At 43.2% G+C, this 126,681-nt stretch overlaps 2 protein-coding genes across 2 annotated transcripts; both read left to right on the top strand.

Annotated features, from left to right (window-relative positions):
* Positions 1-5,220: 5,220 nt before the first annotated feature.
* CUL3 (cullin 3) lies at positions 5,221-63,000 on the top strand. The gene is made up of 16 exons (XM_049802828.1): positions 5,221-5,782; positions 25,295-25,492; positions 32,867-32,980; positions 38,475-38,635; positions 39,928-40,042; positions 41,389-41,617; positions 43,084-43,229; positions 46,165-46,341; positions 47,447-47,617; positions 49,014-49,121; positions 52,654-52,778; positions 53,117-53,213; positions 54,278-54,412; positions 59,404-59,590; positions 61,337-61,482; positions 62,185-63,000. The coding sequence occupies exons 1-16, from the start codon at positions 5,717-5,719 to the stop codon at positions 62,314-62,316; spliced, it is 2,307 nt and encodes a 768-aa protein (XP_049658785.1). The 5' UTR covers positions 5,221-5,716; the 3' UTR covers positions 62,317-63,000.
* A 14,676-nt stretch (positions 63,001-77,676) lies between these two features.
* On the top strand, positions 77,677-87,362 carry FAM124B (family with sequence similarity 124 member B). The gene is made up of 3 exons (XM_049802837.1): positions 77,677-79,483; positions 79,567-80,306; positions 85,064-87,362. The coding sequence occupies exons 2-3, from the start codon at positions 79,578-79,580 to the stop codon at positions 85,694-85,696; spliced, it is 1,362 nt and encodes a 453-aa protein (XP_049658794.1). The 5' UTR covers positions 77,677-79,483; positions 79,567-79,577; the 3' UTR covers positions 85,697-87,362.
* The last annotated feature ends 39,319 nt before the right edge of the window (positions 87,363-126,681 follow it).

The raw sequence follows: 126,681 nt of genomic DNA, 5'->3' as shown, positions 1-126,681 counted from the left end.
AAATAACTTTATGCTGCCTGTTTTTCTTCTTGCCTTGCCACTCCGCAGCCTTTCACTGCACCCCCAGGCCTCTCAGCCACCCCCACTACCTCCACCATGTCAAAAAAAACCCCAAACCAACCAAACAATAAAACCCAACTGTGCTCCTTTTTCAAGAAAATAAAATAGTATTTACATTATTTCTGTAGAAGGAAGAAAGGAGAGAAAAAATAACCCTCCAAAATTACAGCTCTACTTGATACGCTGGTAGCTTTATTGTGTTGAATTATACCTCTCCCTGAAGTCCTCTGAAGCAGTGATGGAGGAAGATAAAAACAAGCTTTTTCTTTATGCAGGACATGCAGGAAAGAAAAGAAAAATTCCCAAAGTGGATAGGAATGATGTGAAACAGCATGCTTTGAAATTGTTCTGTTTCTTTGAAGAGAAATCTAGTTGTGCTCTGGTAAATCATGTTTCTGAATATTTATCATGTTTTTACAGGACTCTATTGTCCTTGTACCTATTGTAATCTATGAACCTTGTACACGAATCAGTCAGTTATTGTTTTGTTTTGCAGGGGAGGGATTAAGGCACTAAAGTATACATTTATCTGGTTGTCCTGAGCTTTGTTGTTCTTTCAGTGATTTGGAGTAAGATTCTGCTTTTGACAGAACTACTTTTGGCAGAATCCTCAATAAGATCTATTTAAAACCACCCTGTGGTTCATTCACTGGATATTTGTTTTGCTGGTGCATATCTCTGTGTTACCAAAAAAATGCATTTTTTCTTCAGGTTGTAGAAATTGTGATGAAAAGAATGATTTGTTTACTGACTCTCCCAAAATAGTAACATGGGAAAGTGAGAGAACTGTCTTTTATATATATATAGGTACTGTGTCACATATCATTTATGCAAATCTGAAAGCAACCATCACATGCAAAGTGATGCAGGCGCTCCCCGGGGAGAAAAAGAAAAAAGCCCCCCCCCAAAAGCCCCCCCCCCCCCCCCCCCGATTCTGGGCTTTAAAGGGAGAGAACTCACTGTTTTTCCCACCATAATATGCAAATGCCATTTTGTTTCCTTTTTTTCTGCAGTAGGAACTTACAGTGAGGTCAAGCCCTGAAATGCTTACCCCTGTGTTTGCAGTCAGGCATTTAGGTGCTCTGTGGACCAGGACACGGTCATTCTGTTTCCTGCTGTGATGGAAATAATACTTTTTTCTTTATGCTTGTGTATTTCAATGGTCAAACATCAGTGATGGTTGCGGGGGTGAGGAAGGGTGGTGCGGGGGTGTGTAAGGAAGACCTGAAAATATGTATGTATGATTCCTTGGAAGTAATATTTGCTTTAAAAAAAAAAAAAAAAGTTCCTGGCTTTGGTGGAGCACAATCAAGCCTTACCAAGAAAAAAGTCACCATTTGAAATACAGAAATCATATTCTCATAGGCATATAGAGAATATTTTTCTGTAAGTTAAACAAGAGCCATGTTCTGCTTTTAAAGGCCTGATTATAAAAATGCAAATTTAGATTTATTCTAAAGTACTCTTCACATTCTTCTAAAATTTCTGCCACCCTTCACACGATTAAGGTGCTACATCAGATTATAAAAACAGTGTTTCAATAATTAAAGATTTGTTGCTACCTTCAAGATACACATGCCAATGAAAAGGGCCATCCTTCTTGTGCTGACAGAAAGACGGTGACGTAATTCAGGTGGAAATATTCTGTATGGATTAGCAGGCACCTAAGCAACTTCCACTGTTATTTAGTGATATCATCAATATCTAAAATCAGAGGACTGATAGGACCTCAGAAAAAAACCCAGTAAATGACTGCTTTGGATAATGCTGAGTGCTTCTCTGCACAGCATAAGTTATATTGCGGGCCTTCATACCTCTGCATGGTTTTGTGATTGGTGTAAGATGTGTTTAAGGCTGCTACAATGCACAGACGTGAACTTTCCAACAAGGGCGACCACTCTTCTGTACAAGAACCGTTACTTCGCTACCAGACTAACAGAAGATACATAAGATATGTATGTGAGATAGATAGCTGAGATGACCCAGTTAAGCAATTGGGTGGCTAACTCTTCCTATGCTAATCTATCCTTCTCCACCCGCCCGTCTTCCTTCTAGCTTTGACCCACCTAGAATTAACATTATAAGCACTTAACAAACCTCTAAATTAGTTTTTTATGTAAGCTCAAAGGCTAATTTTTAGTGAAACTTCATTTTGTACTCTATGTATGGAAACAGAAAATTTGCACTAAAAACATAGTAATTGTCTCCACCTTGGGCAGTCACAGAAGACCTCAGACATGAAGGGAGGAGCTATGGGTGAATTTCTATATAGCAGATATCCCCACTGGGTCATAAATCTGCACAAAAAGAAGGTTCAGACTTCAAATTCAGCTTTCAGTAATAAAGTTAGAACTAGCAATAATACCTATGCTAGTGTGTTGTAGCTATAAGCTTGTCATGGTTTAACCCCAGCCAGCAACTAAGCACCACACAGCCGCTCACTCCCGCTCCCCCCTCCCGCCCCCGAGTGGTATGGGGGGAGAGAATTGTCCAAAAAAAAGTAAAACTCATGGGCTGAGATAAGAACGGTTTGATAGAACAGAAAAGAAGAAACTAATAATGAGAACAATAACAATAATAAAATGACAATAATAATAATAATAAAAGGATTGGAATATACAAAACAAGTGATGCACAATGCAATTGCTCACCACCTGCTGACGGACACTCAGTTAGTCCCCGAGCAGTGATTACCTCCAGCCCCACTCCCCCCAGTTTTATACTAGGCATGACATCACATGCTATGGAATACCCCTTTGGCCAGTTTGCGTCAGCTGTCCTGGCTGTGTCCCCTCCCAACTTCTTGTGCCCCTCCAGCCTTCTTGCTGGCTGGGCATGAGAAGCTGCAAAATCCTTGACCTAGTCTAAACATTACTTAGCAACAACTGAAAACATCAGTGTGTTATCAACATTCTTCTCATATTGAACCCAAAACATAGCACTATACCAGCTACTAGGAAGAGAATTAATTCTATCCCAGCCGAAACCAGGACAAAGCTCACAGTGGAAAATCAAGCTACTTGACATGAGAATTGAGATCACTTGGTAGGAGGGTAATTTTATCTTTTGTTGAGAGTACTGTGCCGGACTGAACAGTGTCTATGGCTGAATCAGGACTTTTCTGACTTTTAGAGAAAAATGTGCATTAGTAGCAACTTAGATGAAGAGAAGGCAAGAGGCTGGTGGTCCAGGGCTGCCATAAGCATAAGGCCAGTATCAGAGGAAGCACAAAAGCAGTAATCAGATAAATTAATCTAGAGCAATCTGCAGTAATGGGTATAGTAAAAGTTGTTCTTTTTCTTCTTTCTTGAAAGAAGAAATGTCAGTTCCTCAAAAACAGTTTGTGGGGAAAGTTTTGGGTTTTGAAAACAGCACTAAATTTGTTGAAAAGTAGTCTTGTAATATTTTCAAAATGAAAACTCTGTGTTTCAGTACACATTTACTTTTTACTTCAGTTTTTCAAACTGTTTTTACAAGAGTCAAAACTAAAACTTTTCAAATTACTTGATCTTAACTGTCACGGAACGGAAAAAACTCCATGTTAACATAAGAGGTTGTGCTTCTTTGCAAAGGAAGTACTTAGGAGATTGAAATTATATTGAAACAATGTGGAAACCATATTCTTCATATTAACAAATGGCAATCTCTCCCTTCTCATCTTTGTTTCATCTGCATTTTGACTATACTGTAATTTTGAAAAGGACTGGTTTGTATTGCATAGTCATGTTGCAATCATTGTTTATTATGTTGCTGTTATATAACACCTTCTCTAGGCGTATATACTTACTTCTGATCAGGAGATTAAAAAACATGTCGTAGATGAACATGCATAGTCCCAATGGGAAGTGGTTGTAACAAACTCAAAGAAGCAAAAATGGTGAAATTACTCTTACACAAGGTAAAGTAGCTCAGAGAAGGTATGTTGCTTCTGTGCCCTGAGGGCACATGCTGCATAGAGGCACCTGTAGGAAAACAGTAGTGATAGAGGTAAGTGGAGTCGGATGCAAAACGTACATCTTAAGATGCCTTGGAATTCAGAGTCTAGTTTAAGAGTCACCTGAAAGAAATTCTCTTCTGGCTATGCCACGTACTGCCTCTGAGGGATCTTAAGCAAGGCATGTTTTGACCCAGATTTCAATTTCAGCCACGAACTTTTCAGTTAGTCCCCTGGCGACAGGGACCTAGATTTTTCCTGGCTGACCAGCCTAACTTTCAGAGGTACGACGCCACTACGAACTTACAGAATGTGACATTTTCAAAACATTCTTTCCTTTTACAGCAACTGCCCTTCCCTGAATGACCTATATGTAATCCTGGGCTCATATAAGCTTTGCCTCAGGTGACACCCTCATTTCTCAGGCACGCATTGCGACGAAAACACAAAACATAAATAAAAATGCCTTGCATCATGCCACCCTGTGAGCCCCCGCGGAGGGATACGCCTACCGGTAACATGATTCAGAGGCAGAATTGACCTCCGGGAGACTTCAAAGGGTAAGGCATAGGAAAAGGAACAAGCTGCCTTTCCTTTTTTAGCTGGGCATAGCAAGGCTCATACCAGGTAGCCAAAACACAGAGTAGGTGCTGTCCAGCTGGGGACAGGGCTAGCGTGATGCCCCCTTTTCCCCGAGCCGGAGGGACTGCAGCAGCGCTCAAGCCGTGCTTAATGCTCTGAGGCCCACTCACGCTTCCCTGCATGGGTGCGAAAACCTGCACTTTGACCCTAATGAAAGATCTGCCACAAGCCCAAGAAGCGCGATATCGACGGGGCGCGGGGGGGAACTCTGGCCAAAAACCCCCAAAGCCCAAAAAAACCCCAAAGTCAAACAATAAAGCCAGGCATGCCCCCTGCAACGCGTCCTGCGGGCAGACCCCCGGCCGACCCCGGCCCCGCCATCCCTGACTGGACCTGCCGCCCGCCCGGCTTCGCCCCGCCCCGCCTCCCCGCGGCGTCGCACTCCGCCAATCAGCGGCGCTCTCTCCTCCCGCGCGCCTTCCCCCTCCCCTCGCCGCCCGCCGCGACGCTGACAGCTCGGCGCCGCGCGGCTCCGCCCGCCGGAGAGGGACCGGCCGGCCGTCTCGCGAGAACGGCGGAAGCCTCGCGAGAGCAGGGAGGCACACCCCCTCGCCGCCCCCCCCACCCCCCTCCCGCAGGCGGCGCTCCGCCCCGCGGCCCTCCCGCCGCCGCCGCCGCCGCCTCCGCCTCCGCCCGCCGCCGGATCTGTCTCTCGCTGGCTGCTGGCTGGGCGGTGGGAAGGGAAGGGAAGAGAAGAGAGGAAAGGAGAGGAGAGGAAAGGAAAGGAAAGGAAGGGGGGGGCGGGCGCGCTCGGCCCTGCGCACTGAGCGATGTTTGTCCGCCATCGCGGCGGAGGAGGAGGGTGAAGGAAGCGCCGCCGCCGGAGCGAGGGGCCTGCGCCGCCGCCTCGCCCCTCGCCGCCGCCTCCGCCGCCGCTCCCCCCCCTCGGCCCGCTCCGGCCCCGGCCCCGGCCCCGACCCTCCCGTCCTCCGCGCAGCCCCGGGGGCCGCAGCCCGGAGTGAAGGTCGCCAGCGGCCTCCTCTGCCCGGCCCCCGGCCCCCGCTCCCGGGGTCTGCCGCCCCGCCGCGCGTCCCCCGGCGCCCCTCCGGACGGGAGGCGCCGCCGCCGCCGGGCCCGAAGATGTCGAACCTGAGCAAGGGGACGGGCAGCCGGAAGGACACCAAGATGCGGATCCGAGCCTTCCCTGTGAGTACCGGGCCTAGGCCGGGCCGAGCGGCCGCGCAAGGCCCCGGCCTCCGCCTGCCCGCAGGCCCCGCGGCCTCGCCGCCCCGTCAGCCGCGCCGTGTGCCCGGGGCCGCGGGGCGGCGAGCCGGGCCGGCCCCGGGCAGAGGCGGCCTGGGGCCTGGGAGGGGGCCGCGGGTGCGGGTGGTGCGGGGAGACCTGTCAGCCGGCCGGCGGCCTCGGGCACCCCCCCGTGCGAGTTGCGGGGCGGAACGGGCGGGAGCCGCATCTCGGGGGAGCGGTGCTACCTGCCGCCCGGCGAGTGGGAGGTGGAGGAACTGGTCCCCGCGATTATCGTCCCCGTCATCAGTCAAGCAAATCAATTATGGAAATCCACGTACGGCATTGGGGGGGGGGGGGGGGGGCTGGTTTCTTTGTTTTCAAGGAAAAGGCCTCGAAGAAGGAGTCGAAGGTGATACGCCTACATCAACAAAATTAGTTAACCCCGGAAGGGGGGGGTGTTTATTTATGTCTTCTGGAGCGTTTCCTTTTGGTGGATTTATTTCACTCTCCACTCCGTAAAAGAGGCGATAAGTCGTACGATTATAAGATTTAGGTGGCACAATGCCAGCTGTTTGGAAGATGTTACTATAAACATCTAGGCATAGGTAACTTTTCATGCGTGTTCGGTGGAGCCATGAGCGTGCCATCCTTTTGAGTTACAGAGGGGAATGAGCCAGATTATTAATTTATACTGCCATAAAGCTTGCTGTGTTTTGACAGTTGGTTCAATTAAAGCTTACAACAGAATAACAAATACAGTACTATTAATGGTGCTGAGGAACGAGGGAAATAGAGAAGCTTCAGTCTGCCAGAGGATGGCTAGGAAGTGTGCATGTGTTCATCGGTGTATACGTTAAAAAGAAGATACTCGGTTGAGTCACTGGCTTTTAAAGGTTTAGCGTTAACTTTTTGATGCTATGTCTGATCCCAGTAGGCAGTAGTGTAGAACTAATGTGCCTTGCCTTTATAGAGAAACTGGATATACCTGTTTATCTTATTTCACTGGCAAGGAATATATCAATATATTTGCTTCATCAAAACTCTCGCTGATGAAATTAGAGAATTCTTTATTTTCTCAGCAGCTGGCTTAATCTTAGCAATCTGATTTATACTGTTTTCCTCTTACTCTTTCCTCTACTTTTAATGACTGACAGTTACATTTAGTGGTAAAAGTCAAAAGAAGAAAATGGGCTATGAAATTAGGAATTTTAGCTGATGAAAGGTTCTTGATCTCCAAATTGCCTTCATTTTTTTAAACAGCCTTTTTCAAAAATGTCAATTCTGTTAGGATGTGTTGGATTATAGGAATAAAGAAAAAGACTTACTGCAATGTGGCCAGGGCTGTACTGACTTCTTCCTATGGGTAGTAGGAAAACCTGTACAAAAATAAACCATGACAAAAACAATGTGTATGTTATATAACGAACTACACCAAAAAATGGACTTTTAATTTGATAAACAGATTCTATATTCCAACTGTGAATACGTAGCTATGGGTCAGCCAACCAAGGTAGATTTAACAGTGGGATAAACTTTAGTTTGTGTTTTACTTTTTTCATCACTTCTGCAAATGAGCATATGAAATTAGTTTGGGGGGTGAAAAATGCTCATACAGAGTCCTGCTCTTACGTGAAGTTAAACATTGTCATCAGGGTTTTTTTTCTTCTGAAACTGTTTCTGCTAGCATTGTCTTTTCAGTTGCTTAAAGAATGTCTAGGTTAAAAGTTTTTTAAAAAATTACCTTCTTCCTAGAATAATTTGATAAGTAAATAGGCATCAAGGCCTACAGGGCTTAAATGTATGGTGACATCTGTTGACAGCAATTTTTCAGGTGTTCACTTCAATAGATTTTTCTTTTCCAAGACGTTTTGTTGACAATGCTGTTGATAAAGTGTTTGTAGAAAAGAAGCATGTACTTGGTTGAAAGATTTGGAGGAGTTTCTCTTTCATAATTGCAGAAGGCAATAGCCATAGTCCATGTAAAAATCTTAATGTGAATTTTGTGGAGGCCTAAGTGGTTGTATAGCTTTGGTACTGTGAATAGTGCCAGCGACTGCAGTGGGATTATTCATGTCAATGAGGTTGCATTTGTGTGGGGGGTAGAGTCTATATTTAGAAAGTGTACTATTCGTACTTCAGCTACTGATCTTCGTTCTTTTCTCTCAAATTTAGTGGTTCTGCTTTTGAGTTCTGAACTGACTGCTTGCAGAGGTGACTTTTGTAGGCTGCTTTAATTTGTCTTCTTATTGATCATCTTTCCTCAGCAGGTCTACCCGTTTTAGATTAGTTTGCTTCTTGCATGGAGGTAGCTATTTACTATTATATTAAACTAGAAGTAGCCAAATTTGAGAGGTAAAGTTCCTGGAACATAGCAATGTTATGGTAGCTCCTTCCATGTAGGTTCTGTCTCTAATATTTTCTATTTTTCATAATGTTTTTGATATTTCTGTTATTGTTACATTTTACTGTAGCTAAAGGAAAGGAGAAATAGTAATTTGCAAAATATTACTACTCCAAAGTTTTCCTTTTGTACCTTACTAGAAATAAGTAGAAATTGACCAAAACATTTGAAAACCATCAGTGTTGTACCTAGAGGTCGTAATGTTTTGGAATTAGTTTTATTCCAGATTCCTTGTTTATTATTTCTTGTAATTGGTGGCAGATTATCTGTCATCTCAAGTGTCCGTTAATATTTGCTAGCTCCTGGTATGTGCTCTGATGTGCTTTTTCTTACCTCAAGGGCAATGACTTGAGTACATGGTGTACTGTTTTGATGAAGTGGGTTGTAGAGTAATCAAAAGTAGTTGAGGAACATAGTTTTGTATACATTTAACCAATTTTTCTCTTCACAATAGAAAAAAAATGCATTTCTTTTCCTAATTTAAAAACTTACTTACTAAAAAGTTTTTTGTGTTCTTGTGTTGGGCTTGACTTAAACACAGTGATAATCTTCGCATCAGAAGTAGTCCAGCTGAGGATGCATTTTTTTGAGACTTCAGACTTGAGCATTTTTTTAAAATCCAGAAAGAATAATAGAAATAATTTTTTATCAAAGTTTACTGTATATTCAGTAGAGCAAACTGATGCAGTTAAACTTGTGCAGTTAATTAACCTTATGTACCACTGTAGAAGACTTCCATTGTGCTACTTTCAATCACCACTTATGGTACTTTTAACACCTTCATAATATATAGCTGTTCTATATTTGTATAAGGTCTATCCAGATAGCGTTCAGAGTAGCATTAGAGTTAATGTGAGAGATGGAATAGTGTAAGAGGGCTTTTGAGTGAGTGCAGGTTCTTTTTTCTTAAGCAATCTTTAAACTTTCTTGTTTCAAATTCATACATACTGCAACAAATAGGAACATGTTGTGGTTGGACACTAAAAATAAAAAATTTCTGAAATGTCAAGTAATTGTCAGTGATATAAGTTGGATATAGTTTGTAAATATTTTTTTTAATTATTTGGAGGAGTGCAGTAGTATTTTTGCTGAATACAAAGTATGTGCATTATGTGAAAATGTAGCTATGATACTCCTACAGAACATTAATTAATTGTACCTGTTTTGGAGAAGTGTTGGGATTTGTTTTCTTCTGTTCCCTGGTTTAATTTAAAGTAGTTGGCTCTCATTGCTTAACTCTTGGTGAGCCCATTACTGCTCGCTAAAGGAATACTTTAAAAGCTCTCAAACAAGCTGGCAGCAAATCTGATTTTAAGATGATGTAGTTGATCTGAGAAAAGTGGTGCCAAAGAATGCTAGGTTTGCACTTAAAACTTTTGGAGAGATGTGATGTCTATAACGGAGATCTAGCATGTATTAATTATGTTTCCTGCAAGTGTATTTGAGGTGGTTTACTGTGACTGTTTAGCTAGTGGAAAATAGTAGCCTTAAATGTGTTTTGATGGAAAAGTTGTACAAAGTAAAAAATGCACATTTCTTACAGAAATAAACAGTATGTGAGAATTTGGAAAGCGTTTTGGGAATTCATTTTCAAAATTTATGTAAGTAACATTAAGCTGTGTTGAATGAACTTTTTTGCAAGAACTCATCCTTCTCTCAATGCAGTATGTCAGCTGTCACCATAAAATTGGTTGGACAGATCGTTCTGAAAACCAGCATGACCTGACGTAGGTTATTGGGCTTGATCTTTATAGTTGGGGTATCTTTTTTTTTTTCTTTGAGTGCTTTTAATCATTTTCATTTCCTGCAGAGCTATCTTTCCTCTCTAGAGCAATGCTACAAAATAGTGTTTTGCCAATTCTCAGAACTATTCCAGTGGATCAGTATTATATGGTTATATTATGAATTCTGGAAAGCATTTAGAGGGATCCTACACGTGCACTTGCAATTGAATGAGTCTTTCAAGTATGTATGTGTGCGTATATATACATACATACATATATATATATATAAAATAAGCTTCACTGATTCATTTTATTTGAAATAGTTGTGTCCAAGAAAATTCTCATTTCATGCGATCTTGTGCAGAAAGGCAGACAGCCTTTTGTTTCTTTCAACCCCATTTATCAATTGATGTTACTCCATCCTCAGAGAAAGTTCTGTAAACTTAGAAGTAAATGGCTTCAACTATTCCATGAGAAAGTATTAAGACTCATATTTTCATTGCCACGGCTCCTTTCTCCTCAGATCTAATGGCCACTTGTTTTGGCCTTTGTGTAGGCAGAAGGCTTTTTTTTTTTTTTTTCTTGGGGAATGCTAACTGCTTCTGTGGTTTGTTTTGAATCTTGGGGAATTGATGATGCAAGTTGAGATGAGGTTTGTTAAATTTATGCTTCAACATATAACGTGTAATCTATCAATTCAAGCATTTTAGGTAAAATTTGTGTCTGTCTTGAGCATCTTACAGCAGATAGACCATAGAAAACATGTTGAATTGTGGTCAAATGATTAACTGTTCATATTATGTAAGCAATATGTGTATTTCTGCTTTGGTTTAGAGTGTGCGTGCTGTATTGGTGAGTGAATGGAGAGGCCTGGAGGATGGGATGGGGATAGAATTGGAGGATGGTTTACTGCAGGCTTTTTTAGCTCTGATTAAAATAATGCAATCCCACTGAGGGCTGCAAGACCACCTAGTGAACTTAATGCTTTACATGGTTGCTTTGTGAATCTTGATTGCTTTATATTCTCAAACATATTTATAAGAGCATCTTAGCTATTAACCCATATAGTGTATACAGTAGTAATAAGTTAATGTTAGCAACTAAAATTTTAGTAGGTTTAAAATCTCAAAATAAAACAGACCAAAAACCTAAAACACTGTTTATCTTACTCAGAGGAAAAAGGTGGTGTTTTCATGTAAATTACAGAAAAATACAGAGATACTTGCTGTTTACTGGACAGTTAATCTTAATGAAGGCCTTCCAATTTTCACAGATAATTTTTTTTTTTTTGTAATGAAATGCTGTGAGCAGACTGACTGCCCTGATACTACATTTAGAATTTTTAAGAGATGGTAACACTAATTCCAGGGTAGATTTTGATTTTAAGTAGTTGTAGGTGGTTTTTTGCTTGGTTGGGTTTTTTAATACACTGTACTTACTATCTTTTAGTTGTGGTCTAACCTAATCTCATTAGAATTCCTGAGTTCTATAGATGTTTGGGTTTCAGTTGCACATTTTCTTGGTTTTCCTTGTTAGTTGGGTCTTAAGTGCTGAGCAATCATCATTCTAGTTGGTCTGAGTTTTGAGTAAGTGCCTCTGCATGGCATTGGAAAGGGTACTGCTGTTTATGGATCTTGCCGGTATTTGAAATTTGCTTGATTTTCGTGCAGAAGTATAAAGTAACACCACTAGCATTCTGTTAAGATTTTTATACTGGATAATTCAATCTGAGTTTTTTTCAAGTAGCTTGATAGGTTTCTCCACCTCTTCATTCTTGTGTTGTATGGTAGTGCATTATTAAACAGGAATTACTGTTTTTCCCTGGTAGTGGTAGGTAAAAGGGCTTTGTGAGACTTGCTATAAAACTGATCAAGAGCTTTTGGTATTCTACATGAAGAGTTACAATAATAGAAAGTAACATAAAAATAGAAGTTTTTTCAAGAAAAAATTACAATTTTTCAAAATGTTTCTTATTTTAATCTCTTTTGGACAGATGTACATGACATAAGTGGCAACATTTCTCAGAATGTCAAATATGTATTCTGAAGTCTTTGGCTTTGATCTGTAGGACAGGTAGTCTTAGTGCAGGTGCTTTTAAATTTTCACCACCATGGCTGATCTGCAGTGTTTGATAATCTCTCTGTACGGGTTGAAAACACTTTGTGATGGACTGGGACAGATTTTCTTAAGATAGTTTGATTGAGTCCATTCATAAAATGCACAGTGATTCTGTTACAGTCCAAAATAGGTTTTTGACCTTGTGTGTATGTTATCTTTGGTTTCTAGTAGCTATACATGTGGAAAACTAACTCTTGAGAAGTGAGCTCGTATTTCTCATTCTGAGTCAGTTTTTGTGGAAACAAGGATAGTAAAGTACTGTAATAGAAAACTGTAGCATGGCCAAGCATACTTTTTATCATATGATTATTTTTCTGAAGTTCAGTTAAAGCCAGTAGAAATTTTAAATAACTAATAGTTTTTTTGTGAAGGTGCAAGTATTGGAATATCAGCAGAAGTAAATACTGTTAGACGACTTAACAAAAGAATTTCCATAATGACATTTTTAACACATGCATTTTAGGACAGGAAAAAAGTGCATTTAATACCCGAATACAGCAAGGAGTACAAAACTGTAATAAACACATTTGGATGGTGCTTGCTGTGGAGTTGCCTAGATTCTTTAATTAGTTGTGCATAAAATTGGTGTTTGAGGGCTGAAACTGTCTTGCTTGTAGTTTAAATGAAGTGTAGTAGTATGCAAAATGTACACAGATAACTTGCTTTATTTGTTTATGGTTATGGATGAGGTGCATTTGTGGAAATGCCAATTTTTGGTTTAATACTTATAAGAATAAATATAAATGAGACCAATAATAATTTAAATTATACATGTGAATGATATAAAATTGGACTAGCTTATATAATAAAAAATTTGTGACATTAATTTCTTGTACTACATGTAGTCTGAGTACAGGCTGTGCGTGTCTGTTTCTTACATTTTTTTATGTGTAGAATCTTTCCCTTTTACTTTCACACTACTTCTGTTTTTAAAGTGTTGGTAGCATCTGAGTGGACCTATTTTTTTATATATATGTGGATATAACTTCCATGTGTAGCTCGGGATGTTTTTCTTTTGTTGCACTTGTTTCAGTGTTAGTCTTGCTCTTCCAGGCACTGTTGATTTGTGCATATGATCATGGTGTATGCACTATATGGTGCAAAAACCCCCAGAGAAAGTTACTGTCAGCATGCAGTAGTATTGATTATCTGTAAATGTGTAAGTGATTTATTAAGTGTATCATCCTTCCACTCCTTGAAGTAAGCTGAGGAAAAAAAAAATTATCCTCTCTTGGCCTCCATCTACCATAAAATTTTATCTTTTATTTACTATACAAGTTCTTGAATTGTTATACTTTTATCATTACAGAGGAGGAGTTGTCAGCAAGCCCCCAAAGCCTCTGAAGGCCTTTCTGCCCCACACCCACCCTTTCTTCCTTCATTCCCCCCCAAATCATTCATTGTGTTCCGTGTTTTGAAATGGCCTCAGGAAACGTGTCTGCAATCTGTATAAGTTCGTGTATATTTCACAGATTTCCTCTCTAAGTAGTGTTGATTTTTGAACAATTGTAAAATATTGAACTACTTGTAGGTTAATTGAAAAAAAACAGAAATAATTCTTGTGGGATTTGCATTGAAGTTGAGTGAGCGAGGAATGGGCCATTTGTGGTTCAGGGAAGCCTTCTGAATCCAGGTCATTGAGGCTGGGAAGTTAATAAACTAATGGATTTTTTCACTTGGAGAGATGATACCCCTGAGGAGACTTGGTGCCTTCCACAGAAGGTATGTATGTGCAGAACAGCATTGCTCTTTCCCCTGGCAGTTCTTAACTGGGACTGAGGCACACAGGATCTCCGTTAAAGTCATTACAATGTTAATATTATACAAGTCATCAATATAAAACATTTGCCAAAAAAACCCATGAATTTGCCTCTTGTTAAATTAATGCTATTTATTTCTACTTTGTAGTGTTGGGATGATGATCTTAAAACCAAATGATCTTAAAACTAATAACATATTGAATCAAAGTTTTAAAACTGTTTTGACTTAGGTTAAAACCCAAATATTTCTGTTGGTTTAGAGTTAGGAGTGATGTGAGTAGCAGGCTGGGTGTAATAGTCCTGCTTCTGTGGACAGTGGCCTGTGGTCCGTTATGGCAGTTTCAAGACAACCTACTGCTTGTTATCTAGAATGTTGCAGTCCCACGCTTGGGTTTTAAAAGGAGATGAAGAGAGTCAAGGACCTAAATCCCATTGAAATTTGAGAGTTCCAGCAATTTTTAATCTTTGCTAGTAAATCTTGTTAGGTTATAGGTAAGCAAACAACTTTCCTTTCTGCTCATAAGTCTTCAGTAAATTGGGAGTAATTCCAGTGGAAGCAGAATGAGCCACCTTCCTTCTACTGCAGTGTAAGAGCCTGCACATGGCCAATTATCCCAAGTAAGCTGCTTTGAGGAAATTTGCAGTCAAACTTACTTTGTGGTACTGTGCTCATTAGTCCTCAGATTTGAAAAGCACATCCTTGGCTGTTCTAAGATTTTATTGCAGTGGAAAGCTAAATGACTTGAATGAATTTTTGGGGACTGGCCCTTGTTTGAAAATGGGGAAAGGCATGCCTAGTAGTTTATAAAATTTTGTGCCACTGTTTCCACTGTCTGTACTGTCACCTTTGACATGAGCCTATTTGACAGCTGCAGACACACAGCTGAGCTCTTGAAGTGTAGAACTACCTGTCCCTGTGCCTTCAAGACCTCCAGGATCCTGCTGACACGAGAGGGATGATTCACTCCCAGAAACTCAGCTCTTCTTCATTCCATTTCTACTGTTCTAATTCAGTTCAAATATTTTCTTTTAACACCAACTTCATTTAGGATGGAAATCTTAAAGCTACTCTGTTTCTTTCAGGAACATATTTCCTGCTGTTACACAAGCCTTTCAGAATTTTTTTTCCCGTAACTTTGAGAAAAGTTGTCTTAGGATTGCTACTTCTGAAGTGAATTGAGAGGACTCTGAACTTCTCATTAGTCTTCAAAATATTGATACTCATTCTTTTGGGCAGGAGAGAAGTAGGCAGATTTTTGGTGTTAAATCTCTGTATTTATTCCACTGTTTCATTCAGAATGGAGTTTTTTGAGTTAAGCAATCCTGACCTGATATACTCTCCCCCCTCCCCCCCCCCGTGTTAATTGCACCTTAAGTAATCAATACAACTACTGAAATAAGCCAAAAACTTTTTTCATGTCTGAAAATGCTTCTGTTACCTTGCAAAGTTAAACATAAAAGATCAGAGTTTCTGAAGTGTCAACTTACATCCAGACTTCAGCTGTAACAGTTTCCAAATTAGTAAGAGAAGTTTCAGAAGCATAGACAGTTCTTTACTATGGTTAGGTTGAATCGTTCTTAGGAAATAAGTAGTTTCATTATAGGTGTTTTATAATCCTCCTCCATTTTCAGGCACTATAGTAATGAGCGCTGTAGAAATGTCATTGAATGTTTTTAAAAGAACATTGCTTAATAATACAGGCAATGTCACTATTTTGGCTGTATAATCACTTCCATTCTATAGCAGTGACAACTATCTTTTGAACTAGAACTTCCTATATTTAGCCTCTTACCAATTCAGTTCTTCTAGAAGCTTGAACAAAACCAGTCAATTGTTATCTTTTAAATACAGCTTTTTTAAAAACGACTTTAATAATGTGATGACAGGTGGGCAGAAGCTTGCACCATGGCAGGGGGAGGGTTACCATTTATAGATAATGCCTTTTGGTATTTGAAAAGGCATATATATTTGTCTGCAGATGCTGGGGAAAAAATAAGGTAACTTAAAAACTTGGATTTCTGTATTTTTAATTAAATACTATTCTGCTATCCTCTTTGGGCAAAGCATGCAATTCTAGAATAAAGTCCCTAGTGTAATTAGTAGCATCTTTGAAAGTTTATGTTGAAAAGAAGTTAATTTAGGTCGGTTTTCTTTGTTTCTCCCCAGTATCCAACCCTGCTGGAGGACACCATCCCTTAGTCCTTGCTGACTAAAGCATGTGTGTATTTCAAGCAGTTTCAGTCCTGCGGAAAATAAATAGTAAGACAGATGAGTGTATACGAGACAGAGTTCAGCTTTGTATAGGTGATCTTAGATACAGTATTTACTGAATCTGATTATCCTGTGTTGTTACTTAACTTACTGATAGAGTTTTTCTACAGAACCTTAAAGACTGGCCTGTGTGAATCCATATATACCAATAAGTGAATGAAAAATGAGGCTGGTGAGCTATCAGTCATTTTTCATTGACCCACTTAGACAAGTAATATTCTGGTTTTATCTGTATTAATGAGAGTGTTCGAAGGTGCGTTTTGTAAGTTGAACATCATAAATTGCAAATTGAACCTGTAAGTTGATTTTTAAACAGCATAATGTAGTTTGTGGGCTACCCTTAATGGATCTGCAGCAGATGAAAAACATAGGTAAGTCTTGTCCATGGACTTAAATGTGTCATGCAAGAGTCTGCATCTCTAATAAAAAAGTTGAAAGAACTGCCAAATCAGAGAGTCTCAAGGGTATTAGAGAGTAGTGAATACACATGGACCTTGTTTTGAATTAAATAGGTGCTGTTACATACTACGTACTACTCTTCTGCTATTTACTGCTGACTAAATATATTGTCTTTTACAGTTGGGTTATGCTTTGCAACCATTTTATGAAAGACTGTTGACCTTAGTCTTTGTGTATATGATGCATTCTTATAGTTGTTCATTAGTAGTTGCAAACACTTAGTATGAGTTAGCGTTGGGAAAGTGTGCAAAGTTCTGTAATGGAAAAGAAGTCCCCATTCACAGAATCAGCACTGTGTAATTTTGTGTTTCAGTTTATATTTAGTTGTCTTCCTCTCCAGGTTTTCTCCATTGTTTTTGCATTTTTTAAAGAAATTAAACAAAAAGTTTTAGATTATCTTTTGTCTTCTGTTTATTCAGTAACTGATGGCTGCTCAAACTTACATAGTTCATAGTCACAGTTCAGATGAAACAGGTGTTTGGGAGGAGTTGTTTTTCTAATTTTTTCCCCTTTCCTCTGGGGTAGTATGTTCCACAGATTTGCAAGACTGAAGTTGAGGAGGGGCATTTGGGAAAAATGAAGACATTTTATTATATAATATTTGAAATCTAGAATAAGTCAGGTAGGTTGGCAGTGCAGGATTAGTCTCATTCTTCTGAATCGGTTCTTAAAATATGAAAGAGAAATGAGTCTCTAATCTTTCTTTAACTTTGTTCAGTCTCCTAAACATGTCAAACTGCTGCTGCAGTATGACATTTTTATTAAAAACTTGTTTTAAACTTTTCATATAGGCTGTTAAATTGCTGTTGTGTGGTGGAGCTCCTGTCAGGTCTACCTATAACACAGACATGTTACCTTTTGAGAGGAGGAACAAATCTTTTTTCCTGGGCTTTAGGTTTACTAGAAAAGGAAGTTCTTGGAGGATATTAGTTTGCTGTAAAGCTTATCAAAACCAACCAACCAAACCCCTTCCTTTTCAAGCCCCCACCCCCAAGCAGCACTTGTTTTGTGATGAGGCCAGCAGTACTCTTAGGACAGTGCCTTGGAGGTAGACCAAATCTGTCAGTCACTATGCAGGAGGTATGGCTCTGTCTTTTAAGGAACAATCACTTTTAATCTACTTACTACTTCAGCTCTGTGCTGGCAGAATAGCTTTTCATTGCTGCAGAATCCATTTAAGCAAAGTGGAGAAGGAGGGAGTTTTGCCTAAAATCCTGCAGCCCTTGAGTGTTTCAGTTGACAAAGAGTATTCCCTTTTTTACTTAATTGCGCATTCTGCTTGCTTCTGCTGAGTAAAGCCTGACAGCTGGGAAGGAGAGGTGGATATTAAAATTTCTGCATTTCTACTACTGACTGAGTATTGTCATGGAGCCCTGCCTGTTCTACAGAGGCTGGAGCCTTTTTTGGAGTCAGACTAGACTTGATCTTTCTCTTGGCCTTTATGGGATTACTCTCAGCACTGGTTACTCAGCTCATCTTCTGAGCCTGGAATGGAACATGGTGCAGGCCATGAATATTTCTTGCAGGAGGAATCTGGAGAAGTTTAGTGTAGAGATTGCCCACCCAAACAAGGGTGAGGCTGAATGTCAAGGGATGAGTGAAGAACAAACCACAGATATTAAAAATGGTGTCAGTATTTAATGTTGTAAATGATAACTGGCAGATGCCATAAACGAACTGCAGGCATACATTCCCCACCATCACACACACCCTCTGAGGGAGTATAATAGTGTAGTAGGCATTTCCTGACACTCCTAGGAGATGTGGATAATACTGGATAGTCATCTCCAGTTGTTGTTATAGGTCACCTAGGAGCAAAAGCCTAGGTACTAGGACCAGGTTTGGTAGCACATTGCTGTGACTTCGTTGTGACTCTTTCAGCAGATGGCCGAAGTGGAGTAGTAGCGCAGATGCAGAACAGCAGTAGGTCAGGGTGCCCCTTACTTTCTTCATGCTCCTTGTCTTAGCTTCCAGTCATGTTCTTCGGTGTGTAACAGTCAACCTAATCGGATAACACTATTGAGGAATTTTGTGCCTGGTGGTTTTGCTTTTTCAGAAATTAGTTGTTTTTATTTGTGAGTGTGTATTATGGAGTTATTTGCTTCTTGACATACTGATGTTTCTTAGGCAACGAGTTGTAGCTAATGTATCCTCTTCCAGGTAACGCTCCTGGCTGCAGAGTGATGAAAACTTCAAAATTCAGAGAAGTATGAATATTGAGCTCTCCATTTGTCATTAGTAGGAGTACATTTTATCTGCTCTGTAGTTGAAGAATATGTAGTTCCATATCCTAATATGCCATTTTTCAGAGATATTATTTGAGCAAACACTAGACAATATATCTCTGTCATTGTAAATTCTTGTCTTCTAAATTAAGAATATTGGAAGGGTTTATAAAAATTCAAGTAGTGATTGGGTTCTGAGGCAGGAAGTGTGCTGCTCTTGCCCTTTTCTGGACAACCTCAGCCAAGCTTCATCCAGAATGAAGGATCCAAGCTAAGGATGCTGAGTTATTGTGTAACAGGCTATTTAATACAGTCTTGGTGAATGCCCTGTCTTAAAATGGAAGTGAAGACTATTAGTTTTGATAGCCTCCCTTGCCTCTTGGACTGTGGGTCAGGACCCCTGTGGTAGCAGTTTTAGATGGCTGTGGTCTTCCCCTGCTTATTTTGTCCTGCTGAGGGATGGGAAATGGGGGAGTGAGAACAGGATGCAATTACTAGGTGCAAATGTTTACTCCCAGAGCTGCTAACTAACTTTGTTGGTATCCACTCACTTCCTTCAAGGTAGACAGCGTAAACGCTTGCATTCTGTAATTTCAGTCGGTTCTCACTCCAGTGCTCTGGGGTATTAGACCTAAAGGATGTCATGGAAAGGAATGAGGCAGGTGATGGTTGTGTTTTTTTGAAAATTGTGATAAACACTCTGCAGCTAGTCTGTAGAAAAATTGCGTAGTAATGTTTGTGACTTTTTTTAAAGCAAAAATGTCCTGCAAGTGTGTTTACAGTCTGTTAAAACTTCTAAGAATTAACAATGACCTGTTTCATCTGAGATCTTTGTGAGAACTTTGTAGAACTTGTCTAGAAACTTCTGCAAGAAGGATGAGAAGCTGTGTCTAGTCACTAGTCTTGTGAGTACTAGTTCATATGCCTCCTGTTTCTGCTGGTTGGTAAACCTCTGTGGATGCTCCTACCAAGATTCCGTCTGACATCTATTACCTCTTCCTCACTTCTTTCTTAACCACCTCTTGTTTAAGAAGACTAAGTAGTTACTTCCAGTAACAGTAAGCTTGTGTAAACAGTCAAGGGTTCAACAGGTTCTTAACAGTTTACTCCTGTAACTGCCTTTCCTTACAATTCACAGCAGTTCAAGCATGGTTATATAAGTAAGAGGAGCAAGTTCTGTAGTGTTAAGGGCAAAATGACCAACTGACAAGAACATGAAATGAAGCTGCGTTCAAAGGAAACTGTTGTAAAAGCTAAATTGTATAGAATGGAAATTATATCAAAAAAACCCAAGCATTTATTTCTGTGCAGAGTAGTCTGGATTTCCAGCAGCAGATCTGTTTGATGTTCTGCATAAATCTGGGAGGTTGAATGTTCTTTGACTATAGTTAAGATGAGCTAGGGACCAAATGCCTGGTTCCACTGGTGACCGCAAGCATTTTATTGCTCACCTTTGTTATCCTGTGATGCATTTCAGTTGGAAGACTGGTGCTGGCAGTTTTAATACGTCATGCTTACTCAGGGAGCCCTGGTTTTCTGAATTCCTTGGTGTACAGCTGTAATGCATATCACCAAATCAGAGAATAGTTGAGGTTGGAAAGTATGTCCAGAGGTCATCTCGTCCAACCCCTCTGCTCAAGCAGGGTCACCTGCAGCCGGTTGCTCAGGATGGTATCTCCAAGGATGGAGACTCCACAACCTCTCTGGGCAACCTGTGCCACTGCTCGGTCACCCACACAGTAAAAAAAAGTTTTCTTGGTGTTCAGAGGGAATCTCCTGTGTTTCAGTTTGCGCCCACTGCCACTGATTCTGTCACTGGGCTCCACTGAAAAGAGCCTGGCTCCCTCTTCTTGTACACCCTCCCTTTAGGTATTTATATACATTGATTTGATCCCTGTGAGGCTTCTCTAAGCTAAACAAATCTGACTCTCAGCCTTTTCCCATGTGAGAGGTATTGCAGTCAGTTATCTTAGTGGCCCTTCACTGGACTCTTTCACGTATGTCCATGTCTCTCTTGTACTGGGGAGTCCAGAGCTGGACAAAGTACTCCACGTGTCTCACCAGTGCTAAGTAGAGCCCTCAACCTGTTGGCAATGCTCCTCCAAATGCAGCCCAGGATACCATTAACCTTTGTTGCCTCAAGGGCCCATTAGCTTGTCGCCAACTTGATGTCCACCAAGAGCCCTGGCTTCTTTTCTGCCAAGCTGCTTTCCAGGCAGTTGACACTAGCATGGAATATTAATGCATGGGGTTGTTCCTCCCAGGGGACAGGATATTGCACTTCCCTTTGACTACGTGACTAGAAAGGAGATGATAATATTTAGTTTGAAGTTACACATTAATACCAAAACTACTGGAGTTTAGCTGTTTGCCCCTTTTGATTTAAGGAATGTTGATGAAGTTATTCAAAAGAGGTAGTGGCTGTAGTGTTAGCTTCTAGGAGGGAAACAGAAGTATATTCAGGACTGATACTAGCTTTACTTGCTGGTGTTGTACTCTTCAGATGGTAATGGCAATAGATTGCTGACAGCGATTATTTATTCTGTCTTGGAGATTTTAATAGGATAGACGAACATTGTTAAAGAAAGGGCTTGCATGTATCTGATCCTGCACTGTGGCAATACTGTGGAATAAAGGAACTTTTGAGTCCTTTACAGACTTTTTTTTTTTTTTTTTTTTTTGGTGAAATGGTTGTACTTTCATGTCCACTGATATTTTAGTCTAATTTCCTCAAGATGTACTTCTGCTACACTTTGAGTTCAGATGTTTGTGTTCAAGTTGCATCTTTGAATCATTAGCGTTTGGGCAGTGGTTTGTGGAAGTTTTCCAACTAGCGGCTTCTTATAAACAGCTATCTCTTCTGCCAATAATAGACTTGATCTCTCTCCTGTTCCCCAAGAAAGGTAATATTCAGATAAACTGGAGTACGTTAACACATTTCCTCTCTTTGGACACTGGCTTCTTACTATCTTCGTGAATCTTGGTGTAAACGCTACTGAAATTTCTGGGATTTTGCTTCTGAAAGCTTTTCTGAACCTGGGTGATTTTGGTTTTGTTTTTTGTTTGGTTGTTTTTTTGGTGTTTGGTTTTTTTTTCCAAAGCACCAGCAGAAGCAGTAATTTAGCTTCTGCTTAAATCTGCAAGAATAGTAGGCACAAGCAAGGCAACTGTATTACAACTGTGGAGTTGACTTAAAATACAACTGTTAGAAGAAATCTGGGAATGAGCATGGAAAAACATTTGGGCTCAGATCCTGTATTCACATTTGTGGAAGTAGATCACTTATAGGCTTTGTTGTTGACGGAGATCTAGAGAGTTGCATAAATCTTCACTGTTGGGTCAGACTGATGGATTAGGATCACAGTTGTCTAATAGCGTTTTTAGTGATGCTTCTGTACAGAATTCTGAAAGAAGTCAAAATGTTCTAGTAACATCACAAACTTATTGCTTAGTTGTTTTTGTTGTTTTTTTTGTTTTTTTTTTAAATTGTGTACAAGCCTGACTTAAGGAAGGGGGATGAAAAGAGGCGAACCTGTGAGTTAAATAATCCAAGGGTAGATTTAGTCATTACAATTCTTCCATAACTTTGAGGATAGTGATAGAGGAAGACCTCTTCTGTTGAAAAGCTAAACAGCTTTTCAGTAGTGGAGAGGAAATAATTAATTTCTGCTAAAGCTTTACTGCAGTGACTTACTGCCCAAGAGAGTCGATTTATTTAAAGTATTGGGAGCCTTTGCTTTGTTAGCTAGCTTGTTTACGGCAGTGTTTTCTATGGTAGAGCTTTTTTGGAAGACAGTGCTCTTCTAACTTGGTACCCTAGAATTTTAGCAAACCTGTACCCACAAAACCTCACAGATAGTAATTTAAAGTAAGTCAGTAGCAGAATAGGAAGCTGCACTGAGAAGCAGAGTCCTTCATGCTTAATCTTAAAAGGTAATAAGTTTATAATACTATTTCAAATATTTCAGTATATTTATGCCATGGAGATGTGGACTTCTTAAAATTCCCTTTTATGGATCTTTCTTGGGCTTCTAGAGCAGCTCATGGTGTGTCAATTCTTAAGTGGCAGAAAGCTATGTGTTTGTGTTTGTATTCAGTGAGTTCGGAGCAAATAATGTTACAATCATTCCTTCATTTTTTTTGTAGCATTTGGATTAAAGGTAGAAGAATTAAACAGCTCATTTTTAGCTTGTTCTTGAACAGATCCGAATTATTAGATGTACTGCTTATCTGTAACGTACAGGAATGTTTACCGGCTGGCCTACCCAGAAACAGCAGTGCTGTAGTATCTCTTCAAACTAGAGGCTGGTGATTTCCCTGTTTTATACAGATCATACTTTTTTTTAAATACAGGGAGCAGTTAAGTTGCAGTTGAGATTAAAAAGTTATCCTGTTGGCTAGGAGATTTTTTATTAGCAAGGGGAGAAAATGGCATTGGGAAGTGTTGATTTGAGTCTATGCTTTGTTTGAAAGCAAAACCTCTTTTTTTTTTTTTTTTTTTTAAAGGAAGACTGAAAAGCTTTACTTGGATTGCTCTCTGCAATTCTAAATGGTCACCTTCGTTATTAGTACTTGTAAAATTGCTTGTTCAGGAAAACTTTAGAAAATAATTTGCCTGAAGAGGCACCAATGTAGCAAATGCAAATTATAAAGAAAATAACTGATCTTTCAGTATTATGCATAGCAGAATAAGCAAAAAGCAGGGTGGGGGGGGATGACATTCCACGATTTCTCTGTTACTTTGAGGTTTTGGGTTTGGGAGATAGGAAACTAAGAATTTTTGAATGTGTCTGTGAATTTTTTGGTTTTAGATATACAATGACATATCTCTTAAGTTTTGGGTACATACAGGTTAGTAGGCTAGTGGATCTGGTATCACGAGAGTGGGAAAAGTAGCAATAGAATTATTTTTATTGTGAAAATTTTTTTATTTAAACTCAAAAAGATGAGGAAGATGGAAGAGTGTGTCTTGTCTTGATTTTGTTCGGCAACCCATTCCCTCTGAAAGCAGTGAATGGCTTATCCTTATTATGAGCTGTACTTCTATTTATAATGCCTAGAAAACTTGATATTTTGAAATTGCATGTAAAAATGTACTTTTAATGAAAAAAGCTCTGCTAATCATTGTGTTTGATTACAAATGCAGGCAAGTCTAGTGTTCCATGTTTTTCCTCTATTCACTTAGTGGCTTTTGGGTGGAAGGGGAGGGAGAAGAGAGGCAGACCAGGGCTAGTCATTATTTTCCTCTAGAATGTCATACCATTATTCTTTACACTCTTACTACTTTCACCTCTTATTTTCATGGCTGCTTTGACAGTATTGGTAGACTCAGGCATATTTTTGTTCTCCACAGTAATTTTGGGAGTAGTGGCCTTTTTCCTCTCTCCAGCCTTTTTCTTTAGATGTAAAATGCTAGATCAGTTCCTTTTTGTATAAATTAAACCAAATTTAACTTTAAACATGCATTTTAAATTTGGTTCATTTAAAAAGTTTGGGTTTTTTTCAGTTGGGTGATGAAACTTGGCTAAATCACAAACTTTAAGCAACACTGACATCTAGTATTTGTTGCTATACTTATTTGCTATCCCAGATACTGCTTTATATAAAGCATCGTATTTTGAAGCACCTTTGCATTGGTAAAGCACAATCATAAACTGATTCACACTACAGTAGACAAGTTGGTTTGATATGAGACTATTTCTTAGAAGAGTTTCTCTCTTTTTCTCTGAATTTTTCTTTTTGCTCTAGTTTTTATTTGGTGTATTTACTGAAGTATTCAGTGTCTGAATAACATCAAGTGGATGCATATTCTGCTTAGTGCTTGATGCATATCCTGTAGCAACTTACTTAACCATATTTGTGCAGTGGAAATATGTTCAATACAGATGTTAATTTTGGACTTTCGTAGGGTTTTTCAACAACACTTCCAAGTATTTAAATTGTAGGCACAATATTGTAGGCACGTAATTCTTTGGGCATTAGTATGTTGCTGTAAATAAAGAATACCTAGTTAGCTGAAACAAATGACTAAGTAAGTTTGCTAACTCTGTGTCAGACATTATTGTCTTATTGTACAAGTTGATTTGGGGTCTGATTAAGCAGATCAGTGTTGCAGTGCAATTTACGAGGTGCCAAGTAGCATGTCAGTATGGGAGGGAAGTTAAGTGACTATCGTTATTAACACTGTGGAGGAAGAGTAGGGAAGAGACTCATGTCCACAATTACCTGCCTTCCCACGTGCCCAGGCTCTGGAATTGGGTTCTGTGGATTTGCAGGTTTGAAGGAGAAAAGCGTTAAACTTTTAAAAACTACAGTTTTCATAACGATTTCTTGAAATCCCATTAGTTTCATAAATACTGTTTTCCTTTTGATAAAGTTTGAGAAACCTTGTGATAATGAATGAACAAAATGTGGCAGAAGCAGTTACTGCTCCTGGAGTTAAAACTTCCAAAAATAACTTTCTGTAGTGATCTTTCTTGATTCTAAACAATAATGTATTGTTTTATTTTTACAGATGACTATGGATGAGAAATATGTGAATAGCATTTGGGATCTTCTAAAAAATGCAATCCAAGAGATCCAGCGTAAGAACAATAGTGGTCTCAGTTTTGAGGAGCTGTATAGGAATGCATATACAATGGTATTGCATAAACATGGTGAAAAACTCTACACTGGACTAAGAGAAGTGGTCACTGAGCATCTAATAAACAAGGTATGTCATTTTATTAATTAAAATTGAAATGTCTTATATGAAAGAACTCTGAATAGTTATTTAAATGACAAAAAAAAAATTTAACTTTATTATGTTGCAACCCTCAAAAGTGCTATCTTATTGCTAAGCTAAGATCAAGCTTAAATGACTTCTTATTCCAGATACTGTTTAAGTTATTCATGGAGGATGGACCATAGGAAGTATTTGAAAGTGTATAACAGGTAACAACTTTAGGTGAAGCATAACTGTTGAGAACTGGGAATTTTTCTTTAAAGGTTTGTGGCCTTTTGGTGGCAATTTGTGACTTTCTCAGAACAATTTTTGGTTTGTTTTCAAGTCATTTTTTTCATCTGTGGAACAAAAATACCGATTTAAGAACCTGTTTGCTATGGGGTAATGAACTAATTCACAAGTTAATGAGAGAGTTGTGCTAGGATCACTCTATTTAAAGAGGCGGTAGGCAATGTACAAAAACATCAGCTCAGCAACAACAAAAGTCTAGAGTAGTCTGCATTCTATCATTTCAGCCTTTTCAAAACCATGTAATTCAGTCAAAAAGACATGCAGAAACTTATTGTTCTGAAGATGTATCATCTGAGAAAAGGGCTCTTTCACATCTTATGGTAAACCATGGAACCACCTCTTCAGTCTTTGTGAGCAAAGTTTAGGGTTGATTAATAAGTATGCCACTGAAAAAAAGTTAAAACTCACTTTTTATAAGTCCAGATAATATTTACTGGTAATAGGATCATAAGTCTAGGGAAGATGCCTTACTCCTTGCGGTAACATCCATAGCTGCCTGTTTTTGAAAAGAGACGCATTTGATTTCATATACTGGCTGTGGGTCTAGATGGAGTGTCAGATTTTTGTTCTGTTATTACAACATTTGAAAAGGAAAGTCATAAACCATCATGTGTCTTGGATGATTACTTATGGCTGAATTACAGAGAGTGGATGGGAGGTTTATGTCTAAATAATGCCTAATACTTGGGGAGCTTCTTGTGCATTCTGACTAGAGTTACTGCTGTGGCAGAGAAGTGTGTTCCTTTCTTTTCTAAAATCTTAGTTTTCAAAGGTGTGTTCCAGACAAGTATAGTCTAAAACTGCTTTGAATGTGGAGCTTTTTTACTGTTTGCATGAGAGGAAACATCCTGTATGAAGTGGCTAAATAATTTATGGCTCTGTTCTATAATTGTAGCACATCTGTGACTCTCAAACACTTCTGTTTTCATAATCTGTGCATTCATAATCTGTACTATTCATATAAAATGTGGCAAATGGCTGAGGCTTTTTGTGCCTTGTTTTTATATGTGCCTATGTTTACAGTTTATACTTAATAATAATCACGACACTAAACTTTTATTCTTTTAGGCTTTAGTTTACCCTGGCTTAATTTGAGGAAAGCTTCTTGTCTTTGTTCCTAGCTATTCTGCATATTAAAAATTCTTCTTATCTTTGTTCCTAGCTATTCTGCATTCTAAAAATTATCCATGTACACAACTAATTATTCTGAAGTGCTGATTGTGGCAAACTGACAAAAGAGCAGAAGATCCTGTGAGTTTGTACTGTCACTGCACTGGCTGAGAGGATTGTACAGATATCAGTGTAGAGAATTGCCTTTCTGACACTTAATGCAATTGTATCTAATACTTAAAAAGCAAAAAATAATCTCCAATTATCTAGTATTCTGATCTTTAATGTGATTAATCAAATTATATCTATGTGTATGGGTAACATAAAAATGGATGATCAAAAGCTGTTTAAATAAAAAGGCTAACTACTGAGTCTTAGTAGTTAAATGTTGTAAAAAGGCTAAATTATTCAGATGTCTGATGATGCTGTCCTATAAATTAAATAATCCTAGGAAAAGATTTTAAAAAAAGAAAATGTGACTTCTGTTAAAAAGTTCTGAACAATAAAGAAAACTTCTGTGGGCTCAAAGCTACTTCTTGTTCTTTTTGGTGGTTTGCTTAAGGATGTTATGTTGAAGCACTTATAGATGGAAGTATGGAAAAATAGTGCATTGTTTATTAAGAATAGGATCAGTTCTATAATGGCATCTTATGATTGTGCCATTAGTACTTGTTGTAAGATAGATAAAAAGAAATTTTTGTTTAACCTCACGCTTCATGTAACAGAAATTTTAGAGGAGTCATGTATGTTCAGCGTCTGTTTCCAAGAGCAGTTTGCTGTTAAATGTTAAGTAGCTAATTAACAATAAATGCTCTCATCACAAGTCTTTGTAAACTTCTATTCAGAGAATCAATGGTGGATGCTAGAGTTTAGAAGAAGGGCTTTTGCCAACTGAAATGTTGTTCATGAAATCTGTTAACTTTTATCAAAACGAAAATGTGCAGAAATGAATAGATTTTAGTAAAGGACTATGCTCAGGTTAGGGAGTGCTTCTGAGGAGCCAAAACCAAATTTTTAATTGCTAGAATCCTTGAAACAGAATTGCCATTTGCTGTCCACATCTGCTGGTTATCTTTCTACAAATAAAGTTACATCCCTGTAGTATTCCAGTCATGCTGGTTAATTAAGAATAGATGAAGAGACTAGGTAGAGGCAATGTATTTGTTCAGATGTTTTTACAAATAGTTTTCAAGCTTGGAATGCAAAAGTTTTTATTTTTGGTGTGGCACGGTTAAGAGCTATATTTATGCTTTATGCTTATTTAATTGCTAGATGAAAGTTGTGCTTACTCAGCATTGTTATTAGAAAGAAACCAAACACTTTAAAGATGAAAATTATCTAACTTGTCAACAAGAAAACACAATACTGCGTACTGTCTTTACAGCCTGTTTAATTGTAAATAAAATGACAGGTGCAAACATGATCAATACAAGATATAGGCACGCAAGCAAGTTACTATAAACTATGCTTGATTTTGAACTTGCAGACCCTAATGCCTTTTAGTTACAGTCATCAGGTTCCGACTGCTTGATGAAGGCACTAGTAAGCCAGGTAGCTTACTCTATATCATTGACAAGAGTCAGCTGTCTTGAACTACCTTGTTTTTACTGCAGGGTGAGGACATTCTAAAACTTGTCTTTGTGTATTGACATCATTATTAATGTATAGTACATATAGAATTTTATTTAAAAATACCATTGAATAAAAAGTACTGAAACCTTTCATCTTAATTCAAGCATTTAATTCTTGTGCATCTCATACTTCATTGATTTCTTGCTTTCTTGTCCTTCAGCAATCTTGTAGCTTGATGTGGATGCTCTTCCTTCACAATTCTCAAGTCTAGTCTATTATATCTTCACACAAGTGTTGTAAATGTGTTTTTTAAAAATAAACACACAAAGCTTAGTTTACAGCTCTCTAAACCATTTGATCATAAGCACCATCACTTGTGTTACAATAAAAAAAATCTTGAAGTTAAAAAGTTTGCAGGATAGTATTTTTAAAGTTCCCTTCATTGTAATGTACACTTCATAGTCTAGTGAAATCTAAACCCACGACATGCAGTGTCATAGACATTACGTAAATCGTGTATGTGTGTGACAAAGAGACTGACCGATTTGTTGGCCAAGCTCAGTACAGTTTTGTTGTTTTTTCTGTGCAGTGTACATCAGAGATTCAGAGATGCAAAGGACTGTCCTAAACTTAAATGGGCTGAAATGTGCTGGTTTGGGGAGATACTGGAGCATTACTGAAAAGGAAGAGATGCTTGGGATGTTCTCATGTCCTATAAGATTTCTTGATCTTACCAAACATTTTTGTTACTGTCTGTTGCTGGCATGCCAGAATGCCTTATGACCTGGTGGTCATTGCTGATACAACTGGTGGAGGTCGGTAACAACCGTGCATGCTATTTCAGAATAATAATAAAGGCAGGCATGCAAGAAAACTTTTGGTAAGGGGGGCACAGAGCCAGTCATTGTGGCAGTGTTGTTGAGTGCAGAAGAAATTGTATGGGGTACTGGTGCAGAAGGTATGGGGTAAAGAAAGCATGGCTATTCTGGGGCTTATAAAGATATGTCTAGGATCCTTGGCAAGTTTTAAAATTTGCTATCGTGGTGTTGCAGAGAGAAGGGGAGAGAGAAGATAGGAATCTTTTACAGGCAGTTTGAAATTATTTCCATGACATGTATGAAATAGGGAGGAATGACATGAGGAGTCGTGTAGGGGAGAAATTAAATAGTGAGCATTACGGTGTACTGTAAGCCTGACTGACAATGTATGAAGTGTTATCTGCCTTTATCTTTCCTTAATGATGTTTAAGATGATCTTGTGCAAGTCTGCAATTATATGGAGGGCAAAAGGATGTGAGGGAATTGCAAGAAAGTAAATGCAATTCAGAATCATCAATATTCTTCAGTAGTTTTTTTCTTTCAGCAAAAGGATAGCAGCTGCAGGGGTGAACACATTTCTGGTAAAGTCAGAGTTAATCTGTTAACTTAGTTGGAACTGTAAGATTTTAGAATACTATCTTTTGGACTACTTGGACTTTTGTAGAAGATGAAGAAACTCCATAATAAAAGTGCTGAGTCCTGGAGGAGTTAGTTCAGAAAGAGATGTTTTATCCTGCTGCTCCCCACAGAAGATTCTAGTTGTCCTTACAGTAGTGGAAATTACATAATTGAACTATTTGTGCTGCTGCGTCAGGCTGGGCACTGTAAGAGAGAAAGTACTAGGCCATAAGTCTGCTTTGTGTATACTTAATAGAGAGTTATTCAAAGGTATTGAAAGCTTATGCCAACAAACTAATCATAAGAGATTGGTGGGGGAGGGTGCTATATTTCCTTAAGAGCTATATCTAGTAGAAAATACTGTTGAAGTTATATACGAGATTTCATCCTTGCAAATACAAGAAGACCTTGTGTAGATCATGAAGCTGCTTATTTATTTTTGAGACTGTATATGGACAGTCCTATTTAAGCTGGATATGCTTGCCAGTTTACTGCATAACTGCAGAGATTGTCATAGAAATCACTATAGGCTCAGCTAATTGAAAGCAACATTCTGCTGATAAAAATCTTTGAGACTGAAGTTTTCTTGAAGCTTTGGAAGAGCAGCAGCTGTGTCTGTGAAGGGCTTCCTTCTCTGTAGAAGTGTGTGGATATCCAGGTTTTTTCACTACAAGTTATTTATTCCACCAAAGTGGTTTGACTCTGCACCTTTGCATGGCTAAGCCGTTTTGTCCATTATAGTAGTTTTTCTGTAATATTGTTGTATTCATGGCCCGTACAAGGAATGTGTTCAATGCTTATTAACTAAACAGCTGTTGTAAGCAACAATTTTGGTTGGCTTTTGTAGCAACTAAAAGAACAGCTTTCCAAACCTGTCTGCAGCTTAAAATAAACCTAGGAGAAAGTCACTGAGAAGCTTCACAGAGAGACTCTTTAGTTTTGTTGTACAACACCATTCCTGCATTTAAAACACATTTGCAGAAAGCCACATGGCATTCTGTATGGAGCAGAGGTGGCACAGATCTGAGTGCTCCTGTGTCTGCTTGGAAGCAAGTTGCCATTGCTACCTGGTGGCAAGAACCCCCTTTTGCTACCAGTGATTTGGCACTGGCTGGACTAGTAGGATTATTGTGATGGGTGTGTGTAATTATAAAGGCACACAGCCTCTGAGTTGTTAAAGAAGAAAAAAAAAAATCTTTGATCCCTGAAGAGTTCTGTGATGGCCTCATACACTTGGATAAAATTGACCAATCCCTACCCTGGTTATCTGTGCTTGTAAACTAATTATACTCTTAGTTTTGCTTTGGTAAATTTTACTAGTGTGGGTGATCTCCCAATTAATGTTTTCAATGTTTTTCATATTGACTAAAGAAGTGAAAGCAACCATGTCATGTTTGTTTCTCTTGTTCTGGGAGATTCTGTGTAGTCTTTACAAGTATGACTGGTGAAGTTTTTAATGCATATTTACATTTTAGCTGAAAACTACATAGATCGGATGACAACAGGGCACACATTTGAAAGACCAAAGGGTAAATGATGATCACTATCAGAAAGAATGAGGCAGCTAAGCAGTGCTGCTTGTGACTTATAACTGCATATTGTGTTTTCCAAAAGCAAGGAGGAGAGGCCTTGCTCAGGTCTGGGGAGTAGGTGTTTGAAGATTTCAGAAAAATTTGAACAACCTGCAGACATGCCTATATTACCTAGATTTAATAACAAGGTAAATATTATGGGGATAAGTTTCCACAGCTTCTCAAAGAGACCATTGTGCTCATATGATATGCCATTCTATGTTTCTGGTTTGCTCATCTGAGTTTATGGAGTATATCTAGTAGCGTGGCAGACTGAAATTTTTGTTATGCTGGTTTTGCCTAATAACTTTATAAAACTTAAATGTCAGAATGAAGTCTGTCAGGTGGTTGCATCTGATGTTGGTGCAGCTTGTGGCTGCTTGTCGTGCGTGTTTTGTTTTCCTATTTGAATTCTCTTTACTTGTGCAATAGTGTAAATTTTGGTATAAATGCAAATCTATAAATGTAAAAATACATTCTGTTTGGTCACAACAGAGGGCAGAATGTCAAAAGTCCATTCACATTTTGTTAATTCTGGAATAATATTTTGTACGTTCCCTCAGGTTTCTCCTTTACATGAGTTTAAAGCTTGAGCACTGTAGTATATGCGTACTGCATGAAAATCAAAATATGAAACTGGATGTTCTTTTTTGTTAGTAGGGAGTAGTAGCGTCAAAAAGAAATAAAGCCTGAAGTTGATGGGACAAATGAATCGACTAGGAAATAAGTTTGTAAAAACAATGATGACTTTCTCTTGTTCTCCAGAGTCTTGTTGGTGATTATGGACTATTAGTATGAGAGTCTGGTCTTTACCAAGTGATTGATTGTTTTCTTTCAGAACTGTTGTTTGCTGTAACTTTATGCTATCTCAGCATGTCTTCCTAAATGCCATTATGGCCAGTTTTCCACCTGTGCTTGTTCCCGTTTGTAACATTTACCAGTACTACCCGATATTCTGAAATTTCTTCTGATAGTAAAGTTACTGTTAATTGAAACACTATAGCATAGGAAATTAAACCTTTGAGGAGTTGTAAAAAAATTTTTTTAACATTTGAGATTTCATGTATTCCTTTGAAATGTAATATCCATTTTTATTTTGTAGCTCTTGGTTTTAGCCAGGTTTTATTTTTTCCACAGAAATGAAATAAAAGGTAGGGATGGTGAGCACCCAGGAAAAGCAAGAACTTGTTCGTAATATTCAAGTTCGTAGAGGAAAAAAAAACCAACTGTTTTTTGTTTTGTTTTGGGGTTTTGGGGGGTTTGGTGGTTTGTTGTTTGTTTTTTTGGTTTTTTGTTTTTTTGAAGAAAAGCTTGTTAAGATTTAAATGATGCAGGAGAAGCTGCCTTGGGTTTATAACAATTTACTTTTTTTCTCTCTTCAGGTGCGAGAAGATGTGTTAAACTCCTTGAATAACAACTTTCTACAAACACTAAACCAAGCATGGAATGATCATCAAACAGCGATGGTGATGATTAGAGACATTCTGATGTATATGGTGGGTATTCTGCTTTTTCACACATTTAACTTGGTGCAGTAAATTGTCTTTTGACAGAAGTAAACAAATGAGCTGGAGGGGTAAAAAGCAAGGCATTCTTACCGGTCTTCCTAAGACTACTGTCTGTCCCTTGTTTTGAATTTCCTGTGTGCATGCGAGACTGTTATGGGTGTGTGACCAATTATAATTGGATTCTTCTTTCAGGTTATCTCATTATCACTTGAAAAATGCATCTGAAAAATGGTTGAATTTTGCAGTTCTTAAAAAATAAGCTAGTCAGACCCATTCTGGCAGGTTATAGATGCTACTTGCATGTTTTAGTTCACATAGTGGCAGTTTCTTAGTGTGGAAAGCATAATAGTGTAAAGTCTCCTCAAAATTCCGATGTAGTTGTTCTTTAACGGCTTGAAGAGGATAACTTTGCTTAGGTACAGTCTGTGTCCTTGAATGTTAAATTCTAATTGAATCCTTTGCTGTTCATATAGAGCTTGGGTACAAGATCAAGCAGAGTACTTAGATGATGATGGGATCTTGGTTGTATTAGCTGTGAAGAAATCCTACTTGGTTAATAAGCTACTAAATGTTAAAGAATTTGGAGTAATTATTGTAGCCACATAGCTTAATTTTTTATTATTTTTTTTTAAGTTGTGAAAAGACCACATACCTAAAGATAGAGGGCTGGATAAAATGCCTTCAGTGACACTTAATGATACATGTATTTTATCTTGCCAAAAGGAAGAATGGGAGATTATTTTGAAGATATACTATCTTCACTATAAGAAGTCCTGGAATCTCTTATGTTTGTGAAGGACAAATACAAATCAATTGCTGCTAGCTGCATATGGGTAAATTCAAGAATAGTTAACGATTAGAATAAGCTACCAAAGCTAGTGGTGAATTTTCAGAAACGTTAGAGGACAGAATCCAGAGCTTTCTAGGGGAATAGCTGTTGTGTCTTGGCCAAATACTATGTATTATTTCAGTACAGGAGGTGCTGGATGTTCCAATACAATGTTATCTGCTGCTCTTAAATTCAATAGATCTTTGATCCCTCAAACAGTGTCAGAGAAAGCTGGCCTCATCAGCTGTTCTTGTTTTAGTGTATTGACCAGCATATTGAGGACCAGAAGTACCCTTTCTGAGGAAGGGTCACATGCTTCAGTTAGCGCTTCTGGGAGGAGATGAGAGCTGTTTCCTAAGTATTTTTTTGTGCTTAGGAGAGCAGTGCCTTGACTTTTGTTCAAAGCTTGCAAGTGCTATTAGAACAGCCAGCCAGCCTTCTCTTTGCCACCAAAACTCCAGAAGGTGGAGACCTGCAGCATTCCTACAAGTGCAAACTGAACTTCATTGGGTTGATTGTATTTTAGATTCAGAACAGAATAGTAAACAAATAAACTTGAATACCTCTGGAATATATAGTCTTTCACGTGCTGTTTGACAGTTCCTAATTATTTCAAGTGGGTGTTCAGTTGAGGCCTCCACTTGACTAATTATTTGCCTTTCATAGGCTTTTTCCCTTGTACCAAAATGAGACCCAAGAAAACAGAAAAGATGCATCTACAATAAAACATATTTATCGTATAATAGTAAAAATATAATAAATTTTTCTTTCAAAATGCTTATGTAAACTTGTCAAACTTCAGGAGCACTGATGTCTTTGTTAAACATCTATAATGTAACATGGGGTTTATGATTGTAAATTTAATCTTTATTAGATATAACTGTCTAATGCAAGGAGCCAATACAATGGGTAGACTCCCTCCTTTTCTTTGACTTGTAGGGGCATAAGATGAAGTGTCATGAGAAAATACATGCTTTGATTACAAATTAAAAGTATAAGCTATGGTCTAAAATGGGACTAGTCTCAAAGATTTGCAGTTTCACCTTTGTCACTGGGATGTCCTGTTAGCCAAACATAATTCTGTTTATTGAAAAAGGTTAAGAGCAGGAAACTTCTAGTCTTGAGTATGTATTCATTCAAAAAGCTTGAAAAAGCTGCTAGTACCAAAAAATTACAAAGCAGAGGAATATCTGTCAAAGAGTAGGACCTGACTGCTCTTCAAAGAAACAATTTTCAAGAACTTTATAAAATAAGGAATGGTTTGTTCTTTTATGATATTGAGTCTGAATGAAATGTAGTTTTATGATATGCTTATGTCAGAAGTTGTTTATACCTTTTTATTCAAGCACAGCTATATAATTTACGTAAAAAATACTTCACTTAAAAAAAAAAACCAAAAACAAACACAACAACCCCACTGTATAAACTCAGTCACCAGGCATTGTTAATTGATATGCTTGTGTTCCACCAGGAGAAGTATATGCAATTTTAATATGTCTATAAATAAAGGATAACCCAACCCTCCTCCTCTTGTTTTGTAGGCTGTCCCAATTACTTACCCATCAGTTTCAGGAAATGTATCTATTGGTAACCAACAAGCCACAGTTTGACATCAGTGAAAGTAAAACAGTTAATATCCTCTTGAATTCTGATCTTAACTTTCTTAAATTCTTGCTTCAGCCTAGTGATTGTACCTTTTAAACTAAGCTGTATCTGTTTTAATGCTATATTTGTTTTCCAGCTTATTTTCACCCATTGTCTCCCATATGGTCTAAGTCAAAACAAACCTCTCTAACCCACCTTAATGTCTTTCCTCTGTTTAATTTTGCCACTTCTAAAATAAAAAATAATTCAAATAGATCTTTTTTAGAAAGGTATATATTTTGTACAACGGGGTTTGTGCATTGTTATGATACTTGGTGACTAGAATACTTGCCGTTTGAGGTTTATGGCAGGATTTCATTTTACATGCAGAACCTCTTCCACAAGACACTTGTAAAGCTTGCCTTCTAGTTGCATTTTAAAAAAAAGTCTCATGTCTCTTGTGTTGTGGTTGCTGCCTGGTAGAAGTCTGCTTGGTTTCAGGTCTGTTGTATAATGTAGTTCTAGTGTGAGGTTTTGCAACCTGGAATTGCACAATAAAGGCAAATCTAAATTTCTTGAGATATTCCAGTTTCATGGTTGAATTTCAAGTTTACGTAGTTCCACTGTATTTTATAATATATGTGTACTAGCTCTCCTCCTTTTGTTTTACATGTTTAGGCAACAGTAATCAGTGGCAGAATAGACGTAATAATCTCTGTAAATTCATGGTACTGTCTGCAGCAAGTGGTGAGGTACCAAAGCAGTGAAGTCCTGTCCTAAGTAGTATCTTCACTAAGTCAAGTAATGTACTAAGACATGTTGAAGTAATGTACTTCAGTTGGGCATATCTGAAATTTAGTCTCACTTACGGCTGCAGTGTAGGTAAGCATACCTACGATAGGTTTTATTTAACTACTGTATGTAACAGTAGTAGCGGAGGTGGAGTTCTTTGGTTCTTCTCTTCAAGCTACATGACCGTGCGTATTCTTGGAATGTCTTATGGAAACTGGGCTAAACTTGATTCTGTGGTGTCCTTTCTTTACTACTTGTATTTGCTAAATTTAAAGCAATTTCAGGTATGCAAACACAGCAGTCACACCCCTGGCTGCATTATGGGCATATGGGTACTGCTAGTTAAGCACTGTCAGAAGTGAACAACTACTCTTGCGAATACAGCTGTGTATTTCACAGAGGGCACAGCGTTGCCTTCTCATCTGTGTGGTGCACAAAGTCAGTGTCTTGATTTAGGCCAGCACTGACAGATCAGCTATGTGAGTTTGGACCTCGAGGCATATGACTGTTGTTGTTCATGGTTTGCGCACAAGGTAGTAGGGAGAAGTGTTGTTTTTATTTTCAGAACTAGGATCAAAGACACTTGCTATATATATATATATACGTATGTATGGACAACAGTGTCTGAAGACTACATCATCCAGGTAGTACATCCATGGGCAAAATGTGGCTGGGGATATCTTACAGTAGGTAACTTGCTTTAGTTGAGATCAGAATTATTCTGCAGTGTAAGCAGCATTGTAATTTATGAATAATTGCTGTCTGAAACTCCACCCTTGTTTCCTGAGAGTTACTCTTACCTTTAAGCACCTGCTGCTTCTCCCCGTGGGAGGTGATTGCTGTTCAGTAGCATATAGCCTTGTCAGTCAAACCTGTTCCCAAATGGGGCTTCCTGTCTCTAAGATTACTTTTTTTTAGGTTTGGGAGAGCTTCCAGTAAACAGTAAAAGTGATCTGTTACCAAGGGTAAGCAAATCAGCAGTATCAGAAACATTAATGCTGCTACTGTAATTTTTGGCATTGTGGAGTGGTCTGGCTTACTAAAGAGGCATTGCTATTGCATTAAGAAGAGTTTCTAGTGCAGTTACTATTTCATTTCATTTCATAATGGCAGTGTTTAGCACTGCCACAACATAACATATGCAGATGAGTCATGGCCATGGCTTTAATCCATTTTGATACCCTGCTGCCTGTGCTTCAGAGGCCTGAATATTCTTTGGAAATAATATATATGTTCTTTTCTCCTCAAGTTATATAGTATATTAGGCACTTTTTTTTAATTTCGTCTTTCATCTCTGAAAATGTATTTTAAGTTTGCCTTACTTTAGAATCACATTTATTTCTGTTCTTGATGCAAGTGTCTAAATAAGGGAGTGAAATAAATAACCCTGTCTTTAAATAACGGGGAAAAAAAATAGAGTAACACATTCCAAAGACCTAGACCAACATGTGTTGCTAAACTGACTTCATGAGCCCAATTAGTAAACTTTTTTCTTTGAGACAGAACTGAACTCACTTCATGGGCCACAGAGTAGGCATATCTGACCTGTTCCCGTCTTGTTTTTTCGTTTAAATTAAGTGCTGCCTGTCTGAAGGGAGTGAGTGGGAAATCACTTGTGAATTGTGGAATCTGGTGTTTTGCTTTCCTCTGGTCATCAAGTGTCACTCTGGCATATAATTAGCATACAAGTAATTTTGCCAGAAGTCCTTACGTACAATTTTGCAGTACCAATCCATAAATGTTTTGATTGTAACTATTCTCATTTTGGCTTTACTTTTTCTTCTGTTCATGTAATGATGCTATTTTAAGGAAATTTCACTGAATATTGAGGGGGAACTGTCTGCCTAAAAGGAGTGGTAGGAAGATGCATGGGAGATGGGGAAAAATTAATTAATTTTTCTTAATGAACAAAGAGAGGTGGATGGAAGGGGTTTGAGTAGGTAAGTAAAACATCTTTCAGATCATGCCATGAATTTTGTCACTATTTGGAGATTCTCCTGCCCCCAAACTAAGTGGCAAGGCTGTAGATTTGTTCTGGCATGCTTTATTCATAAATGCTATGCTTCCACTCTGAAGCAAAGTAGAGTTGCTGTGTAAATAAAGTTTTGGAAAATGGGACTGATTTTGAATTTTGAGGGTACTTAAGATCATGAAGAAAGGAGAGAAGATTAATTTGATTATTTCTGCATAGTGGAAATATGACCAATCTCTTGCAATTTTGAATAGCATATGTGTACTGAATTTAAAATTTTATTGCTGTGTATGCCTTCATTGCAGGACCGTGTGTATGTGCAACAAAATAATGTGGAGAATGTCTACAATTTGGGCTTGATTATTTTTCGAGATCAAGTTGTACGCTATGGCTGTATTAGGGATCACCTGCGGCAAACTCTGCTGGATATGATTGCAAGAGAAAGGAAAGGAGAAGTTGTAGACAGGTAAGATGTTTGTAAGTGACTGCATTTTGTTGTAAATAACGCATGTCAATTTTTAAGAGTGAAGCAAGAACATACGCAAATAAATCATTACTTAAGTCTGTGTTTGTGATCACAGGATAAATTTCTTCATAATCCAGGATAACATATTTCTTTGTATATTAAGGTTTAGCATAATGGTAAATGGGGAAGCTTGTTAATATATATTTTAATATTTATCTTGTGGTTTTCATTAAAACATCTGTTAAATCTCTCCACTACCTCCTTATGCCAGAGCATTTGGTTATAAAACAGAGTTTTGACAATTCTCTGCCTCCTGCTACCCTGTATTTCCTTTGTACTGAGAGATTGTTTCATTTTCTTGTACTTGTTGATTTTTTTTATTATTGTTGAAGCTTACTTTTTTAATTTGATTTCCCTTCTTCATGCTTTATTCATCTGTTTCTTTGTAGTTTAGTTGCATCTCTGAGCTTTTGAATCTGTTTCTCCTGTTCTTTGACCAGTTCAGTAGATGTGGAGTTTTGTGCCACGCTTTGCAGATACTGCAGCTGAAGTAACTTCAAATTTGCAAGTTTTCTTGGGCTTCTCCAGTTTCAGAGCAGCTGTTGGGTGTGGAGATATGTAAGCTCCATGCTGCTTTGGCTGCAGCTCTGTGACTGAGATTGCCCAACATGCAATTTATGAAGAGAAAAATACTCACTGGCAACAGCTGTGCGTATTGTCCCCTACTGCCAGAAAGTGGAATTTTTTCCTGGATGCAGTTCTTTTGTTTTCACATTTTATTGATGTGTTTATATGCCTAACCAAATGCTGAACTTGCTGATAGATTTTCATTTTGTGGCTTTTTTTCTTTTGTTTTTGTTTTTTTTAAAAAAAAACCAACCAACCAAAAACCCCAAACTTTGCACAGCAACTTCAATCTGTGCAATTGTTTTGAATTGCTCAATTCCAACCTACCTGTGCAGTTTCCTTTGAAGTGGTATTTTTGGTTATTTTCTTGTATGTTGAAATACATTTTTAATAGTTTTCTGAGTTAGTAGAACTTGAGACCTGCTTCCCTATCACTGTATTTAAAATATTTAATAAACATTGTCAGATCCTTAGTTTAGAACAAAACAAACAATCTTGCTCCTGTAGTCTTGAAAACCTGTCATGTACTAAACAGATTTAGGATGGACTTTCTATTACTATATTTTATTTAAGTTGATACCATGTTCTGAGTTGTTATTCTGCTGTGTACTCTGTCTTACAAGCATGTAGATTTCTCAAGTTGTTAACAACTTACTTTTTGGCAGAGGCGCAATAAGAAATGCTTGCCAGATGTTAATGATTCTAGGTCTTGAAGGAAGGTCAGTCTATGAAGAAGACTTTGAGGCTCCGTTTTTGGAGATGTCTGCAGAATTTTTTCAGGTACAGCAACGTTGTCATAACATATTTGGAACGTTGTTAGAACTGCCTGGAATTGTGAGAATTGGCAGTACTTTTAAGTAATTGCTGCTTATTTGATGAGTGTGTCCATCTCCGTTAAGAAAAAAAAATAACTAACTTTGTGGGAAAGGTAACACAAATTTTACAGCATTACCATAATTTGAATGTAGTTTTGAGCTATGGGTGCCAATAACATGTAAAGTAATCATCATGCTAATCTTGTGCCTGCTTTGGGCTATTTCATGCAACTTAGTCTATCCTTGCATTGCAGTCACAGTCTTTTTGAAAGACCAGTTCTAAAGGTTCAGACTGTTTCAGGCTGGGAATGGAGAGGGGAGACTACCTGTCAAACTGCTTTTGAGGAAGCTTTGTTTCCTTCATAGTTTCTACATTTATGAGGGGTTTTTTGTAATAAAATGAACCGAGTCAAGGAATTAAGTGTATCCAAGCAGCTATCCAGTTGTTGGCCGACCACTGAATAACATATTTTAAATATTTCCTGATTTTTTTTCTGAGATTAGTTTCAGGAAAAAAGCCAGTTGAATGGTTGTTGAGTGTAATCATACTCATCTATTGTTGGAAATTGATAGAAATTGTAAAAGCATGTTAAAAGATATCTAGATAACATAATTTGTCAGTCTCCCAGTTCTTACGCAGTATCGACTATCTGTCATATCCTCTGATCCCCAAACTTCTTTGAAAATCAGAAGCATATGTTGTACAACCATTTAAAAGTAATTGTATTCTGTTTTTCATTGGTGCTACATAAAATTAAGAAAAATAATTACTTTCATTTAAGTTTTATTTCTTAGCTCCACCATAAAAAAAAAAAAAAAAAAAAAAAAATCTTTCTTCCAAAAGACTATGCTGACCACTATGGATAAAAGCAGTTTGACATGAATAATGTGCTCAGCGTTGTCACAAATGAGAATAGTGAGAACTGTTGATCCTCACAACTCATAAATATGCCATAAACTGATACTTGAAAGGAATTTTTGCCTCCCCTCTCCCCATCCTTCTGTTTTCTTTGGACCTGTGGCTGAAACTCTAGTTGGTGACTGGAAACTAGTTTGGCTTAGGTTGGTTTAGTATGAAAAATACCATGTTCATATTGCATGTACCCCCTTATGTATGTAACACAATTGGCGTAATAGAACCTTTATTTTGTATTAAGCATGTATGTAAATCTTGGGGGTATAATGATCTCATTTGTTGGACATGCTGGGTTTGATTTGAACTTGCTTATAAATGCTGATCTGAAATAACTAGTACATTTCCTTTTTCCCCTTGAAAAAAAAGTCTAAAGTACTAATTTGTGTTAATCACAGATGGAAAGTCAGAAATTTTTAGCTGAAAACAGTGCTTCTGTATATATAAAGAAAGTAGAAGCTAGAATTAATGAAGAAATAGAACGGGTGATGCATTGTCTGGATAAATCAACAGAAGAACCAATTGTGAAAGTTGTTGAGAGGGAGCTTATTTCCAAGCATATGAAAACTATAGTGGAAATGGAGAACTCTGGGCTAGTTCATATGCTGAAAAATGGGAAGACAGAAGGTAAGACTGCATCATATGGGAGACAGAAATGCTTACAGTACTGCTTATTGTTTTTAAGCATAGGATAAGTCAAGCTTAATGTTTGTGTTCCTGTGTAATTGTAAAAACACTTCAGTGGCTCTGTTTTGCAAACATCTGAGAATATTACTTCAGAGGCTTTCAGAGGGCTCTTAAAACAGAGCCCATACATATAACTCTTGTCTATTTAGTACCAGATAAAAGTACTTTTTTGCTAAGCCCAGTATCTCTTAAGAAAAGTACAAATCTGTTGTAGTGGTCTTTATTACCTGTTTTCCATGAGCCATTTTATTACTTTCATTCCTCTAGTATGTACCTGTCAAAATGCATCGAAGTTTTTTTGGTCCACAGGCAGTTGTTTAAAAAGTGCTAGTGTAAATTACTTAATAGAAGTATTGCAGGACCAATTCTTCAGGAGAGGGCTTTGTTAGAAAAAAGTTGGCTGCCTCTAAAGGATATGAAGCAGTTTATTGCAGTAGTTGAAAAAGAAGGGCTTGGCTTGATTTCGGTTCCTTAATAGAGGTTAATGTAGGACAGAATGACTGCGTGAAAGTTACTATGGAAAGAAATAGAACATAAGTTTCTAAAGCAGCATAATGAAGAGAGTGATTGTAGTATCTATATTTAGATATCAGTGCTCACACTAAAGCTGTGAGATTGGGGAACAGACTTGCTGCTTAGATTAATGGCCTTTGTTCGTTAAAGCAGCTTCGCAATTACTAGGTGATAGTCAGAGTGACAAAGTGAGCAAATTTCTTAGCTGGAAGAAAAGAGAATTACTGTGTTGAAAAGGAAAGTGATGATACTATACTTAACATTTTTTCTTTAATATCCAGTTAAGATAGCCTTCAGGCTGAGGGTACAAGGGTATTGAAGGGTATTCATAAGATACAGGAATTAGTTTAACTTTTGTGAGCCTTAGTTTGATTTAGTTGAACACTAGAGAGGAAATACTTGCTGCATTGTGAAGATAAGATTTCACATAAATGTGCAAGGATGGATTGCTTTTTTGGAAAGCCATGTTTAACCTAAGCTACTTATCATGATTTTAGATGGATGAAACAAAGTAATGTAAAATTATATGGCTTACTTTAAGACAAATATGAATTAAACTCCAATTTTTACATTTTTTTTTGTTTTTAATACAGAAACAAGCATCTCATTAGTGTTGTCCTATTTGCTTTAACTTAGACTTTTCTTACAACTTTTAATACAGTATTTGATTTTGGGGATGATAATCTTGGAAGCTACATTCTTAAATACCACTTGAAAATATAATCTTACTGAAGCCTTAAATGCACTATCCTTCAGCACAAGCAACAACTTTTGCTTACGTAAGGATCAGCAAGTGGCTGAACTTTTCCTGTTGTCTTTTGCTATGAGATGAATGAGTTACAGAAGTGTAACAGACAGAGGGTGTCCTGCATAATACCTCATTCTGTTTCCAGACCTTGCTTGCATGTACAAGTTGTTTAGCCGTGTGCCAAATGGTCTGAAGACAATGTGTGAGTGCATGAGCTCATACCTGAGAGAGCAAGGCAAAGCACTAGTTTCTGAAGAGGGAGAAGGAAAGAATCCGGTTGACTACATTCAGGTAGTTAAATATTTTAACTTTCTTTTCTTCCATCTTTCCCATGTTCCCCAGAGTAGCAGTTAACTACATGATTGAAAAGGTAAACCTTAATATTGATTCAAGCTACCTTTATAATTTTGTTTAAAATATACATTTTCTGAATTTTCAGACATTTTTAGAACTCTTCTTTTACCTAAGTTGCTGGAAAGTACGTGCTCAGTTTTTGTGCTTTTGGTAGCTGCTTTTATTAAACAACATATTGAGGCTAATTATCTAACTGCTGGGAACTTTTTGGATTATCCTAAATTATATTTGCCTCCAGAGTGAGTTGCGCGTCTGCTGGCAAATAGCTTTATAGTGTCTATTTTGTTGAATTTTATGTAATGTTAGTTGTCAATCTTTATTGAGACAAAAAGCACATGACAGTATTTCATGGCAAGATTAACTATGACTGAGAGGTGAATGTGTTATAAATTATAACAAATTACTTGCTTCATTCTCCGTCTCCCTGAGAAACAGAACACTTCTGCATGTTAAAAGACATAAGTGTTCTTTCTTGTTCTCCATCTCTCTCTAAGAATTGATGTATACCATTAATTTATCAAGGTCACAAAATATTCTTCAGGAGTGTTTGTCATCTTTTCTCTCCCATTGTCTCTGAAAAGAAGGTTTTAAAATTGCACATAAATTCTTTAGACTTCATTGAACTTTAAGGAAATGTTTTTATAGCTGGAAGATGTTGTATACTTACTGTGAAAATGTGTATTCATTAAACATTAAGTTTGGGCGGGGGTTTAAATGTGTAGTTGAAGTCCTTGTGTCTGGTCTTTAGGAGAAACTTTTAATGCTGTATGTCTATTGTCTCTGCTGTTTTGTTTGAAATCAGTAACTTTGCTAGAACTGGTTACTATTAGAAGAAGCCATTTGAGTATAAAAACATTTTTGATTGGATTATTAATTTTCTGGCAATGCTGAAGCAAACTTCTTACCAAGCTTGAACAAGAATCACCTCTCCAAGGACTGTTAAAAAGAAGAGAGAATGCCCTTTGAAATTTATTAAGTTTAATGATTAAGGGCTGTTATGTTTTTTTGTGGTGGTATGATTTAAAAAAAAATAAAATGTGGAAAATAAGTGTCTGGATTACTTTGAAGTAATTTTCACTCCTTTTAAATCCTGATGGACCTAAAGGGGTATCATTAAAAATTTAACTGAGAAATAGTTAAAAACTTAATTCTGAAGATGCTATCAGTGTTTCTTGCTACAAGGGCGAATAGCATAATGAAGCTGAAGAAGACTTATACTGCATATCTTTTGGCAGACCTCATCCTCTCAGCCCATTAGTATGTACCCCAACCATCTCATGAAGATGTCCTAGGGAAGGGATTGATACTTGATTACTACTAAACCCCCAAAGAGATTTATCTTCCACTTCCATTGACACAATGGAAAAAGAGAAAAATACCTGTGAACTGAGGAACCACCTCACTCTTCTCATCTCAGCCTTGTTCATCTGAATCTTTCAAGGACTTAAAGAGCAATAAGAAGACAGACAAGGAAGCTACATTATACCACCAAGAAAAAAAATTCATCATAGGCCAGCACTGCTTCTGAAACACGACATCACCAAACCCTGAGCATAATTGGCGAGATGATTGCAAAAGCATTGCCAGGGGATTAGATTTAAAACTTCTTAAAATAATTTGAAAGGATGTTGAAATGCTGTTGTAATTTAAGGTACTAACAGTTTCTCCTGTTCAACACCAGGTTGTTCAGATGGTGTGTACTCCTGGAGAGGAGACATAAGCTAACCTTGGTAAACAGAGAGATAGTGGGATTTACTTTGAATTTAAAATTTCTAATACGCATTAATTAGCCTGTCTAAAGACCATTCCTTTAAGTGAGATGGTGAGTTCTTAAGAAACATTACTACTACTTTGAGTAATTCTTGAATGGCTTCTTTAAGTAACCACATATAAATAATTTCTTAAGAAACCAAGGACTTTAAGATCATTTAACCTGAACAGTTTTTGTGGGCAGTCGTTATCCATGTTAAATTTAACTCTCGAGGGATGTTTTCTCTGCTCCCCCCTGCCCCCAAGTGCTGTCTTAGTTATGTCTAAACCCTGTGCGTATCATAAATACTTAACAAGGTGCTCAGGTGATTTTTAAGATGCTCTCCCCTCCTGCACTCAGTTGTTTTAACTCTGGGTGAAGATGGTGCAAACCTTAAAAATGATGTTAAGAATCTGATGATTTAGCTCAGACGAAGTGGTTCAGTTCAGGCCTGTGATCTTCACACTGTGATAACTGGAGAGCTACTGCTTGTATCCAACTTTCATATGTTTGCAGTGACTCTTAAAGATCAGCTAGAAACATGCAACTAAATAATGCAGAACGTGTCCCTGGATCGAAATTAGAGGGGGAGGGGGGGGGGGAACCTAACAAGATTAGCCCTGTTGTTGCAGTGTGTTTTCTCCTCAAACTTGTTTAGTAGCTCTAGGGATGAAGTTAATGGGTGCTTAGCCTCATCTTTCCCATATCCTGTATTTATGGTAGTGACTTTGGTAACGTTATTTGAAATGGAAAAGGCTTAAGCACAACAAATACCTCCTTTAAGTTGTGGATTTAAAAATACAGTAAATTAGCCTGTTGAACAAAGGTAATTAAAAAACTTTCTTAATCTTAGAGTAGCCTGTTACAGCAAACTGCACCAGTATTTGACACCAATATTTTAGCCAATTTATTTGTAAATTGCTTCTGTAAGAGATCTATGGCAGCGATACATATTTGAAAAAGGAAATGAAATTTCAGATACTTTCTAAGAATGCCGAACTTAGAGAGCACTTTGCAGAATCTCTGACTGTAGATGTGGTCTTCTCTATGACTTCATCTATTGTTACTGTTTTACAGCTTACAACTTCAAATCAGTGAAAATATTTTTGCTTTTTTTAAAAGGGTTTGCTGGATTTGAAGAGTAGGTTTGACCGTTTTCTTCAAGAATCTTTCAATAATGATCGACTTTTCAAGCAGACTATTGCGGGTGACTTTGAGTACTTCCTCAACCTCAACTCTAGGTCTCCAGAGTACCTCTCATTATTTATTGATGATAAGCTGAAAAAGGGAGTCAAGGGAGTAAGTATAAACTAAATGAAAAGGTCACGTTCTTTGCTGTATAAACCTGGATGAAATTAAACTAAGCTACTTTCCTGAGAATTATTTTTATCTTAAGATAAATGGCAATACTGCCTTAAAAAAAAAAGTATATGTAACACATGTGAGCTCATAACACTTTAGATATAAATTTAGAGAAATATAAGGCACAAGAAGATCAAGATGTTGTGTGGCTTGTCCCCCCATCTCTGAAGCAGTATAGCTGGATTACTTCTAGCAGATACCCCCTCAAAAAAAAATTAGGTTGTAGTAGATTCTGCAGCTCCCTTCTCTTGAAACCTTAAATATCAGCTCCTTAAATATATTTATAGTTTGGCAGTTATTCTCAATGTCCAATAATTTCTTTTGAAAATTAACTCACTTTGGTAGGCTAAACAGTTTGTCTTTGCCTCTTATTAATACTGCTTTTACATATCAGAGGACTATTACCATATCTGTCTCTTCTAGCTTAAGTACAGCTGTTTCTTCAGTCTTACCTCATAGCTTCTTTTATGAAATTTTTGAGGTACAGCACCCGGAACTGGACAGGATGGTTCAGCTGAGTCTTCAGTGGCTCTGAATAAAGCTGAATATTATTGCATGCATCTTATACTTTGAGAATTGAATAGTAAATTCTGTTTATTTATAAAATAAGTAATCATTTCACTTGTTGTGGCACTAGACAGGCTTTGCAAAACAAGTCTTAACATTTTTAAAAGCTTTCATTCCAAGCTAACATTTCATACTCCTAATACTGGTTTCCATCTATGCCTTTTTTTTAAAAAAAAAATACTTAAAAACTTATCCAGGAACTTTGACTATATTTATCCAGGCATTCAGCCTATCCATTGTCTCCTGTCTCCCTCATGATTGCTTTTCCTTCCATTTTAGATCTGTTTCTTTCTCTGCTCTATTGAGTTTGTGCACTGTTCATTTGGCTCTATCAGTCACATGTTGGACCGGTTTTGTTGGCTTCTTTAAAGGCTACTGTTAGACCATATGATTGCTGTGAAATAGTTTTAAGTATTTAGGTTGTATAAGACGCTTGTGCTGGAAGGTTAAAACCAGTAAATTATTTCTTTTACAGCTAACAGAGCAAGAAGTAGAAACTATATTGGATAAGGCAATGGTTTTATTTAGGTTTATGCAAGAGAAAGATGTTTTTGAACGCTATTACAAGCAGCACTTGGCAAGAAGACTTCTCACAAACAAGAGTGTTTCAGATGACTCTGAGAAAAATATGATATCTAAATTAAAGGTAAGACAGTATCTGCATACTTTTTTTTCCATAAATATGGTTTCTTCTGGTTTTATGTAAGGGATTTATAGATAACATACATCTTGATTGCTGTTAAATACAGATTTGATTTTAAATCCCCAACAGAAAATATGAAAGGCTTTTTTGAATAATTTCTTGGAAGTAGGAGGAATGAAATACTGGAAAAACACCTATGATTAGAGAGCTATCTAGAAAAAAAAAGGAATTTTTTTGAAAATTAGTTAAGATTTTGCAACTAAGAGGACGACTCCTGTTATCTAGTGACTGGATTTGAAGACAAGATTGTGTTTTATCCTACATTTTCTGTTATTCACAGTAGAATTTTTTTATTGCATGCATTGTTGTTCTTAGTTGTCTCCATCTGCAGACTGGTGATAATGTTCAACTCCTTTTTGATTAAGTGGTTGAGATAGATTGAAAAAAAAGGTCTTCGTATCAGTGTCTGGAAACACATTTTCCTAGTTGGTTCATTTTACTGATTAAATAGGCCAAGAGATGGAGAAGAAAGGTGAACAGTCCTTGAAGCAAGTTCTAATGCAGCTTCTTCCTCAGTGGCATGATAAATGGCTAGGAAACTTCCAAACCAGAGTGGTTTGATCCTAAGATCAAACTTTACTGATCCTCATTTTTGACCTTTGTATTCTATGAGTGAAGCCTGTTTGCATCAGATTTCTCCTACCTATGCGTATTAATTACCTCTCCACTTCTCTAGCCTGGTGATTTAGAAGGCACGGGGCATACATTTGCAAGATGAATCAGTGGACTGGAACTGCCCTCTTTTCTTACGGATTTGCACAGTGATTAGGATGCTGAAGCTAACTTGCTTGCCTTTACCATATGTGTCAAAGTACAGGTTAGAAATAGGCACAAAGTCCTGTATATGCAACTGAAATGCATGTGTTTGTGCACATGTATCTAGATATGCATGTCCCTGATTCTCAAAAGGTCTATTAATCTCACTTGGTAATCTGCAGCAAGTGTTTAAAATTATGTGCTCTTAGGACAACAAGATTTTTTTTCTGATACAAATAAAGTTTATTTCCCTTTACAGTATCATGCTAAAAAGCAGGTGAAAGTGTATGCCTTGGTCTGATAAGCTTTCACAGATTTGTAAGATGAGATAAGCTAAACAGAAATAAAAAATACAATAATGGAGAAAAGAGAAGGAAAGTGAGTTTTGATATGTGTAGGGTTAGATCCTTATATGAAATATGAAACTTTTCTAAGTTCTGAAGATAATGCAAATGGGAATCCCAGGAATCGGTTGTAAAGAAATATCATTTTTATGAGATTTATAAACTAAGTCTTGCAGCTCATGTATCAGAGGCTCTGTTTTCATAGCGCTGGCACAAGAAGTTATTTTGTGTGTTTTTAGACTGAATGTGGATGTCAGTTCACGTCTAAACTGGAAGGAATGTTCAGGGACATGAGCATCTCAAACACAACGATGGATGAGTTCAGGCAGCATCTTCAGGCGACCGGGGTAAGAGCATTGGGGGACTGTGTGCTTGTCCTTTTACTTCAGTACAAACCCTAGACCTTTATCAAGGCTCGTGGTTTTTGATTTGTTAGAACATGCATGTGGAAAGAAGGATTTTGTTAGCATGCTAAAATTATATTACTTTTACTGTGTTTCCTGTCTTACAAGCTTTTTTAGTATTTCCCAAAATACAAAAGTCAGTTCGAAGCTTGACCCACAGCATACATAGTGCCAGTTTCGTTCCATAAAATCCTGTTCCAACTTCTACCGTACCCGCATTCTTCTGAAAGGGCTCAGGCTCGCTGCCGAGCGGCTCTTCCTGCTTGCGGCCGGCAGGGGGCGGACGGCTGCCGCTGTGCCCTGCCCAGCTGTGCCCCCCCGCCCAGCTGTGCCCAGCTGTGCCTGCCGCCCCTGCCCTGGCCACCCCGCCCAGCTGTGCCTGCCTCCCCTACCCCGCCCAGCTGTGCCCAGCTGTGCCTGCCTCCCCTGCCCCACCACCCTGCCCAGCTGTGCCCACCCCCTTCCTCTCCCCAGCCCAGCTTGGCTCCTGGGGCCAGTGGCCAGCTCTTGTGTGCGTTTCCAAAACACCATGTCACCAGCAAAGTCTTCCCTTCTCATTCTTTAAAAGTAATCTTCACTGTGACCTGTATTTTATGCTAACAGCAAGAAAAATATTGCATACTGCAGGTATTTGAAAAACATACCGTCTCATGTTTAACTTCTCGGACACAGTTAATGCCTTTACTAAAAGCAGAACTGCCATTTTATTCAAATTGCCAAATGTGGACTTAATTGTTCAATCAGGAAGCGTTAAACCTTGTAAAAGTAGACCTCTGGAATATTGCATAATGGAGAGATCGCTTATATTTTGAGATATCAGTTTGATTGCTCTAAACACTTTTTTTTTCTATACTAATACTCAGTAGCGCTTAATAATGTATAATAAAGAACCAGGTAGTTCCCTGTCTGCAGGTAAGTAAGTCTGTATATCAAGCATGTTTGAATCAGTTTCGGAGATCTGAATGCCAGGAATATGTTTGTGGATTTACTGTATCCATTGTCCCTGGTTGTGCAAGGTGATCTGAATAAAGTCTTTGCTGTCTTGAAGCAGTGAGCTGAAATCTTCCTCATCAGCATACTGTGAATCATCATGAGTGAAAGAACGGGATGTTCTCAAAGTGGTTTCAGAAAAAGTTGTAGAGGATATGGATAGATATAAAGGTGTTTGTGGACAGGCAGCTTTACTACTGCTTTTTTTCTTTAGAAGCTAATCATGTGTTCCTTCTAAAATGCTTGAAATACTGACTTCAAGAAAAATTTGTTAGAGCATTCCCATTTTTTAGGTATCATGTGGGACTTGTACATGGGGGAGGGCTTGTGTTAAAGATTCATGTAGTTTACACAACAGTTTTAAGTTAAGTTAGTTAATAAATGATGTCTATCTTCTTTTTAGCTATGTGTAGCTAGTAAGTTGAATTTAAAATGTTAACAGGTATTCTGTTAGGCCTTATTTGAAACTTCATCTTTCTCTTGGCAAGGGACCAGCAGTTTGCCTGATGGTTGCCTTTTGGTCACCCTAATAGTGGCCTTCTAATGAAATTTCTGGAGTACTTATTTATGATAGGAATGTATATGTTTCTACTGGTGCCAATAATATTGGAGAGGAAATACAGACGGGAAGACTTCTGGGTTTTTGTGTTACTGTTAACTTGCTGGTGATGCTGTGTTTTATATGAAATAGTCCATTCTACGCCTTTTTAAACAATTTGTGTACCTTGAATACATATAGTACCTCCTAGAAGAGTCAGGCATCTGTTCTTCTCTAAATAATCCTACCTGCAAAGTCTCCTGCTGGATCCTGTATCCTGAGATGCAGGTAGTGCTGGGGATTGTGTAGATGATTGGTTTGCTATCAGTAAGTGGAAAGCTCAGCGCTAGGGAAAGTCCAAGCTAATAGAGTATGAGTAATTTCTACAACTGTGATCCTGAAAGTTCAGTTTGTTGGAGTTTATAAAGATTGGATCACTTCAAGGCACTTTTCGTTAGTTTATACCATTTTTATGCTGAAAAGACATTTGTAAAATAAAGTGCTTCTAAAACTTTTTCGAGTCACAAACTGCTCAGTGCTCTGTATAATGTGTGTTGTCAGGCATTCTAAATTAATGTTCTGGTCTGGTCTGGCTAAGACCAAAAAAAATTGGGAAACAGTTGCCATCTGAACTAAGATGTTTCAGTGCAGATAAAGATACTTTATGTACCTTTTCATCTGCATTGATAGCCCTTCCGTACACTTCGGCTGGAGGGAGAAAACTTTTGAAGCTTTTTTAGGTGATTCACAGATCAACTAGTTTTCTGTGTCTGAATGGCTGTTTGAATTTCTCTTGTGAGCCTTATGACATTGGTGATATGAAATTTGAAAAAAGGCAGTAATGCTGGCTACGGAACAACCTTTATATGGGTCTTTAAATACTTTTGCAAATTGTTCCTCTTAAACCTTAATGAAATTCAGTCAAAGGGATTTCTGTATGAGTAGCCTGTCACCAGTCTGTCTAGATTTTTCAGAAGCTTCCTAGCTACAAGTTTGTTGATGCATGCAGGCATTCAACACACACAATACAAAAACTCTTCCATAGAGCATGGAAATGCTACTCTGCTACTTAATGGTGGAATTTTCTGAGTTTATATGACAGTTCTTGACCTTCTAAAATATAATGTGCTCTATTTCTGTGTAGTAGGTTTGTAACGAGCTGGATATGGTATGCTTTGGTTTTTCTTGTCAATAATGTCCATAATCTTTTCCAATAATCTTTGAAGGAATTAGTTATACCTCCTAGAGCTGAAAGCAGTCAGTTTTACATTTAATAATATTCAGCTTAATTGAGATACCTAGTGAGGATTATGCGTTATGGGTAGCCAGATGCTTATCACCTACTAGCACAACTACTTTATAGATCAGCACTTCAGTTGTAGAATGTTTCCTAACCAGTGCTGAATATTTATAGTAATGGCTGTCTTTAGGGAAAGTGGCTAGGTTGTGTGTGTGTAAAAGTGAGTAACTGTTTACATTGCAGTCCAGAATGTAAGAAAAAGGATTCCCAATGGTTTAATATTAGATATTCAATATTTACTCTCTGCTTCCAGAGAGTAAATTTATAAACAGTTATTTTGAAACCAATATGTTTAGCAAAAACTGCATTTACTGTATGTTGTCAAAAACCTCTTTAGAAAGAATTGTTACATGTATTATGAGTTCTGTTTATGATCACAGCCATTTCATTGTTGGTTAAGAATTTATTTTGTTAAATTCTGTACACTCTTAAATGCCAGAGGGGGAAAATGTGGAGGATTTTTGTTGTACAATCTACTCTGATAGTGATGAATTCATTTGTCTGGCTTTGTAAAAAATAAAGTTCATAGATTTTTAATTTTTTTTTCTTAATCTGTGAAAATTCTATACTTTCTACACTGATACAGAAAAATGGTAAAACATGGTCTTGTTTTAAAATAGCGGATGTTTTCTTCCAATTGTCCTTAGGTCTCATTAGGTGGTGTTGATCTTACAGTGCGGGTCCTCACAACAGGTTACTGGCCTACTCAGTCAGCCACACCAAAGTGCAACATCCCTCCAGCTCCCAGACATGCTTTTGAAATATTTAGAAGGTATGTATTAAAACAGATTTTTAGGTAGAGGTTTTAAGAAGAAACTTTCTGAACTTAACTTAGGGGTATGTTTTGACATTAGAGTTAAAGATATGCTAGCATACTGCTCTTCTTCAGTTCATGTGAAAACTAGAGAATGCTATGGTCACATTGTGAGGCTTGAGGTTTTGGGAGCTTTAAAGTAGAATTCTAATAAGAGTTAATGTTTTGAAAATGCAAAAGTTAGAAATTTCTTGAGAGTGTCCTTAATGGCTATGAGAAGTCTTAGGTAACTGTTTAAAGCAATTTCCTCTCAAATATAAAACGTGAACTAAGTTTTCAAATTAATTACGTTACAGATTTTATTTAGCCAAACACAGTGGGCGACAGCTGACACTCCAGCATCATATGGGTTCTGCAGATCTCAATGCCACTTTCTATGGGCCTGTTAAAAAGGTAAAGTATCAAGATTATGAAAATATTGTGGACTTCCTTACTTTTTAAGAGACACATGTATAATAATTTCAGAATCTTGTAAAATAAAAGCTTACCCATTGATAATATACGAATAAGAAAAAGATGCCTTCAGTCAGTTTTATAGTCTGATTCTTCCTTTGTAGCAGTTTTGGTTTTGACTTTTTCCCCCCCTCTAAAACTAATTTGGATGTATCTCCCAGCATCATCTCTTTGTTACCTCATAGAAAAGTAGTAATTTTGATCTTGAAGAGACCTCAGTGGTTTGAGTATTTTGGGGTTTTTTGACTGTGAATCAGTCAAAAGTGAAATGAAACTTGTTTCTCTTTAGAGTAGTTTTTGTTAATGTGAAAAAGTGTTGTTAAGCCAAATTTAGCCTGCTTTTTGTATGCAGAGTGCTAGCAAAGTAGACAACATTTTTTTCAAACATGAGCATCTTAGTAGAGTTTGTAGAAGTACAATGCTTAATATTTATTTATACAAGAAAATAATTTGCTAGTGATTTAGACCAGTTCTAAAATGCTAAGCTAGAGGTACTAATGGCATGATGCTTGGGAAAACATAGAAGGCAATACAAAATGAAAACAAAATTTTTATAACACTAAGTATTAATAATGTGCGTTTGTGAGGATGTTAAAATTATATTACTGTAGGATAAATATTTTGATTAGTTTTAAAGATAAGAGTAAGAAAACTGGAGGATGGGCAAGTAGTGGAACAGGGGCCAGAGAGGTGGTGGAGTATCCATCCTTGGAGATGCTCAGTATTTGACTGGACACAGTCCTGAGCACCTTGCTCTAGATGGCCTGGCTGTAAGTGGTGGCTGGACCATGGGACCTACAGCGGTGCCTCCAACCTCAATCACCCTGTGATTTTAAGACAGCTACTAGAGAGACATTCTGTTTATGCCACCAGGCGTATGCTATTCTATCACTTCTGTAGAGTGATCTCCTAGGTAATTATTTCATCAACTAACTTTCATTTTACCAAGGTAAAATATTTGCAGTGGAGGGTAATCTAATAGTAGCTTTGTAATTTTAAAATAGGAAGATGGCTCAGAGGTTGGTGTAGGAGGTGCCCAAGTAACTGGCTCAAATACAAGGAAGCACATATTGCAAGTCTCCACTTTCCAGATGACGATATTAATGCTCTTTAACAACAGAGAAAAATATACATTTGAGGTAAGCATTATGGTTTTCTCACTTGATTTTAAGTAACTGTTTTAGGCACTTTCTTGTCCTCTTGAATAGACCTTTGAAGATCAGGTGCTTCCCATCCTATGTGAGTGCGGATCAGGCCAATAAATACAGTGAGCAGATCATTGGCAATACACCTGGGAAGCAATCCTAGGAGAGGAAATTATTTGGGAACAGAAGTTTTCAGAAATGTTGGAGAGCTGCAAGTGTGGTTATTCCTAGGCCATAGAGCTATAGAAAAGCTGAAGTTGGAATGCAGCAGGTGGCTCTGTTTGCTCATTTTATCTTTGAGAAACTGGATTTAGAAGCCAAAGGGTGGAGAAGGGTTTGTATCCTGGCTTCTTAAACACTGAAGTGCTTAAATTGGCAGGTGGGAGTGAGCTGTAGGATGAATCAAAGAACTTTCATCCCTTCTCTGAGCTGGTGAGCCAGAAAGGACAATGAAGAAGGGCCAGATAGATTCTTAACAAGGAGACTAGAGGGGCATTGCTGGGAAAGGTTGAAGTGGGCAGCTAATAGACAACAGTGAAGAAGCCTTTGGGAGTGGAGGAGGATCCTGTGCTGTGAGGTTTGTATTGTTAATGTCAATTAATAGTTTAATTTTAGATGTTATCTTCTGTTTGAGAAAGCATTGGCAGCCTTGAAAAGCAGTATGGGTGCAGTTTGAAATGGAGTGGTTTTCCAGGTTTTCTTATCTACTTTGACTCTGCTATGCAGAGTAATCATTTGCCTTTTTATTTGGACTTTGTTTTCAGCTTATTTGGCATACTTCTAGACTGTTAATAAAGAATGTTTCTTTGAAACGGTCTCAGTTGGGATTAAGAAAGCCAGGGTTTGATAAGAGGCTCTTAATAAATTACTCATAGTTCAATAAAAGATTATTTTGAAGCACAGAAAGTCCTGCGTGTTGTGAAATCTATTGCAGGAGCCTTGAGTACTTTCTCTGCAGAAAAGTGGGGGGTGGGGACGGGACTTAATAGCTCATTTTTTCTTGAAGTTGGTGTTGAAATCGGGCTGGTGGCTACCTGATTACACAAAATTGTAGGCTTTATGAGTAGTAGAGCCTTATCCATATATGAATAAATAATACTTGGTAGAGTAGTGAAAAAATACAATTTTTAATAGGTGCTCTAATTATAGGTTATTTTACTAAGACCAGATGATAGAGAAATATGTCCATGTGCTTTTAGGTTGTGTATGTTTTCTGTTTCTGGTTTGGGAGTGCTTAAACTCTTACTTTGTGTCCCACTGTAACTAAAACATTAAGAAGGCGTATTTGTTTGTTTTGGTTTCTTTGGTGAAGCACGTGGGAGTTGTCTTTAACTCCGGCCAGGAAAGCTTATGAAAACTTAAAAGCAGAATGAATTTTATCTTTGTTCATTGACTATTGAATACCATGATTAATTGCTGAGTGCTGGGCAAATGTTATTTCTCTGTCATATCAAATTAGTGCTTTTACTGCAACGTAGTATGAGAGATGACTTGTGGTGTGTGCTTGTGTAAGCATAAAACTTTGATATACAAGTGTTTCTGCAGATTCACAGCTGAACAGATTAGTTTGAAGGTGCCTTCACAGTTGAACAGACTTTGCTGTTTTGTTTTGCATTCAGTGTGATTATTAATTGCAAACTTGACAAGATTCTCACAGTAATCCTAACAGCCATTAAGCCATGTGATTGAGAGAAAAATGGGATAATGATGATACAAACATTATGCATAAGATGCTACAGAAACCTAAAGGATTATTGCATAGCAAAATTACTTTACAAAAATGTATGAATTTATTGTATTCCTCTGCAGCAATGTTTTATTTATATATGCAAAAGAACTGGTGGTCATTTGGGTCTAGGTTAATGCTACTTGAATCTAAGAGGAAGGATCTTCATGCAAGCCTTCAAAGAATGCTATTTTTTTAAAATAATTCAATTTCTTCAAATCAAGCCTCATCTAATACTCAATATATTTTCTGTTAGTTTACGGTACCTGTCAGTATTTTAAAAGGTGAAATGCAAAATTTTTTAATGACATCAAAAATAAGGGGAAATTATTTGTTCATTCTTTAGGTTTAACAAATACAAGTGTGACTGTAGTAGAAGCTGTTGAATAATTCCACAAAAATGAGAGATTAGAACTTAAAACTGGCTTACCTGTTTTCTCTTTTGCTGATCTCTGCTTTGGAAGATACACAAGTTGGTCTGTAAATAAAAATAAAAATACTTTCTTTCTTTTTTTGTCATTTCAACAAAATGACATGATGTTTTTCCTTCTAATAAACTTTCTTCTTGCTTAGAACTGGACAGAAGCAGTTCCATGCCTAGAATTCTTTCTTGTAGCCTCCAGATAGAGCTCACCTGGTAATATTTTTAGAACTGAGATTGTGTAATCAGTACTGCTCTTGTTTTATGACTAGTGTGGCCTTTAAAATAAGGCATTTATGGAGATGGGGGGAAAAATACATTTTTCACTGTTACATCAAATATCTATATAAAAATATGTTTAGAAAAATTATATGCTACAGACTGAAGGAAAAAGAGAGCATAGGAACATCTGTTATCCCCATTTACATTCATAGCTACACTTTTTTTTAATCCAGCTTGAGGTTTTTGCAGCCTTCTGAGGCAGCATACTGCAGTGCAATTCTTTCTGTGGTTCTTATTTTAATGCTAGCTTATAAATTCTGAAACCCAAATGGTTTGCATACGTTAGTGGCTGAATTGGAATGCTACAGAGAGAAGTAAAATCAACACAGAAATACATAGTTGTTAGTATAAGGCTGTTTAGCATTAAAAAAAAAAATATGGAATTCCATTTTAGCTCTTTGTTTCACTTTCATCAAAAGCAGACTATATCTGTTTCCTTGTAGAAGTGGCTTAGTTTTGAAAGCATTAATTTTAGGTGTTCATCAAAAATCAAAATTTGGGAGCCTGCGTGTCACAGGCATTACATCATTAATAACCTGGATTTGGTTTGTAGCCTCAAGGCTACATTTACCTAAATCCTAAAATCTAAGTGTCACCTTCCTTTGGTTTGTTAAATTTATGCTGATCAATCCATTTCAGTAAGACTTTTTTTTGTGACCATGTAAAGGATTATAGTGTTTTGGGGTGGTTTTTTTAATACTACTTTGTGCCAGATCTGGAAAAAATGCATGAAGGTGGCAGTTGTGTTTTAAATAAACCAACAAATTAAGAAATAGTCTTTCTGTGAGCTGCTTGGGAAGAAGCATTTTGATACTGGCAAGTAGTTAAAATATGTGGATTCATGTCACGTATTTCAAATGCTATGAATATTTCTGAATGCATTATGCTAACAATACTCTTAAGAACATGTTATTATTTCCTAATCATCCATAAGCAGTAGGTATCAAAAATTCTGAAATTTCTTAATTTTAGTCTTACTGATTGATTATTTTTTTTAATTTACTTCATTCAAATGAATTTGAACTCATGTCAAAAACACAATTTCACATGATTTCACATAAAGAAAACATGGTACATGTAATGTTGGGTCTATAGTTGAAAAGCAGGCATATTCTGTATGAGTTTTGCCATCACGGAGACCTGGTAGTGAGATATATACAAGATGTACTGTAATTAATTACAGAGTCCCAAGTAAAGGCCAGTGTATGCATATTATTTTTATCGCATGTTTTCAGTGCTGCATAACCACAGAAGAGAGGCATTTTTTTTTTTCTGGATTGATTTTAAGAAACTTGAGTACACTCAAGAAATAACATCATTTAATAGAACTTCGTTGTACTCTGAAGTTAGATTTTTCTGTTTACAGTACTTTTAACACATTCTTTATAGGTCTTTACATAGCATTTTGGTCACTGGGAGTTGTAACTGGGGCTTTTAGCCTGAAGGTCATCAGTTTGACTTGTGTGCTGTGAGCATTAGCAATTTATGGGGACAGTGGAACAGCTTGATGCTGCTCTTGGAACCGAAGGTGGGGAAGCTGGGAAAGCAACAGCTCTTGTGGACAGCTACATGTCTGTGAGGTTTATTTTTTTCTATTTGGTAGTTAATTGTTAGCTGCTAGAGGTCCCTCAAGAGTCTGAATGAGAATGTGAAATCAGAGAAGTCTGCAGTTTCCTCAAATTAGAAACAGGAAGAAAATAGAGATAAGGCTAAAATGAACTTCTAATGAATGGGAGTTTAATAAACAAGTTAGGTTTGAGGAAGCAGTAGTAGTTGGCTTACTCCTAGAGCACGTTAAGGCATCATTGTGCATTCCAGTATAATTTGCTTACTAACTCGTTATCACTGGTGACTTACCTAACATACAGCTCTCAGCTGAACTCTTCAGAATACTGATAAGAGGTGCAACAAGTTATGTACATGTTTTTACAAACATTCTTCTTCAAAGTTCATAAATTTGCTGCACTGGGGTTTTCTTCTGTTTTACCTGGAGAAGTCCTAGCCAAGGGCATCTGGGCTGTAAACAAATTGTTCCAGGTTATTCACAAAGGAGGTGTAATTAATCTAGAGTATTTCTGTGTTACAGTGAAACTAGACCTTGTTTGCTTCCGTTTGTAAAGATCCTATTTTCAACAGTGCTGCTGAATGCAAAAGCATTTACACAGTTCTTTGTCAGGAAGGCTCAGGAACATCATGGATGTTTACCATCGCCGAGTTACTTAGAAGGTTTGATTTCACTCTGTTCAGCAATTGTTGGAGACAGTGGACAAATCCTTTCAGCCTTCTCAAAAATTATAGTGAAATGAAACAGCTGGTTATTCATTCTGCTATTTTCAGCTCATGGTGACTACTTACTTGACAGAATTCACTGTCTGTGCATTGACCCAGGTGGATCATTTTGCATAGTACATATTGCAACTTTGCTACTGAATGAATTCTAAACTTTCAAGCCTCACAAATGTCATAGTAGTATGATTTTGCATGCTTGAAGGTGGGCTTTTTAAGCAATCAGTGCTGTTGTTTGCAAAACATGGTAATTAAGATATTTTTCTTTAGGAAATTCAACAAGAGACTGATATCCCCGAAAGAGAACTGGTTAGAGCCCTACAGTCCCTTGCATGTGGCAAACCAACACAACGTGTTCTTACAAAAGAGCCTAAATCAAAAGAAATAGAAAATGGTCATATATTTACAGTGAATGATCAGTTCACGTCTAAACTACACAGAGTCAAGATTCAGACGGGTAAGTGAGCTTTATATTCTACTGTCTTGCAGTCCCAAAACTGTCTTAAAATGTCAAATTATCTTTTACAGGGTTGATGTTCATACAAGTAAAAGGAAGAGAGTAATATTTTTTTGATGATGATGATTGGTTGCATCAAAATGAAACTTTAAATATTAAGAAAAGTGTGGAAGTCATAGTTAAGCCTTTTACTTTACAAAATTTGTAATTATCTCTTAAAAGGAAATGTTGAAAGAGAAATAAAATTGAAATTAAATAGCAAAATGAAAAATATGCTACTGATTGATTCAGAAATAAGAAAATTGCCTCATAAGTTGCTTTACTGCTTTGAAATTGAGTGATATTTTTAGCCCGTGATACAACAGCCATTTCCAAGTGCCAGGTAGCTATAATGGTTTGGGGCAATGATTTGGGTTTAAAAATAAGAGAAGGTACAATAGCACTGCATTAGCTCATCAAAGTGCTGGTTTGTTACACATAAGTAATGTTGGTACCTTTTTGTCTAGAAAGCTCTCTGGAGATAATTTCTGAGTTGTTAGCATTGCTGTAGATACACTTCATAGAGTGTTTTGGCAGGTTAGTTCTTGGTTTTAGTACATCTAAAAATATTTTCTGATTTTTCAGATCTTTGTATATAAAACATTGCCAGTGATGCTGTGTATTTTAAGTGCAACATGGGTAATTCACATGCTGTTTGTTGCACATAATTTAACTTTTTGGGCTTCTGTGCAGCACGCTGTGTCCAGGGATGTAAGCCTGTAAACCCCAGTAGTACCTACATACATTACATTGCATGTATCCTTCTGCATAAGTGATAGCTAGACTGTCTTCCTGTGCATGCAGAGTGCTGTGATGTCAAGACATTTGCCATGTCTGGAGAACAGGAGCGCAGCAGCCAAATGAGGATGTTGAGAATTCTCTGATTAGGGCCCAAGGCACTTCTCTGGCATAATTAAAGTCAACTCTGCAACAACTATTTGAGCTTTAGTGGAATTCTGCTTTTTCATTTCCACTCTACAAATGTCAGTGAATGGGGAATATGATTTGGGATTCAAGATGGGTTTAGAGCAAATTTGATACTTGTGGTGTTATGTTTGTGTCTTATGTAGAATACTCCTTATGTGTATCTCTTCAAAACTGATAAATATTTGGGGCTTTTGTGTGAAGAAGGGCAGAGGGAAAAGTGGTATAGCAGTGTGGGAGGAGGGCTTGATTATAATGATGCTTGGGTGAAAGGGTAAGAAAAGCTAGACATAAGGGCAGAAATAATGCATAAATAGAAGAGGAGAACAGAATACAAAGATATAATTGAGTTGGGGAGGACAAAGTTGGACTGTTTCTTCTGACTGATGAACTTTTAAAGTATCTAACTAGTTTGTAAAGTAAATCTTCAATCCTTTTTCTATTTTAATTAATGGATTATTTGATATATTAGAGAAGAATATTTAATGGGAGCATGGGGGTTGGTGGTGCCTGTAAGCAGATTTGAGTACTGTTGAAATTTTAACATAGCAGTAATTAAATAACAGATTGTTACCTTGTCAGTTGCTATCAAAATATGCCAGAAAGTGTTAATATGTTCTTGTGGCTGCTTTTCACAGAAAAAAACCCCAAGTTTGAGAATGTCAAAACTCAGGAAAATATAACTTGATGTCTAGATGAAATAAATAGTGAAGCTAACACTTACACAATGAAATAAATTTTAATTTTGCTAACATACTTTACATTCTCTTTCTTTTCTTTAAGTTGCTGCCAAACAAGGAGAATCTGATCCAGAAAGGAAAGAAACAAGGCAGAAAGTAGATGATGACAGAAAACATGAGATAGAAGCTGCTATAGTTCGGATAATGAAATCTAGAAAGAAGATGCAACACAATGTGCTAGTAGCAGAGGTATACTTGTACACAGTTTTGATATGGGCTGGGGAATTCTTTTTGCTTTTCCTGTTAATTCATGAAAGTTACACAACTCTCACTAACATGATTCTGAAAGGCTTTTGAGAGATGCTGTGTTTAATCCATCCTTTTTTTTTTCCTCCCCTTGTATCTGAAGACATCTAAATCCTCACCCTTCAGTTTAGGATGTACTCATGGGTGTATCTAATTTTTCTTCCTCTTAGTGCTATTCTGATGTCATCAAATTCCTTTAAATAACAGTTGGCAACAAAAAAACACTGTATGTCAATTATTTTCTGCTTTGATCTTGTTACTGACTGTTGGGTCCAGATTTGAGAGATTTGAGCTCTTAGCAGAGGAAGAATGAGTCCTGCTACTCTTAATTCCTAAGTTCTGACAGCTTCAGGACCAGTGTGCATTTTCCCTTCTTGAACTCCCTTAGGCCTGTCAAATTGAGGTGATTCTCAGGTTGTGACCATGCCTCTGTAGAGTGTCAGTACTTTGAATCGTACCCCAAAAAATGAGCAAACAACTGATGGGGGGTAAAAAAACTGTTAGATGTTTGCAGACTGCTTCTTATGCTTCATGGCTGTAGCCAGCCCTGTCTAAATATATTTTTCTGATTATTTTGGTCAGTTAGGATACTTGATGATCTTACTTGCCCTGTGATCTCATATTGGTTTTGATCTTATGTTCTAGGTAACTCAGCAGCTGAAGGCCCGATTCTTACCAAGTCCAGTTGTTATTAAAAAACGTATTGAAGGACTTATTGAGAGAGAATATTTGGCACGAACACCTGAGGATCGCAAAGTATACACTTACGTAGCATAAAATGCATTCAGAAAATTTGATTTATTCTTGGACTATACTCTTCGCATGAACTGGGAAGTTCTTTTAAATCATTAATATTAAGACGACCATCTCTTCTATTAAATTACAATACATGTTCTAGACCATTCAGATCAAGCCTTTTACTCCTTTTGAGAGTTTTCAACATCAATTGATTGAGCTTCAGGCTTTTCAACGTTATCCCTGTAGAGATCATCCTTACAATTCTTCGAGAAAATGTGAATGTGCCGCGTTTGTTTTCAATACTGTATGAAAACAGAAAAATAAAAACAAATTTAGAAAACACAGCTCACTTAAAAAAAATAAAATTGTTGGAATTTCATTTCCCCAGATCTTCAGTGTTGATGTAAATGTGTTTCTGTAGTGTTGCTTAGCACTTCGCGCATTGTATAAGTTGGGTTTAAAAGAAACCACAGCTGGGAAGGCAGAATTCCCAGTTATATTGCTCTGCTTCAAATGTTTCTTTAACTAGCCATGTTTAATTTAAATATTTGGTAATCTTTTGATGACCCAAGAAGACAACTTGAGCATGTTTCACTCTTCCAGCTGCACTCACTGTTCCAACAACATGAATCAGGAACTTCTGGGGGCTCAGAAAAGACCGTGATAATTTTGGCTTTCCCTTCTGTAATTTGAGTTCTTCTAAATTAAACTCTATATTGATTAGGTTTGTTCTCGTTTCTTTATAGGAAAAAGGAAAAGATTTTAGTGTGTATAAACTGTATAATAATTTTTGCTGTTGTACTCACTGCTGATGGTGGATTGTACAGGGCGATGTTTTTATTTCACTAAATGTAGACAAAATAAATTTAAAATAAATGGATTTAGTGTACACAAACACCTAATTCAAGTGTGTTAGAGTACAGGGTTGACAATCTTTTGGAACTAAATACTGTCCCCTGGGGAAACGTACTGGGATTATATTTTGTTAATAAACATCATAGATGGATCTGTAGCCCCAGGGCTTCCCATCATAAGTGCATATTTCAGGAGATTAAAGTGAAGCCAGCATGCACTACTTGTTTTTAAAAATGCATTTTAAACATGCAATAGAAAATTGTTACTGTAATGAAATTTTTAGTTCTTACACTGGAACTTTTTTCTTCTTGTCAGCGTGGCTGCAAAAATAGATTAAAAATTGCAGTTCAGTGGCATCATTATTCTCATAGTTAGAAATGGTTTGAAGTGTGCATTGTACTGCAGAGTTTTTATTAAACAGTGTTTCTGACATTCCAGTGCACATATTACATGGTTTCTCTGCCATAGCTATTTTTCTGTTTTCATTCAAAACAATTTTTTTTTTCTTGATTCACATTACTTTCATCCATAGATACTGAAAAATATAGTTGGGATGGGCTTCCCAATACATAGAGCTGTAGTTGAAACAAAAGAAAAACTTGGTTGTAGAGCATTAAGACACTGCCAGAGCATTTCTTGATTAGCCGTATTAAACAAATACCTGGTGGTGGTGTAATGTAGCGATGCGATTGGACAGTATTTTTCATAATGTGTCCCCAATTTCACCCCTCTCCAGCCTGTTAAGATAGAGATCCTGGCTATTGTTCAGTAGTAGGATATTTCTTCCAAAGAGGGAGTGGAATTGGAGTGATATTTTAGTTTGACTATTCTGAAGCTTTTCTTAAGAAGCTTTACTTAAGTTTACTGCACACACACACCCCCCCCCAACACTCACACACACACACATAAGTAGCTTTTAAGTCATCAGAGGGGAGGTGGCTGAGAGATTTTCCTGCCATTGTTCTTCAAGAATTTAGCCCTAAAAGAAAACAGCTAGTCCATTGGCCATTCTAAAAATGTATTTGCTGACAGTTACTAAAACACCTGTGTCTCTGTACAGTATATGCAAAATTTCAATAGAAATGTTTAGCCATAGAATACTACTAAATATGGGTCGGATGAGATCTGGGTTTTGGATTGTGCTTAAGTCATGAGAAACATCTTCCTCAAAATGTAACTCGCTCTTCCATGTATCAGTATGAAGGTTTTCTTTTATGTGTATCTTATTCTTTAATAGCATGAATGTTATGATAATTGCATGTTAATGCTTTCCCATGTGCTTTCCAAGGAGAAATGAGTTCACATCCTTTTTCCCTGTGAAGCTTACAGAGATGCTAATGTTGCTATCCATGACAGGAGGACTTTGTCCTTAGTGTTGGGATTGTACTTTTGCTGTGCATCAGCTGAAGCTTTCTATCTCTGGTGGCTTTTGTAAGTGCTGAGCCTGAATGTTCCATGAATGACTGTATGATTACGTGTTTAAGGGTGGGGTTTTTTACAAGCTACATGGGCAAGAGCGTTTGCTAGAAGAATAACAGGTGGTGATGGCTATCTTCAGTAACAAATACTAAGAGTATAGTTTCCATTTTAAATTTAATAGACTTTTGAAGACGCTGTTCAGGAAGGGACTTTTGCTGAAGTCACCTTTTGGAAATGTGCCCTTTACTGTTGAACAACGAGATCATGATACTGAGGATTTAAAGATGGAGAATGTGAAAACTCTGGTCAAAGAGAACAAGACGTCATTAGGACTCTGCTTAAGGTGAGTTTCATGCTCGTGCCTTTACACTGTTGGTGTACGTTACTGAGATTTCTTTTACAGTCCCCAGTAGAATTCTGCTGTGCCTTACCTAATTTCATTTTTGCTTTCTTTCTTAATTTCTACTTAAAACTTCTTTGTAATCTTGTTAAAATTTAATCAGTAGGATTGTAGTTACATGTATGAGTGTGATTATTGTTTGGCTTCCTTGCATTTATGTGCAGTTAAATACAGTAACAAGACATAATAAATACGGAGTTTAATTCTTTAGAATTTTTAAAATTAGAAGTAGGTTTTGAGTTTTCTAGCTGTTCGAAGATACATAGGCATGTACCTTCCTTGTAGACAAGTTTACTTCAAAGGGTCGAGAGTACACTTCATTTACCATCGCAACAAATAATCTTATCCTTCGTCTCCCTGATTTAGTTCTTGCTGTTCTCAATGTTAGTTTCCTTTACAGCTTTGATTTGCTCTTTTTGTCTCCTAGAATTAAACTGTACAATTTCCCCATTTGCTACAGAACAAATGAATGTTAAGCATGTCTGCAAAGCAGACTGAATCCTGGATGCTAAACTACTCTTGAATGAAATATCTCTCCTCGCTCGCTCCCTTTCCTAAAGACAACCTTTGCCCCATCGACCCTAAAGCTTTCAATGTAATACCGTCTGTTCTTGTTACCTTTGCTCATTCTGAATTGGCAGCTGCCATAAGATTTACATTTCTGGACTTGTAAAAACGGAATCATTGCACTAAATATTCTGGATGACTGAAGTAATTTTGTTCACATGTGTTGTCATCAAATTATACAGTACCCGATAGGTGGCACATATATATGGTAATGGAGCCTGTCATGCACGCTTTAGGGGATAAGCTTACACAGAGATGGGGTTCCCGTTTTGTCAAAAGTAGCAAAAACTGGAACTACTTGTGGCCTCTCGTCCTATGTCCAGAACTGGCCGGAACCTTCATAGCTCAATCAAACTCCTGAACTCTGCGTTGTTAATCAGTGGTTAGAGGCGAGGTGGGCTCTGATCATTAGCTCCCGGTTCCTCGGAGCCCCTGTGGCTTAGAGCAAGGATTTGACAGTCTAGGCTCACAGCAGGGTGCAGAGCTGATAAGAGGTATCGTCTTGTTTGTGCCGAAGTCCCATTTCTGTTAATATTCATTTTGATATCTTGGATAGTACATGAAATAACCAGTGTGCTCAGTCTGAAGCATGAGTTTAATGGCTCTGTCTTCTGGAATGTGTCACGTGAAAACTTTGTAAAATGCAGAACTTGATATTTATCCAGCTTTCAGCTGGATGTATGTAAAGAACAGGAGAGCAATTCCCCTAACTTGCTGTCCTTCAGTATGTAGGGAAGTGTTCATAGAGTGTGCCCACAAACTGGATTGAATATTCTGAATCTTGCAGCTGGCTTTATCCATGTTTTAACTCTGTACCGGGCATGGCAGAGGTGAACGTGACTGTAAAAATGTAAGGATGCTGTTTTAAATGAAAGTAGCGGCACAGCTTTAACAAATGGCTGCAATAAACAGGCGGTGCGCAGCACCCACATCGGTGCAACCTGGCTTATGTTTTGTGGGTATGGTGATCTCTTTCAGAGCAGCAGGTCTCCCCAGGTGCACTGCGGCTCATACGTTTGGTGTAACCTTACTGACGTGACCAGAGCTCTTGCCGCAGGAAGGTACTGCTGTGATGGCATTAGTACGTGTCAAGTTTGTAAAACAGCTTCGCTTCTGTCAGGGTCCTGCTCTTCTCCTCCTTTCTCCAAAACTGGAACTTCGATGGGGAGCGAGTCCGTGGAAGCTAATGCGTTTAATATCATTGAGACGAACATGAAGTTTATGGACAGGAAAAGAAGTGACATTTGAACTGAACAGCAGTGACGTTCTATTAATTATTCTTTCTCCTGCAGTTCAAAACTCAGCTTGCGTTCCAGGTACGACAGACGCTGAGGCACCCTCCGATCTTTACGACTGCTGTTCCGTTCCTCCTCTTTGAACAACATACCGCTGCGGTCCGCTTCATTTGTGTGCCTTTATCCTTCAAGTGCTGGCGGAGCATCGACGTTTGATCTGTCAGAAGCTGAAGCTAAAAAGCGGAGGTGGCGCGCCGTATCGTGCACGCTCAGGAAGGAAAGGTGTAGGCAGCGGAGTGCCGTGCGTTTGCAGCGAGGGGCCGTTGTGCTGTCATCGCAGCGTGGCGGCCGTCGTGCGGGGAGGAGGGCAAGGGAGGCGCGCGGTGCGAAGCCTCCGAGGTCACTGTGCTGGGAGTCGCCAAGGCCTGCGCAAAATGGGCTTTCAGTAACTTGTTCTCACCGTGTATCAAGATGGTGAGCTGCGCTGGTAGCTTTGTGGCGTCCTCGATGACTTCCAGCGAGAAGTGGGCGTGACCAGAGCCGCCGCCTCACCCAAAGCAGCAGCGTCTGCGGTGCAGGAGCGCGCCGACCCGCGGGAGTTGTGACGCTGGCGGAAGCGGCGCCGACGCGGTCGCCGGGACGGCCGCCGCCTCTGCGGCCGCTCTTGCCACAGCTGGAGCTGGAGGGGGCGGGGGCCGCAGCGCGTCCCCAGGACGCTGCCGCGAGGCCGCACGGCCCTGCGGCGCGCTGCGGGCGGCGCCCGCCGGCGGGGGCGACGCGTGGCCCCGGGGGGGGCCGCTCGGCAGCGTGAGGGCGGGCTCGCTCCCCGCCCCCGCGGCGGGGCGAGGGGCAACGGTCAAAGGCGCAGCCGGGGCGGGGGCGGCGGGGCCCGGCCCCCTCGCTCGGGCTGTGGGAAGTGGGCGAGCCGCCTCCAGCCCCCCGGCAGCCCTCACCCGGGCGGAGGCGGGGCGGCAGGGCCCGCGGGCGGGGCGCCCGGTGGGGGTGGGGGTATGTCCACGGCCGTGGGGGAACGGGGCGGGCGGGGAGCGCCCCGCGACGGGGGGAGCGCCCCGCGACGGGGGGAGCGCCCCGCGACGGGGGGAGCGCCCCGCGACGGGGGGAGCGCCCCGCGACGGGGGGAGCGCCCCGCGACGGGGGGAGCGCCCCGCGACGGGGGGAGCCGCACTGCCTGCCCGGTGCCGGCTGCTCTGCTTGCCCCTGCGCAGGCTCTTCCATGAGCTTTCCTTTCCTCCCTCCTGCGCCTTCCCTTTCCTCCCCTTGCCCTCAGTAAAGCTCTGTTGGACATCCGGCAACGTCTGCTACGAGCTGCCTGTACAGTTGCCGTCTCGAAACTGAGGACCGTGTTTCGGGACAGCAGGGACGGGGGCAGGAAAAGCGGCTTCTCTCCCCGTCTAGCGTGACGTGCTCAAGGACGAGGCAAACGAGTCACGTACGCAGCGTCAGGTGATGAAACAAAGTAGCGTTAGGTCTGTAAGTTGAATCTGAAAATCATGAGTTTTCAATCTAGTCAGGGGACGTCTTCTGAAGTTACAAGGCCAGATTTCATTTCTTGCATGTTTCTTACGAGCTGAAAAAACTCCCAAGGCATCCAAAGGCCACAGAAAGTGTACGGATTAGTTGGCAGTGATAAATATACTCGTCGTGCGTATTATTTATCTTCCCTTCCATCTAGTGTGACCTCCTCTCCGGATAAGTGTTGCGGAGTTGGGGTAACCTATGAGATGTAGCACGTGCTGCAAGTCTTGTGCATCGTGAACTTGGAGCAGGTGTCAAGGACATGGATGGAAAAATACAAAGAAACCCTGTCTGGGCTGAAAACCCGGTGTCTTGGGCTTTGTTGTACCAGCAGTTGATCTGCAGTTCTGGGATAGGACGGCGCTTGGGCTCGCTAGTTACTGCCTTCAAAAGGAAACATGTATTATGGCAATCGGGGAGGGGGTTTAGCCCTCCCAAAAGGAGTATTTCCCGAGCTCTTGGAAACGCACGGTGTCTCCTGTGCATGTTTCATGTTCTTTGAGTGATGTGTTTTAATAACGAACTATGATTTTGCAGTTTATAGAGGCTCTTAACGTTAAGCAGTGCATTAGGCAGAATCACACTGACCCTGCGGTTTGTTCCACGGGTTCATCAGGCAGCAGAAAGCAACTGCTCGGTGCCCTTGTGATATTCACTGGGTGCTGTGTGAAAGGTAGGGGCAGCACTAATACATGAAACAAAGGTGCTGAGAACAAAGGTGCCCGCTGGTTTCTTTAACACTGAGCTTTTCTAAGAACCCTGTTATATGCATATTCACTATGGGCGCTTGCCTCCTGCTGACACTGCACAGCGCTAAAGGTTCATAGTGCTATAGTAACAGCATGTTGACCAGCACCATTGCTGTGGTTTGATTTGTGTCTCGGAGCCTTACCTGGGAAAAATGCCTGCTGAAATCTATAGGAATTCATCCCAAGTCCCGGGCTGCATGATGTAGTGCTGGGTGCTTGGCGAAGAGATCTCGGTTGCTCGTTCCCTTGAGGGAATTGCTACTCATTGCACTCTTGGGTGAAGCTGAGAATTGCATACCTCCAGGGAAGCAGATTTCACAAAGTGAGTATAAACTCTAGTTCTAGGAAGTCTTGATTCAAATTAAGCCTACTGTTAGTCTTTTCTGAGCTGGAAACCAGGTGAGGGAGTAATGTCTGAAACGGCACTGCTCTGCACTTGATTTGGTCCGTGTGTTGTGATACAGAATAGTATCAACATGGAATAATATTTTACACTCAGTCTGCTCAGGTAATAATGGCATCACAAAATGAAGAGCAACAGAAGAATGAGGTTTTAGCTAGAAATTGGTGAATAATAGACAGAAAAGAGTGAAAACACTATTCCAAAAGGTAGGAGATATGCTCCAGGTTCTCAAATCACTGTGCTTCTGCACTTCAAGCATCTTTGGCATCTTCTACACTTTAGCTGCAGTAAAAAACTGTGCTCTGAAAATCCAGTGTAGATGTGTCTTACTACGTGAGGACAATTATGCTTTCTCACCAGGTGGGCTGTTACGATCATCTTTAGTCTGGTGGGTTTTTTACCCTCTTGTTTTTAATCTTAGTTAGTTATTATTCTCATTAGGTTAGCACCTGGAGGCTCAGTTGTGATCACGTTGTATTTATCCTGTACGTGGAAAGCCACAGCATTGGTTCTTGCTTTAAGGAGCTTATCACTGTATTTACATCTAACATGAATTTCTTTATTTTTACGACCTTTGAAACAAAGCCAAGTTTTTCAAGGACAATCTGGCTGTTCTAGGGAAGTACATGCACAAACTACGGTTCTGCAGCAAAATATTTCTGCCTCATTCCACACTAAGGCTGTAAGGTTCACACAGGTCCTTCTGGTCCTTCAGTCTTCTCATACCAAACACAACCTTGACCCTTGTTTTCACAGTTTTTGCCTGCAAAGAAAATCTTGGAAATGTGGTGTGACTGTAACTAACACAGCAATATCTGCCTGGGTCTCCAAACAGCCCGACATAGTCTGCCTGCTCTCAGCACCTATTTATCCTAAAGCAAGAAGGCATATTGATATTTAGGAGAGACGGGCCTGTTTCACCTCCCCAAGTCATGGAACTGCTGACCTGGATTAGGTGTGGACAAGGCAAGGAAATTTTCTGGAGAGATGATGGTCTGGGAGCCATGTGCTCCTGTTTGCCTGAGGAGAAGCTGGGAGGGAAGGGGGATACACCAGTAGGTGCAACTTCCATTCACTGTTTATGAATAGCCCTTAGCAGTCCTGTTCTTGGGAGGAAGAACTCACAATGGGAAGGGAAGTCTTGAAGTCCTCGAAGTGAAGCTACATTAGAGCCTGATAGTGCCTTACTATGGCCTTTGAGTTCACGTGCAGCTTTTTCTTTGCAAAGTTTGCTAGAACACGCACCAAATCCCAGCAACGCCTGAGTTTCTTAGACCATGAGAGCCACTTCTGCTAATGCTTGTTCGATGTTTGGATATTGCTTCTTTTGAAATTCTGTTAAAGATGAGGCTAATTATCTCCTGCAGCTTGTCTGTCACAGCATTTGTTATCAACTTTATTATGCAAATCTGCAGTTCCAACATAATGTGGGATCTAGGCCAAGACTGGGGTTTTTAATTAGAATTTGGGGTGTATTATTCTGTATCTCAGGAGGGCTGTCCTCAGGAAAGGGGGTAATTAGACGCCTTCACACCGCGTAGGTCTGACTTGTTTCTTAAGCTGGAGCTTGGACTTATTGGCGAGCTCACCATCTCCTGGTGACTTGCTCTTATTAACCCTCAGTAGGGTGCAGTTTCTCTCGGCGTCTGCTGCTGGCCTTCCAAGAATTTTGCCTTGAGTTGTCTGCAACAAAGCTAAATGTAAGCTGATTAAATAAACACTTCACTAGGTGCTGCAAGTCTCAGTTTTGTTTAGATGTGCCTGTTTTCTTTTTCTGGAGGGTTTTTTAAGTGTAATTTATATAAAACCTGCTAGGCTGAATCTTTCAGAAATGAGTCCCTGGCACTTCAGTTACTTAGCTAGGCACTTCAATTTACACATCGGCAAGCTGACTCCTTCCTCATGCCACACTGACCTGGGTAGGAGTGGGGTTGATGCTGCGGATGTGGGCAGAGGGCTTTCAAAGATACCATCTTGGGTCACTGCTAGATTTTGACTCTGTGTAGACAAGTCAACAGACTTGACTTTGTTTTCTAATACTAGTTTCTGGTAAAACCTCCTATTAGCTCATTATGTTTCATGGATCTTGGTTTGTGTGTATGGAGTGCTTTGGAGTTTGGGGTTTTTTTTTTAAATATTTTAAGCAAACTGAAAACTGAGGAAGAATCTATCTGTCTGCAAGTGCCCCATAAACTGCTGAGGACACTGTGGTGGGTTGACCCTGGCTGGAGGCCAGGTGCCCACCAAAGCCATTCTATCACTCCTCCCTGCTCCCCCCCCACGCCCCAGCTGGACAGGGGAGACAAAAATATAACAAAGGGCTTTTGGGTTGAGATAAGGACAGGAGAGATCATTCAACCAATTACCATCACGGGCAAAACAGACTCAGCTTGGGGAAAATTAACTCAATTTATTACCAATCAACCAGAGTAGGGTAATGAGGAATAAAACCAAGTCTCAAAACACCTTCCCTCCACCCCTCCCTTCTTCCCAGGCACAGCTTCACTGCCAGATTCTCTGCCTACCCCTGCAGTGGCACAGGGAGACGGGGAATAGGGGTTTACGGCCAGTTTATCACGCGTTCTTTCTGCCGCTTCGTCCCCCTCAGGGGCAGGACTCCTCACCCCTGCTCCAGCGTGGGGTCCCTCCCACGGGACACAGTCCTCCACGAACTTCTCCAACGTGGGTCCTTCCCACGGGCTGCAGTTCTTCACGAACTGCTCCAGCATGGGGCCCTTCCACGGTGTGCAGTCCTTCAGGAGCACACTGCTCCAGCGTGGGCCCCCCACGGAATCATGAGTCCTGCAAGAAGACCTGCTCCATGGGCTCCTCTCTCCACAGATCCCCAGGTCCTGCCAGGAGCCTGCTCCAGCGTGGGCTTCCCACAGGGTCACAGTCTCCTTTGGGCATCCCCCTGCTCTGGCGTGGGGTCCTCCCTGGGCTGCAGGTGGAGATCTGCTCCACCATGGACCTCCGTGGGCTGCAGGGGGACAGCCTGCCTCATCGTGGTCTTCACCACGGGCTGCAGGGGAATCTCTGCTCCGGCGCCTGGAGCATCTCCTCCCCCTCCTTCTGCACTGACCTGGGGGTCTGCAGGGCTGTTTCTCTCACATGTTCTCACTCCTCTCTCCGGCTGCTGTTTCTGTCTGTCCCAGCAACTTTTTTCCTTCTTAAAATGTTATCCCAGAGGTGTTACCACTATCGCGGATTGGCTCGGCCTTAGTCGGCAGCAGGTCCATCTCGGAGCTGGCTGGTATTGGCTCTGTCAGACACAGGGGAAGCTTCCAGCAGCTTCTCACAGAAGCCACCCCGGTAGCCCCCCCCTACCAAAACCTTGCCACACAAACCCAGTACAGACACATAGCCCAGATTTGGTTGGAGCTGAATGTAAAAGCTGCCTCAATCAGGTTGTATAAATCCAAATCTTACAAACTTTGTGTTTGTGGCTGTGGTGGGATGCTGGTAGCCAGGCAAGGACAGGCAGTGCCTTTGTATGATGTATTTCTTACTAAGAGGAAGCTATAAATGGCAAAAGCATATTTCATGGCTTTTTGGGGGGTGCAGCGTGTGCCCATTGCTGCGAGCGAAGGCATGCTGCTACTAGCAGTCAGTATGGCAACCTGGCTGCCGGCACCGAGGCCCGAACCGTGTAGGAGTTTCTACAAAGAAACTTGTGCATTTTTTGTTGCATGCGCTTATTTGGAAGCCTTTCTACTTTTCCCTGTGTTCAAATTGCTTGAATTTTAACCGTCTGGATGACTAGAGCCGGCCTTCTGCTGTTCATGCTTTCTTTGAGATTTCCCTTGCGTGTGGCTGTAGTGGCCATCAGCCGTCTAACTGGAGGGAGGCCAGCGGTCTGACTGGAGGGAGGCCAGCATATGTCAAAGGCATCTGTATAACCACATGTGTCTCGGGCGTCTTAGGGCATCAGGAGCAGGAAAGCTGACTCAGGCTTCAGGTACACAGAGGTTCTTTGTTCCTCTCCCTGACCCTTGTCTTGCGGCTGGATCTCGTGCACCCCACCGAGCGCAGAAGAGGGGCTGGAGGGAGGGCGGCGTCGCTGCACACTCCGTGCTATCAGCGGGCTGGCTCTCGCCCAACGCTGTTGCAGGCTGCGGCAGCATCCTCTCTCTCCCCATTGCCTTCGCCTTGGCTTAAGCAGAACGGCAACTTGTTTGGGGTTGGCAGCTGTGATACAGCCTAGTTTGCATCACTGCAGTAAGTCTGGTGTAATGTGAGATTTCCAAGATCCTGTTGAAGTCGGTGTGTATTTGGAAACTCAGTCCTCAGTCTGGGCTCTTCTTTTCCTGAGAGATTGTTCAGGTACCAATGGTAAAAGCTTGATCGCCTCAAAGACTATGGCAGTTTTAACGTGGGCTTTGGCAGGGTCGTGGTTTGGTCCGTTGCCAGCGATCTCCCTCATCTCTGTGTCTCAGTGCTGCTCTCCCAGCCTTGCATTTGTGCCAAAGCCCATGTTGCTTGAGGATAACTTATTTGCTTTACTTTTGTAAATATAGTCACTAAGCGTACAGGGAAGATGTGGTTTGATCCTAGCTGTCCCTCTGATGGTGTGTGCTGTAGTGCTGCGAGGATGCCTGTTCCCCAACCGCTGCAGCCGAGTGTCCGGAGGAACCTCTCTCATTTTAGTTTGCATTTTATCTCCCGTGAGTCTTGAAACTCTATCTTGTCGGCGCATCTCCTAGCATAGTGTTTCTCGCAGCAGGAGTCTCAAGTCGCTGGGTCCCGTCAATGGGAGGAGTTGCAGCCTGCTGCGCTGATGCTGCTGCCAGGTCGGAGCTGCGACTCCCAGCAGCGGCCGAGGGTCAGCCCTCCTGGCAGCTCTGCGAGGTAAGACAGGCTGCAGCCTGCAGCAAGCTTCCCTGTCCCTCTCCTCTTTAGAGCTGTTTTGGGGGTTTTTTTTGGTTGGTTGATTGGTTGGGGTTTTTAAATTATTTTCCTTTTCTTTTGTGCGTGTGTGCCCTTGGATCCTGATTTGCAGTGTGCAGTGGAGCTCTCTGTATTTTCTGTGTCTGCTGACAGACCCTCGCTGGATTCCTACTCTTTGTTAGCTGGTTAAAAAGAAGAAACAAGAACTGTTTGGGAGAGAAGTCTACTTAAAAAAATGCAGTAGGCTAGATTTTTTTTGCTCTTTTGGTCATTGGGGTTTTACTTTTCTCTGAAGCGATGATGACTTGGAGTCACAAGGTTTGGAGCAAGAGACAAACTCTTTGAAAAGCCTATAGTGTTCAAGTAAGACCTTAATCCTGATTTTTTTTGTCTCAGTACTGTCTATGCTGCAGATAATTGTCATCTAGCAGGTTAATTTAGGATTTTTGTCCTTGTTATAGGCAGCGCTTGAATTTGGCGTAAAACAAAAAAAGGTCTTTTAACAGTTAGTAAGCCCAAGACATTGCAGGTATTTTATGAGGCCTGCTCGTGAGATGATTAGGTAATTCACACCCAGTCTCTCTGAAGTTAATTATGTGCTAGCACACAAAGCCTAAATTCTTAAAAAGTAACTTCCTTACCGATGTTACTATAAACTTATTAAAGCCTGTGATGCATCATCAGTCTTGTTGGTGTCAGCTAGAGTGAAGGGCTCTGAGTACCACAGAGGACTAGGCACGTCTTAAGAATTCATTATGACAAAGACTTTTTAATTATTTTGCTGTGCGTTTCCACCATAAGGTTTTAACCATGTAGCAGACAGTGGTCTCTGAGGCTTCACACAGTAAAGTGTTTGTTAGTTGTTTACCTTTGGACTTTATTTTATGCAGGGCTTACTAGTGTATATATTGGTGGTAGATACAAATACTCGTATCTGACCTGCTCTTACACGAAGCTGGACTACCCCAGCAGTCTGCTGTACGTTCTGCTGTGTTGCCAGCCGCTAGCATGTGGGAATGCAGTTCCAACATATTTTTTGGAGTACCATATCAGAATTTTTTTCCTCCCTTCTCCTCAGCAGAGTGACTTTTCACATACGATTGAACTGCTATTTTTCTAATCTCTTAGAGAAATCTTTCTTGGAGTGTTCAGTAGGTCAGTATGAATAATGTGCTTTTCCGTTTGGCAGCCGGACTGGAAAGCTGGGGGAAGGGGGAGCAAAGGGGAAAGCAAGGATTCATTACATTGGGGGATCGGAGTGAAACCAGCACTTTCCTTTTCTTTACAAGATCCACCAAAATGCAGCACTTTGTTCTGATGGCAGTCATCCCTTTCCTACCTGAGACCTTCTTGGTGCCTCTGAGAAAAGCAGTGGGTGAGGAGGTCAAAACTCACCAGGCTGCAGCAGCGAGGGTCATGGCATCCTGGCTTTACCCCAAGGTTTAGGGGGGCAATAGATTGGGGACAAAGTGAAGGCATGAGAATACCCTTGCCCAAGGTTGAGGAGCCTGGGTTTGAGCCCTTCCCTGTGGACATTTAGATGTCAAAGCAAAGTGGAAGAGGAGCAGAGCACTCCTTTACTGGATGGTGCTGAGCCAGCGTGGGTGGTGGGGCTGCTCTCTGAAGGAGGGGTTCAGGCAAGGCTGACGTTCAGTTCATCCCATGCTTCTTGTGGTGGGAGTGGTGGGGACCCCTGACCTGGAGCTGCTGGAGAGCTTATGGGTCCGAGAACCAGGCCTAAAACTGTTCTCCGGGCAGCTCTATCAGACAGAGCTCACAGGTGAGACTGCTTCTCCGCCCCACCCCAGCAAGCGCACTGCTCACAGAGGAAACACGGCATGGTGGCAGGGTTCATGATTTGGCCCTTTTTGTGCATGGGCTCGGTTTCTTGGCCATTGTAAAACCTGGTGACACTTGAAATAGGTGGCAGCTACATCCGATCCCAGCTCTGCGCAGGAGAGATGCATGGTCACCTTCAGCAGTCTCTGTGGGAGGCACCTGCCCATCTGGAAACCAGTTTGGCTCCCACCGGCTACAGCAGGAGCTGAAGGGAGATGTGGTGTCTGCATCGTTTCCGAACCCCTACTCCTCCCGGCTTGCCAGCCCTTACTCGCTACAGCTGCTTTGCAAGAGTTCATGTTACCAGTACTTTATCTTCTTCACTACGACGCTGCTGCCCCCGTGGGATTTTAAACAGCCGGGCTGATGCGATTCGAGTGGCGATGGGGACAGAGAGCCGTGTGAGCCTGTAGTGCTTGATGGGACTGCGCGAGGAGAGCAGCACTCGCTCCCTCTTCACGCCCATGAGAATGAACGGTTTGCCGGTGGAGAAGTGACGGGGCGCCCTGCTCTGTGGGAGAAGCGGAAAGGGAGGGCAGGTACCGGGACTGTGCTGTAGTAGCAGCCCAAGGGGGTGATCACCCGGGGAGGGAGCGAGGGTGCAGGTGGGGTGAGCATGGTGGAGCAAGCGCTCTGCGACTGAGCCAACGCACACCCTCTGCGTTTTCAGAGGCATTGCGGCATGTCCCTGAACTTGCCACCCAGCCCCTAGCAGTCTGGTAAATCCTACATCCGTGCATGTGCTCGGTCACCTTCTGAATCCCCAAAAACTTCTAGTATCACATTGCCTTGTGGCAGGCTTAACGATGTGTGTGGAGAAGTGTTTCCTCACTTGCTCGGAAATGAGTTTTGGTAGCTGCAGTTGGTCCCCTCGCTGCTTTTTGGGAGGGTACTTCAACCTATGGCTGCCCCTTTACCCTCCTGATGCCACTCATAACCTTATAGATCTATAGTATATCCTGCCATGGTTCCTCCTCCAGGCTGAAGGTCCTCATCAGCTTGCTACCCTCACCGAAGCGGCTTCTTTCATTACTCTTGTCTTCCTCCTCCTGCTTTCTCTCTAAATCTCCACATCTATCTTTTTAAAGGGCAGCTGGAACAGCACATACTATTCAAGATACAGATGCGCTATGGATTTGTAGGTTGCCATACAATGTTTTCCATTTCCCTCGCTATTCTTTCCCTAGTAATGCCATTGTTTCAGGCTGCTGCTGGGCGCAAAGCCGCCACTTTCACCCAACTGCCAGCTCAGCCCCTGTCAGCGGTGCGGGGCCATACGCCAGCCTGCGGTCCCACGGCTGCGCCCGTGGGGTGAGGATTGCTTCCCCCACCCGTGTTTGTGTTCACTCATATTTACCCGCTTTGACCTTTACGGGTCTGTGTTTTTGTCTGACCCTAAGGCAGTACCGCAGGGTGGTGCTTTGCTTCGGCACGCTGCCGCCGTGGCTGTGCCGGGCATCTCTGCCGTGCCCAGCAGCGTTGCCTCCCACCACAACAGGGGCCCCGAAATGCAGCTCGTGCTCCCAGCTACAAACTGAGCCCCGATGAACTTTCTTTGTTTCCGTGTTTTCTTGTACAGGCAAAATGCCCCTTTTCCTCACCTGCAGGAAGGCAGATGACTGCTTGCCCCTGGCCTGTAGCAAAGGGTTGATGAATCATTTCCTTTTCCATATTTTAGTAAAATTGTGTTGTTCAGAGCTCATCTAGAGCGTTTTAATGTTTTGAGTACTTGCGCTCTTCTCTTCGCTCTCTTCCTGCAATTGTCCAAAGGCTGGATTTTTTTGTCTCCCTCCCAACAGTTGTTTTTGCTTGCTCGGAAGTGTTGCGGATGGGTTTTTCTCTATCAGTGCAAATTAAATTTTTTTCCTCACTTTCTAGTCAGCCTTTTTATTTTTATTGCACATTGGCATCAGTACGATTTTAAAGCATGAATGTGAATTTCTACCAGCGAGAGTGATCTTCTACATAAAGGAAACCAAGGCACCGCTACTTGTGCCTTTAGACCTTGGAGATTTTGCTCAGCTGAATATAAAGCTAGGGTTGTATTTAAAAAAAAAAAATAAAAAAATTAGTTCAGAGTTTTGAATAACAGACTCTTATTAATGCTGGGATTTGTGCCCAGTGAACCAGTGCTTTGTGTGCTTGGCTGTTTGAGAGGGAAATTGGTATGTCAGCAGAGAGAGATGTGTTGCTCTTAATTAGATGGAGCTGGATGCATCGTTGGAGGCCCCAGTTCTGATTTAAATACTGGCTGCAGTGGGGGCAGTTCTGTATAGAAAATGGGAGTTGGCTTGACTTGTATGTATTGTTCCTGGGTTGGCAAAATAAGGAGATGAAGGGACAGTGTGATTTATTGTCTAGATACTAGAAGAGGCCTGGAAAGAGGTGTATATTCAACATTCCTACTGCAGTCTACACAATAAGCTAAATTAAGTGCCAATATGTAAATCCAAGGAGGAAGGAAGAAAATCTGGAGTTTGCTGAAGGGTGCTGATTACATAGTTAAGAGGCAAACAGAGCACTGAAAGGGGGAAGCCTGGTACCCAGCTTTTATGGGCTATGTATAATAACCCAGAACCTGGTTTCCAGCTAGGCAGCAAGCCACCTGTGTTGTGAAGTGCATAACTAGAAGTCAAAGTTTTTTCCCAAAGCTTCTCTTTCCTGAGGCTGATTCATATCTGCCCTTATTGTTATCAGTTGTGTTCACATGTTGGGGTTTTTTTCTTTTGTTAGTCTGTTTTCCTTCCTTGTTTCTAAAGAATAGCTTATCTGTATACCCCAGAAGGGTGTGACTCGCAAAGATCATGAGCTTTTTACAATGAGCTAAAACCAGCCTGCTGACTACGAGAAAATATGCTGAGGTTTTCAAACACGAGTGCCACATTGCCTTTGCAAAAGGCTGCAGTCGCACCGAGATGCACACTGCTGGGACTCGGATGGATCCGGACCATCTGTTTCCACTGCTGACAGGCAAGCGTGCTTACAACATCACCTCATCTTGGAGAATTACTGCTGTTGTGTTTCAGTGCTCTTCATCTCTGCTGCCCTGTGTTGTGAAGGACAGGAGCAGTAGGACACACAGGTGTTTCTGGACACATCGGTTGCACGTACACAGTGACCAGAGCTCAAGTCTTGGAGTTGGAAAATGAGCCTTCAGCTGAGCTCTGCTCTGATGTGAGGGGCCTGGGACTGGTCACATAATGCCTCGTCACTCCTTGCCTGCCTCCTTGTGCACATTAACTGTGCATACCTGCGTATTTCATCGGGTTATTGCAAAGCCTGTAGAGGATTGAATTCATTCGGTTGAAGTCTTAGGGTACGCCCCTCGTGTTACTGAGGCTCTGGTAGTAGGAGAAGGAGAGGGAAGGCACCAATTTGTCCGTTCTTATTTTTTGTCAGGAACCTTTGCAATGGATGACAGAGCAGAGTCTCTGATGACTGTGCACGTTCTCGCCAATTCAGGACACTCATTGCTTTTGCAGCAAACTCTGGATCGGCTTTTGGAGTGGATCTGCCCAGACATTCGCCTTTTCCTGGTGTCCGAGCGAGTTACTCCATTGAAATACTATGAGAGATATCGTAAGAGAAGCTGTGGCTTTCCTGGAATATCTGTTCTCCTTTTTCTACACGAGGACTTGGGAGAAGAACGGATTTTCCAGGTCCATGAGCAATTCCAGCGTCCACCTTGGCACTACCAGTGTGCCCAGATTGCTAATGGGGAAAGCCACCCCTATGCCCCAGCTCACCAGGACTTCTACAGCCTGGATGACCAGATGCCTGTGTGGGGCATCAGGCGGGTACACTGTGGCCCTGAAATCCTGCGTGTCACCCTCTACTGCAGTTTTGATAACTATGAGGATGCAGTGAGACTCTATGAGATGATCCTACAGCAAGAAGCGACTATGCAGAAAAGTAACTTCTGCGTCTTCGTGTTGTACGCAACCCAAAATATTGCCGTGCAGCTCTGCTTGAAGCAGCTGCCTGTCGGGGTGGCTGCTGAGCCGAAGGAGTCATCAGCCTTGCAGTTCAAGGTGCGAGAGATTGGGCAGCTGGTGCCTCTCCTGCCTAACCCCTGCATTCCTGTCAGTAGCACCAGGTGGCAAACGCGGGACTACGAAGGAAATAAAATTCTGCTTCAGGTATGTGTCTGGGGTGCTCTGAGAGGAGGTTTTTTAGTTTGTTTTTTTTTTTCTTCCAAGGAAAGCGGGACTGGTTCCAAATGGGAATTCAGATTTTGCTTGTTCGTGCTTTCTTCTGAATTTGTGAATGCAGTAACTGGTATCTGCCAGTGCTGTGATGCTGTTGATAAATATAAGCACAGATCCTTGGAATGTTTTTATATTGTTAAATTAACATCATTACTGCTTGCCTGAAATTAAAAGTATTAATGCTTTTTTGAGCAGGCTAGTTTAACATCTTTCCTTCCCTGCCCGAATCAAATGATCGTAGCAGCCTATTCTTTTGATAAGTCATTACATTATAAATGTTTTTGAAAGCAGATATTTAGCATCCAAACCCAGATATAAATACAGTGTTGATACAACATAGCCTGTGATAGATTTTGTGAGCTTTTGAGTGACTTGCAGTTGGGTGAAAGTGCTGAAGAAGTGCGTCATAGGAAATCTCTGCCTTTTCTGTTCAAGTGTGTGGTCCAGAGATTGTATGAATACAAATAAATAAAAAACAACAAAAAAGATTGCACTAAGATCATACATAGTGGGAATTATACATGTGAGCAGGAGGGCAGTTTAGCTCAGTGTGCTTTCTTTCTATTGTAACAACCCCTCCCACCTCTGATTTATTTATTATTTTTTTTTAAATTTGGATATTTAAATAATTTGCCCATCCCGTGTTTTTATTTTTTCCTTCCAGAGCTCATTTGTTACAAATCAAGTTAATTATTCTCTCTGGCCTATTTTTATGCTACTCTGAGCACTAATCCTCAGGGCAGGCTTTGTGTACTTCCCATTCAGTATCACTTTATGAACTGGTTTGCCACCCACTTGGACTGGACAAGGCCCAAGCATCTTCATGTAGCTTTGAAGTTGGTCCTGCCTGGAGCAGAGGACTGGGCAGGTGACCTCCAGAGGTCCCTTCCCAAATTACTTTGTGGTTCTTCCTGCTGTAGATACAAGGTCTTTAAGCTGACAGACACACATGAATTCATTGGCAGGAAATTTGGAAGCTTTTTTGGGGGTGTACCTATGCTGCACTGTGCTCCTGGCGAAGGAAGCTGGAGTCTGCTTGAACCTGAGGATGTGTATCTTGTGTCCGTGCTCCACACAGCACGCTGACAACCTAGCATGCAGCACTTTACTTCGCAATGCTTCAATTCATACTGTAAATCTTTAGTCTAAGTATGTGAAAATGATTTATTTTTTCCCCTCTGACTTATTGCAAACCAAATCCAAGGGTCTGTTTGCAGACTACCAGCTGAGCCTGCAAGAACTCTTTCCTTGGTTTTATTGGGGAAGAGATAACCCAAGCCACCTAGTTTGATAAAGAAGTAAATAAACCACATCCTCTCTTTTTTTGCTGAAGTTGCTCACTAGTTACTGTTCTATTCCATGTCCTTTCTCTGAGTGTTTAGAGCAGATCCCTGTGGCTCAAATTTTACAAGTTTAGCCATAAGTCTCAAGTAGGAGTCTTAAGTAGGAGAGTAGGGCCATCTCAGTGTGCTGTTTTGTAAATAAAGACATGAAATGTGTCTCTAGTCTTACAGAGGATTGGTGAGGCGGGTGCCTTGCTCTGGGCTGGTGTCCCCAGGGGCGGCATGCCCCATGGGAAGAAGTGGGACATGCTCACCAGGTCCTGGTCCCCTTGGCCTCACTGGTCTGATGGGTGTCTCCTCCCTGGATTACTGTTGGTCCACGTGTTGCCCAGCCACCAAAGAAATGCCATTTGATCCAGAACTTCCTGAACAAGTTTATTTCCAAAAACAGTGTGATGACTTGACCCTGGCTGGAGGCCAGGTGCCCACCAAAGCCATTCTATCACTCCCCCATCCTCAGCTGGACAAGGGAGAGAAAATATAACAAAGAGCTTGTGGGTCGAGATAAGGACAGGAGAGATCACTCAACCAATTACCATCACGGGCAAAACAGACTCAGCTTGGGGAAAATTAACTCAATTTATTACCAATCAACCAGAGTAGGGTAATGAGGAATAAAACCAAATCTCAAAACACCTTCCCTCCACCCCTCCCTTCTTCCCAGGCACAACTTCACTCCTGGATTCTCTACCTACCCCTGCAGTGGCACAGGGAGATGGGGAATAGGGGTTTACGGCCAGTTTATCACACGTTCTTTCTGCCGCTTCATCCCCCTCAGGGGCAGGACTCCTCACCCCTGCTCCAGCGTGGGGTCCCTCCCACGGGACACAGTCCTCCACGAACTTCTCCAACGTGGGTCCTTCCCACGGGCTGCAGTTCTTCACGAACTGCTCCAGCATGGGTCCTTTCCACGGTGTGCAGTCCTTCAGGAGCACACTGCTCCAGCGTGGGTCCCTCACGGGGTCACAAGTCCTGCCAGAAAACCTGCTCCAGCACAGGCTCCTCTCTCCACAGATACCCAGGTCCTGCCAGGAGCCTGCTCCAGCACAGGCTTCCCACGGGGTCACAGCCTCCTTCGGGAACCCACCTGCTCTGGTGTGGGGTCCTCCCTGGGCTGCAGGTGGAGATCTGCTCCACTGTGGACCTCCATGGGCTGCAGGCGGACAGCCTGCCTCACCGTGGTCTTCACCACGGGCTGCAGGGGAATCTCTGCTCCGGCGCCTGGAGCATCTCTCCTCCTCCTTCTTCATGACCTTGGTGTCCGCAGGGTTGTTTCTCTCACACGTTCTCACTCCTCGCTCCGGCGGCTGTTTCTCCCCGTCTGAACTTTTTTTGCCTTCTTAAAAATGTTATCACAGAGGCGTTACCACTATCGCTGATTGGCTCGGCCTTGGCCAGCGGCGGGTCCGTCTTAGAGCCGGCTGGTCTGGGCTCGCTCTCGAACACAGGGGAAGCTTCCAGCAACTTCTCACAGAAGCCACCCCTGTAACCCCCCCCACTACCAAAACCTTGCCGCACAAATCCAATACACACAGCCAGTCAGGATTTGCAGATGTGAAGGAGCTCCGGTAGTTCTAATGCCACCAAGAGGGTTTGGGGACAGGCACAGCTATTTGTGTGTGCTGTGTTTAGGTCACCTGCAGCAAATCTGTCGTGTGTGTGCACTAGAGCTGAGGGGCCCTCTGAAAGCTGCCCGTGAGCACCACAGCATGTGCATGCTGCATCAGGAAAATCCCAAACAGAGGTGTAAGAGCTTGATAAGATACTACATGGTGATTCAGGTTTTTTGTCTAGACTGGGTTTCAGCCACATCTGTCTGCCCACGGGCCTATGTGTGACCATAGGTGGCTGCCTTGGCATGAACAGCAAGAGGACAAATGCATGTGTTACAACCCACTGGTAGACTCCTGAGCTGCCTGTGTTAAACTTCAGGGTCTTCTGAAGCCAGCTGTGGTAACTGGCAGTGAGTCTCCTTTCCAAGTGTTCATCTAGTTTCTCCTTGAATCCACGTGAACTTTTTTTATCCACAACATACTTTGGCAGGGACTTCCCCTGGTCTACTGCCACCTTCATTTAACTGAAACTGTCTCCAGCTGGCTTCATTTGATGGCCTCTGCTTCTTGTATTGCAGATGTTGGGGAATGGACAATGCCTATCTGTTTCTCCAGGTGGCTCATGGTGTTTTAGCCTTTTATCCTCTCCCTCCCAAACTGTTTTTTCCCCAGGCTTAAAATTACCAGCATGCACGATTGTTCCTTTACTGTACTTGCAATTATCTTTGTTGTCCATTTCTGAGCATTTCCAGCTCCATGATACTCTGTTGTGAGCTGCAGGTGAGGGACAGGCACCATGGTCCAGCTTTGGGACCAGAGCTGCACCACACATAACAAAGTTCTCCATTTCATTTGGAATAATTCTTAAGATTTTATTTGCTTTCTAGACTGCTGTCAGGCATTGAACTGATGCTAACATGGTGCTGCCTGTCACAGAAATGAGGCCCCTGGGTTACAGTCAGCTTACAACCTAGCATTTTGTATGTGATGCTGGGATTGTTTTTCTCCATGTGCATCACGTTACCTACATTAAGTTTCATCTGCCATCTCTCAGGCTTGTAAGACTCCAATGCTGTTCTCTAGTGGGCCTCCAACTGACTCACACTGCAGGTGATTTCAGCACAGCAAGGCTGGGTGAGAGCAACATCACTTGGTCAAGTGTTGTGATTTAACCCCAACGAGCAACTAAGTACCATGCAGCTGCTTACTCACTCCCCCACCCACCCAGTGGGATGGGGGAGAAAATCAGGAAAAGTAGTAAAACTTGTGGGTTGAGATAAGAATGGTTTCATAGAACAGAAAAGAAGAAACTAATAACGATAATGTTAACACTAATAAAATTACAATAGTAATAATAAAAGGATTGGAATATACAAATGATGCACAGTGCAATTGCTCACCACCCGCCAATCAACACCCAGTTAGTCCCCGAGCGGCGATCCCCCACCCCCACTCACCCCCCAGTTCATATACTGGGCATGACATCCCATGGTATGGAATATCCCTTTGGCTGGTTTGGGCCAGCTGCCCTGGCTGTGTCCCCTCCCAGCTTCTTGTGCCCCTCCAGCCTTCTTGCTGGCTGGGCATCAGAACCTGAAAAATCCTTGACTTTGGACTAAACATTATTTAGCAACTGAAAGCATCAGTGTTATCAACATTCTTCCCATACCTAACTCAAAAACGTAGCACTGTAGCAGTTACTAGGAAGACAATCAATTCTATCCCAGCTGAAACCAGGACATCAACGTAGAATGGTATGTTAATGGGGTTCTCTCCAAATTTTCTTCAACAGGTTCAAGACAGCTCCAAGCCCCATGAAACAAATGTTGGGTTTTCCCATCAGCATAATAATGCAGGCAATGGAAAAATCCCGCAGGACTCTGTCCCAGCCCCTTTCCCTGTGAAGCGGGGTAATCCTGGGTGGAGAAGCCAGGAGGTCAGATCCACAAAGGGTAAACCAAAATCTGACCAAAGCGAAGCCCTTACTCCTGAGCAAGCCAGTGGTGACCTCCACAGGCACTTCTGCTCTTCTCACAGCGGTCCAGCCACCCGGTCGTGGTGGGATGCCGCCTCTCTCCGCAGGCAGGCAAGCAGCAAGCCGCAGGCTTCTCTCCAGGAGAGCTGCATTCGTCAGCAGGCAGCGGAGACCAACGTTGACACCGGGCTCACGGTGGCAAATCCTGCGAGCGGCCGCTGCCTGCTGAACCGCTTTTCCAGGGACCTGCGCAGCAGCCTCCTCCAGCCGCGAGCACCCATGGATGGGGCCAGCAGTGCCGTGCCCTGCCAGGACAGGACCCAGCTGCTGTTTGCTGCAGCCAAAAGGAGTGAAGGAGCAGGGCAAAGAGCTTCGGGCTTCCACTTGCAAACACCAAGAGCCAGCCCCGCAAACAGAGCGGAGGATGATGATGAGGAATTCTTTATATGACTGAAAACAAATGTGCCAGATGGACTCATCATTTCCAAATGACAGTGGAGTGCTTTTGTGTGTATTGTGCCTCCTTGTGCCGTGACCGCTGCTGCTTAGCTTACCTCTGTAGCTGTGGTGACATTTCAGTAGTGGGTTCACTGAGGTATATGCTTACTTTCCATGGAGCGATATAAAGGAGGCTGCAGGCAAAGCAGGAAAAATAACACTGTATTTACAGAAAGGTTTATTTTTTTAATGCAGAATAGATTGCAGGATTATTGTGCAATGAATAGGAATAAGCCATATGACTCCTAGAGCTGTTCTAAGGTGCTAAAAAATAGCCAGTGACATCTTCAGATGGGGTTAGGAGGTGCAGTTTGCCTAAGCTGCCCAAGCAGCTGCATGCCCCCAGCCATGGGGGCTCTCATCGTCCCTCACCGGGACGTACTGGAACAAGGTAGTGGCATGGTCACAGTGGTTACGCCGATTTTCCTCTGTGTTCCTTCTTGCTTCCCCTGTTGTTGGTATTTAAAAGCTATCAACGTTGTCAGTTTTAGGCAAGGTGTGAAACATAAGGATGGTTTTTTTTAAAATATTTTTGAAGAAAACAATTTCTAGAGAGACCTTTTCGCCAAATTAGCACAGCACATGCAAAAAAAGAACACTTGCAGAGAATACTTTGAGCTATGTTTATGCTCCAGTAAGACCTGCTGTTGCAGATTCATATGACACTTAAAATAAACCCAGCAACAGGCCAGGCTTTGTTAGACCAGTGTGCAGTTATCAGCAGGCAATCCTAATTGGGTTTTAATTAACAGAAGACAAGAGAAGTTACGAGTCTTGGAGGGAACTGCTGAGTGCCGGAGAATAAAAAGGACAGGAGAAATGAAGTAACGTTTCAGTAACAGATGCTGAAATAACTCCCATCTTGATCAGCAGTTTTCTTTTCTCACTTAGGATTAAGTAAATCTCAAGGGGAAAGAAATGGGAAGTGCATGATAGAGGAATGAAATTATTGAATGAAGAGCCAAATCTGATCATACTTACCTTCCAAACAGCACATCAGAGAGGTATTCTCTCTTTAAATATATCTGAATTCTGCTTTACACAGAAGAGTGAATTTGTTTGGAGAGTGTCTTCTCATTGCCTCTTCTTAGTTCATAACTCAAGTTCGACAGACAATGGCTTCTTGCGGCCCAAGGAGAGGCAGAAGGTGACGAGCAGCAGCACAGCCTTCCTGCAGGGGGTTCTGCACAATTTCGTGGGTATTTACTTGTACGTGTGCCAGTTGGATGCAGCCCACGCTGCACTGCACGAGCTTTGTTACCCCGGGAAGTCCAAACCCATCCCCCTGCTGCTGGTGGGCTCTGCGGCCCAGTGAGACTAGAGAGCGATGCCATTGCTGGATGTTAGCTCGGGCTTTGGGAAGGCCCAGCGTTTTGGAGAAGTTTTGAAGGCACAGCCGAGTTGGTCTGAAGAGCTGCAGGTGGGAATAGGGCAGTCCCTGCTCTGTGCCTCCGTGCCCTCACAGCTGGTGTTGCCCTGGAAGCGATGCTCATGTACCCTTCAATTTGGGGACCGACACCTGCAGAAAGCTGAACAGGACACTTGTTTCACTGGACACTTACAACTCCCCTCCCCCCCCATGTTTTCATAAGCTCCGTAAAAATTGTGGACTTTTTAATAAATCATATGGTGATATTTTACATCTGTGAGGGTGATTATTTAATCTTTCCTAGCATGCTAGAAACTGAGCCAGTGCTTTTCAGAACTGGAGAAAATGTTTAGTCAACTAGGAAAGCAGCAAAGAGGAGAGCTTGCAGGTGGGTCAGCTCTCTGGGTTCGCTGTGGTGGGTGCGAGGACGGGCTGGGAGGGATAAGGGGAGAGAAGGGGGATTGGGGTAGGGCAGTGGCCTATAAACATGGGGTTACAGCCCTGGCAGTGGGCATGGAGGGGATAGTTATGAACCCAGGAGTAAAGCCAGAAGTGGGATTTGTGGGAGAAATGGCTTTAAAGAGAGATTTCGTGGCCTTCTCTACTTTTTCATGCCAAAGGTACTTGAGTGTCACTATTCAACATACTCTCATTTTACTAAGAGAAAGAGGGTGCTTAAGAGGTAGAAGGTCAGTTTCTAGCATGGGGAAAATGCTCCATCATTTAAAATGAAAAAGAGAATGATACATGAGGTTCACTTGTCTGCAATAGATCACAGAAGAAAAGGACTTCAAGTCAAAGGAAAACTGCTCTGAAAATACTGCTTCTAACAGTAAGTATATAAAATCCATGTATTCTAAGTGCAGAATACAGCTAGTGTAAATGCTGTATTACACAGGCAGCTGTTGGTCAGAGAGCACAGTTTCTCCCTGGATGAATTCAGTAGTGGAAGGCAAAGGTTCACATTTTCCATAGGCTGTTCATATCTCTGCAACCTTTATTTTACATTTCTTCCTTGCGTGCTGTGTCATTTCTTTCAGTTTTTTTAAAAAAAAGGCTAATAAGAGAGAGCACGGGTTGACAGCGGTCTGCCGAAGCTCTGTGCCCCAAACAACACGTGAGGAGCTCACAGGTAAGCAGCCAGGCCCGGCAGCCTCTTGGGAATGGGTGGACGAGTGAGGTGTGCGGGGTTGGCAAGGCTGGCGGCGGGCTGAGCCGGGGGCTCCTCCCCACCCCAGCTCCTATCCCGCGTGCTGGTCCCAGCACAGCATGCAGGGGAAAACAGTCTCGGTGGAAAACTGAAGAGGGAGTTTTGAAAAGTTATGCTTAGAGGTATGATGGCACTGCAACCCTCGATGAAGGGAAATGAGGTGCGGTTCTTTTTTACCATTTCCATGTGTCATGCTTGATTATCAGTGATTTAGTCTGGTGGGAATGGTTCTGACCTAGCTGTGACCATCAGGGGTGATGGTGCTGTGGATACCGAGCTGCTGATTCCTTTGATGGACACCTTGATGGACAGCAGCCAAGGTGGTCAGCGTGGGTTGGCACCCATTAACCAAGATTCTGATTTTGATCTGTGCATTTCTTGAGGGTGGTGGGCATCCTGCGTTGTGCTGGTCTGTCTGTCAGGCAGTGTCACACCTGGGAGCAGGAGCATGACCCCAGGACTCCGGCAAGCCATGCCGTTGGAGGACCCCATTCCCAGGTGGAAGCAGAGATGCTGCCGCGGCTGTGCTCACAAGGGACGATGGTGAACAGTCCCAGCCCGAAGGGAAAAGGCTTTTCTCCTGGGCCAGTTGCACAGTCTGGGTGATGGAGGGGGGACAATCTATCTGTTCTTGCGGGAGCAGGGTGCGGGCTGAGAGCAGGAGCTGCTGGCAGCGGGAGTCGGGCGAAGCAGGAGAGCTTGCTCTGGAGTCGCCTTAACCCAACCTGCAGAGGCGGCTGCTGTCGCTTTTGTTGTTTTAGCCCCTGGCTACAGAAATGGTGTCTTTTTGTCTCCTCTGAAGCCAGCACAGTGGTATTTCAGAGGGATGAGTTGCCGGGGAGGAGCGGGAGCACTTTCCCATGCCTGGATACGGGCACAAAGGCAGGGGGTGCTCCCGCCACTCCTTGGGCCTGGCATGGTGCCAAGGGTGCAGGCGGGCACCCAGGCAACCTCAGCCTTGGCATGCGGCCGCTGGAGTCAGTTAGTGATGCCGCAGGCTTGGCCTCTCGTATTAAGGAGAAGTTGGCAAGCTTGATTCTTTCGGGGAAGCAAATGCTGAATGCAGTCTTCTTCCCTGACTTCTGGGCCAAATTCAGCTTTTGTGAATGCCTTGGTAAATCCTGAGGTAGTCCAGCAAGCGCAGCCAAGCTTTCCAGATTTACTCTGGTGGGTCTGGGGTGGGAGTCTTTCTTCTCTCAGCTCAGGCAGCATATTCTTCATCCGTGTCAGTGCCCTGCTGTGTGCGCAGGACAGACAAAGCTTCACAGCCACTTGGTGAAGGACAAAATGTTGCATGCATCAGAAATCCCGTGTTTGTAACAGGGACACAAACCAGAAATCGCCCGTTTAGCCGAGGACCAGCGCGGCAGCTCCAGCTCCTCCGCGGGCTGCGCCGTGGTGTGCTCCTGGCACCTCTGCACAGCGCGCCCACTGCCCGGGCATCGGGTCTCCGTTGCCGTAAATCGCATGAGAAGGGTGCAGAGTCGCCGACTGATGGGTCCCTCTGTTAATCTGCGCGTAGCTGCAGCAGTAATGTCAATTTTCCGCTATTGCCTCTCTGCTGTATGACTTGAGTCCAGCCAGGTGCCCCGTCCCTCACCTCTTGGTCTTTTCACTTTGCCAGATCCTCCTTTTTTTCTTTTCTTTTCACTTTTTATTCGCCTGTTCCCTTTTGTTTTCGTGTAGCCTGGCTGTCGCGGCTGGGCTGCCGGGCCGGGGCGTGCTCCGGGCCCGTTCCCGGGGCGGGGGGGGGCTGCAGGGCCGGGCTGCGGGCGCCCCGCGCGGCCGGGGGGGGCCAGGGCGCCCGTCCCCGAGGCACCAGCTCCGCCTGGTGCCCGCGAACGGCATCTTCCTCCCGCGGGTCCCGTCCCCTCGGCAGCTGCCTGCCCTGGGCTATCCCCCTCCGACGGTGTCCGTGTGTCCGTCCCGTTTCCACCGGCACCCCCCCCACCCCCCCACCCCCGGGAACAGCAGCAGGGAGCACGGGGACTGTGGGCAGGCAGCAGCTGCGATCTGAGTTCGGGGTCTTCGTTAGCCTTTTCGTTTGGTGCCGGCATCAACCTGCCTTTTGCCTCCCCAGCCCCCCGGTATCGCACAGGCTTTCATGAAGCTGCCTGGAGGAACCGCCCCAAGTTGTTACCCCCCCGTATTGGATTTGTGTGGCAAGGTTTTGGTGGGGGGGGGCGTTAACAGGGGTGGCTTCTGTGAGAAGCTGCTGGAAGCTTCCCCTGTGTCCTGTGGAGCCCATACCAGCCGGCTCTGAGACGGACCCGCCGCCGGCCAAGGCCAAGCCCGGGTATCAGCGATAGTGGTAACGCCTCTAGCATAACAGATTTAAGAAGGGAAAAAGTTGCAGGGCACACACAGAAACTGCAGCTGGAGAGAGGAGTGAGAACATGAGAGAGAAACAGCCCTGCAGACCCCCAGGTCAGTGCAGAAGGAGGGGGAGGAGATGCTCCAGGCGCCGGAGCGAAGATTCCCCTGCAGCCCGTGGTGAAGACCCTGGTGAGGCAGGCTGTCCCCCTGCAGCCCAGGGAGGTCCACGGTGGAGCAGATCTCCACCTGCAGCCCGGGGAGGACCCCACACCGGAGCAGGGGGATGCCCGACGGAGGCTGTGACCCTGTGAGAACCCCACGCTGGAGCAGGCTCCTGGCAGGACCTGCAGATCTGTGGAGAGAGGAGCCCATGCTGGAGCAGGTTTTCTGGCAGGACTTGTGACCCCGTGAGGGACCCACACTGGAGCAGTTCGTGAAGAACTGTAGCCCATGGGAAGGACCCACGTTGGAGAAGTTCGTGGAGGACTGTCTCCTGTGGGAGCGACCTCACGCTGGAGCAGGGGTGAGGAGTCCTGCCCCTGAAGAGGATGAAGCAGCAAAGATAACGTGATGAATTGACCATAAACCCCATTCCCTGTCCCCCTGCGCTGCTGGAGGGGGGGAGGGGGGGGCTGTTAGAGAATCCAGGAGCGAAGCTGTGCCTGGGAAGAAGGAAGTGGTGGGGGGAAAGGTGTTTTGAGATTTGGGTTTATTTCTCACTATCCTACTCTGATTTGATTGGCAATAAATTAATTTAATTTTCCCTAAGTCGAGTCTGTTTTGACCGTGACGGTAATTGGTTGAGTGATCTCTCCCTGTCCTTGTCTCGACCCACAAGCCCTTTGTTATATTTTCTCTCCCCTGTCCAGCTGAGGAGGGGGAGTGATAGAGCAGCTTTGGTGGGCACCTGGCCTCCAGCCAGAGTCAATCCACCACACCCCCGCAGCGGTTCCGGGATCACTCTGAGTGATGATGTTCATATGGGCACCGCTGCACCAGAGGGGGGGTGTGGGCAGCTGCCTGCAGCCCACCACGGCCAGGGATCCCCCCACCAGGCTTTGTCTTTCTGCAGCATCAGGTCTCCAGGCCCAGCTGGAGTCCAGTGCATCTGAGCTCCTTATGGAGCTTCTTGTAAGTCTCTTCAGCTCCCCACCCCCCCCCCCCCCCCCCCGCCTTCCAGTAATTGAGGCTTTTAACCTTCACTTTCACTAACATTAAATTAACCTGATACGTCAGAAAACAATAGAGGTACTAATAACAAAGACAGACAATTTATCTCTCATTCATTCTTTTTCTCTGCCAACAAACTAGTTAATTAAGGAGATCTGTCATGTAAGTGACAGGGAAAAACAGAGTCCTTCCTTAACATGTTTTACTGATTTGATGGCAGCCTCAGACATTGATGCTCTGCAATTCATATGCAGTTGTTACTGTGTAACTGCTGAGTGTAGAGAAAAATTAAGATACGGTACTGACATGCTTGCTACAAAGACATTTTGCTTAAAAAAAGCTATGGCATATCAACTTTTTAGCTGTAATAACAGAAAAAAGTAAATCATTAGTTTTAACTGGGTGTAATTTCATTTCAAAGGTCAAAAAAATAGACTTCTCCCTTTTCAATGGTCAAGCACCAAAGGATCGCTTTTGGGTTGTCATGAATTAATCCCGTTCCCCTTTATGGAGACGATGCTCCATTGTGCGATGGAACGGGGCGGGAAGCAGGACCTTTGCTTTGGCAGGGCAGAGCGGGAGGGGATGCAGAGCTCTCCGGGGTCGTGGCTGCGGTCGCCCTGTGCCTCGCTTGCAAAGTGAATTATGAAGCTCAAAGGCCCTTCGGCTTTGCTTTTCTCTAATAATGAGGAACAGGAAACTTCTACTGAAACCAAAGTGAAGCCAAGGAGAGGTCTGGGCTGTGGGAGGGAGGCACAGGGCTCGGGGGGGCCCGCGGCACCCTCTGCGCGTGGCACGTGTCCTTCTCTGCCCCCCCGCCACGCCGTGCGGGCCGGCGTTCGCCCCTCTCGGCGCAGGAGCAACGGAAGGGTGTGTCGGGGGCAGGAGGACTCTCAGTGGCCCCTTCTGCCCTGTGCCGCAGGCTCTGCTGGGGTGGGGGGAGGAAGGCCGTCGCCCTTCCTGCCCCCGTGTCCCTCCTGCAGACAGCCTGGCTTTGCAACAGCTGCTCGGGCCTGTGCGGTGGCGGTGGGAGGTCTTGCTGCTGGACTTTGCTGGTGAACCCTCGTTAAACCTCCAACTACTAGTCACGTCGGTCTGACAGGCCGGCTGGCATGGGACATGCGGGAGTGGAGCGGGAGCGTGCGTGTGTCAGGGCTGGGGGGCTCAGCTTGTACGGAGCTGCCTAACCTGCTTGTGTTCCCGGCGAGCTTTCGCCTTTGTCCTCTTCTCCAGTGAGCATTCACCAGGACCTTTCTTTTGTTCTCGGGGAGGTGAAAACTCATTTTTCCTTCAATCTTTTGGGCCCTGATACGGTAAGTGCAGAAGGCGCATCCCTGCCTTGGGGCGCTGCTTGCGTGCAGACATCAGGGACACGGGAGAGGGACTCGGCAGCAGGAGCTCCCTGAGGATGGGGTAGGATGTACAGGAACAACCCAAGTGCCCTATTTGGGCCTCGGTAAGAAACCTGGAGTACGACGCGCTTCCATTCATCAAAGTGCCTATCTGGCTGTGGATTTTCTCCCGGCGCGGGGCTGGTTCATCCCTGCGGTGGCTCAGCATTGCGGAGACGCTCAGCTGCTTTGTAACCCCTGTGGCCGAACACACAGTGGAGGGAAAAACTAACACGAGAGAACAAAATGCCTTTTAAAAGACCAGCCTGACACCTGCAGTATATTCCTCAGGGTGGTAACTCTTAGTCAGGCCCCTCTTCTGCCAAAGGCCAGGTGTGCCTTGCAGGCCAGGCTTCAGCAGCAAGTGCTGTCCTGGATCTGTCCCCTTCTCGGCGTCAGGCATTCCCCATCAGCTTTGTTTTCAGGAAGAGCTGCTCGTTTTCAGTGCCGTATCTCAAGCTGAACCCCCCAAATCCTTAGTACCTCTGTGAAAAGAAGTGCCAGGGGTATTTCCCTGCCCCCAAAACATAACAGCAGTTTTTCAGAATAACAAAATACAACAGCTGTTACAATAAGCAATTTCTTTCCAGTTCCCATGTAGTGGGTTTCGTTAAGCACAGAGGATGCACCTGATCAACCTGGATTAAAAATTCAGTTATCCTATATTTTACAGGAGAAACAGGGATCACACTCAGGTTTGAGAGGGTGTCTGGAAGGAAAAATCGGCATGTTGGGAAGCAGTCAGTATAGGTCTGTGGTCCTGGGCACTGCCAGGAGGCAGCGATACTTCCACTGAAATTCTCAACTTTGTCTTTCAGCAGACTCCTCCCAATACCACAACTGCATTGCAGTTTGCTGTGCTGCTCTTCTAATGTTTAATTCTCATAATTTGAGAGAGGTTTTGAGAGGTTTCCATCTCCCATGGAGCACTTGCATTAATATTCCAGTTCAGGATCTCAGTTCTGCTGCTGATTACAGGCAAGGACAGATCCGATTCCTATTAGCGTGAATTAATATTCTTTAAAAGTCCCAAAAGCTTTCTTCTCCCCTATCACCCTCCTTCAGGCACTTGGCAGCCTGGCTATGCTGGGAGGTGATTAGGTTTGTAAATTTGTTCCTGCAGACACTCGGTGACACCATTAGTTTTCTCATCTCACTTGTGCAGCTGAAATTGTGACAGCCTCGCTTCTTTAATTGGGATCATCTCAAGTTGTATCTCGGCATCAGAAGGAGCCTTGTAGGGCACAGGCCTGGGTAGGCACAGAGCAGGCAGGAGCTGCTGGGGCTTTTAGCTGTCACAGCTGGTAAAAGATTGATCCTTGTGATCCTCACTTTCCAAAACTGGAAGATAGGATGAGAGATGCCCTGAGAACTGACTGGAGGTGGAAGACGTCCCTTGCTCTGAAGTAACCCCCTTCCAGTTGGCATAGCTGGGATTCAGCGCCTTGGCACGGAGGAAGAGGAGAAAGTCCCTCCTGCTCCTCCTCTTGCGTTAGGTTTGGCTCACTGCCGCTCCCTTGGGAGTGGCAGGAGAGACAGAGGGAGAAGGAGGAATCTGAGGCATCCCAGCCCTTGTGCCACTGTGTCACTGTGTCACTTGTACCCTTGTGTCACTGGTGCCCTTGCGTCACTGGCTGTGATGTGCTGGTAGCTGGGATCATTCCTAGTGGGTGTGCTGAGGGGAACAAGTGCAGGTCCTGCATCATATCTCTGCACTCGGGCATCTGGGGTGGGAAGGGGTGTAGCTAGAGCCGTGACTCCGTGGTGGTGGCTTGCCCTCTGCCTGGGCCACCTTTGTCTCTTTCTTCACGTGGCGGCAGCGAGTGCTCCCGCTGGGCTGGGGGGACCAAAGGTCTCTGCAGAGCTCCACGCAGCCCCTAGTCGCCCTCGGCCCCCACGCAGCAGGGAAACACCCTGCCACGGCTGCAGGCAGCGCCCGTCGGCCAAGCAGCTGCCTTTGCTCTGCCAGCTCCCGAGTCTGCCGCGGGGAGAGGGCTCTTGGGCGATGCTGGGCTGCCCTCACTGCTGCCAAAGAACGAGCGCTATCAGAGCATCTCTTCTTGGCCCCAACTCCCTCTTCCAGCATCATCACTTCTCCTTCCCTGCTCCCTCCCCCGCTGTCCTGCAGATGATGCTCACCAGGTCTCACGGGTGGTGTGCAGGAGAAGGGTCCCAGCGGGACCTGTGACTTGGGGGCAGGAGGGCGTGCAGGTGGCTCCGTGCCTCTGCTGTGGGCAAAGGGCAGTGCCCTGCCACCGCTGTGGTGTTCCCAGGAGGGAGGGAATGGGGTGACCCTCTTGGTGGGGAGCTCAGCCTCGAACCCCAGTGTTTGTTTGAGCACCAGTAAGGAAAAACCTTGGGGTAAGCAGAAGCCTCTGCAGTGCCCCTTTTGACCTATGTGAAAGAATTTTTCTAGGGCCTGAGAATTACCGGCTGGTGGGATAGGTGACTGCAGCTTAGAGTGGTACTATATTTATATGCAAGAAAATATTAAACTGCAGCCTAATCTCCCCTTGGATCTCATAGTTTATCTGTTTCCATCCACTGGCATTGTCTTGCTCAGTCAGAGGCTGCAGACATGGGAGGGCTGTCATCAGCCTCAGTGCTCACGGCCTTCACAGGAGGGACTGAATCTGGTGCCCAGGCCATAAAAGCTCGTCTGTGATCCTTTCTCCAGGCTGGCTGGGAACTCCATCCTACCGCTGGCCTCCCTGAGGGCTGCCCCAGGCTGTCCTCTGCTCTGAGCTGCCCTACCGCCGCTGGAGCCTCCCCGTGCCATCTGTCCCCCCAGTGCATCGGCTGCAGTGGGAGTCGAGGCTGCTTTGGGGGAAAGAGGGGCGGTTTTGGGGGCTGGGAGAGAGGAGGCCACAGAGGACAGCCCCACGGTGCCAGGAGCTGGGCTGCTGGAGCTGGGCTCCTCCGGGGACGCGGCCCCCAGTGAGCCGGGGTGAGCACGCTGGGTCTCACGGGCGCAGCCGGCTGTGCCCACCGGCTCGATCGTGCCCGCAGCGTGTGTCAGTCCTAGGCCTGGGCGCGTGGTTGTCATCATTAAACGTCTGCTTGTTCCCGCGGACTGCTCTTTCACCCCACCACGGAGGGAAAGCTCTCCTCCTCTGCATTTGTCGTTGCCAAACACTGAAGCTGGGACAGCACGTGTCGGGGTTAGAGTGGCCGGGACGCAGGCTATTGCCTCCCCTAGATTTTGGCAATGAGTCTGCCTGGCTCGTCAGGCTTCCCTCTTCGGCTAGATACCGTGGCTGAGCAAACGCTGCTGCCAGCAGTGTGCTGCGTGCCGGGCTGTTTCCTCCAGCGGTGCTCCAAGCCAGGGAGCACAAACGCCGGTGGGCCCCCGGGGAGCACGGCTGCGCGCTCTGCCCTGCCTCCCTGCGCGGGCAGCTGCCCTCTCCTGCCTGGCGAAGCAGCCGTGCGGCGCCTGAGCTGTTCGCTCGCTGGTGATGGTGGGAGACACCCGAGCCATGGTGTTCCCATGCTGCTTTTTGAATCTGAAGCTTCACTGGCGTATGGTTGGAGTGGAAGCGTGGTTTGTGTTTTTGCTTTTGCTTTACCAGAATTGGCTTAAAGCGCCCCAGGGATTCTCAGTTAAAACAAACAAAGGAGGTTATATTCAAGGAAACTCCCGGGACAGCGTGAGAGATGTAATTCTGAGTGTGCAGTGACTACAAAGTGAACGTGTTTTGGCCATCCCAGCGGCTGGAAGTTTTGTTTGCAGCCTGGCAGTGGATCTAAGCAAGCGGATCTTGGTTGTGTTCCTCTCTCTCCCTTGTTTGTTGGTCATGTTAGATGGAAGCATCTTCACAGGGTGACCACATGTGTCAGGAACGCAACTGTGGGGAAACCAGTAGTGGTCACTGGGATGGGTGTAAGTAACTGGGATGAAGTAAATGAGTGTTATGAAACCTTGTGCTGTAGATCAAATGCAGCATTTCACGGCATTGATATCCCACTTCCAGGGGCTTCCTTAGCCATCGGGTACGGCGGTTGTTGTGTTGGCCTATGTGGCCTCCTGCCAGTCCAGCCAGTGCTTAAAAATATAGACGCACTTTCCAGAAGCGAGTTGAGTTGTTGGAAGATGACTAATCAAATTGGTTCTGGCACCACCAGAAGCATCTCGGTGGATCGGATGCCAGTGCCTGGGCTCCACTGAGGGTCCTGCTGGGTTTCCGCTGGCCTTGGTGGGAGTGGTTTGGCCACCAGCTGGTTTCACCTGTAGGTTCAGTGGCTTCACACTGAGGAGGGCATTGGGCTCCCAGCCCCGCAGCCTGGGTCCCCAAAACCTACAACCCTGACCTGAGCCAGGCTGTGAGGGTTTCCAGCCTGTCCGCCTGAGCTGGGAGTCCAGGGGAAGGAGTGGAATGGGAGCAGAGCTTCCCTGATAATTTCCCTGTGGTTTTTCATCTTGATTTAATTCAGGACTACTGGGCTTTTTGGAGGGAGTAGCTGATTGCAGGAATGCTTCATGCTGATATTTACCAGATATTCTTTTTAGATGGGAAAACAGTTTTGTGTCACAAGAAATTTTGCAAATATTAGTTTTTGTTGCAAATCGGAGTGAAACCAGATTTCAAGAGGTTTAGACTTCTCACAAACTTGGCGGTTTGGCTACCCTTAGCTGCAGCTCTCTGACAGCTGGCTTGAGCTGCTGAGCCACCTCGTTCTGTAGCACGTGGCACAAGGTGTTAAAACAGTTGAGACAAGAGATGTGCTGTGGGAAGCCAAGCATTTTCTATTAAGGAAGAGCAAAACTTTTACTGTAGCTGTTTTGATTCAGCAATTGTCTTTATGGAGACTTCTTTCTTTTCCAGTTTCATTGTTTGACTCTGGTAATAACGACTGTTGTGTTTGCAAGTTTTATGTGACAACAGGCCAGATGCCTCCCCAGCATTTAATTTCTTCCCGCGTCAGTGTGCCAGCTTTGCTTGCCTTCATCAGCGCCAAGGGCTTACTCTCCCTTGCTCTGCTTGACACGTAACCGAGCTGTGGACGAGCCCTATCTTGTACCATGCTGGCATGGGGTACATGGTCCCTGTGCCTCCCCAAACGATCAATGTCTCAAGGCACCTCTCATTCAAAGAGTTTACATTTGGTCTGCAATTTGCTGGCATCAGTAAGGCAGGTACTCGACTCAATGACCTTCATGCTCCTTCTGTGTCCTGTGTTGTATTTGGTTCCTGGCTTTAGTCTGGAAAAAAAGAGGTGCTGCCACTGTGCCTGTGGGAGCAGGTGTGCGGGTGTCAGAGGTGCAGTAGACTTGGCAGGCGGGCTTATGTGGAGGGGTCGCCAGGAGCGGGGATGGTGGTGGGAGGACGTGCCTGGGGCTGAAATCGGCCCCTCTCCATGCACCAGGGCAGGCTGGCCATGGCACATGCCAGGAACGGCTCCTTCTCCTCCTTGTTGTCCCCATGTGCTGCCAGCACAGCCCATCCCCGCCGAATTTGGCCGGGGGAGCACAGCACAAACAAGCCCAGCAGCAGTAGCCAGCACGACCCAAGAGGCAGCACACATGGTAGCTGGGAGCAGAGAGCTCCGGGATTCTGGTTTCAGGGTAGGAGCTGCGGAGTCACGGGCTGACGTCAGCCTGGCAGCCCCCCGCAATACCAGACAGCCCTGTCACGGCCAGGCGCGCGGCCGCTTGCACAAGCTGAGTCACTTAAGCTTATGAGTGATATAGGAAGCCGCGTCCCAAAAAAACCCGTTGTGCGTTTAGCCAAAAAAAAAAAAAAAAAGGGAGGAGAGGAAGGAAGGAGGACCCATAAAACACTTTCCTCCAACGTCTCGCAGATTCACAGACCTTGCCCCACTTATCTGGCTGCTGGGGTTTATTTTCAGCTGTTTGATTCATGAGAACGTGTCTCAGAGCATTTGGAAGTGTGCGGGCTACTTCCGACACCCCCCCCAGTGACTCACGCCATCCGCGGTGAACCAGCTAGGTAGCGCTTCCACAGCTTTGCCCCCCGGGGAGGGGAGAAAGGGGTGTCGGGTGCGTGGGGGCTGCCCGTGCCCCGGAGCCGCTGCCGTGCTGCCTGGCGAGGCACCTGTGCGGTTTGCTGCAGTTGGATAGCATGCAACTTAGCAAAAACAGAGCAGGATGGGATTTTTCCAGGTTTTATTTGAGCTTTTCTTGATTCCGGTGTAACTGTGAGATTCGATGGACTCCTGTTTTTTCCACGTTCCCCCGTGCTTTTGTGGCAGGAGCAATGACAAGCCTCAGACCGTTGTCAAAAACCTGGTTTTTAGTTGTTTGTGAAGGGAACTCTATTGACAATGGAAACACTTGGGAAGTATTGCAAGGCCAAGGTTGAATGGCGATCTCCTCCCTCCACACCCACCACAGAGATCTTGGACCTCCAAGAGGTGGGTGAAGACAACAGCAGTGGCCGCCCACGAGCAGCTGACCCGCGGTGCATGGAGTGGGTGGCCTCCTGGATACTTGTCTGGATTTCTCAGTTGCTATTCTGGATAGGATTTGTCTGCAAGAGAATTTATCACGGTTTTGATTCAATATGCAGTTACTGCTTGGAGGGTGATTATGTGAGAGTGTTTGTTCTATATGTTCCTCCTTTGTGTTCCGTCTTGCTTGACCTACACACAGAAATGCACGTTGGCAGCCTCAGCCTATCCGTCTACTATCATTAACGCTCCAGCATGTGTTTTTACTTTACGGAGGATCGCATGATGTTGCTGATGGTAATGGGAAAGGAGATGTTACGGGCATGCAGCAGCCCCGTTTAGCATCTACAACATCTTGGCCAATTTTTAAAAGCCAAAGCAGTCACCCGTTGTATGTTCTAAAAGCCATTTGTCTGTAATCTTAAATTGTAATAATAAGAATAGCCTTGCTAAGGCAGAGGATGTGTGGGAGAAACAGGCCTCCTTGAAAATTTCCTACGAGGCTTTGCCAAGCTTGAAGTGATATTTTTTTTTCTTTTTTTTTTATGACCGAAAGCCATTTCTCACAGCGGTGGGTAGCAGGTCCAACTGCGACATGTCGGAGCCGAGCACAGAATCAGGCTCTGGAGGCAGTGTGGCTCTGTGCTATATCCTTTTGCAAAGCATGTAGGAGGCAGCACAGTAATTTCCCCAGAAATGTGGGAAATGAAGCCCTGGATGCGACTGCCCTTCAGTTCAGCAAGGCGTCAGCAAAGTGGTCATGTCCCTTCCCACCCAAGCTGTGCCCAGCTCCTGCACATCTGCAGCTTGCAGAGCTCAGACTTGGGCTCAGCATTTCCTCAGAACCCCCTACCTCATCCAGCATTGAGACTGAAAAGCCACTCATCTTGCTGGAAAATATGCAACGTGCCAGCTTGCTCCAAAGAGGCAGCAAGTTAAAACTTGGTTACCTCTGCGGGACCACGGAGGTCTCAGCTGCATAAATGCAATTTAATGCCTCGAAACCCAGCACGTGTGTGGGTGTGCAGGGCAGGAGCGTGATAGCTGGTGGGGGCGCGGAGCGTGCCCCAGGCTCCAGCTGCCCCTGGGATGCTGTGCAGCGGCGCAAAATTGATGAGATTGTCATAGGCGCAGCCGTGCGGTCACGGTTGAGGAGGTGCTCTCGTCCCCAGCCCCTCTCCTGGGGCTTCCAGCCTCTCCAGAAAATTACCCTGTAGAGTGTCATTTCTCATGCTTATTCTTAGCCTAATGGTGTGTAGTTGGTTTGGGTTTTGGAAGTTGGATGAAAGTCAATTAATTTGAGTTTAAAAATTCAGTCAATCAGATGTGGTTGGTTGAGTTGTTTTTTCTTTCACCTCGTGCTTCATAGACATTTTGTTGGTGGGCATTGTGAGCATTAGGGCCGAAGTAATCTAAACCTCTCCACTGGGTAGGAAAATGGTAATATTCCCATTTTATTCAGAGGGAAATGAAAATAAAGGGGTTTTATACAGCTTGCCCAACATCACAGGGAGAGTCCCTTTAATAAAAAACAGATCTCACATCTCTTAACCTGACACATTAACTGCAACAACATCCTTCTACCTTAATACTCCTTTCATACGCTACAAAACTTTGCACTAACAGTTTGTTTTTATTGGGCATGGCCTTGATAAGTGATCTCTTTGAACAATAGCCAATTCACTGGCTATTGTTCAGTGGTAATGACATGGCTTAACGTAAATTCAAGAGTATGCCAAGACTTTACACCTGAATAGGCATCCAGAGGTCTGAACCCTATGTCTGATATTTGAAAAAATCCCCATTATTGTTTGGAAAGAAGGATGAGAAGAATTAGGAAGAGGACAAATGCAGATGTATGGCATAAATGCAAACTGCAGTGATCTTAGGTACTCAGGCTGGTTTCTCTGTTTTCTTATGCTGTACCATCACTCCCTGTTTCAGCCTTTATAATTGCTCTTTGTCGGATGGTGAGATGATGATGTTGCCTTCAATCAGGGATGCGTGGGGCCGAGACCAGCTCCGTGAAGGTTGGTCGGTGCTGGGCAGAAGGAAAGGAAGTATTCGTAACTATAAGAGGAGAAGCGGCTTTTGGATAACAGTGAAGAAGTCCTCCTTGTTTGGAGGAATGATGAGCTATTTAGTGCATCTTTCTTCCACCTCAAGTAGGAGTTGGGAGGTCAGCTAGCCTGCAGTTAAAGGACTTCTTCGTGAATCTGGACATTCCCAGACAACATGGTATCTCAGAAGGATGTGAATGGTGGGACCAGAAATAACTCAGGAATGTTTTTATCTCCATGCTCCGTACGTGTTTACGTGTATTAATGGACGTAGTTCCATCTTTTTCCTGCCTTTGGAGGTGCTTATTACTACAGGCTGCTGCAAGATCCTGGGGAGTGGATGGTCCTGCTTTGGCAGGAGCATTGATTGTGCTTGGAAATTAAGTTCTAACAGCACTTAGAGTTTTCACCTTTCCCCTAGTCAAGAAGCGCTTGTTACAGTTGTGTACTGTACAGTGATTTGGATACTAGGGAGGTAGACCTGACCCTAAAATACCTTTGCTGTGATCATCTCTCGTGGGTTGAGGTCAGTCAGCTAATGTAGTGTTGATGTTGCCTTTTAGCAGTTGTAGAACTGCAGTAGGCTTGCCTCCTCCTTCAGGCACTCTGGTGCTGAGGAAGCCCCACATCCACCCGTGGCTGCTCTCCTCGGCGTGCAGGCAGGGAGTGCTCATTCCCAGGCTCCTACTGTTGGTGACAGAAAACAGATGCTGATCCAGCAGCGCTGGGTATTGGGAATACTGGGGCTGCCCCCACTCACACGTTGCACTGCTGGTTCTGCAAAGCATTACTGCAACTGATTTTGTTTGTTGTTTGCAACAGTTTTCTCTTGGGGTCATAGATTGGGCAGTTTTGGTTTGCTCTTTTTTTGCTTTGGTTTTAATTACCATTTGACCTCCTTGCTGCTGGTTCTCCTCTGCACTTGCTGTATTGTAGTCATTTTGCTCTGGGCTGTATTCTGAGAAAAAATAGGACATACTTAGTGCCTTTGGTAGATGTTATGCCTGGAAGGTGGCCCAGTGCTGTAAGAAGTGCTCCTGACTGAGAACTAGAAGCTAAGAAATAAGAAGTTATGATAGTGTTCCAGTTAAAACATGGGACAATCTCACACAATTTCAAAGTGGCTAGCCTGTGTCATCACGCTACCAAAAGAAAGGTAGATCCAGAACACTGCTGTTCCCAGGAGGTTGTTGGTTGTATAAATAAACACTCGAATTAGGAGTTTTCAGTGACAGCTTGAACCCACACCCTCTGTTTTGCCCATGTCCATTGCTAGTCTAGCTGGTGGACAGGCCATCCCTCCTCTACAGGACTTGGATGCCAAGGACATCTCTGGAGACTCGGTATTTATCAGGAGACAAGGCATTGCAAGACTTTTTTTAATGGGTGTAGTTTTAAATGTAATGTTCTGCTCTGCTTTCTGTGTCCATATTTGTTTAAATCTCTTCCATGTGTGTTTCCCAGGGTGATAAGATCTCAGTGGCACAACCTCAGCAACAACAATTGAATTTAGCCCATCATCTTTCAAAAGCCTCTGCTGTCAGCAGCAGCCAGCGGTTCCTCCTTGCTGGCTGGAGAAGCTCCCCGGGAGAGCTGCCCGCAGCGACGTGCTCCGCGGGGATCGCACTCAAGCAGTGAAGCTGGAACGGGCCATTCGTGAAGGGAAAGAGCTGAGAGCGAGTGATGGAAATGTTAAATGAGATATGGTTGTGCCTTTTAAACCCTCATCTGGGTTACATAGAGGTCAGATGTTTGTACAAGGCAAACAAATACCGTTTCTCTTAGCCCACGTTCAGAGGGTGTGATGCTCATTACCTCTGAATCAGAGTTATGGGATATGCAGCAACTTACTCCAAAGCTCTTGGTTTGACCCGAGAGCTGGAAATATCCACCTGGAATGTTGGAATGACAGGGATCTAGGTGGGTAAAGGCAATGATGAGACAACCTTCGGTGGAGAAGCCTAGTTTAACTGGGATTTGCTATAGGTGACTTTATTGCCTAAATCAGCCAGGCTCCAGTGTGCTTTTGTCACTGTTACTTCTCTTGGCAAGAACTGGGTCTTCTGCTATATGTTTGTAAAGTTCTTCCTTTAACAGGGCTCTGATTTGCTGGTGATACTGCTATGTGATGGGTGCATATTGACATTTTATTGGCTAGTGCTGAACAAGCATAAACTTGCTATTTTATCATTCCTACTGAATTATTCTTAGAATGTTGTTGAATAAAATACTTCATGACTTCATTTTTATTGTATTTGTGCATTGAATCTAACTTACAGATAATAGTGAACTTCGCACTGTGCTGTGGAAATGCTCCTATTCTTTGTCTTGTGCTCCTTTAAACAAAGCAATCTGCAAAGTGTTTATCTAGAGGCATAAAAGCCCCCCTATAAATTGATGCATATCCAAACTTTGTAAGACTTGCGTATTAATTTGCTTATTTTCCGTCTGAACAAAAGATCTCAGGAACCCACAAATGCGGTCAGAATCATCTTGATCCAATTTGCTACGTAGTTTTGCTTGACTGTGCAGATGTTTTCTGTGTGTTTGGCAAAACAGGGGTCAAACCCTGTATCTGGGTCTACTATTTCTGGCAAAACCCCTAATGTTTTTAATCCTTTTTGAACATGAACCTTCTGAGAGCTCATTTTGATTTATTAACCTGATTGTTTGAACACAGAGAAACAATCTGGAGCTGCGACCTTTGTTCAGGAAAGTGCATGCTCAAGTATTCCTGCTCTGAATCCCTCCAAGCACAGTGCAAAGTGTGTGAAGGACCCCGACGTGCACAACGAGGCTGTTCAGAGACACAGGTAAGCCTATGCATCTCCCTTTGCAAGGTTTGGGTATTGTTGGCTCTTGCGGTCTGCACGGGATAGTAGGATCTGCACCATGCAGTTACCTAAACGAGGTCTGAGGAGGGCTCTGCTTGTATCTACAGACCTCTCCGTGGCTGAGGAACCCCAGCCCGGCCAGCGTCGCATGGGGGTCCCTGCTCCGGAGCGACGTTGATGTGGGCTGAGTTCGCCTGGAGCCTGCGACAGGGCGCTGCGCTGCACGTACGTACTGGCCATTGGCGGGGTTGCTGTCTTAGTGAGAACAGCTGGGTTTCGGGGCATGCCACCCCGTGCAGTTTCATTCAATAATCCTCTCTATCTCTCCAAAGAAGACCTGGAGATCACCTCTTCCTGCGGGCTTTGGGAACGTGTGGTGACACAGCATCAGGATAGCTCCTGTTCTCCATTTGTCCCGTGGTGGTATGTGAGGGGTCCCCAGCGTGGGTGCTCTCTGGACGTGGCACAGAGAGATGGACGCAGTCCCCCAGAGACTTGCAGTGAAAGTGTATTTCCCCAGTGAGTGGCAGGATGAATAATGCTCCTAACATTTTCTGCAGAGCTCCACAGCCGGTGTGACGAGGCAGCAGTCGTCTGGGTCGTTATACCTCCCTTCCTGTTACTCACAGAGTTACTGACTAATTCACACATTTCTGGCCAACGTTTTTGCAACTTGGCTGCCTCAAAGAAGGCACCTCTGATGAGAGCGGCTGGGTTTCAGAAGGTGCTAGGGAGTCCCTGCTGCCAAGCAGAGTCAAATTCGCAATTGCTGGCCTACATTTTCTTTATAATTGCAAACTCTGTAAGCATTATCATTGAGACTGGAACCGGGTATTTTCTTTAATCCCATGGAGCTGATCTGAGTGTGCTGCAAACAGCCCGGACAGACCCTGGAGCAGCGAGGATGCACGGCAAGACGGTTCCCAGCCTGTGGCAGAGCTGTCTCTGCAGGGCAGACCGCAGTGCAACTGCTGCTGACAGAGTAAAGTACGTGGTGGATGTCTGGGGAGGTGTCTGCTGGATGTGATTAGTGCTTCTTCTGCAAGCTGGGTGTTGGAAAAGGAAACCGATGGAAACAATAACAGGAGCCAATAAACAGCCTTGTATACAGCAAACTGTTAAATTCTCCATTTTGTAAGAAATAGCAATTGTTTGGGGCCAATATCATAAACGCCCATCTTGGAGCGCTGCTCTCCATACTGACGATGACCAGATGTTTAGTCAAATCTGACTAACCTCTGTTTCACAAGTTCAGGCTTTTCCTGTGCTCTGGGCCAAACCCAAAGCTCACGGGTGTGATGGAGGGCCTCTGTGGGACACAGGGGCTTTGAGATGTTTTCAAAGCTCTGAGGTTGTTCGTATAAATATTAGAAAGAGGTTCTCAAGTGGCTCTCACTGTATTTTGAGTGCTGTTCACTTCTGGGCTTTGAAAATGCATCAGATGTAGACATCAGTAAAAACCCAGCATTGTGAGTGACACTGGAGTGAAACCTGGGGATGGGGAAAGAGAGAATTAAAAGCTTAACTCATGCTACTTGCATTACGTCTTGAATACATTTCTCTCCCTCTCTTCTCCAGAGAAATCTCAGTGGGCATCACAGAGGCAGCTGTGTTTCAGACATTAGCCAATGATTTTACGTGCTGACTTAAGGAAAATTAAGTTTTGGCCCTTTGTGCTCTTTCCCAAAGCACATGCTGTAACTATATTTTTGATTTAGGGATGACTTGCTGTGGCTTTTATTTATCGGACTTGACTGATCCCGATGTGGCTTTGTTACCTAAAGAAAGCCCTTTTTGTCACGAAAGCTGTCTCCAGGGCGAGCTCCATGGGCCTGCAGGTGAAGTCCAGAGAGGCAGCAGGTCTCGTGGTCCTTCCTTCTTGTTTCTAGCTGAGAATAGTGGAGCTGGTTGGCTGCTGGCACGGAGACAAACACCGCCTTTTGGCTCCCAGTGACAATGAGTAATCACGCAGGTAAGTGTTTCCAAAAATCCTTTTTCACCCAGCAATGCTCTGGCTGGTGGAAGTGGCTCTGAAGGAGGATCCGTACCCAGACTTGGATTCATCTCTGTTACAGTCTGATCTGCCTAATGGCCAGGACTGAGAGATCCTCAGCTGGATTGAGAGGGAAAAGGTCTGGGACAGACGTTGCATTTCATGCCTCCATTGCCTCCTAGTTAGCGTACAGCAACACAGTGCGATTGGCTTGGGCTCAGAGCTTGTCAGGGAAATTTCTCTTTTAATCCATAAATGTAGGGCATCTGTCAGATTTGTTCTGTTTTCACTTATCCTGTGGTGCCTACTGTGGCCTCTTTGAAGTGATAGTATGGCTTGGTGTCCCTTTGACAATTGTCCAACCTGTAGGTCCTTCCTGGACATGCACAGTGAAAACCCAGTATATTTTAGTGCAAAACTTCAATGCCTAAATTTCTCCTATAACTCCCCTAATTCACATACTCATCTCTCAAATCCTCAAATATTTCCACTTGATTCTACCCCCTCTCCTGGCCACCATATTCTCATCTTTTGCCCCCTATTGTAACAAGGCTCAGCAGAGTCAGTGGAAGGCTGGTCTGTAGCCTCTGCAAGGTCTGGTGTGTAAGCATACCTGAATTATTCTTCACCCATATAGGGAGTCCTTAAACTCTTAGATATTGCATATGCATACCAAACAGCATGTTAAATTACTTCCTTTTCTATTAAGCTCCAATAAAGGCAATTTTGGGGGTGGGACGTATGTGCTTTTTTTGAACCACTGTGTGTTTTCCAGAATTGCAACCTTCATGGCTACAGCTTGTTTCCAATGCAGGAGGGTCACATCCAGGAGCTCGAGCTGTAAAGTGATGAACGGAACCCTCAACTGCCCCATGTTTCTCCCTGTAGATGAAGATAAGCACAATGAAGATGGCTGGTGTCTCCAGGTAAGCTAAGAAAAGGTTTAGCAGGTCAACAAATAGCTGTCTGTTAGAGAAACTTGGGGTGGAGAACTTTGTGGTGGAGAATGAATCACAAACTAGTGGACTACCCAGTGTTCTTGTCTAAGAAAACAAACAATTTGTTGCCAATCTGGACAAACAGTGATTTTTGAGCAGGACTTGTTCTAAGCCAATGATGACAGCATGTCTCATCCCAGGTTGTTATAAGGAACCCTACATTCAATTCCACTCTCTTAATAGACTGCCTACTCATCTGCTAGAAACAGAAAGATAGTAAATGCTTTGTACTGTTCCCCCACCCCCCAGTATTTCATATAACAGTACCGGCACTGATGGCTTGCACTAGTGTGTCCTAAATCCAAACCGTAGAAGCAAAGCGCTGCTGTTGACAGTGACTCTAGCACGATTTAAAAGGCTGGTTGTTGCTCTCCTGGCAAGCTCTCTCGGGTCCCTTGGTCTCTCTGTACAACCTGATCCCAGAAAGGCCAGGTGATGCCTCATGGACACCCAGGGCTATACTGGGCAGCGGGGACCCGAGGGGACCGGAGCTGTGGCCCTTGCCACCTTCTTCGAAGCACCCAGCCTGTGCACCGAGCCATCACAGGGCAGAGAGAAGCTGACCTCAGTAGCATCAGGGGCCACTCTTGTTCTCAGGCAGTGATTTTATATGGACCAAAACACCCACTTTGTGCAATTCCAAAGCTTGCAGACAGCACAAGTGAAAAGTAATCGCTATGTACTTGATCTGTTGATTGATGAGTGTTGCTCTGGGATGGATAAAGCTGTCTTGTAGGTCTGGCCTGGCCTCTCGCCTCCTCCTAGCAGAGGGGAATGGAGCCATCAGTAACTGTTTTGTTTCCGCTGACTTCTGAATTTACCTGTAGTTTGTGGAGAAGCAGCCCTTCGTGCCCCCCTGATGTTAACCATGGTAGGATGAGGCATGAGTTTTGCTCCTCTCTGCTTCCAGGCAAAGTTTGTGTGTGGGCAGGTTTGGGGAGTGCTCATCCCTCCTCAGGCCCATGCACTGGGACGCACACCGCTCCCTCAGCCCTGTTCCAGGGCGATGTATGAGCTGGTGTCCCAGGTAGCTCTCCGTTTCTGTCCGTGCGTCTTCCCTGAGAAGAAGGATCTCTGTCTTAGCACTGACTGTAAAAATTAGGAAACGTTGGTGTTTTATAGCTCGGCAGGCATGGATGGAAGCTGGGGCTTGACCGCTGTGCCATGAGGGGACAGCGCGCCCTCCCTTTCACTGTTTAAAATAGGTAGATTTGAACACTATAACAGATTAAGGCACTGTGGGTATTTAAAATCTCAGGATGATTGATCACTCTTCGGAGAGAGGCAGATGGTACTCTGATGAGTTCCAGATCCTTTCAATTGAGCATCTCGAGGGAAAGCTTTATGGACCAGGCTGGGGGGAGGGTGCTCTTAAATTAATTATTTTTTAAAAAACAATGTAGGATTGCAAATTAAATCCTGTTGGCTCATAAACAGTAACTCTAAAAATTGACTCAGTTTAAAATAAACTGCCTGAGCTGCTCTAGGATGTGGGCCAGGCGAAAGGGCCTCAGTTCACAGCCCCCCGAAGGCTTTCAGAAGGCTTGGAGTGGGTCAGGCTTTGTGCCATGGTCTCACCAGAGTGCTGTTGTATGGCCCCTGAAGGGAGCTGTCCTGGTTTTGGCTGGGAGAGAGTTAATTTTCTTTCTAGTAGCTGGTACAGTGTTATGTTTTTGATTTAGTATGAGAAGAATGTTGATAACACACTGATGTTTTCAGTTGTTGCTAAGTAGTGGTTATACTAAGTCAGGGATTTTTCAGCTTCTCGTGCCCAGCCAGCAAGAAGGTTGGAGGGGCACAAGAAGTTGGGAGGGGACACAGCCAGGGCAGCTGACCCAAACTGGCCAAAGGGATATTCCATACCATGGGATGTCACAGCCAGTATATAAACTGGGGGGAGTTGGCCTGGGGGGGGGCGGGGGGGGATCGCTGTTCAGGAACTAACTGGCCATTGGTCAGCGAGTGGTGAGCAATTGCATTGTGCATAATTTGTTTTGTATATTCCAATTCTTTTATTATTGTCATTATCATCATTGTTATTTTCTTCCTTTCTGTCCTATTAAACTGTTCTTACCTCAACCCATGAGTTTTACTTTTTTTTCCCCGATTCTCTCCCCCATCCCACTGGGTGGGGGAGAAGTGAGTGAGCGGCTGTGCGGTGCTTAGTTGCTGGCTGGGGTTAAACCACGACAGGAGCCCAGGTCTCCTCCCAGCCATGTGGCCTTGGACTGTGACCACTGCCAGCTCCTGGGCTCTGCCAAAAGTATCTGCATTAATGCCCCTGTTTGGATTACCCTACTCACAGGCTTTTGATCCCTGGAGTAGGAACGTGGTTTCAGACCCACTTAAAATATTGCAGGGGCTATACTGGAGCTGTTAGCCCAGTAACCCCACAACAGGGCTGATGCTCAATGAGCTGTTATTGATCTTCATCAGTGAAAAGCAATGAGCAACTAACGAGCAAAGCTCAGCAGCTTCCCAAACACGTCCCACTTCTCTGCTAGCCCCTGTTGTCTGAGGAGGGAGAGAATTGATTAGAAAGAGTCACTTGCCTTCTTGCTTTCCGGCATAGCTTTTAACACTTTTTGGCAAGTGTGCCATGCTGCAGTCAGCCTTCCTTTCATCTGAAGCAGGTTCCTCCCAAGCATCCCCTGTGCCTTGGAGCAGAAGTATCTGTCTCCGTGTCAGGGGCTGCATGTCCACGTTCCTCTTGGTCCCCACAATTTGCCAGGGAGGCTGGGAAATCACATGTTGGCTTCAGTTCACAAACTGTTAACTGGATGGGCGTTCAAGGAGCCAGTTAGTTTTTTGAAGGCAGTTTCTGGGCTTTACGGTGATGTAAAGTTTCTCTGTAAGCCAGTTGGCAGCAGCGCGTGGGTAAAAGCCTGTGCTGTGTCACTCTTCCTTGAAGCGCACTCCCAGCCTGCCCAAGTCCCAGCTCTGTGCCTCTTTGGGCTGTCTGGCTTGACTTCTGCAATTAGTTAAAGGTTATTGTAGGTTTAAAATGCTGCCTGCTTTGGCAGTATCTGCAGTCCCTTAAGGCAAAGATGCCTGTTTATTGTTATAACACCATCTAAGCACAATACAGAAAAGTCCCTGTAGAAAAGAGTATTTCAGTGAAGTGGATTTTTTTAAAAAAGAAGTCTTGGCTGGCCTCTGAAACTTAAATGCCATTGGAAACTAATACTAAGCTCATTTTTTTTCTCCATAAATCATGTCTCAGAGCTTTTGTTGTTCTGCTCTCATCCTATCGTATCTTCCCAGCACTGATAAAGAGCACTTAGCTGCTGTCCTGGATCCCCAAGGGGTGAGCAGAGCTCCCGGGGCTGCTGGCAGGTTTCCCGGGGCCCGAGCGAGCCCGTGCTCTGGCCCTCGGGCATTGCGTGAGATTGGCAGTGCCACCAGACGAAACTCCGGTCAGCCTGCACCATGGCAGCAGCCCAGTATGTGGTGGTGGTTTACCAGTGCTGATGGCTTCACCTCTGTGAGCACATTTATTTAGTCACGGCGCTTCTGCCGTGCAAGCCTGCTTGCAAATCAACTTTGCCAGCATCCTGTTGGGCTGGGAAAAGTCCCCGCAAGTAACAAAAGGGCTTTCCGCTAGCTGCCGTTCGGTCTTTGCTGGTGTCCATCAACTGCGTTTTGTTCTTTACCCGAGCCTCGACGGTGTTAGGACAGTCTGCCTGAGCGGTCTTGTTTCTCTGTGCTGGAAAATGGAGGAAAAACCCCTAATGATCTCTCTCTCCTGCCGGCCTTGGTTGTCTTTAGCACAGCTGCCAGGTGGCCAGGGCTGCATGGGTGGTAGCACGGCTCTTCTCCTGCAAGGCCATGAGCTACATGGGCTGCTGAGCTGCCTGCGGCTGCTTGGCACGTATAGAAGTGGAGGAGACAGCATCACTCGCCGTGTGCTGGGGGCTGGCCTGCCACCCAGCCTGCTTGGGGCACCCAGGGGTGCCTGCCTTTGCTGGGGGGTCTGCTGGGAGCCACCGCATCCCAGACCTTTGGGAACAGCTCCTCTGGAGGTCAGTCCTTTTAATGGTAAATACCCAGCCACCAACCAGATAAGCCATCTCCAAAAGGAGGAAATCCCATGGTGGTCTGGGCTTGCATATGAATTAAAATAAGCAAATGCCCTGAAATCTATTTTGGGATTACCTTCAGAGGAACCAGAATATCCACTTTAGTATGAAAATCCCTGCATCCCTCAGTGGGAAGTGAAGGATGGCTGGGAATCGAGAGCCTGTCTGTCGGGCTGTTTCAAGGGTTTGAATGCTTGCGCGTTTTTATATGTCGGAGCAAACCCATATGTATATATAATATATGGCTTGTTTGGTTTTATTCCCTCCAGCACCCATCTTTGAAGCTTTGCCCACACTCCATTGGGGCTGTGCAGAGGAGGAGCCAGCCCAGCATTACTGTGTGCCTTCATTTCACACACATTGACATGAAGATGCTAAATGACAGAATTCAGTCCTCCTCCTGCTTGGCCCCAGGTGGGTACAGGTGGCCATGCTGCTGCTCAGAGGGAGGAATCACGCTTTGCTGGGCCCCAAAGCATTTGCTCATTTCTGATTACGCTAAGCCAGGTAATTCCAGATCATTGTGATGATGTGGAATAAATACTGAGGTCTTCTTAATTCTCTAGCTCACTGCAGAAGACACTGATGAATCATTCTGATCCTTTCCTACTATTAACCAGCAGGGTAATCACAGGTGAAACAGAAATCTCTCTGTATAGATAATGCCTGACTGTACAGCCTGTGTGCTGCCTGCCTGCCTGCGGTATCTATTGAAGATTTTCCAGTGATCTGGCACATGATGAACTGGAATGACTTCTGATTTCACTCCTGACCCCCTTCATCATGCATGCATAATTTAGCAAGAATAATGAGCCAGATCATCATGACGGCTATGATACATCAGCTGATGAAGTGGCCTATCATCTCTGCAGCTAATAGCACATCCTGGTGTGAGCAGTGGTTTGAATGTCTTGGCTTTTACTGAGAGCACTGAAACTTCTGAGTGGATTTATTTCACTTCTTTCCTTGTATTTGATGTGAACTTTATGCTAATTAATTTCAACTCTCTTGATGTTCCTGTCAATATTCCAACTTTCACGTCTTTGCCAGTGAGGAGTGAATTAGGTTCCTAAAACTTCACAGGAGTGATGGTTTCAAGCAATTGCTTGTAAACACTTTACACAAGGAAGAATATTAGCAGAATATTCATGTATATGTTTATCTTCCAGAAGGAAAAAAATGAGGCTTAAATATCTCCGTGTGCTTTATCCGCCATACTTTCTCTTTTGGGGCTCTGTATACTATATTGAGATTCTAATATATAAAATTAATCTTTTTGAAGAAAGAGATATAGATGAAATATCTGCCTAAATTCTGAATTGTACTCTTTTTTTTCCTGCTTCGTTAAATGGCAACTGTGGTAATGATCTTTTCTGAGGATGAGGTTTTAATAGCAGTGTATATTATACCAATGTTTTCCTAAAAGCATGAAGTGGAATTTACACTTAAATCATCATTTGATTAAAAGCGGGATTATGTGAACTCACAGTAATGATCTTTGAGCGAGGATAATTTCTCTCTCATCTCTCTGAGGGAGAGCTGGGATGAACCCTCCTGCAATAAGCAGGGTCACAGTGTTATTGTAAACCTCCTGTTGTTTTGAGAAGAACTTGGGACAATAGTTATTGGAAATACAGTGCTGATACATGCCTGTGAGGTTTTGCCTTTCCTTATGGTGGGCTGCAAAAATCCCTTTATACCGGTTTTTGGTACAGCAGAGTTTGAATATTGTGTTTTTTAAAGACTTTTAAAATAATTTTTATAGGGGTTTGGAGATTTTTTTTAAACACCTCTGCCAGCACTCAGCTGGGCAGGAGAGGGGGGTTCCCCTGCAGCCCTCTGCTCTGCAAAGTCCCACCACTCCACTGCTTTCTCTGTGCCCTTTTAGGAAGCATGCATATCTTTTGGCCCTTGGGGCATGAGGTTTACCAATGCTGTGCTGCAGCTTGGAGCCCTGGGACGTGATGCTGCGGAGCCTGTCCAGCCACTTGAACAAGAAACAGCAGCTCTGCCTCCTTCGGTCTCTCTGGTTTTAGAGACAAGTTGCTTTTCTCCCAGCTCTGTTCAGATGCCATCTTCAGAGCTTCTTCCCTGCCTGAGAAGACCCTGTAGATAAACGCCTCTGGTATTTCCCCACTCGGTAACATACGGATGCCTTGTGTGCCCCAAGTTACTGAAGCAGAGCTTCCCTCTTTTGTGCCAGGGAATTATGGGATCCTTTGCCACTGCGCATGCTGTGCCTGAAACTCCATCAGGTATCTCTGTCCCACACGCTGTTAATCGACTGCGGGACCAGTTGGCATTTTACAGGCAGCTGGGAGATGAGTACCCTTGCAGCTTGTCGCTCACAGCTCGCTCGCTTGTGCTAGGGACGTAGCTTGTTGGAAACGTAGAAACTGCTCTGGAAAGAGTTTGGCAGGTTATGTCCTTTGAGAATTCTGGTTGTGCTGTGGGCTTCATAATAAATTAACTTTGATACCAATATTATTTTACTAAGTTTGATGGGAGAACTAAACAAAACGCTTTTGGAGTAGTTATGTCGGCGTTAAGCTGCTTTCCCATGTTAATACCCCATAAATAAAAAACCCGACAACATATTCTTTGTTCAGAACCATACGCAGACTGTTGCACGATATCCTTGCTTACTGCAGATGAGCTTTATTTTCTGTGACGTCTGACTCACCATGGTTGGAGCACGAGCAGCTAGGAGCTGGGTCTGAGCAGAAAACAGCCCCCTGGGAGGGGGTGAGTGCGGTGGCTGCAGCGGGACTGGGACAGCAGCAGGGGTGGCCGGGGTGGCCACGGTGGCCGGGGAAAGGTGCGCTGGCTCTGCTGGTGGTCGCTGCTCTGCGTACGTGGCAGGAGCCGTGCCCAGCGAGAGGAGGAGCAGGTCTATGCGAAGGTGCTCCTGCACACCCACAGCGATTGATGGCGTGCAGTGGAAACGACTGGCAAGTGTGGGATTTCCTGCGTCAAAATTGCAGCTGGTGGCTTAGGCTGGGGATCAGCGAGAGCTCAGCAGGGAGGGGACGTTTCGTTTCTGTGCCCTCGCCAGCTGACCGCCAGCCCTTTGCCGTATTACAGTCCGGGTCTGTCGGTGTGTCTCAGGGTCCGCGCGGTTAGCTGGCAAGAGCTGCGTTCATCTCCTTGCTGCGGTGGTTGCTCAGGTGGGCTTGCTGTGCCATGCTGTCCCCTCGCTCCACCTGGTGGGACACAGCCCAGCACCGCAGCCCCCTTCCAGCTGTGAGCACGGCAGCAGCTCTGCTGGCTCACATGGCTGATCCTGTAACGCTGACGCTCGAAAGGAACAATCTGACTGCTGCCAGTGTTTAGACGCACAACAGACCTCTACTCTTCACGGGACCTGAGCAGCAGCAGTCAGCGAAGGGCTGGAAGTGGGACACTGGAAAGCTGCTATCCAGTGGGGCTATAATGCTGACGTGAACCTCCTTGCCCTGGTGCTTCAGGGCCAATGATTTCCAGATTTACGCTTGGGGTATCCCCAGAATTAAATCATGTGCATGGAGCTGCTTTTGCAGGCCGGCAGCAGGCTCTCCTCAGAGCAAATCTGTCTGTAGAGCTCCTTCAGTCTGTTATTCAAATTATTTCCACACTCGGCATAAAAGCACTGAAGTGATGTAAGCACGCTCGGGCATTAGAAGCAGCCCTAGGACCTCACGCAGGCTGTGACCTCAGATACCACTGGCGTTTTTAGCTCATTTCTTGTGCTTCAGGTAAATGCCAGAAGAGTTGAAGGACACGGACAAAGTGCAGGAGGATACCGAAATGAGCTGCCATTGCCTGCGTGGTGAAGCCTTATACAGGCCTTGCTGCGCTCGCAGGATAGCACAGCCCTTACGAAGGGCTGGGTTCCTCCCTTTGCTTGCTGCCAGGCTGCTCGCCTGCAGACTTTGAACATCCTTCAAGTAAAGTTGAACAACGCTGCTCTCCCTGCCCAAAAGCTCCCAATTTGTCTCTGCTGGCAGCACGCTGCTGCTAACGGGAGCTGGCGATGCTGAGTACCGGCAGATCTCACGGCAGCGCAGATGGAAGGTCCGACGGGGGAGCGAGCACGTGCTCCGTGCCTCGCTTTCCAGCTCACAGCCGAAGTAGTTCAGCTGCCAGCGCCGGGCAGAAGCCAGAGAGAGCCTGCGGCTCGGGAGAGGCTGAGCTGAGTTTCCGTGGGAGGGGTCCAGCAGGCTCTGCTCCAGCTCCTGGCACCACAGAGGCTCCCAGGCTCTCGGTTCCCTTCCCGGGCGGTTGCTCATGCACTATCTCCACCCCGCAGCCTCAACTGCAGTTTCTATCCTCCGTATATTTTGCTTCTTCCCACCGTCCTTCAGCGAGGTCCCGGGGTAAGCAGTAGCAGAAGGCTCCCGCTCCCGGTGTTTCTTCTGTAGGCAGCAGCCGGGAGGGATGGGATGCGTGCTTCTCCCTCGGATGTCCTGGGCAGCTGCAAGACAGCCGGTTTCAGTAACTGGCTCTGTCTTCGGGGAGATTTGCAGTGATGATGGCTCCCCTCAACCCCACTCGTCCCAGCTGATACCCCTGTGCCGCGCTGCTTTCCTTCTTATCTCTGTACCCCTGATTTCTCCTCCTAACTGCCCGTCTCTCCCCATTTCATCCCCTGTCCCTGCAGCAGTGTGACCAGGAGTCTTTCTGAGAGGCGTAGGACACGCTCCCGTTGAAGCAGGTACTCGCAGAAACACTGAAGGCTGCTGAGACCACCCCTCGACGATCTCAAAGCACTGCTCCACATCCAGATAAACTGCTGTAAGATTTTAGCTGAGTCAAAATGAGGAATTTCCTTTTTCCTTCCCATTCCTGATGCAAACATTTCCACTAAAACCTTCTCGGAAAACTCAGCCTCAGGGAAACACCTGGCTTGGAAAAAAAACTCAACACGATTGATTGCAACTGTGCAGCTTTACAAGCACCTGAAAAGGAAAGGTTTGGAGGCAGAAAGCGCTGGGCAGGTGGTGGCTGCAGCTCCCTGCGCTGCCTGAGCGCCTCGGAACACGGAGGAAGCAGCTGGCCGGGGCGCAGGGCCGCTGGCAGAGCGTGCTGCTTGCGCGGCACCGACGGTGAGGCCGACGGTGGAGCGCGGCTCCGAATTCGTCAGGCCTTAGATTAAAGTTAAATGCCATCAAGGGTCCCTTTCTAATTCCTGCTTTTGGGGGGGCACACACAAACAAGCATTTAGCATATAGTGCGCGGAGCTTTTAGTGCCTTTTGGAAGATTTCTGTAATACCAAGCCTGACTGGAAGTAGACCAACTGAAAAATGAGTAAATTGCACTCACAAAAACGCATTAGGAGCTGCGGTGTGCATCAATCTAACTGCCATTTAGCACAGGTCCTAACAAATTAGAAATTCAAGTCTTAGATACAAAACTTTTCCAGGCTGTGGTCGGCAAAGCAGCCTCTGCCTCTGGGCTCTTTGCCTGCCCTGATGTTGCTCTTCCTCCTCGCCTGGAGAGCTGCGGGAGCAGCGTGCGGGGCAGCTCACGACATGGCTTCGTGTGTCAGATCTCCGGTATTTTTTTCGTTTAAGGTTAGGTTATTCCATACAAACTTGTTTCTTCGTGCGCTCTTTATAGAAAGGATGAATGCTGCTACCACTAGCGAAGCCCTGTTCAGGGACGACAAGTGCTAGGCACTCTTCCGAAAATCAAAACCTGCAGCTTATGTTGATATGGTATTTGGGCACCACCAGGGTTTCAGAGTTGGAAGCCTTCAAAATCCTTCCAACCTTCATCGCTGAAAAGCCAAACTCTCAAACTTGCAACTCTTGCTCTTTTTCTTAGTAATGGGGGGTGGGATGGGAGATGGGAAGGGGCTCAGGGGAAATACAGTTTCAGCAATGAAAATGTAAGTCTTTATTTTCTTTTTTGAGAAAAAACCAAAAAACCCTGAAAACCCAACCTTTCAAAACGATAGTCTAAGTATGCCTAGCCAGAAACATTAGCAAATCTGTTTCTCAAAGGATGTTCTTTAGTCTCTAACAAACACTTTAAACATCAAGTCTCCAAGAAAAAGCAATGCAGTTTAATGTAAATATGTTGGGTGAATTGTGATGACAAATACTTTGAAATAGGCATTTAAAATAAATAAGTAGTGTTTTCTTGTTCTCAGGCTTGTAGTTTCTGGGACAAGCACCTTCAAACTGCAGAAAATCAAGATTTTTTTCCTCCTCTCCCTCTCCTCCCACAGAATTTGAACGTTGTTCTGTTTTCCCCAGTGTGGTTCTTGTTCTGCTGTCTGCCAGGCATGCCGCCTCCTCCAAACGCATACAAAACTTGCAATGTATTTAAAAATAAATGTTTCTTATGCCCTGGCACCCATGCTTATCCAGCTCTCAGATTCATTTGGAGGGTAAGAAGTACTTGATTTTTCTTTAAAAGTTAGCAGAAAACTAGTAGTCAAGAAGATAGCTTTAAAAAGTGCCTCCCTCTAAACACCTCTCTAGGTATTTGTTTCACTGATCGTATGTGCTCTCAGATACCCAGGCAAGGAAGGTCCTTCAGCATGTGCTGCTGAAATCAGTTAGATAAGCAAATTTAAAGCACAATGTGTAAGTGCTCATCTGTATTGCAGATATATCACTAAGCACCATCACTGGGGAGTCTCGAGTACGGCCAAGGGCAGTTAGGAAGGAAGATTTTTAATTGCTACCTAAGTTCATGTTATATTACTTTCACCAGTGGTAATGGTATATAAGCCTGGAAAACTTCTGTTTAATTCTTCATTGCCACTAGAGCTTCTTTATGCTTGCATGGTGAGAAAATGCACCCCGGTACCACATAAGGCAATGTGAAAAACCCACATTGCTGCATTAAGTCCTCTTGTAAAGCAGAACCATGCTTTGAAATGTTAAGAGGCTTCTTCCTTGCCTGTCTTCATCTCCTCCTCCCTTTCCCCAGCTGTTCTGCAGTGAGTGTCATCCTCCTTCTCGCTGCATCAATTTCTAACACACAGCTGCAGGGTGATGCCACCACTAAATTCTTCTTTCTGATCAAGGGGGAAGGATTTAGGTGAGTTTTGCTCATAGTATCCTAACAGAGGACCAAATATGAAAACTGCAAAGGCTTACAAATGCAGCTGGGTTCCTGGACATAACACCCCTTATGACCCTGAAGAGCAGGAGCTGCTTGCTTTGCCAGAGTAATAGTTTGTGTGCGCTAAAGCTCTGGAGTCCTGAGTGTATGATAGTCAGCACTGGAGTGAGGAAACTCAATTAACAGTTGCAGAGATTAATGTCCTGTCAGCTCATGGGATTGCTGTCCTTTGTAACCATGACCCACACGGGGCAACGAGGCCTTGTAATAAAGTTCAACTGCCTACCAACACGCTGCTGTCACCCGTTTTCTTACCCCAGCTGTGTTTTTTGGCAGTGGCTTTTTCTACTTTCCCTGTCTTGGGACCTTGGTCTGAACTTCTGAAATACCTTCTTGTGCCTGAATCTAGGGTTTGTATTTGTTTCTTTTATAGCTGTAGGGAAAAACCCCTGGTTTTGCAAGGGAAAGGGGACATCCTGTACAGTTGCATTGTTCTGTCAAGCCTATATTTTTAATTCTTCACAAAACCATTAAAAAGAAAGCTATAGTAATTCTACTCCAGGTTAAATGCTGTCTTAAATCCAGGGAGGGAATTACAGTTGTAGACAGCTAGCAGTTTCATTGTATTTTAAGTACATTTTCTCTCACTTTTAAATCTTTCGTTATATAGTGTGCAGATATTTCTATATCTGTTCTTGTTTTCATGCCAAAACATGTATGTGGGGGCATTATTATATATGGTACTGAGACGAAGCAAGGAGTAAGGCTGTGTCGTGATGCAGAAGTACTTCTGCATCCTCAACAACACAAGTAGAATCCGAGGCCTGACAGAGGCTCCATTTCTGAGAAAACTCAGTAAATTTGTCCTGGAAGAGAGGGACATGGTGATGGGGGTGAGACTAGGGCTACATGTCAAATCACACACATGCCGCCACCGGGTTTTCATCCTTGCTTGCTCTGGGTTTTTCAACCTTGTTAACAGAAAGAGCACTGAGCATTATGAGTGTGTAGGATCCCAGGAAGAAATAAACCCCCTGCCCAGGAGCTTTGCTGAGTCCTGGGCTGCAGGAGGTGGCTTTGGCCAATTTACAGAGAGAGGTAAATGAATGGGAATATTCTCCAACTTGCAAAGGCTTTGCCACAGGAATCCCTCATGGGTCTAGAGCTCTCTGGCAGCGTACAGAGAGTCTTCAATTCATATGCATATACGTGGCAGATGGCTGTGCCTGCGCATTCAAGGTATCTTTCAAAATCGCTGCTATGATATCGCTTTAAACTGATGCTTTCCATACTCCCGCATCCTGACGTGGTGGGTCCTGCCTGTATAATGGAACAGGATTGTCCTGGGGAAGATTGAGACAATGGCAAATGAAAAAGCACTTTTGCTTGCATACAGCAGAATACCTATGTAGAAAGATGAGCGATTCTGCTGCAATCAACAGGGTCAGGCCTGTGTACCAGTAACATGTCAAGTGCAGGACTATGGTCTTCTGGTTTAATTTTGGTTTAAGCTTTTAAACTGTGACTGTCCATCTCCACAGCAGCTGTGAGTAGCATAGCTCCACCGACTGCCACAGACCTCTGCTGATTCAAAGTGTTTGCACATTGTTTTGCTGAGGAAGGTGAGGGTGAGTGCCACAGCAGCACCAGGAACACGGTGATGCTCACTGAGGACGGCAGCCCTGGAAAGCAAATCCATCGTCTTCCTTGCTGCCTGGCTCTGCTCTGCACAGTGCGGGCTGGCCTAAATAGCTTCCTTGGAAAGATTTATTAGTTTCCCTCTAACCAGGGGTCAAGGCATGGTGGTGCAGTGCTGATCACAGTTTGGATGAAGACTCATCTCTGCCTGCTTTTTCTTCACAGTCACCACTCGGAGCCCATTCACCTTTTCAAAGAAGGAGCAGAGATGGTCATGAAAGCCACCTTTCTTTTTTTCTGTGTGCAAGTTGCTTATTATTATTATCATTATTATACATTTTGTCTCTTGGATTATACATAATCAGAAATCAAAGCCAAGCAAAATCAGGATGATAAATACGTTGCCACAAGCAAAACATATGGAATATTTGTCTTTGTGTTCTTTTAGTTAGCCATTTTGCACAAGGTATTTCAACAGAGCAATTTATCCTTTTTGGTTACTCGGTATAACTGTATTAGCAGAGCATGAAGTAATGATTGTTAATGGTGGATAAATTATTGTTCAAGCTGGTGAATCCCACATGTTTTTGTTACCTATTAAAATTTATTGGTTAAATATTCCTCCACAGGGGACTAAGAGAGAACTGGCCCTTCAGATCCAGGTAACCAACAGTTTTGTGTCTATAATCAGCAGAGGTTGTCCTCTACTTGAAATCTGATTTATTCCAAATGTCACTTCCAGATGATCCAAAGGGAAATGCTTACAGATGCCTGAGTTGAGGAGAACAGCAAGGGAAAGGGCATTACACGCATCCATCTCATCAGGAAGTTTTGTCACATTGCCAAAACCCCAAAACATTCGAGTTGCCAAAGCCAGTTTCTCTTGCCCTCTAAATCAGTTCAGTATGCCGTACAGAAAAGCAGTCTGAACAGCAGTGTCCTTGAAGGAGCTAGTACGGCTCACTTATTTTTAATTGAAAATAATGAACCAGATGTTCAGCATATACTGGGAAATTCAAAACGCATCCCTACCGCTGTGGGGCCAGACCTGCGACTGATGGAGTGGGACCACGAGTTGCCTGGGGAGCTTTTCTCCCCTGGATCTGCTTGGTGCCTCCCTCCTCTCCCTGTGTGTTGTCCTCTGGCCCACAGTAGGGCTGGGTGTTTGTGCTCCAAACCTTTCCCTATCCCATCCCACGCCGCCTCACCGCTGACCCTAATCCCAGCACTGTGGTGACTCAGCCCTTGTGCAGGGCAGCTCCTCCTGCCTGCCTCCCTCTCCATGCCTGACCTCACATACACTCAGATGCACTTCACTGTTGTATTTTGGTTTATATGCTTATTTGGAGTCAGAAAAAGCATAAGCAGATAAATAGCTGCTGTAACAAGTTACCTGACTTGTCCTTTTCCGTGCGGCTTGGCTGCTGCCCCAGCTCGCCGGAGCAGTGCTCAGCAGTCCCCAAGCCTCCCAAGCTCTGGCATCTGGTCGGCTTTCAACTGAAGCAGAAGCCAGCCATTTACAGCAAGGAACCAGTGCTTGTGGGAGATGTTTGCATGTGGTAATGTGCTCAACAGTTCTCAGTCTAAGTATTGAAAAATGCAAAACACCCTGGAAAAACTGCTAGCCTTTGGTACTTAACTCTTTGGTGATCATGTAACAAGCAGCGTAATCACTTGGTTAAAACTACACTTATTTCCTCCTTTACTGCTTACTTAAGAGCAGAGTTAAATCTGACTCCCCAGCCTTGTTTAGAAAATCTTTGTAGAGTTCTTTTCTTGTCCGCATAAGAAATACTGCTATTTACTTCACTCTTTTTACTTCATTTCAGATTTAATATCCTAGAATTTATTGATTTACTATTTGAGTCTTTAGAAAGTTACCAATTTTCAGTCCTAGCAAGGATTACTCTATCAAGACACTGTTTCACAGACGTGCTTTCAGTCAGACTTGCTTCATTAACTGGCTGAATCACGTGTTGTATATGAGCATCATTTGTGGTAAGACTTATCTCAGGTGGCAGTATCTCCTGTTCGTAATATGAAAGTGGCCCACAGACTTGCGTCACCAAGGAAGGGTGCCAGAAAAGCTGAAAAGTGGCCCTAACGTCTCTGCTGCTAGCGTCAGACAACAAGCTAGGTGATGGCTAGGGCATTCATGGGGTGGCTGGGGGGGGCGGGCTGCCCGGGCTTGAGGCAGTGTTCCCACCAAGTGCATCACTGGGCAATGGTAGCGGGGGGACCTGGAGCACAGAGGTTAGGTCAGAACTAAAACACTTGTGAGAATTTCAAGGCCCAAATAGCAATAGGAATTCTGGTACATAATTTTTATGCACAAACACATGTATAATAATGTATATTACAAAACCACATTATAAATTCCAACATACATACGGGGCGTATAGACCAGTAACACCTTAGTCCTAGTCTTCTGTGTGAAAATGCACAAGCTCCTCTAAACTTCAGTTGATCTTTGGTCCTTCCTCTAGCAATCAAGTATATTGTTTAATTTTTTTGGACAGTACCCACATCACTGACAGGCACTTCATAAATATACCAAAATCCATCCTGGCAGGCTTCATCTCTAATTTTACAAGGTGGTTTTCTGTGTGAGATGGCTACATTTTTTCCTAACTGTTTTAACAAAAGCATCCAGCATGATTCAGGTTTATTCTCTTAGCGATGGTACATGTTGTGCATTCAAAATAACCAACTCTGTCGTCTGGAGGGCTGTACGGTGCTCCTGAACAGCAGGTGAGATGCTTTAATCTGAGATTCCCATTACAAAGCTGGTGCAATCAGTCCACCTGACTTCTTAAAACATTGTATGTGGGGATTTTTCCCCTTTGTGACTAGGAGTGACTCATTGACTGCAGCTTCCTTGAATTGGTCTGGAGTAGCCCTACTTCTGTTTCTCTCTCAGGGTGACTGATGGGCCAGTACCTGCCCAGCTTTACCTCTGAGGCCAGGCGAAGGTGCGGAGCTGCTGTGCCCTCCCCACACAATTGCTCTGTGCCAGCCTTGGCACTGAAGAGCTGTTGGAAGCAACTTGTCGAAGAGGTGCTGCGGTTTTGGTCAGTCTCTTGGCGCTCATAGAGCCAAAGGTTTTACTGTGGGGTTTTTTGCTTTTTTGTTTTTTACTGTGGGGTTTTTTGTTGGTTTTTTTTTAACTGTGTTTCAGTTTCCTCCCTGTGTATGCTCTCCTCTTGCAAGCTTGGAAAGCAGAAACATTCAGAAATGGCTGGAGTTGCTGGGTGAGAAGAAAACCCTACCAGCAATTGATTTGAATGGGAATAAGAGAGAAGTTTTTTAGGGGAGGTCAAGGCTATGGTACATCATGTCTAACTAGCCTGTTTATCTTCTATAGTTCTTTCAGAATGTTTCTTCACTTTTTTCTTCTTTTTTTTTTAAATGGAAAATCTGGGGGTGGTTCTTTCCTTTCTGCTTGTAATCTCTGGGTTTAGTTAAACCCACAAAAATGCTGAGGGAAATTGCTTAATCCCACTGAAGTCTGTCATCATCTTTCAGCTCAATATAAATTTTTATTTGATTTTTTCAGGAAATTGTTGTTTAAAGTATTTTTTAGACCATGACAGAAGATGGTATCTGTATGTGTTATGGAAAGTTTTGTAATAAGTACAACTAACACATTGCAAAACCAATGTTCTGCACATTCAGTTTTCAGGGGTAGGTCGAGGAAATGTCCTAGAGAGTCAGGCTGAGCAGGCTCCATGTGCCACACTCGAGCTAGCACAGGTTTCACCACACTTGACTACTAAAAGCACATATCTGTGAGGGTTTTGCTTTCTGCTGGGTTACGGCTTTATATATCAAAGATCTCACTAGTGCAAAGCTCAACTTCCAGGCTTTATGGCATTGCTGCAGCCTGCTCCAAAGCGAAACTTCCTATGTTCTCCCTTGTTACTTCTTCTAAAATCACCTTTCTTTAAAAATACATGTTGTGTTCTGGGTGGCTACAGGTTTGACAATTACCTGTCCATGCACTTGGCAAGCCAAGATCTGTAGCAGAACACAATAGAACTATAGATGTATATAGGCCCTGGCTTGCCACAGGAGTTATCAGTAAGTACCCTTTTTTTTTCCCAAAATGTCCATGACTCAGCATCCATGCATCCATCACTGATGTCTGGAAGTCTTCATCATACCTGTCAAATGTTCAAGCTTTTTCCAGCTTACAAGTTTCCTAAACTGCTGTTGTACAAACGGGCTTTTAATTAGATCTTTCTTACAAGTCTGTTAATTTATTAAAAGGGCTATCTGTAGTATCTGCATGTCTTCTTCCCTTTGCCTTCCATCCTTCCCAAATATCTGCTTGTAACTGTGACAGGTATTTGTGTTCAAGTCATCACCTAATCTAGAAAAATGAGTTCTTGTACACAGCACTTACGTCTTTACAGCTGTATTTCAGACTAATAGCTGACGCTGAACTGAACTTGCTGTTGAACTCTCTATCTAGCAGCCTGAAAACATCTGGTCTCTTGTGACTGAACTGAATAAGCAGCAAAACTCAGGTTTTTTTGTTGTTTTTGTTTGTTTGTTTGTTAACGAGTTTTAGCATAAATTCTGAGAAACTTCTGTACCTTTCATGTTCTGAACATCGTCATGAACCTTCCTTGGCTATAGTGAAATACCCACGTGCTTGTGTAACAGGTTTCCCATGCTTTTTCTCAGCTGAAGCTCTAATGATAATAAGGCAACATGGTGTAGTGTACCAGGCTGGGAAGACACATCTTGAATGGAAAGCCTGTGTCTCTTGGTGGCAGATGCTGTACAGAAAATTGCTTAAGTTGAGCTGGTTGGGAGGTTACCCTCACTATTTCCTGAGAAAAATATGTGGTTTCCGTAAAAGGTAGTGTTTCCTTTTTAAAAAAAAAACAAAAATCCAACACTTGATTTGGGGAAGCAGGGGAATTCAATTCCCCATCAAGGAAATCAGGAGGAGACGTTTCCTCTGGGAAATGTTGATGAAATGTTGATATTTGTCTGCTTTTACAACAGTGGCTCTGTTCCAGCATTCTGGCTAAACCACAGTAGCTTAACGCTGCCCTGTGACTGTAACTCGCTGTGGGGTAGGTGCTCTGTCAGGAGTTCGTCACACACGTGCAGTAAGGAGCAAGGGGCCTCTGAACCCAGTTTTACAGACACTTATATGAGCAGGTTCATGTGGTTGACTCCCCACAAGAAATATTTGAGCCAAGAATGCTCTGAGCTCCCACGCTTCAAGGGAGGTTGCAAAAACATGACCTTTTTTGTTCCAGTTTAGGACAGAGCCAAATGGAGTTTCAAATGGGAGAAAATAGCGAATCTTGACCTGTCACCCGTGGCCCACCTTAAGGTCTCGTAAGTCAGGCTTGATTGATAGTACAGATACACAGTGGCCCTAGAGACAGTCAAAGGCTGAGCCAAAGTATTTTGCAAGGACTGCAATAGAAATGGCCAGGGCAGATTGTTCTTCTGTCATCAGCTCTGCCTTAAAGCAAGCACTGTTATCTTAAATGAAGAGTGAATTTGAAAGATATAGCAGTTCAATACATTGACTAAGGACAACAGCAATAGCTCTGACTTCACCTCGTGCAGTGTTCCCACCTTGCAGAGCATAACAGCAATAAGCTGTATTTAATTACCATCTGTGTGCGTGCCCCCGTGAAAATGGTCTTGCCTGGAACTCTTAGCTGGCTGCAGTCCCCAGTCGAGGTGGAGAGCGTCTCCTCTGCATCGTGGGGCTGCATAGTTAGGCAATAGGGGCATGGGAGGAGTGAGAAGTGCTAAACTTTGGGCTGGAAGAGTGTAAGAACAGGAACATCACTGGCTTGCTTGGAAAGGGGTGGGATCAAGGACTGGCATCCCACCTTGTTTTCTGTGTCACGGGGCTGATGCTGGGCAGTAGGTGAAGACTGAGCTTTTCTGCCTAGTGCTAAAACCATGAAATGACTCTTCATTGTTTTTCCTGTAGTTGTTCTTGACTGTTTTTCTGTTGGCTGTGGGCATTGCGAGGATTCACTGTGGGCTTTGCAGCACTGAGCTATTCCAAAACGACTGTGGAAGGTGTTCCCCACAGCTCGGAGGAGCTGCATAACAGCATATAATCAGATTACTGTGCCTGAAGAGGAATCATACACCTGGATCATAACAGAAAAAACAGACTTGATCCAGTGGGCAAACAGAAGGCTCCTGGCACCACCCACTCATGCCCCACTTGGAGGTTTGAAAAGAAATGAAGTGCTGAGTACAAACACCCTTTTGCACGGCAAACAAACTAACTTTCTGTATGGAGGATTAACAAAAAGCTGAAGCCCTACTGATTTGTCTTGAAAATTCCTTAGGAAGACCAGTTGCAGCCAGATCTTAAAACTAGCTTCACTTACAGCATCTTATAAAATTATGTGATAGATGAGG

Source organism: Accipiter gentilis, chromosome 6 (genome assembly GCF_929443795.1).
Source record: "Accipiter gentilis chromosome 6, bAccGen1.1, whole genome shotgun sequence".
NCBI classification, from domain to species: domain Eukaryota; kingdom Metazoa; phylum Chordata; class Aves; order Accipitriformes; family Accipitridae; genus Astur; species Astur gentilis.
Note: the sequence above shows the minus strand (reverse complement) of the source record. Positions and strands in the feature narration are given on the sequence as shown.

Excerpts from the sequence above, each read along its gene's own strand:
- CUL3 (XM_049802828.1), top strand. The coding sequence starts at position 5,717 with ATGTCGAACCTGAGCAAGGGGACGGGCAGCCGGAAGGACACCAAGATG. Across the intron at positions 49,122-52,653 it reads AGCATCTTCAGGCGACCGGG|GTCTCATTAGGTGGTGTTGA; the intron begins GTAAGAGCATTG and ends AATTGTCCTTAG. Across the intron at positions 53,214-54,277 it reads TCTATGGGCCTGTTAAAAAG|GAAGATGGCTCAGAGGTTGG; the intron begins GTAAAGTATCAA and ends ATTTTAAAATAG.
- FAM124B (XM_049802837.1), top strand. The coding sequence starts at position 79,578 with ATGGATGACAGAGCAGAGTCTCTGATGACTGTGCACGTTCTCGCCAAT. Across the intron at positions 80,307-85,063 it reads GAAATAAAATTCTGCTTCAG|GTTCAAGACAGCTCCAAGCC; the intron begins GTATGTGTCTGG and ends TTTCTTCAACAG.